We start from the raw sequence: 121896 nt of genomic DNA, 5'->3' as shown, positions 1-121896 counted from the left end.
TTTGAGAGAGAGAGAAAGAGCACAAGAGCGGGGGAGGATCCGAGGGAGAGGAAGAGAGAGAATCTTAAGCAGCATCATGCCCAGTGAGTATGGAACTTGACTCGAGGCTGGATCCCACGACCACGAGATCACGACCTGAGCCAGTATCAAGTCTGACGCTTACCTGACTGAGCCACCAAAGCGCCCCCACACTATCTTGAATTTTCTATTTCTTGAGTCATATCAAAGATCAGCACAAATCATAGTTTGTATTTATAAGATACCATATGCTTATTTATTTTCCATGTATTGAATATTTACTATATGAAGTATAATCCTAGAAATGAAAGACATTTTCTGCCTTCATTCACAGCTTAGGATGGGAGACATGCAAGTCAGTGCTTAAAATACGGTGAGTAAGTGCTGTGGTAGAGTATGTAAAGATGACCTTGGGATATCCAAGTCCCCCTCCCAGACAAGTGGGGACCTGCTCTATTGCATTTCAGTAAGGGTATTAGCATGGGAGTTGTGGAAGGGGTGCTTAATACAAGTTATCTCTTGTTTGTGGGGGTATATCTAGGGATACATGCTGACTCCTTACATGCAGACTTGTTTAAAGAAATTCCAGGTAAAGAGGTTTATTGGACTGTTCAGTTCTTAGGGATTCATGCATGACATTCACAAAACCATGCACACTGGGAAATGTGCAACATTTTTCATATGGACATGAATCTTCTAAAGGGAGAACTCATAGCTTTCTCCTTTCTCAAAAGGGTCTATGATTTCCACAGGGATTAGAACCATTTCTCTATTGTGTAAGCTGTTGGAGAAGATGAATTGGTAAAGAAATGATCCTGTGGGGGCATCTGGCTGGCTCAGTGGGTAGAGCATGCGACTATTGATCTCAGGGTCATGAGTTCCAGACTATGTTGGGTGGAGAGTTTACTTAAAAAGAAAAAAAAAAAAGTGATCCTGTGGTTAAGAGTTCCTGGAGGGATTTCCTTAGGACTTTCCCCATAAATACAGAAGTTATCTGTAATAGATGATACATTAAAAAGTATTTTAAAATCAAGCTATCCTTGCCTATACTGGAGTATCCCAGTAAAAAAAAAACCAAAAAAAAACTTGGATCGAATTATTCTGTAAACTGAAAAATTTAAGGAAAACATTTTTCTGTATTCATAAGTTCTATATATAACCTTCCTATTGAGATATCCATGGTGATGCCATTACAGCCACCATGACTACTGTCCCAAGGAATTCTAAGAGTTATCATTTCATTTGTATTTACCACATGCCAGAGGCTCTAGATATTTTTAAAAAATGTTTTATTTATTTATTTTTGAGGGGGGGGGGAGGGAGGGAAGGAGAGAGAAAACACAAGCAGTGGAGGGGGAGAGAGAGAGGGGGACAGAATCTGAAGCAGGCTCCAGGCTCTGAGATGTCAGCACAGAGTCTGTTGTGGGGCTCAAATCCACGAACCATGAGATCATGACGTGAGCTTGAAGTTGGACACTTAACCGACTGAGCCACCCAGGTGCCCCTCTAGATGTGTTTTCTGATTTTTACAACTACACATGGCAATCATTATCTGTATTTTGTGGGTGAGGAGATCAAGGCTCAAAGAGGTTAGAAAATGTAGTCTCGACGAGACAGCTTGTATTTAGTAGAGCCAAGATCTGAACACTGCATTGGCAGATTCAAAAGTCTATGTTCTTTTCATAGCATGATACTGACTTACTTTATGGTAATGTGGTTTACTCAAGGTGTTTCTGATTTTAAATAACTGAAGTAAATTTGAATTAGCTTTAACAAAAACGGGCAATTTGCTTTAAGGACCAGGAGTGTCTTGAGGAATTCAAAGATAGGAATGCAAGTGGCTTCTGGAAGGAACTGGAACTGAGAAGTGGAAAGCCATCATTCTTTCTCTGACTCTTACGTTACCTCCTCTACTGCATCTCCTTTATTGTGTTTTCTCTGGATTTTTCTGTAGCTCATATAGATGATAGAATATGGCTGTTGCACGGCTTCAACCAAGTGCACAGATTAGCTGTTCCTAAATCTGAATTCCGAATTCCTGGCAGAGAGAATCTGATTGGCTCTGCTGCAGACAGACATCTATTCTGGGTCCAATCAGCTTTAACCAAGGAGGCAGAATTACATCGTCCAGACATGGCTGCCATGGGATTTGAAGGCAACATCCTTTACTGGTAGGAATGTTTAACTCTTGTCTTTTCTCACTCATCTGGTTTGACTACAGCCCATTCTGGGTACTCTAATTATTACATGGAGAAGTCTAAGAGCCCCTCTACTCCAGGTTTGACCCAAGGTTATAGCTCTTTGAAGAGAAAAGAAGTCTATGACAGACTTGGGTAATGTGTTGTCATGTCAATTTTTCTCCCTTTTGAAGTACATCATGTCATTATTGTCCCTCCAGTCTTGTTCCTTATACCTTAATTGCCTTTCCACACACACATACATGCGCACACGCACACACACACACACACACACACACACACACCTCACTCACACAGGAGTACCATTGCAGTATCTGCTCAGAAGAAATCATCTGCCATCGGAGTTCACCTTTTGCCCTGGGCTACAGTAGCAGCAAACTACTGACTTTCTTTGCCAATATAAAGTGAATAAAACCCTCTCCCAACCTGTTGTCCTTATTATCTCTTTATGATAATGTTGAGAGCCCTTTCCCCTATAGTTGCTACCTATCTAGAAATGGGTCCAGTTACTTTCATTGGGCACAGTGGGAGGAAATTCACCTGGGGCTCTTAGGAACAAATGGTCCAGGTTGTTTCTCAATTGAAGGAGCTTCTAAGGAAGGAGGTCAAATAGAATCACCCAGTTATAGACACCTATACTTTCTATATTCTTTTGCAGCTGTGAGGAGAAACTCAAGGGGAAAAATTTATTGTTACATTTTCTGGTAAGTGACCCAAACTAATGAATGCTAAGTGTTCCAAAAGTTTGTTTGTGGGTCAGTTGTTTAGAACTTAGAACTCATTTTACTATGGAAACGATATTATACTTGGTAGTTTACATTTCTAGCCATACCGTAAATGATCATTTGGTCTACAACATAGCTGAAATGCTAATTATTATCTCATAATTTACTTGCTCTTAAAATTGGGGTCTGGACTCTTTTGTGTCTAAAGCCTTGACTTCATTAGCTTCCTGAATACTAGTTCTCCTGAACTTCTCTAAAATTCGATATTCTCTGGAACCTTCACTTCCTCTCACTCTAAACGAGGTAGAGAGAAACCATGGAGGCATGCAAGGGATGGCTTGAGGGTGGCTCCACGTATTGAAAAATGCAGGTGTACTAGATGTCACAAAAGGAAAGATAGGAGTAGAGAGTAGAGAGTTTAATGTCCTTAGTGACTCCTCTCAAAAGGATAAGGGAGTCAGGGGAGGAGGACCAGGGAGAGAAGAGTGACTGACTGCCACATTTGATAAATAGGTATTGTTGTGAGTGCCTGTGTGTAAAATATTTATTAACTTTTTCTTTCTTGCATGTACTTGAGTTTTTTCCCCCTTGAGTAGCCTGCAAAAAATTCATGATGAATTCTACAGCATTCCCCATTTGTTTAGCTGAATCCCTGAACTTAACCTCCCTGGGGTGAGGCATCGTGACTGCACGGAAGCCCTGACAGGTAACAGGAAGGCGGGCACCGGCCTCTGGTTGTTGTGTAATCACAACGTGCCTTCATGGGGATCCTGCATAAGTGTTTTTAGTAGATGATTTCATCTCCTTCTCTGACTTGGACCCAGACAACTTTACATTCTCAGCAAACAGATGGACAACAGGGTTGAAATAGGATCTTGTACTGAAATAGTCTTTGAGTCATACACTTTGACTGTTCACTTTTCCAGGAAACCTGCCTCCTCCTCCTTGCAGGAGGCCAATGCTGACAATTAATGTACTCAGAGTTGTTGGACTCTCTTCCCAATGTATGTTTGGTATCTTTCTTCTTGGTTAAGATGGGGCTTCCACTGAGATAGGATTATTGTCTGGTTTGCTCGGGCAAAACACCTGGCCTTTTGCCCTGAGTAGATATTTAAGAAGTAGAATTAAAATGTTTTATACCAACCTTCTATTTTTGTCTTCCTTACAAAAAAGTTCCTGGTATGAAAACAAGGGGGGTTGATTTCACCTGTAACTTTATTTGGGGAAGCAGGAGCACTGGCAGAGAGTCACTTGACCGGGTTATTAGGCGCTAGTCCATGTGGGGCCGGTACCTGCCTGTTTGACCCCAGGGAAGTCTGTTCAATTTTCAGTGCTCAATTTCCTCATCTATGAAAGGGGGATGATAAAGCCAACTGAAAGGGTACTGTGAGTATTCCGTGGGATGATGTTTGTGAGAGCGTCCGATGTGGTAACATTGCTGTAGTAACAGGTTCTGATCTGTTTTCAGGGGTCGGAACTATCCTTCCTCTATAACCAGTTTATAATGGGCATGCAGTAATTTGCTTAAAGACTTGTTTATTCTAAACCTGGAGCATTGTACTCAATGCCTTTCACTCAATCCCTGCAGAAAAGGTGTACGTTGTCCACGCCTTTGTCATTTCCGCCTTCATCTGAATTTCTGAATGCAGTATAGAACCAGGCACTGTATAAATCAGGGCATGTTGTAGATCACAACGTCTGCATCCTGCTCATTTGGATCATGTGTTATGTTTTTGGATGAGAGGCCTAAGTTGATGTGATATCAACAGAACATCTTGACCGGTCTGAACTGTTGAACGGAAACAATGAGCATGGAAAGGACAGGCGGCCACTCAAGTTTATCGTGTTCTTTTGAGCTCTGATTTCTGCTTCCCCATCTCTGATTTTTGTAGCCGCAGGTAGGTACCACAACATCCTGTACGAGGATGCGTAAAAATTAAAGGTTGGAAAGATCGGAAGTGTTTTGTTTGTTTTGTTTTTCAGAATTTATGTAACAACAACATAATATGGGTGACTCTAAAAAGTTTTGTCTTCTGTGGGTCAAAGAGGATATGATTCGGGATTGGTGATTTTCCACATAATCACCGAGGAGAACTTCAGCCTTTATGTTTGCAGATTAGGTCATAGGAAAGGAAGCCAAATTGACCGGAGGACCGCTGATCCCAGTAGAATGATCTAGGATCCTTGCACCAAAGTTTCTATCATTTGTCTTGATTTGTTCTCTCTCCCCTTTACACGGGGAGGTGAAGGAGTCTTCCTTCCTCACCCTGTTCCTCGGTCGGCCGCATTACTGTCTCACACAACTGCACTATTTATCTTTATTCATTCCTGCTTCTCAGGGCAGTCATAAGATCACCTTTTTGTCTTTGGAGAAAATCTGAAAGTTTTAACATATTACTAATGAGCCTCATTGTGTTTAAGAAAGCACTGGGTGTGATAACAATCAGGAATAAAGCTAGAGGTGACTTTCTCTGATGATTAACTGCTTTTATTATCCCTTGGAAAGTTTATAAATGAGTAGTTTTAAAGTTTTTTTTTTAATGTTTTTAATTTTTAATGGAATGCCTTGGCTGGAGAAATTTTTTCTGCCATCAGTAGAGCTTATCTGCCATCCATCTCTCTCTTTTCGCTCATGCAGTTCCTTTTGCCCAGCCCCCTCTCTGTTGGCTCCCCACATTTCTGCCCAGGCTCTCCGGGTTCTGCAGGGCGGGGTTCACAAAGCCGCCTTCCGGGATCCGGATGGCACAACACTGGGGCACTGCCCTGCCTGGTATACGTGTCTGACTTTTCCTACACTGCATGTTTTGTTTATTTTTGTGTTCCCAGTACCTAATAAAGATCTCCGTAGACAATAGGAGCTAAATAAAAGTTTGCCGAATGAGTTGCTTCATTCAGGTTAAGAGCATTGTGTGTACTAAGGATGGAAAACCAGGGGAGGCCAGCTGTCCTCATGGGGGAGGAGGCAAGTGGAAATGGAGAGGGTGTGTCCCCGAAAAGTTATACCTCGAGTCACGTTTTGGGGACGGAGGAGCTGTTCATCAGGTGGGAGAGGTGGGGGAAAATGGGCACATGGAGAGCCAAAGGAATTAGTGAATGGGAGATTTGGAGCACCTGAAAATAGTTTTGTGTGGCTGGGACACAGATGCAAAGTGAAAGGGGCAGAAGATGAATCTAAAAAGGTAGGCAGGTTATACGTTCCTTTGAATTTTGTGCCCAATAAAAAAAATCACTTGGGTCATTGGCCAGAATTACTTCTGTGATGCACTAATGCATGGTATAATACCAGCTGGGATTGGATCTCATAAGGTCATTGGATTAGATGAGTTACTACTTAATTAATTTTATGTAACGATGACTTCAAAGTAAATTGGGTAGATATACTGGTCGGTGTTCGAAGTGAAAGTCTGCTGAAATCACAAACAGATCTTAAAAGTTTTAGGGGATTCTACCTGACAAAATATTGGAGTCATAATATAACCCTAAATAGTTTATATCACAAGAAAACTTTATAGCTGAATCAGTATTTTAACAAGGCTTTTCTGATACATCAGCTACTAATCATTTAAAAATGTGATTAAACAGGGAGGGGCACCTGGTGGCTCAGTCGGTTAAGCATCTGACTCTTGATTTTGGCTCAGGTCATGATCTCATGGTTCATGAGCTGGAGCCCCATGTTGGGCTCCATGCTGCCAGTGCGGAGCCAGCTTAGGATTCTCTCTCTCCACACCTACCCCCCACCCCCAATAAATAAATAAACTTAAAAAAGTGTAGGGGCACCTGGGTGGCTCAGTCGGTAGACATCCAAATCTTAGTTTCAGCTCAGGTCACTATCTCACACTTGGTGAGTTCGAGCCCTGCGTTGGGCTCTGCACTGACAGTGTGAAGCCTGCTTTGGATTCTCTCTTTCTCTGCCTCTCTCTGCCCCTCCCCTGCTCGTGCTCTGTCTGTCTGTCTCTCTCTCTCTGTCTCTCAAATAAACTCGAAAAAATGTTTAAAAAATGTGATTATGGCAGTGCAAGCTGGTGCAGCCACTCTGGAAAACAGTATGGAGGTTCCACAAAAAACTAAAAATAGAACTACCCTACAACCCAGCAATTGCACTACTAGGCATTTATCCATGGGATACAGGTGTGCTGTTCTGAAGGGACACATGCACCCCCATGTTTATAGCAGCACTATCGACAATAGCCAAAGTATGCAAAGAGTCCAAATGTCCACTGATGGATGAATGGATAAAGAAGATGTGGTATATATATACAAGGGAGTATTACTCGGCAATCAAAAAGAATGAAATATTGCCATTTGCAACTACTTGGATGGAACTGGAGGGTATTATGCTAAGTGAAATTAGAGAAAGACAAAAATCATATGACTTCACTCATATGAGGACTTTAAGAGACAAAACAGATGAACATAAGGGAAGGGAAACAAAAATAATATAAAAACAGAGAGGGGGACAAAACAGAAGAGACTCATAAATATGGAGAACAAACTGAGGGTTACAGGAGGGGTTGTGGGAGGAGGGATGGGCTAAATGGGTAAGTGGCACTAAGGAATCTACTCCTGAAATCATCGTTGCACTATATGCTAACTAATTTGGATGTAAATTTAAAAAAATAAAAAATAAAATTAAAAGCAAAAAAAAATATGCTACCACCAAAAAAAACATGTGATTAAATTTAGACATTTTTCTATAACGACTACTGCGAAAATACAAAAGATAATAGGGGCACCTGGGTGGCTTAGTCGGTTAAGCATCCGACTTCGGCTCAGGTCATGATCTCATGGTTCATGAGTTTGAGCCCCGCATTGGGCTCTGTGCTGACAGCTCAGAGCCTGGATCCTGCTTCGAATTCTGTGTCTCCCTCTCTCTCTACCCCTCCCCACTCATGCTCGCTCTCTGTCTCTGTTTCTCTCTCAAAAGTAAACATTAAAAAAAATTTCAAAAAGATAATATACGCAAAATACTTAGTACAAAGTAGCTTGCCTGGCACACAGTAGGCGCTCAACAGTATAATGTTTCTTCCCCCAATGGTGCCAGTCCTCAGGAAGCTTCCACTTTATGAACTTTTGGGAGAAACTGTAAAACAAAAAAAAAAAAAAACCAAAAAAAACAAACCAACACCCTGTCTCCAAGTGTATATTTGTTGAAATATCCGCTAATTCTTTGGTGAGAGCTTGGAATTTCCTTGGTGATTTTAAACAAGATTTCCTCTATTTCGTGTGTTCATTGTATGAGTCTTAGATCACCAGGGCCGATCTGATGCAAGCACAGACATTTCAAAGCCTTGGTGGGACTACCTGTTTTAACAGTTGCTTACATTTAAAAATAGTTCTAGCCCCTTGGCACCTCAGGGTTTCTGTGAATCATGCCGAGCCACCCTTGACATGTACAAATATGTTTTCCTCCTGGATTTGTAGGCGGGCAGCGGGTTTGTCTGGTGTCTCCCAGTGCCTACTTATGCGGGGGAGGAGTTGAGATCCCAGGTTGGAAAACGAAAACTTGAACTAGATGTTTGCTGGGCACCATCCAGGAGCACTGCATGCCTTTGGTTTGTTTTGATTAAATTCCAAAGTGATACAATCATCTGGCTGTTAAAGATAACTAATTGCCTTGTTTTCTACTTAGAGGTGTGATGGTTCCAGATTGGCAAGTTAGGATGGTTTTGCAGTGGGACACTGGGACGTGACCATTGTCACTGGGGTTTAGTCTTTAGGTGAGCAGGGCAGGCTACCAGGGCACATCACCAAGATACATATAAGGGAGCATTTCTTTGGAGATGTGCGATTTTCCAAGCTCCAGTTACTAGAGTACTAAGTGTACTAAGTAATACACTTATTAACCCACTTGGATAAAAACAAATCAAAAGCATACCAAATACAAAAAGTAGAGACTTTTAAGATCACATTCCCTAATTATAATCCAATTAAATTGGAAATTAATAGGGGCGCCTGGGTGACTCAGTCGGTTAAGCGTCTGACTTCGGCTCAGGTCATGATCTCGCGGTTCATGAGTTCGAGCCCCGCATTGGGCTCTGTGCTGAGAGCTCAGATCCTGGGGCCTGCTTCGGATTCTGTGTCTCCCTCTCTCTCTCTGCCCCTCCTTCGCTCACGCTCTGTCTCTCTCAAAAATAAACCTTAATAAAATTAAATTGGACATTAATAATAAAGATATGATCCCCCCCCCCCAAAAAATGCCACTTGAAACGAAGAAATACTCTCCTAGATAAACCTTTGATCAAAGAATAAATCAAAGAGAAATTGTACAGGGGTGCCTTGGTGGCTCAGTCAGTTGAGCCTCCAACTTTTGATTTCTGCTCAGGTCATGATCGCATGGTTGTTGGAGAGAACCCTGCATCAGGCTCTATGCTGGGTATGGAATCTGCTTAAGATTCTCTCTCTCCCTCTTTCCTCTGCCCCTCCCTTGCTCATTCTCACTCTCTTTCTCTCTGTCTCTCAAAAATAAAACAAAACTAACAAATGGTGATTCTTTAGAAAGCAATAAAAATTATACTTGTATACTCAATTTTTAAGGTATATTACCCAAAATTTTACTCAAAGGAAAACCTGTAAAACAGTAAATATATATTATTATTCATGAGGAAAAGACTGACAGGGCACCTGGGTGGTTCGGTTGGTTAAGTGACCGACTTGCTTTCAGCTCAGGTCACGATCTCACAGTTCATGAGTTCAAGCCCTGTGTCAGGGTCTGATGGAACTGAGCCTGCTTGAAACTCTCTCTCTCCCTCTTTCTCCGCCCCTTCCCTGCTCTCACATGTGCTCTCTCACTCTCAAATAAACTTTAAAAAAAAAAACCAACCCTGACAAAACCCCTGGTTCCCTCAAAAAGAAAAAAAAAGAGGTACTGATAAAGTTAAAAGTGGCATTAATGGAATAGAAAAAAAGCAGAAAGGCTAAATAAGACAAAAAAATTGGAAAAAGTAAAAATATACAAGATTAGGAACAAGGAAACAGACCCAACCACAGTGGCAGGAGAGTTGGAAAGAATTATAAGAAATACACGTGGAAACTGTGCGGAACTCTGTAGAAACAAATTTGAAAATATAGAAGAAATGGACAATGTTGGAAGTAAAACGTAAGTGACCCAAATTGGATCGTGTAGAAAATTCAGCTAGATCACCAGAAGTCTCAGTTTGTGCCTGCTCGGCCTGTCCCACCTGCCATTGGTTCTGGACTTTATTATTTTCACAGTCACTAAAATAAGACGGGGTAGTGGTCCTCGACCTCATGAGAACGGGTTTTCGTATGATCTCTGTAGTGCGTGTGGTGAAGAGTGTTCTTAACGCATGCTTACGTACAACCCTATGTCCCCCCCGCCCCCACCAAGTTCTCTCCAAATGCAAGTTCACTTACATCTCTCTGTAAAGAGCAGCCTGCAGAGCCCCTGCTAACAAGATGAAACATGCTCCTACATTGGTGGCTAAGGACAACTAACTCATCCCAGTCCTGCTGCTGGCGGGAAAGGTCCTCCAGGCTGCTGGCCCTGCCGGCTATGTGGCCTACCGGTCGGCAACGCCGTGGCCTCCCCTCCCCTCTGCCCCCGTGGCCTACAAGAGCACAAAGCTGCCAGGTTGGGCCTGGGTGTGGTCGGCGTGAAGTGTGGGAAGTCTGAATGTTCTCCGGGTGGTGATTTCGTCATTTTTGTGCAGTGTAACTCGAAAACTCTCTGTTTTGTTGTTTACTAACTTGGAAATTTACTTTGGAAGAATCCCCCGTTGCAGAAAATGAGCTAAAGAAGTGCAAAGTTTAAAGAAAAGTTGAGTATTGGGTTTCTGTTTCTTAAGAAAGATAAGAATGAATGTGTAATTCACACACCTACTGAAGCAACATCCATATCTACTTTAAAAATTTGCAGTTATTATTTTTTAAATTATTTATTTTGAGAGTGAGCAAGTGAGCATGAGCATGGGAGGGGTGGGGGGGGAGAGAGAGAGAGAGAGAGAGAGAGAGAGAGAGAGAGAGAGAGAGAGAGAGAACCCACCACACCATCAGCATGGAGCCCTACTCGGGGCTCGAACCCACGAGCTGTGAGATCATGACCCGAGCTGAAACTGAGAGCCAGACGCTCAACCAAGTGAGACACCCAGGTGCCCCAAGTTTGCAATTATTTTAAGAATACTTTGCCCGAAGGTCAAGATTTAACACCTGCAGCCTCAGACCGTGTCCTTAAATTTTATTCCGTGAAGCATGGCTCTTCTAAATTCCAGTCATTTTCAACTTTGGTTGCTTACACATACATGAAAGGTGAAGTCACCACTGTTGATCTGTTGGCTCTGACAGCAGAAGAGAATTTAACACACCAACTGTGCCAGTTTCATGTAAATGTTACCACATGCTTCACAAAGAAAATCAGTTAATTTTTTTACCTGAATGGTTTCATTATTTTCATATAATTCAGAAAAGCTTTTAGGAAAATCACTCCACGGAAGTTTACAGGTTTAATATTACCGTGAATTCTATTATAAATTTGTTGAAAAAGTTTACCATCAAAAAATGAAATTTAGGGGCGCCTGGGTAGCTCTGTTGGTTAAGCGTCCGACTCCTGATCTTGGCTCAGGTCAGGATCTCACGGTTTGTGGGATCAAGTCCCACATCAGTCTCCACGCTGCTAACGGAGCCTGCTTGGGATTCTCTCTGTCCCTCTCTCTCTGTCCATCCCCTGCTTGTACTCTCTCTCTCTCTCAAAATAAAGAAATAAACCTTAAAAAATGAAATTTATCTTTTTAACAGCTTTACTGAGGTAAAATTTATAAACCAGAAGTTTTACCTATTTTAAGTGCACAGTTGGAAGATTTTCAGTAAATTTGTACAGTTGTGCATCCATCCCTGCCACTCAGTTTTAGAACGCTTCTGTCACTGTCATCCCTGCAAAAGCTCCTTGGTGCCTCTTTGGAGTCAATCTCCATACTCACGTTCGGCCCCTGGGAGTGCCGATAATGATTTATTTTTCAGCGAGAACACAAATAAGCATGTTAGTGGGGCACAATGTCAGAGTACACACAATGGAATTGCTAGAATGAGAAGTCTGAGGGACAGACATTTGCACATATAATTGCACAGAGAAGTCGTTATCTCTTTTGAACAAACTGCAAGGGAAATAGGAGAAATAGCCAAGTTTTACAAATATTTTTCTTCATACGCTAAGTTGTTGAACCAGAATATTTTTGTGATGAAGCCGAGTATGGGTTTTCTGTCCTTGCAGCCCAATATCGATCAGATTTTACAAATAGTTTGAAGAACTACTTTGTAAATCAGCCCTAATTGATTGCATTGACATTTGTTTTTTTGCAGAGGAGTCCTCTAAATTTGGGTTGTATTTTGTTTGAAATCGTTTGGGTTGTGTTTTGTTTGAAACCAGTTAGAATTTTTTTTTAAGTTTACTCATTTATTTTTGTGAGAGAGAGAGAGTGAATGAGAACAGGTGAGGGGCAGAGAAAGAGGGACATAGAGAATTCCAAGCAGGCTCCACGCTGTTAGCTCAGAGCTCCACGTGGGTCTTGAACTCAGGAACCGTGAGATCATGACCTGAGCCAAAACCAAGAGCTGGACACTTAACTGGGTGAGCCACTCAGGTGCTCCTAGAGATTTTTAATCAAAGTACCAGTTAATGAAACAAGCAAAATAAATATTCAGGTTTTGAAGTTTTGCAAATTGCAATTATGGGAAAAAAGGTCACAAACAGGAAGGTACTAGAATCTATCCTTACAAGGTAGGAACTGAGCCAAGTCAATGATAAGAAAGTCAAACACAGGATGCAGGATTTAATTTTGAAATTTTGTAGTGGCACTTGGGATATCTAGAATTGTGGATGGAAAGATCCTTTTGATGCAAATACTATTCTTATAGGATACACTTGTGTTGTCCTCAAGAATTCAAAATAGATTGAATTTTAGAAAGTTTGTGTTTTCAGGGTATCTAACTTTGATGGAACAGTAAAAAGAATCGTAAGTGGATACAATTCATCCTGATGAATTTTTTTTTTGTTTTTCTCAAAGAAAGGTATGACAAAAAATACAGTGTCTTTTAAAATACCGTGGCTTAAATATTTGTATGTCTCAATATAAAAATAAAAATTAAGAATATACTTCATGTAGTAGAGTTTTCTCTGAGCTTACCAGGTATTTGAGCACTGAAGACGAGTTATCTTCTCGATTAAAAATATTATGGTCTACAGAGAGGAATCAATTGAAGGGGTCAATAATTTCAAATATATTAACTATGAAATGTACCTTTAAAGAAGATTGTAGTAATTTTTTTTTAAATAAATGTTTATTCATTACTGAGAGAGTGTGAGTAGGGGAGGAGCAGAGACAGAGGAAGACAGAGAATCCTAAGCAGGCTTTGCACTGACAGGAGTGAGTCCGACGCAGGGCTTGAACTCATGAACCGTGAGGTCATGACCTGAGCTGAAGTCACTCAGCTGGCTGAGCCACCCAGGTGCCACAAGATTGCAGGAATTTTTATTAAGAAAATTAAAAAAGATTGTATATATGAAAATATAACATCTTTCATAAAAATAGCAATGATGCAGTGTTACTAACAAGCTGATTAAAGAACTTGAATATGCACCAAGACTAATTTTCTTTGCCATATATATTTTTTTTTAACGTTATTTATTTTTGAGACAGAGAGAGACAGAGCATGAACAGGGGAGGAGCAGAGAGAGAGGGAGACACAGAATCCGAAACAGGCTCCAGGCTCTGAGCTGTCAGCACAGAGCCCGACGCGGGGCTCGAACTCACGGACCGTGAGATCATGACCTGAGCCGAAGTCGGACGCCTAACCGACCAAGCCACCCAGGCGCCCCTCTTTGCCGTATTTTAAAAATTAAGATAAATTAATATAAAGAAGTTTAAAAATTGTTTTAAATGCTTGTATTCATAAGCATGCTGTTTTATTTGTTTAAGGTTTTATTTCTGAAAACAGTTTTTTGAATGGAACCATTCTGTCAGCCCGCCGATATAATGAAACCGACTGTTTTGTCCATCACTATATATTTTAAAAGTTATATGATGTCAACTATTTATTAGCATCTTCTTTCATTCTTACAGTGTCCTGGCTTGAATGAGAAATTCTGTCTTTAAGAGTCAGGTAATTGCACTGTTAACTTAAACTTTTCCAGATCATAGAAAAAGATGTTATCTCCCCAACTGACTTTGTGAAGCCAGCATACCTGTGATATCAGTATAAGACAATACGATGTGATTAAGAAGGTGTTATTCCAGGTTACAAATATGGTTCTATTTAAGAAAATCCAGCAGCACTGAATCCACTGTATCAAAAATCTAAAAGACAACTACTAGTACGAGCATATGAGCTGTTGATGAGAAATCTGCTAAGTAGAATTCAGTATATTCCTAATGTAACTCTTAAGGAGGTATAGAAGGGAACTGTTAGACATAATAAAGATTATTTGTGTAAAACTAACAACGAACTTGATATTGTGAGATGCTAAAACCAATTAAATAAGGATCTAGTTTTGAATGCCTATGACCAGCATTTTTATTTACATCATCTTTAATGTTGTAGGAAATGCGACAAGACAACAAATTATATTGCTGACATATGTACTGGAATGGAAGAGAGAAAAAAAACACATATTCTTGTTGCCGAGATGACTGTGTCTACACCCCCAAAAGTGAGACCAAATCAGAAACAGAACAGCCACTCTAGTAGGATTAATATGCTACTCAGAGAGATGGCTGGATGAGAGATAAATGTAGAAATTGAAAGCTTTTTTCTAAGTAATGAGTTATACGAAATGGAAAAATCATTCCCTTAAATAATAAAAACATAAAAATATACATAATATATAAATTTCCCACAGTTCAAAAATAGGATAGCTACAGGGGTCTTTTAAAAATTGCATAAAATGATCATAAAGTTTTATATTGATTATACCCTATTGAAAACTAGGAAGAGTATGAAATATAAGAATATTATTAAGTCATGGGGTGCCTGGGTGGCTCAGTCGGTTGGTTAAGCATCTGACTTTGGCTCAGGCCATGATCTTGTGATCCGTGAGTTCGAGCCCTACATCGAGCTCTGTGCTGACAGCTCAGAGCCTGGAGCCTGCTTCGGATTCTGTGTCTGCCGCTCTCTCTGCCCCTCCCCTGCTCATGCCATCTCTCTCTCTCTCAAAAGTAAATAAACATTTAAAAAAAAGGATATTATGAAGTCACTATAATCAAGACAATATTGGCCTAGCAAATGACAAATAGACCACTGGAACAGAATAGATTCAGAGATAGATCATTCAGAACAGATAATTCAAAATACAGAAAACATTATACTTAATATTTAATGCATGTTGCAGTCCAATTCCTTGGAGAAATACTGGATTACTTAATATGTTGTTCTGGTATAGGTAGTTCTCTATCTGGTTAAAGTATAACAGAACTGATAACATTTAAAGATAATTCCTTAATGGATTAAAGACAGATCTAAAAAATGAATCCATAAACATCTCACAGGGATATCTAGGAAAGCACACATGTATAACCTAAAACGTGGGAAACCTTAATTTATTACATTATACATTAATTTAATGTGTTTAATTTATTAATACATTAATTAAGTAATATTAGGTATAATATATAAAGAATTCTTCAACTCAGCACCAAAAAAACGGGCAGAGGACCTGAGTAGACATTTTTCCAAAGAAGACATCCAGATTCTCAACATCGCTCATCAGGGAAATGCAAATCAAAACCACGACAAGGTCATGAGATCTCAGATTCATCACACCGGTCAGAATGGCTGGTATCGAAAAGACAAGAAGTAACAAGCGTTGGCGAGGATGTCGTGAAAAGGGAACCCTTGTGCCCTGTTGATGGGAATGTAAATTGGTGCAGCCACTGTGGAAAATAGTATTGAGGTTCCTCAAAAAATTAAAAATAGAAATATCATGCAACCCAGTAATCCCACTTCTGGATGTTCACCTGAAGAAAATAAAAACATTAATTTGAAAAGATATGCACCCCTGTGTTTACTGCACCATTGTTTATAATAGCCAATATACAGAAGCAACCTAAGTGTCCATTGATAGATGAATGGATACAGCAGATGTGGTGTATACACACAATGGAATATCACTCAGCCATAAAAAAGAACAGAATCTTGCCATCTGCAATGACATGGATAGATCTAGAGAGCACAATGCTAAGTGACATGAGTCAGACAGAGAAAGACAAATACCATATGATTTCACTCAGGTGTGAAATCTAAAACACAAAACAAATGAACAGATGAAACACTCAGACTCTTAAATACACAGAACAACGGGGTGGTTGCCAGAGGGGAGGGCGGTAGGTGAGGATGGGCAAAGTAGGCGAAGGGGATTAAGAGCTACAAACTCCCAGTTGCAAAGTAAAGAAGTCACAGGGATGAACGTAGTCAATTCTACTGTAATAACATTATACTGTAATATGGTAACTGAGGGTAACTGCACTTACTGTGGTGAGCGTTTTGTGATGCATATACTTGTCAGATCGCTGTGCTGTGCACCTGAAACTGATATGTGCCAACCGTACTTCAATTAATTAAAAAAAACCCTGAGAACCCCAGAAGCTAGTTAAGAAAAAAGAGGTGCATATCCGAATATGTACAATCAAAAAGCATTTGTTTTCAATATATGAAGTTTATTGTCAAATTGGTTTCCATACAACACCCAGTGCTCATCCCAACAGGTGCCCTCCTCACTACCCATCCCCCACCCTCCCCTCCCTCCCACCCCCCATCAACCCTCAGTTTGTTCCCAGTTTTTAAGAGTCTCTTATGCTTTGGCTCTCTTCAAAAAGCATTTTTACAGAAGTAGCAACATAAAATAAGTCAACACATCAGCTTTGTTTTTGGAAAAAGTGTTTGTAAAATATATTTCAGGCAAAATCTGTAATTTACACCGAGCTCCTACAAACAGGAAAAATATTAACTATTCTAAAGGAAAATGGACAAAGAATATGAATAGACATTTCACAGAACTGAGATAAATGGTGTGTGTGTGTGAGAGAGAGAGAGAGAGAGAGGGAGAGAGCGCATACACAGTGTGATTAAACGAGCATCGAGAAAAATACTTATAAGACACCATAGTCTGTTAGCTTTAGTACATGGTGAGTGAGGGGCTGATGTGAGTGGAAAGTGAAGGAAAAGATGCTATGGCACACTTCTGACAGACTACTGAGGAAGATAGACAAAGAAATCATTGAGTGCTCCCTAGGGGTCCTAGAGAAATAAAGAGAAAATGTGTATGTATCTGAACAGAGAGGACTCTGGGCAGTAAATTATTTTCTTCACTGCTGGCCTTACAAGATCGTTAATTACTTGTAACTAGTAATTCCATGAGATCAGTATAGTTACGTACGTCAGGCATCACATGAGTCTAAAAATTATTGAGAGGCCCTTGGTAAGAAGCATTTTGCAAAGACCTGCCACATGACCGTGATGATTGCTTATTTAAACTGATCTTCGTGTATTTCATAATCAGTGATGCCCCTGCAAGTCCAAGGGGAATGGGAAGGATCCACTTAAGGAACATGGGTTTGTAAGAAGGATCTCTCAGATTCCATTCTGTTGGCCATGCAAACATTGTTGCACAGAGTCTATGGTTTTTGCTACAATTGTTAGTACCTAGCAGAGTCCTTGAGACACTCCTTCCGCTCCTCCCGCTCCTCCTGAGGATGGTACTATGGCCTGGGCTCTGGGAAGTTATACCCCCTGAAGATATGCTGAGAAAGATCTGGAGAACTTCAGGTGTAAGGTGGTAGATGTGGAAAGGAAATAGGCTTCCCAAGTGTAGGGGATGTTTTTCTCTTGCAGGATACAGAATAGGAGCCCTCTGCCTCAAGGTACCCACATGTCCCAATCCAGCATTCATCTAGCCATGACTTCTACAACCTTAATTTTGGTTTCTTTGATCTATTGCAGATGATAGTATGTGTTAGTTCAACCTGGCTTCTGGTTCCACTGGAGACTTTATGATTCACCATTTTGTCGGAAGAGGAAAGGGGGCAATGAACTAGTACAGTGGCTGGGATGATGACTTATGGGAACTTTGCTTGGAATTTTTTTTTTTCATTGACTGATATGTAGGAATTTGGAAGAGATGTTAGTATTAGAAGGATTAATGCAATCTTTGCAAATATGAGGATCCTCAAGGCTATTTCGTCAGACTTTCTAGTGGAGAATCTTTTTTTTAAAAAGTTTATTTATTTATTTTGAGAAAGAGAGATAGAGAATACCAAACAGGCTCTGGGCTGTCAGCATGGAGCCCGATGCAGAGCTTGATCCCAGGAACTGTGAGATATGACCTGAGCTGAAATCAAGAGTCAGACGCTTAACTGACTGAGCCACCCAGGCGCCCGTCTAGTACAGAATCTTAAGTCAGGGCTAATTCAGTAATTATTTCTGCAGTTAGGTGATGAACAAGAGAGCTGAATTCCATTTTCTCATTGGCCCATAACCCCAGCTTGCTAGTGGTTGTTGTAGGTGGGATGTTAAGAGTCTTGAACGACTGAATCCTTTGGAGTCTTGCTGTCTGGTTGAGCTCTCCATCTCGAGTCATGATGGGTTCTTGCGTGGCATAATGGCAATGGGATTGAGATTATTCTGGTCAGATTTTTCTCGTTGGGGCTCAGCTGCTTTTGACCTGCTGTGTGAGATGTTGAGATGCTCTTGTATGGATGAAGTAGAACCAAATGACATGTCTTTAGCTTTTTGAAAACTTCTGTTATTAAGTCTGAGGCAATTGGACATCATCCTGGGTGTATCTCTGGAATAGTCTCTATCATATTGTTTTGTAGTGTTAAGTCTTACTTTGTATTGTGTCTCACTCTTAGTTCTGTGCTCAATACTTTCAGTAAATGTTGATTGAATGTATAAATGAGCACCATTAGATGCGCCAGAAAAATGCAAATAAAATTATAGCTGTTCGGAAAGGAGAAATGGCCAAATTGTCAGCAGCAGGACACCATGACCTTTGCCTTAAATGTTTTCCTGTGGACAGAATTGCACTTTATTGCAGAAGCTGGTTTCTCAATACTTGTGTTCTTTCATCTGACTTTTTGAAAGTGAACAAATCTTTTCCTTTAATTTAGGGTTTTTAAAAAAAATTTTTTTAAATGTTTATTTACTTTTGAGACAGTGAGAGAGCATGAATGGGGGAGGGTCAGAGAGAGAGGGAGACACAGAATCCAAAGCAGGCTCCAGGCTGTCAGCACAGAGCCTGACATGGGGCTCGAACCCACGAGCCATGAGATCATGACCTGAGCTGAAGTCGGACACTTAACCGACGGAGCCACCCAGGCGCCCCTAATTTAGGTTTTAACACAGGATGTAATTAAGGTGTCACATCTAAGGTATGTGTTACTAATTTACCTACTACGGTGTATCAGAAGAGTAATTTCAGCTGCATAAGTGAATCTTGATTTTTTTTAAATTTTTAAATGTTTATTTATATTTGAGAGAGAAAGAGAGAGACAGAGTGTGAGCAGGAGAGGGGCAGAGAGAGAGAGAGACAGAGACAGAATATGAAGCAGGCTCTAGGCTCTGAGCTGTCAGCACAGAATCTGACGTGGGGCTTGAACTCACCAACTGAGAGATCATGACCTGAGCCAAAGTCTGACGCTCAACCGACTGAGCCACCCAGGTGCCCCGATTTTTCTTTATATTAATTAAAGAAATTTTTGAAAAGAAATTCCATTTGATTCTCTTCTTATGTAGGACCTCAGTGCATTTTATAATATATAATATGTATCTATTATATACTACATATAGTATGGTATATATTATTATGTAACATCTTACATGTACGTGTTGAGAAAGCTAGTAATTCTATTTCTAGATATATTTTTGGCCTCATATGTAGGGAGAATATGCTTTGAATTTATTTTTGCTTTTATATGACTTCAGGTATATTACAAGCTAATAGATTCCTGTCACAGTTTGGATTACTTACTGTTAATGTGAACATTTTGTTTGCTTTTTCTTTATGGAGGTATGTAATTCAGACTAGGAAATGATTCTCTATTATGAATATCAACAGGACTGCTGTCTCATGTGGACAGGTTGTAATATCGTGTCATTACTGATCAGAAAAAAATATTTTTATAGATTGTAGTGGCTGGGTTTTACTTCTCAAATGTGATATTTATTTTTGTGGTCTAAAAGAAGTAGTTCCTTCTCACCCTTATTTGAGGGCTTTTTTTTTTTTTTACCTACCCTTTAAATCCTGGTGTTCCTTTGGGTTCTCTTCTGATCCCTTTCTTTTTGCTTCCCATTTTCCTTCCTTAGATGAATAACATTGACCGAGCTCTTATGATGTATCAGGACAGGGCCATGCTGTACAGCTGAACAGGTTGTGTACTGCACAATTCCAGGAAGTGACATTCACTGCCCCCAAGACCTGGGTGGTGTCAGCAGGCATTGTGCTCGCTACTTTACAAACCCCTTGTTTACCCTCATAACAACCTAGGAGATGAATATCATCATTCCTCCTTTATAGATGAGAGAGAAAACTGAGTTTGGGGTATGTTAAAACTTGTTTAAGGTTACACAGTAATGAGTGGGCAATGGAGTTTGGATGGGTCCAAAGCCTTTGCTTCCCCACAGCATGCTACCTTTTGTGGGTGATCTCAGCTCTTGGTGAGCTCATCCATACCACCACCTAAATGATGATAATTCCAGATCTCTCTGTTGATGGCCTATGAGACAAATCTTCCAGCATGTACCAGAGGCCCCTCAGATTCTGAGTGATTCAAAGTGCATCATCATTTTCCACATAACTGCTTCTCCTCCATTCCTACTCTCAGTTGGTGGCACTTGTAACCTGGGCTCCTCTCGCCCCCTCACCCCCACATCCAATCAGGCCCCATCACTTCTCTTTCCCAAATCTCTCTCTGTTCGTCCCCTTCCTTTCTGTGCCAGTTGTTACTATGTGGGTTGAGGCCATCGTTCTTCCATTCTGACTGCATCTGCTCTGACTTATGACAAGCACCACCTAGCTCCTTGCCCTGTCTGTTGCGTCTGGCTCATTCTTCTCTCTCCACCTTCCCCACTCGGCTGCTTGAAGACACAGCTTTGAGTCCCTTTCTCAGGGAAGCCTTTCTTGATTGTTTTCACCAACCCTTTCCTTTAGCTGAATTGCCCTTCTCTGTGCTCCCATAGAGCATCATTTTATCATTTCACTCATCATGGTACACTGATCATTGCTTTTCTTGTCTGACTCCTCCCCTGGACTAAGAGCTCTTTGAGGACAGGAACCGATTTGCCTTTGTCTTTCTAGCATCTAGCAGCTTGTCTGGGAGGAGATCAAGAAATGCTCGAGAGAATCAATGAATGCACACTATAGACGCATTAGGCAGATCTGAAAGAGTTTTGATTAGTAGAGCTTTGTAATATTGCTTGAAATCAGGAACCGTGATGCCTCCAGCTTTGTTCTTTTTTTTTTTTTTTTCAAATTTGCTCAACTGATTTAAAAAAAAAATTTAATGTTTACTCATTTCTGAGAAAGAGAGAGAGAGCACAAGCAGGGAAGGAACAGAGACAGAGAGACGGACACGTAGAATCCCAAGCAGGCCCAACGCGGGGCTCAAACTCACAAACCATGAGATCGTGACCTGAGCTGAAGTCAGAAGCTTTAACTGACTGACCCACCTGGGGCGCCCCCCAGCTTTGTTCTGTCTTAAGACTGCTTTGGGGGTCTTTTGTGGTTCCACCCAAATTTAAGGATTGTAGGTTCTGTTTCTATGAAAATTGCCGTCAGAATTTTGATAGGATTGCACTGAATCTGTAGATTGCTTTGGATAGGATGCACATTCTAACAGTATTTATTCTTCCAGTCCGTGAGCACAGAACATCTTTCCATTCTTTGTGCCTTTAGTTTCTTTTGTCCATCTCTTACAGTTTCAGCGTACGGGGCTTTCGCCTCCTTGCTTACGTTTATTCCTAGGTATGTTATTCCAGATCTGAAGAAGTTGTTCACATAATACTGTAGTGTTCTACATGTTTACTTGAATTAAAATTTTCACGTGATTTTTATAAACCTGCATGGTGAAAATAATCGATGCAGATGTTATTTAACTACGTTTTTTCCCCTTTCTTCTTGCCATTTGGCACAACAGGCAGCATGATTATCGCTTAATGTATGTTTTCATGACAGCAGTCTCTTGCCTTATCCAGTTGACAAAAGATTCTAACTTAACTGCATGATAATTTAAAAAGTGGATTCTGTGTTGAACTTTGGTTTAAGGCGTCAAAGTTTTGTATGGACACCAGTGAATAAACTAACCTCTCAGAAGGAGCTTTGTTTCTCTTCCCCGACTCCAGTCCATCGGCAGTGGTCACTCCTCTAAGGAAACGGCTGGAGGTTGGTTATCTTAGAACCTGAGCTTCTCTGCTAAATCTGAGGTTAGACCACATGGGGATGGTTATTCACAGGCACCTTTTTCACCTAACAGGGATTCAGGTCTCATTCCAGCTCTGCCCGTATCCGGTTCTAGCCAACCACTTAAATCTCCCTGGACATCGGGTTCCTTGCCTTGAAAATTAGGCATTTGGATGAAAGTAGCCAGAACAACTTTTCAATCTCAAACGTTCCCTGATTCTATTACTCTGGGTCCCTCCTCACTTTGTGTTCTCTTACTGTCTTATTTCCCTTGCCTGCCTTCCCTTCTTCCCCTACTGAGGGACTGGTCCAGGCCTGTCCTGCCATCACACACCTAGATAGCTGTGTTCTTCAACACTTGGATTCGACCTGGAGGTTTTCTTGAACACAGAGGGCTGAGAAGCAGTGTACTTGTGTTGGCTGGCACGGAGCTCACTGCCACTACTTTATTGGCACGCTCAGATCCCTTCCACAAAGGGCGTGTGGGTCCCTTCCTTTTAGGAAGCACATTCCTGACTGCCTTTGTAAAAGCACAGTGAGGTTGAGTCTCGAGTACAAAAAGATTCCTGAATCAGAGCAGCGACATTTCTAAATTGCAGCCGTTAGACAGATTTGGGACTATGATTGTGACCTGGGCTGGGGGTGGGAGTGGGGGCGGCCTGGTTGGCAGGGACCGAACAGATAGATCATCATGTTTTCCACATCACACACAGTAAGTGTCCAAGGTTTTGCAGTGAGGAAGGCACACCATAGCATACCCTATGGTTTCTGGATATTTGTGTCACCTTTCCTTTAACGTCATACAACCTGTTAGGTTACAATGGGCTCCCACATAATTTTTCCGTAAAGCACTTCAAGCAAAATTATAGTCATCAAGGCGTGCCTCTAATTTTAGGAGGTAAACGAAGCCTGTGCTGATTCGATTTGCCTGCGTTCTGACTTCCTCACCAGACCCCAAAGGCCAGAATCAGGTACAAGGTGTTTTTTGAGAAGACGCGCGCGGGGAAGCGTGTCTATACAAAACCGTTTTCTGGGAAGGCAGGTCGGGGGTTCCCGGCAGCAGCAGAAGGCGACTTAAAGAGCCGGGATCGGGAGGGAGGGCGAAGGTGTCCCGGCAGGACAGGCGCAGAGAAGCAACAAGCTTGGGAGGCCGAGAGGGGAAATGCCCCGGTCCGGGCAGGATGAAGGACGCGGAGGGCTGCAGCCACACTCCCTGCCCCGGATTTCGGCGGCAGCCGCCCCAGAAGGGCGAGCGGCAGAGGTCCCGGGGCGGCGGAGCGGGCGCAGGAGGGGCCGGCGGTGGGGGGCGGGGGGCGGCGCGCTGGGGGCCGGGCCCGCACGGGGTTAAAAGAGCATCACCTGCAGCTCCAGGGCGACCCAGATGGGAAGTAGGAAGTGCCGCGCTTGAGCTTCCTGTATAAATACACGCGCGGCTCCCGGCGCCGCCGCTGGTGAGCTGCGCTCCACGCTCCGCGGGGCCCGGGGCGTCGCGGCCGCTCGCCGGGGGGCGGGGGGGGCAGCGGGCGCCTGTCGGACCGCCTCCCCGCCTCCCCCCTCCCGCCCGCGGCTGCACCCCCCCCCCCCCTCCGGCCGCGGTCCCGCTGCCGTCCCGCGGGGGTGCAGAGCTGGGGCCGCGGAGCCCGGAGGACCGCGGAGCCCGGAGGACCGCGGAGGGAATGAGCCGGCTCCGCCTCCCCGGGGCGCGCGGGCCAGGCTGCTGAGAAGCCCCGGCGGCGCCCGGAGGAACCGAGCCCTCCCGCCAGGTAGGTGTCGCCGAGCGCTTGAGCCGCCGCGGGCGGGCGAGGACGGAGAGAGCCGGACTCCATGGTCTGTAGCTTTCTTTTCTGCCTCCTCTGCTTAACAGCGCGCAGAGTGGGATTCATGCCGAACGCCCGAGACACCTGTTAACTTTGAAAAATAGACGCAAAGGTAGAAGAGAAACCGGTGTCGTTTCCAGTAAAACGGCCTCTGCGAAATGTACCGATTGGCAAACGCAAGATTAGGTCAGACCTCCCCGGTGTCTTTCTTAAGGGGAGACCAGAAGTTGGCATCATCTCAGATGTCGACCTTCCGTTGTTTGGAAACGCACACAGCACGGTGTTGACACGCATAGATGGGAATGAGATGGGATCTTGGCCATGCGTTATGGTGATTATTTTGTCAGGCAGTTGCTGATAAGACAGAGTGAAACTCGGATCCTGTATTGCCGTTCCCAAGTTTTAGGTTAAAATGAAAGGGATTCCTGTTTCAGCGGAGCAAAGGGATCTTGAGCTTTCTCCTCTCGGGGCACCTTTTGCTTTCCTTATGACTTTGGGGGATCCTGCTGTGAGTCTTCTCCTGATGCATGCACGTCTTACATTCAGATTTCTCAGAAATGCATTTCCCTGTCTGGGAAAATGTCCTCTGTCTTCATGCTTTCACTACCGTGGGTCACTTTCTTATTTCTTTCTGCTGCAGGTATCTGATTAGACGTCAGCTGGGAGTCCCCATAGGACTATCAGTGTTCTAAGGTGGCATTTCTGGATGTTTGTTTGAAGTCTGCAAGGTCTGAATTAAAGAACAATGTATCTCACATTTATGAAACAGCAGATGGGGCGGGAGGGGGGGGGGTCTAGGCCCAGAAGCAAAATAAATGAACTTTGAGATGACTCAGTTTTTAGGGTGTGGGTAAGAGGAAAAAGGAACCCAGCCAGCCTTCACAGAGTTGCTGGCTAATTAAAGTATCTGGCTGCTGCAGTGTGCACTGAGATGAGCCTCCTGGTCCCTTTCAGATCTCACTGCTCTGTTGGTCCCTCCATCTGCTGACCCTGCCCCCTCTTCCCAACCCTAGTCCTTTTCCTAAGTAGCAGCCCCGTAACTATTTCTGAAATGATCTTGAGGAGGGGGAGGGGGCAAGAAAGATAGATGTAGCAGAACCATGGGCCCCCTTGGGATAATTGTATTAAATCCAAGGCCACGTTTTCACAGCCCTCCTGTTTTACCCTTGCACACCTGTGACTGCTCTTTTTTTCCCTTGTGGTGGGCACACACTTGGAGAAATAGGAAAGAGAAAAACCCTTCTGTTTCTAAAATAGCCTCTGATGAATTGAAACTGTCGTGATGAGTAAACAAATACAAGGTACACATGTATATAGAGAATGTAAGTGTAAAACAGATGTCAAGTCGCGGAATCGGGCTGCTTGAACTTTTTATTTAAAACAAACAGGAGAAAACATAACCCCCCAAGTCCCCAAACCAATCACCCTAGGTAACTTGCTCCTACACTACTGTGCTGGAAGCGAGGTGTGAGTGTGGTCAAGCGCTGTCCATTTACCCAGAGTTTTACAAATATTTATAGTCGTCTGTGCCAAATATCTTTGCACTGAGCCCCACAGAACATTCTCAGCATTCAAAAGCTCCATTCTCATGAATGGCTTTAGTTCATTGGCAATTTAAAGGCATCCAGGCTTTCAAAGTAGGTCAGTTTAAGACACGTCTTTTTTTTTTTTTTTTTTTTTAATTAGTTTTTGGGTCTCCCAGATTGTGAACCAGGTTTTCTGAGCCAAACTTGACAGCAGAGAGAAAAATTATCCTTTATCTAGAAAGAAAGAGGCAAAAAGCTTGTTTTATCTATATAATAAGACCACTTAGCTTCCTGAAAACTACCTTTCTCTTCAAGAAGATGAGTACTTTTAATCTGAGAAGGTAAATTTAAATTTTCGACTTTGAGAAGCAGGTTTAATGTGTTAAGTATTTAGGAGCATTTATAAGGAACTCGGAATCATTGCTCCGTGGTGTTTCTGCTAATTCTGGCTTCTGTGTTTCCCGTGGCCTTGACTTATGACATTACTTTCTTGTTCAGTGAGGTTCTTCGTGTTTGAAATCACCAGTTTGAGGTAGAGGTCAGGAATCATGCTGAACCCAGATGTTGGTGAAGGAACAAAGTCCAGACAGTTTTGGGACTAAACCTACTTTGTGCAACTGATTATTTTGGATATGGGAAAGGAGCCAAAATGCCACACAAATCCTCCTTTCCACTTTGAGCTTTGGGGAGTAGGCATCTGCAGTCATTAGTCCTGAGTGCTGGGACTGTTTTCCAGGGATGCCTGCTTTAATTTCTGGAAGCTTCTATTAAGTCATGTTGTTTTCCCGAGTATGTTAGATGTTTGTCATCTTGACTTTTTTGTTTTTTTTTTTTTGGTAATGTTTCCCATATGTCATCTGAGTGTTAAGGAACCTGAAGAGGCATAACCTCACCAAAGTTAATTTAATTATTTAATTTTTAATTTGCTTTTTCACCTTTAGGTACAGGCAGGAGGTCTGTACTAATGTTCTATTTTTATTAACTCTGGCATTTGCTTTTGCTGGGTCGATGCATATTTCTAAACCCAGCACATCGCATTTCAATGGTTATTAAGACACGGGAGGCTATACATTAAAGAAAGTAAAAGCGGCCAACGTTTTTGCAACACGGAATGAGAAACGTCTCGTTTACGAGGAGACCTCTTTCCTTGAACTGAAAACACAACAACCTAAGTGCAAAATACTTCTCTTGTTCACAGCTGGGGATACTGCTGATCACATGGCTTTTGTAGCATCTGTTCAAGAACGTACTCTAAAAGCCGTGTCTCCTTGGTTCCCATCTCCTCTGCAGTCATGAGTTTGAGGGCCAGACTTTTATTCAACTGGTTCTTTGTCTTTGGGGGAAGAAAGAACACATCATCTCTCATTTGTCTCTTTGCTGGACTTGTGGTCAAAGCTTCATAGAAACCCACAAATTGTCCTCTGTTATCATTATAGAACATTATCTGTTGACAACCTCCTCAACGAGTTTACTCCTTGTAAGTGGAGACTGGGTTCGGTCACCTTTACATCACTAGCACCTAATGTGTGGAATTCAGAATTCCGTTCTTTGTGGGGTTGACTTTGTTTCCTACATTACTGGGTTTTTGAGAAAAGGATTTGGCAAAGGCGAATGAAAACATACCTGCTGCACCTTGCTTAGTGTGGGATTTCGGAAGGGAGTCCTCTCCCAAGCTGCTTTTAAATTTGTTTCTAATTAAAGTTTCTATAGGAAACTTCTGACATTCAGAAGAGAGGGTAATACAGATACATGTTTGTATCCATTTGGAGCAAACATTTTGATTTAGCTATGTGTGCCTTAGCAACTGTAGTTTCCTGGTAATGTCACGACCCAAGAAGTCAGCCCATCTCTTTCTTTCTGTATGGGGCTTTCTGAAATAACACGTCTCCTTGATCTGTTCATTACATCATTGTCTGACCTGCCTTTAAGTGGCGTTCTTCCTGCTTCTGAGCTTTGTTGTTATGCCAGGCAGAGGGAAGACGAATTATTCAGCAGGGCTGCATGAATAATTGTGGGAGGCAGGGAAGCACTGATTAAAAAAACGGGGTGGGCAGGGCACTCTGGCGGTGTTGAGTGGGGAGCTCCCACGAAGAGTGTAAAATTACAGTGCTGAAAATATCATGAAGCTGTTATTCTCCTATTCACGCCTGCCTTCTCTGATAAGTTTTCATTGTTAGAAAAGCCAGGGACGGATTTTCTCCTCTTGGGCCTTTCCCTGTAGCGGTAATGAGAATGTGGAAACAGGGCAAGAAAAAAAGGAATGTACTTTTTAGAAAAAGGATCAGCATTGTGCAGATGTTAGAATTTGCCGTCCCAGATGCCTGTGCCCTGAAGGATTTAGAGTTAGTCATCTGCTTTGTTAGCCGTTGTCCCCACAAATCTTTCCGTGTATTTCTCCTGAATATTTTGTAGGAAAAAACATAAAAATCAGATATTGTTCTCACCATAAAAAATTGCAAGTGTGTGAGGTGATGGGTGTGTTAACTAACCTTACTATGGTAATCATTTCGAAACTTGTGTAGACATATATGTGTATATACACACATCTGTGTCTCATCATTACACTGTATACCTTAAACTTATACAATGTTACATATCGATTATATCTCAACATAGCTGGAAGAAAATTAGATCTTAGTAATAGCTGTAACAGACTTTATACATAACAATTTCAAATAGCAAAGAGACTGTTTAGAAAACAATGCTAATAATTAATAATATTTGCTGATTTCGGCTCAGGTTATGGTCTCACTGTTCATGAGTTCGAGCCCTTTGTTAGGCTCTGTACTGACAGCACGGAGCCTGCTTGGGATTCTGTCTGTCTGTCTGTCTCGCTCGCTCGCTCGCTGTCCCTCCCCCCTACCCAAAATAAATAAACATTAAAAAAAAAAAAAAAAAAGATATTCCTCCTAATGGAGTGTCTGTCCTTTTCACCTGCATACGAGTTAATAGGGGTATATTTGCACATTAGTTCCATTTTTAGAAGATTACAGTCTCCGGGTTACACATTTATAATCTTGTTGACATCTTGGTAACTGTTGGGATGAATATGTTAAAGCTAAGGAATTACAGACTGAAGTACTTTTTCATTACCTGGGGGAAGAAGACGTAGTCCGCTTTCCTATTGCACGAGGCACGATGGTAAACAGTCTTTTACAGCAATGCTGCTACCTCACAAAGCCCGAGTAGGTGAATATTTGCTTCCATCACACCTAAGAACTAAGAATGGCTTGGATTTGTTTATACTCGAGAATAGTGTCTAATCTGTCTTGTTTTTTGCATATAATGATCAAGTGTCCCATATGTGATGCCAGGTATCTGTTGTTGGCCTTGGGTGTTACTCTTTCAGAAAATAATTAAGTAGGGGTGCCTGGGGGACTCAATCAGTTAAGCGTCCGACTTCAGCTCAGGTCACAATTCTGTGGTTCGTGGGTCTGAGCCCCACGTCGGGCTCTGTGCTGACAGCTCAGAGCCTGGAGCCTGCTTCGGATTCTGTGTCTCTTTTTCTGCCTCTCCCCTCCTTGTACTCTGTCTCTCAAAAACAAATAAACATTAAAAAATAAGTAGATAGAAGATATTCTCTCTGGGTAGAGAGATATCTGATATCTCTCTGATATCACTGGGTTTGTACTGGTCCATCTAGTCCCCGAATGGCCAGAGAGCGGGTCAGGGATGCAAACAGGAGAACCACAGCCCTGGCCACTAAGGAGGTCTGCCCTAAGTCCTTACCCCACTAAGCACTAATACCCATTGCCCTTGCTACTCTACCAGCCAGCTGGTCTACCTTCCATTCCAGACTATGCTTAGGGTAGAACTTCAGCAAATGGCTAGTGACTGATGATGGTCAGCACTTCACTAGACTCAGTCTGTGCCATTTGAGTCGTTAATAGCTTCTGTTAAGAACATGAACTAGGGCTACATAGTTGCATTGGGCAGAAGTGCCAGGGTCAACACAGTACTAATTTTTCAGATTATGTTGAGTGGAATCTGGTTGCCTGACATGTCCTTCTTGGTTGGTGTTGGGAGAGCTTCCTAACAAGGCAGAGATGGGATCTTTGGATTGCTGTTTCATTCTACTCGATTAGAATATTGGCTTCCTGAGAAAATCTCTCCATTATGAAGGCAACACTTCAGACGTACCTTCCCCACCACCTACCCTTCTTGAAAACCTTTCCCTTTGTAAGCTTTCTCTGAGTCATGCTTTTATATCTTTTATTCCAGCTACCTCACAGGAATGACTCAGTGCCTTACATGGGCATGGAAACATTTTGAGAGTGTTCCTGTGTCTCCTCTTCTGTTTTGTCCCTTGTTCTTGAGTAGATCTTAGACTTCCGTAGCACGGTTTGGAATTAAGACCTCAGCACAGATCGGCTGGCTTCTTACACGCATTCATATTCTCTTCTGTCAGTGATATCCAGGCGATTCATTCTGTTTATTTTCTCTCTCTCTGGGTCTCTTTAATTCTGCTTCATCCATTTATCTGAACTTTACAGTTTTTGCTGAATGGTGCAAAAATTCCTAAATAGCTAGGTAAGTATCCCGGGGAACCATTGTCCCTTCCGACTACATTATCCTTTTGTGCTGTGGAACGATCACCGAGACTCTGGGTAGTGAGGCAGAGGCGTAGACGACATTAGTTAAAAATACTTTGAATGTTGGCTCTTCCAGCCTCTGCATTTTTGGAGCAGATTGCTTTTCCAGGCCGCCAGCAGAATACGAAAAGTCCTTCTGCATCCTGTGCTTCTAGCATGCGCCCCGTTGTGTGGTTAGTTATATTTAAGCAAGTGGTACTTGTAGAATCTGGGTGAAGTCCGCCCTCGCCGCCCCACCCCCACCCATGCCATCAACTTTAGCGAGTTTAAACCTAAAAGCAGCTGTCCAGTTTCTTTTTTCTTCCCCAACATGCCCCTTGTCCTCTCTGCCAAAATTCGTTCCTCATTGGGTTCGGCTGGGTCACATCTGCAATAATGGTAAAAGCTGGGATCCTCGTTACCGTTTTAAAACAAGCAGGAGGGTGGACCATTCGGGTCACTTTCTTCTTTCAGGTGAAACGTGAGGTATGAGGCAGAACCAGTTGGGCAAGGCAGTGAGATGAATTACCGGCTCTCTGGGTGGATAGCTTTCCCCAAAACCTGGAAGGGAGCGGGTGTGAACCGTCAGTGCACCTGCAGAGACATGGTACGGTGAAAGGGTCGGGAGCTGTCAGCATGTGTGTGCGTGTGTGTGTGAGGGGGTCAGCTTCCTCTGGACACCCCTTCTGAACTTCATGCTGTTTGCTTATGGTCTGGGTGGGCGGCTGAATTTCTTCTCTTGGTGGTTCCATGCTGTGGAGACCGGGGGACCCGAATAAGATGTAAGTGAAGGGACACTAGGACACCTGGGAGCCATTCCCGACATCTCAAAGGAGAGAGAACTTCAGGACTGTCCTGATTGTTCCTTGAAGAGCTCTGTATGTAATGAATCAAGGGTGAAAGGATTTTCTGGATTCATATTCTTTTTATGAAGCGCTCAGCATGTGTCATTCATTTTAAAAAAATTTTTAATGTTTATTTATTTTTGAGAGAGAGACCGAGTACAAGTGGGAGAGGACAGAGAAGGAGACACAGAATCCAAAGCAGGCTCCAGGTTCTGAGCTGTCCGCACAGAGCCCGACACAGGCCTTGAACTCACAAACCAGGAGATGGTGACCTGAGCCAAAGTCTGGATGCTTAACCGACTGAGCCACCCAGGTGCCCTGAGTCATTCATTTTTAAAACCTTTATTAACTGATTTTGCCCAGAGTGAAAACTCGAAGAGCAGGTTTTCAGACTGTGCCTGGTGAAGCCTTGAGCATCTGTGATGGTGCCTGGCAGGTGCCCAGGGACAGGTCCAGGGGACCTGGCCTGGCTCTCCCCGTCCTCTTCCACCAGCACTGGCCCACCTTAGCTCCTTTACACGGTGGCAGTTTACTCCAGATTTTGTTTTTGTAAAATTCCATTGCCTTAAACATGTTTGAATGCCATCACTTCAGGGAGTCGGTGTTATTGCCCACAGAAAAATAAATCACTTCTTTTTGAAGAATCATTTTGAATTGTGCACATCTCAGAGATGAAATATGTGACCTCCTTCCTCTTTCTCAGTCACAAGTACGGCCTCGTTTGGAATGCTTGGAATTTTTGTTGTTGCTTTAACAGAACAGGTCTCTGCTTTGGAAAAGGCTTTTATCAAAATATTTTTACAGATAAAATATACTTTAAAAAGTTGTGTACATGTATATATAGTAAACCGCTTAATTGAGGTATGATTGATGGCCAAAAGCTGTATATATTTAATGTATACAACTTGATGAATTAGGAGATAAATATGTACCTCAGGAACAGCATAATGCCTGTACTTAACAATGCTACATTGTACGCTTAAAATTTTGCTAAGCAGGTAGACCTTTTTTTTTTTAAGTTTATTTATTTATTTTGAGAGAGACAGAGACAGTGCAGCAGGGGAAGGGTAGAGAGAGGGAGAGAGAAAGAGGGTCCCAAGCAGGCTCTGTGCTGTCAGCACTGAGTCTGATGCAGGGCTTGAACTCACAGTCTGCAAGGTGAAGACCTGAGCCAAAACCAAGAGTCGGGTGCTTAAGCGACTGAGCCACCCAGGCGCCCCACTAAGAGGGGAGATCTTCTGTTAAGTGCTCTTACCACACATACACACACACATACACACACACACACACACACACACACACACACACACACACACAAATAACGACAAATAAAGTGGACAGGAAGAAACTTGGAGGTAATAGATATTTTTATATTTTTATAACTTTGGTTTGTAACTCACAAAGTAAGGAGTGCAAACTTATGGATATGGCAGGTGGTAAGACCATGTTTCACTATTAACTTTTTTAAAATATTTATTTTTGAGAGAGAGTGCAAGTGGGGGAGGGGCGGGGGGGCAGAGGATCTGAAGCGGGCTCTGCGCTGACAGCAGAGAGTGTGACACAAGGCTCGAACTCATGAGCGCCAAGATCATGACCTGAGCCGAATTTGGACGCTCAACCAACTGAGCCACCCAGACGCCCTCAAAAGACCATTTCTAAGAGATAATCTAAGGAGTATGCAATTATGTCTTCATTTTGTGAGTGTCCTATGTCTCTTTCTAAAAAATGCTATAGGGGCACCTGGCTGGCTCAGGCAGTAGAGCATGAGACTCTTGGCCTTGGGGTTGTGAGTTCAAGCCCACATTGGCACATTGCGGGTAGAGATAAAATTTTTTTTTAATTTTAAAAATTAAAAAAAAATAATGTGGTTTGAGACTATAAGAAATAATTGACTTTGCTGAAGAATTCCTACATCTCCTGCTGTGTTGGAACAGCAGGACTAACCTGTTCCTAACAGCTTCCTCCAAATGGGCTCTTCCTGTATTTGGCATTTGTGGCATGGGGAGGTTCTGGTCTGTGTCAGTCCCCTCTTCCCTCCAGAAGCATTTACTGGCTACATTTCTTCTTCTTTGCTGTGGCCTTCTCCACCTCCTCTCACCCTCCTCTTCCTTCCTTTAAAAAAAAACTTTATTAAGTTTTAACATTTTATTTCCAGTGTAATTAACGTACAGTGTTATATTAGTTTCAGGGCTACACTGAAGTCATTCAACAGTTCTATACATTACTCAGTGCTCATCAGGCTAAGTGTACTGGCTGCGTTTCTTCTTGATGTTTGACTAGGGATTTCTCTTTTTGTGGGCAAAGATCATCAGAATGTGGTGAAGACAGCACTTGGATGAAATTGGTGATGTGTGTGTTACTAGGAGAAACAAACAGGTGATGGTTGTCTAAGCATCACCTGGAAAGAGGAGAGAGGTAAAATCACTAATTGACCCTAAAGAGAGATTTTTTTTCTTTAACTTCAAAATCCTGAATTTTATACGTAGGTTGATTTGCTCTTGGATGATAGCTCATTAATAGGTAAATAAGAACACCACATCTTAAGCCATATACGGCCTTTCCCAAGAAATACTATCACGGAAGCCAATCATTGGTTAGCTTCCTATTTAAATTTGTTTTTAATCAAGTCTACTACTGAGGGAGTAGGTAAAAAGCCTTGAATATTTCAGGTTACTAGAGTTTATAATAACTGTTGATTCTTTCTGGTATGACATTAAGAAAGTGCAGTTAGATCTCATAGATCTTTTTTCTGTCCATCCAATACAATTTGTTTTTTTCTCCCTTGTCATACTTTTGTACCTGTATGTTGAGACATAAGCCACTGTGGGGCTACATAACAAATGCCAAACATGTCCTTTCTTTTGCTCCAAAATGGGGATGAGAAGAGTCTGGTTCTTGTAGGGGAGAGCGTATTTACATTTATTTCTGTGGCAGAATTTATTAGGATTGGCCATACGCTCTTGAAATGGTAAGAACTTTAGGATTTTCCTTCTCTTTAATTAGAACATGAAATTTCTTGATGTGCTATAAACTATTGAAGATTACTTTCACAATTATTTACCTCTTCTAAAGATAATCTGAATAAAAACAAGTAGAAGGGTTTCAGTTATAATTTTTATTTTTCAGTGTAGGAAAATCCTATTGTCTTGCCATATTTAGAGACAGATTTTACTCTGCACAGTTTTCGGTGACCTTCGATAGCTGTAGTCATGGGCTGTTTGTCTCTTTATCTCTTTGTCTCGGTTTTCCTCTCTCCCTACCCCTTCTAACTTCTTTCTCTCCCCGTTCCATCCTTCCACATAATATCCAGTCTCTGGTGTAAGGGGCCAGGACTGGGCTTGGTCTCAGAAGATGGAGGTTCGAATTTTGCTCTGCTCTATACAAGCTCTGAGAACCCAGGCAGATTATTTAACTCCTCTTCAGAAGAAGTTATGATTGCTTAGCATGTCTATAAGATGAAGGAAATAATCATCATGGTTGCAAAAGAGTAAATGCAAGGACATATGTGACAGGACACAATTAGCACTGATCCCCCCTTGAAGAAAGTTGATTGGTATGAAACCTATAGAACGTAAAGTGTACCATTTCAGTTGTTGTAAGTGTGTAATTCGGTGGCACGAAGTACACTCACAGTGTTGTGTAACTATCACATTCTCCATTTCCAGAACTTTGCCATCATTCCCAACAGAAACTTTGTACCCATTAAATGGCAACTCTCTATTTCCCCCCTCTCCCAACCCCACCTTTCTACTCTCTGTCTCTCCGAATATGATGGCTCTAAATACCTCCTATTGATGGAATCATACGATGTTTGCCCTTTCGTGTCTGGCTTATTTCACTGAGCATAATGACTTTAAGGTTCATCCTCCTATTCCCTTTTAAAGGCGAATAATATTCCATTGAATGTTCATATCACATTTTGTTTATCCCTTCATCTCTTGATGGGCATTTAGAGCGTTTCCACTTTTTGACTAATTGTGAATAATGGTGCTATGAGCATTGGTGTGCCAAGTATCGGTTTCCATCCTGGTTTCAATTCTTTTGGGTGTATGCTGAGAAGCAGAATTGTTGGATCTCATAGTAATTCTTTGTGTAATTTTTTGAGTGGGGCATCCTATTTTCAAGTTGTTGTTTTTTTTTTAATCTGTTGGATTATAGTATGCGACTCCTAAATGGCGTGTTTATTCCTTGTGGTCTTTTCGTTCCCATAATTTACATTATATGAGTCAAGATGGTGAGGTCACCTTCAATTTCTCCAGGAGCACCTTGCCAAGGTGGCACGCTCTATAGGCCATGGGTCTCAGAAATGAACTTTGATGTATGCCTAGATATCCCGGAAGGTGAAGGTTTGCTCTGTTGGTGCCCAAATGTGTTGGTTAAACAACAGCTGTATTAATGAGTGCAATATTTTCTGCTTTGGACCTTCCTGTAGGGGTTGAGGAGACTGAAGAAGGCTGATGGGCTGATGGGCTCAGCTGGTAGGTTCCACTGTCTCACCATGACCACCGAAAATCCGACGCCGGGAGACCTGGCTCCGTCCCCCCTCGTCACTTGCAAACTCTGCCTGTGTGAACGGTCCCTGGACAAGATGACCACACTCCAGGAATGCCACTGCCTCTTCTGCACAGATGTAAGTTCTCCTTGAAGCTTTCATCACGAGCCTGAGAAAATACAACGGGGAGAACTGTCAAAGCACAGGATAGATTTCGGTGGCTTTCTGAGAAACCAGGGTTTGCTACAACAGCCTTCTGTTTTGGAGAGCAATTCCACGTTTGGGTCTGTTTCCAAATAGTGTCTGGAATGGTAAATCCCATATTTACTGTTTTTTAGGCAAAGCATAAAGTGTATGTGATCTTTAATTACTGGTTGAATAAGCAGGATCTGTTCTTAAAGTGCTAGGTAAGAAACAAAATAGAAATATTTTTCACACATCTTAGTTAACTCCCATCTGTAAGGAGCTCATCCGGTGTTGGATGATAGACCAGGTGGCCGTTAACTGAATTTTCTTTCATGCACTTTCTCGTCTCTTACAAAGCACATGATACATAACTCTTTTACTTTGTGCTTATCTCCCTTTTTTTTTTTTTTTCTGTCTTCACAATATGCTGAATAGTACTTATTCCTCATAATAAAGAGAGTATGTAGGTAGATCTCCAGGAGTGGGCCTTCCTCTTTTAGTGTGACACTTGTTGTCAATGGTCGTGACCTTGATGGCGCATTTCCCTGGAGGCTGGTTGATTAAGGTGTGAAGATAGGAAACAGACTGTTGAATTCAAGTTGGCTACTGCAAGTGTGAACCCAGTGGTCCTATTCAGATTTTCATTTATTCAAATATCTTTTGAGCTCCTACCATGTGCCAGGCACTCTGCTGGATGTTGTCCCATAGGGAAGATGGACTCATTGAAGGAACTGTCCAAGTTTGGCAAAGTCAGGGGTAGCTAGATGTAGTATACCAGCAGACTGTCTCACCTGCTTGGGGATGGGAGGGGGCATCCTGGTGGCAGTGATCTCTGAGCTGAGGCTTTAAACAAGAGTTGCAAATTGACGCTCATGGGTCACGTCTGGGCTCAACACATTTTTATTTGGATCCCCAATTGGGAAATTTCATGAAAAAATGAAAAAGTGGTAAGATCTAGCGACTCCATCCAGGCCTGTATTTGTAGGCCCTCTTTGTTTATATTACCTTCCTGTCTCCTGTATGTATTTGAATCAACTACTCTTAAAATTTTTTTTTAATGTTTATTTATTTTTGAGACAGAGAGAGACAGAGCATGAACAGGGGAGGGGCAGAGAGAGAAGGAGACACAGAATCTGAAGCAGGCTCCAGGCTCTGAGCTGTCAGCACAGAGCCTGACGCAGGGCTCAAACTCCTGCACCATGGGATCATGACCTGAGCCGAAGTCGGAAGCTCATCCGACTGAGCCACACAGGTGCCCCATGAATCAACTACTCTCTTAAACCAAGGATGAATTAAGAGTCACGCGGGATGCAGACTGGCATCTCAGCAAGGCAGAGGCCTGATGTCCAAGTTATAATATTTACCTTTTATCTGTGCTTTGGTAGGGCCTCGTCTGGGCAGACTGTTATTATTTATTAGACAAAAAGTGTAATAATCACCAGACAAATCTAGGTTTCATGCCCTGACTAGAGAAGGAAATTGAATAGTTCAGGTATAGTGACCAGTGCTTAAATCAAGGGAAGCAAGGACAGAGGAATCATTAAGGATGTAGAGTCATTTATAAAGAGGTGTATTTACTAAGCATACTTTTTAAAAAAATAGATTAACAATTTAAGGTGAAATAAATTTTGCTCTTTCTTGTTAATTTCATCAAAATGTCATGTTCTCAAGCTCATTTATATTGATTAAAAAACTTTTTTTGATTGAGGATTAGGGTAGGGAGAAGCCTTGGAATGATTTTTGGGTAAAAAGGAAAGTGACTAGGGATGGCCGGGTGGCTCAGTTGGTTGAGCGTCTGACTCTTGATTTTGGCTCAGGTCATTATCCCAGGGTGGTGGGATCCAGCCCCATGTCAGGCTCTGTGCTGAGCCTGGAGCCTGCTTAGGATTCTCCCTCTCCTCCCTCCCCCCCTCTCCCCTATAGAAAATGAAAAAAAAAATAAAATAAAAAAGGAAAGTGACTATAATCCTTTCCTTAAGTTTTGAACTCTGGGATCCAAAGATGACGAGTGTCCCAGGATCTGTGCCAGCCACTGGGATTTATCAGTTTGAGAAACAAAGCCAGCAGAGGTCCTCGCTTTTAGGGGCTTATATTCTATCAAAGGCAGTTGCATAATAAACAATAAACATAATAACTGGATGAGTTACAGAGGATTGGGCAACAGGGCTTAGAGAAAAGGCAGAGCAGGGCCAGGAGGGTGGAGTGCAGGTGGGGGCTGTTGCAGGTGTAGCAGGCTGTGAAGAGGACGCCTCGCTCAGTGACGTCTGTGCTTGGTCCTTCCTCATGTTATCAGTGTGTGTTGCTTAAGGAAGTGACCTTGTTGTTGAGGGGCGGCTTCGGTTTCCTTTGGTCTTGCTTTGCTGCTGAATGCTGTGCTTCTGAAAGGATTCTTTCTGACCTTCTCACATAATTTTTGGACCCTTGCTAATCTTTGAAACAAAGGAGTCAGAAGCAGCGTTTGGTTAAAGGCAGGAGGGAAATTTTTGTCTGGGGGTTACTGATGTTTGAAAAGCAGGATACGGAGTTCAGGTTTTGCCATGAGACCTAATAGTTCAGGATTCAAGTTTGTGCTTGTCAGCGCTGGGTAGAGGGTCCACAGGCAGAGGTGGTACCTCGTAATGACAAGGAGTGCACGCTGTCACAAGGATTGGTGCACGAGATCTCAGTTCCCAGTTAAAAACAACACAACGGCTTCTCGGTTCCCCTTTGGCAATTTGAGGGTAGGAGTTAGGACAATGAGAGTATTCTGTCATCTATGATCAGACTTCCTCATTGTTGGGGAGTACTCCAAACCAGAAAGTCAAATGGCTTGGTAGTTTTTATATCCCTCCGACGCTGGAACTTTTAAAAAACTATTAAAAAATGTGTCCAATCCTGCACATTTTAATTTGCACTCCAGTATAGATATTCAATGTTAGTAGTAAAGGTGTCAGATGTGTTTTGCGTTTTCAAGGCTGCAGAGAAATATGTGACACATTTGAATCAGCCATATACTACTAATTTCTGACTTTAAATATGATTGCATGACCTCTTCTAAGTATTGGCTGGGAAAGACTTCTCGCGCATACCGTGTCTTTGAGATGGTGTTGCTAAGATCCTTCTCCCTCCCTTCCTCATTATGAGAGGGGTCAAATGGAATGGTCCCCCTGCTGGATGCGGTACTATACTGGTATACTTTCGTAATTTAATAAAGCTTTTTATACATTCTGTCCTTAAGAATGTATAAGGACATTCTTGTTTTCCCTAAGAAGTATCCCTGACCACGTTGCTGTGAGCTTAAATTCTTTCTGTTCCCAAGATCCGTGTGCTCTGGGAGAGCAGTGTGGATAGATGTGGGGTGTCTGACCTGACCATTGGATGTGAGCCAGGTCATTCCCTATCTTTAGGGAGATTGGGCCTTCCGATAGGTGCCCCCAACCCACGTGCGTTCTGTGGACCTCTAGTGCTGTGAAACAGAGGTGGTCCTTGACTAAACTGTCCCATGGTCCGATTAGCTCAGAAACTGGTATGTTCTCCATTCCTTTCTCAGAAGGATCATAATGCATTCTAGAGGCTCTGTGAAATCTTGTGGTTAAAAGAAAAGCAAGGGGACCATGTTTAACTTCTCCTGAGGAAGCATTTCCATTTGACCACCCCACCTTTTTAGGGGACTACCCATTAACTTTCCCACAACTCCGGCTCTGGAGAACACTGCTTCAAATTATTCCCTGTAGGTAATTCTTGATTTAAATGACATCCAGAGAAAGGAATGTGATGGACTTTGCTTCAAATAATCCATGAGTATAGCTCGTTTCTTGTTGAAGGAAACTTAACGTGTTCCATTTCTGATGACAGTTTCTGTTAGACTCTTTGCTCAGCTGTAATATACAGAAGAAAGCGTGGCATAAAGCAAGGAGCAAGGAAGGCTAAGTATATAGGACAGAGATGGGCCTAGCTCTCATTAGCATGGCTGAACTCACAGACCATTACGTGCGTTGTGGAGTCAAGAAGTTGATACTGTGGGGTTATGGAGAGAGGTGTTGCAAAATCACTTGCTCTTGTACTTGGAGGTTAAATATCCCAGGGATGTTCGTCTACTGATGATATGCAAAAACTCTCTCTTTCTCTCTCCTGTGGATTTAAATAACTCAAACATGAAAATTCAAAATTTCCTTTTCTGGCATTTGCAGCATACTCCACCAGATAATGATACCACACTGTTATAATTCAAGTGGAAGAAAAAAAATTCACAAAAGTCCATTATCAAAGGAGGGAAAATTTGTGGGTTTGCTCCCCTGTGAGCAATTTTTGCCTCTCTGATTTATTCTGGAAGCTATTTCTGTCAGCCACGAATTAAAGCATAATGGAGACACAGTTGTTGCTTGTTTTTATAACCTAGATAATTTCACCTGAAAAGAGTCGGTATGTTGGGCATGGCCTATTTACCTTTCAGATTAAAGACAGGATGTGCTGAGCAAAAAGAAAATAACGTCCAGCCATATTCTTGACTTTTTTCCATTACATTTTGTTGGCTCTAAGTAGTTAGAACTCCTTTTACTATTCATTTCTCTGAGCCAAATGGATTTTCCAATGTTTAAAAAAGTGAGAGGAAATATAAAACTTTTTAGACCAAGCCCTTCTTTTCCTTGGGGCCTGTTGAGTGACCTTTAAGAAAAGCCCACATATGGCCTTGGAGACATTTACAGTTTGGAAAGATTTGCAGAGCGTGCGTGCGCTGGTGCATGTGTGTGTGTGTGTCGTGTACCCGTGCACACATGTGCACCCGCACGGGTTGGTAGCTTCCAAATGAAGCAGAGAACCTGCGGGTGTTTGTGCCTGGATTCTAACTGATAACTACATTAGGATTTCAGAAGGAATGACATTTTTCGACTACCACCTCCATTTTCCCTTTCCAGTGCAGCGTGGTGGTTAAGAGTGCAGATTTGGGGGTGTCTGGTGGCTCAGTCAGTTGAGCGTCCAACTTCGGCTCAGGTCGTGATCTCATGGTTTGTGGGTTTGAGCCCTGTGTTGGACTCTGTGCTGACAGCTCAGAGCCTGGAGCCTGCTTTGGATTCAGTGTCTCCAGTTCTCTCTGCCCCTTCCCCCCATCCCCCCTCTCTCGTTCAAGAATAAATAAACATTAAAAATTAAAAAAAAAAAATTTAAACATGAGTGCAGATTTGGAGGTAGGAAGACCAGGCTCAGGTTCAGGCTTTCCCATCAACATGTGTGACTTTAGGCAAAATCTTCGGCTTCTCTGAACCTTCCTTTCCTCTCCTGTGGGGTGGAGGGAGGTAGGGGATGATCATCTCAGAGAGCGGTAGGAGGCATTGAGTGAGAACTCCAGTCAAGTGCTGAGTCTCTTTTAAGTTGGGGCTGTTTTAGTCCTTTCTTTCCTAATAAGTTCTACTGTGTGCTGAGCTGTTCTGTTTTTCAATAATGTTTTAGAGAAAGGAAATCCTGTGAAAACTAGACCAGCTTCGTCTTTAGCCTTTTATAAGAAGATGGTTTTATAGGTGATTTCAACCTTACTACTATTCTGAGACACCCACAGACTGGCAATTAGGGTAGAGAGAGAGATTTCTCTGTTGGATTTGTCCAAAGATTGGCTAATGGCTTGGGGCTTCGATTGAAGAGCGAGAAGTAGGACTTCGAGGAAAACCAGCACAACTTTAAAAGTGAATAGATGAGAGTATCTCCCCAAAGAATATGAAAACACTAATTTGAAAGGATATGTGCACCCCATGTTTATTGCAGCATTATGTATAATAGCCAAGCTATGGAAGCAGTTCAAGTGTCCCTCAATAGATGAATGGATAAACGATGTGGTGTATATACACGAGGAATATTATTCAGCTATAAAATAGAATGAAATCTTGCCATTTGCAACAACATGGATGGATCTAGAGAGTATCATGATAAGCAAAATACGTTGGTCAGAGACAGACAAATACCACATGATTTTACATATATGTAGAATTTAAGAAACAACAAATGAACAAACGAAAAAAAGAAAAAAACAGACTCTTGACTACAGAGAACAAACTGGTGGTTACCAGAGGGAGGTGGGTGGGGGTGGGTGAAATACGTGATACGGGAATTAAGAGCACACGTATCGTGATGAGCCCTGAGTTGTGTATGGAAGTGTTGAATCACTGTATTGTGCACCTGAAGCTAATATGGTACTGTCTGTTAACTATACTGGAATTAAAATTAAAATAGTCAAAATAAATAAAACCTTCAAAAAACCCCGTAACAGTGAACAGATGTGCACATTTCTGATGGATGTAAGAGATCAGATGGCCCAGTATCTCAGGCTACCATTTATTTAAAAGCTGATTACCCCCAATAAGAATATAGTAATAGAATAACTTGTTGGCTTGATATGTATAGACTAGTATCATTTTAAGTATTTTCTATTGAGAATTCTCTGGAGCTGCAGGAAATAACAAGGCATCGTACGCCAGCAATGTCACAAACATTTTTTTTGTCCCCTCCTCTAGTCGTGGCCTGAGGCACTAAAATTCTCCAGTTCTCTGCCTTCCCGTCTTGTAGTACTATTAAATGCACAGAAGTAAATTCTGCCAACTTAAAGCCCTCTCTGATTCCGTTGGTTTCTGCTACTAAAACATTTCAGTTTACAAGGTTAGTCTTCGGCTTTCCCTTCACTTTACTTTGGGGTAAAGTGAAATGATCTGTGCCAGGTTTTCAGTGACTTCATCTGACATCGTTTATTTGTAAATGACTTCAGTATTCTCACTGCTGAAACTTAAAAGCGTTCCGAGGATAATGACTTTGACTTTGTATTAGTCAAGTCACTGATTTGAAATGCAAATTCGATACTCTATTTTCCTACTGTGGAGGGAGCTGCTGCAGGCCAGAAAGCATCGGAGAAACAGGAGCAAATTGTAAGAGCGTGAGAAACCGAGTCAGGATGACTCAAGAAGGAGTTGGCTTTCTGGACCCATGATCTCATCCACGCCTAGTGCTCACCACTCACTTACTCAAGGCAAGTGGTGAGATGTAGCAAGACTGAAGAGCAGCAAAAGGAAACCACACTCTTTGGGCTGAGCATCTCTGTCGTAGCTCCTTTCTGGATGCCAGGATGGTTTCACATCTGAGACTGGGTCTCAAATCTGGTTGCTTGGGCTCCATTGATTCAACGGACACAAAAATATTTATTGTGCCACGGATCGTTCTGACGGTCAAGATACGGTCGTGAGCAATTGGATCAAGGCCTAGTTGTTTAGATAGCTCAGATTTTAGTGCGGGGCACAGATACTGACAAGCAGGTACTTGTTGGTATGATGGTAGATGCTCTGAGTTAAAGCAGGGCAAGGGGATAGCGAGTGGTGCAGGAGAGGGGTTCCTACTATGCATTGGATGGTCGGGGAAATCTCACCAACAAGGTATTATCTAGGCAGAGACATGGAGGGCCTGGGGAACCGGCTGTATACATATTAGGCAGAAGAGAGTTTTGGGCAGAGGGGAGCAGTGTGGCAGTCTGAAACTGGGGTTGTGTTTGGTGTTCAGGTACAGCAAGGAGGTGTGTGTGTGTGTGTGTGTGTGTGTGTGTGTGTGTGTGTGTGTGTCCGTCTGTCTAGCAGGGGGGACTGTAGGAGATGAAGTCGGAGAGGTAGTGGGGTCTGTCTGGAGGACCCTGCAGACTATCGTAATTATGGCCTCAGTCTCATGTGAGAACAGGAGCCTTCGGAGGATTTTAACCCACAAAGTTAATGTGATTTAATCATGTTTTAAATGGATCACTGTGGGGCGCCTGGGTGGTTCAGTTGGTTAAGTGTCTGACTTTGGCTCAGGTCATAATCTCAGGGTTCATGAGTTTGAGCCCCACATTGGGCTTTGTGCTGACAGCTCAGAGCCTGGAGCCTGCTTCGGATTCTGTGTCTCCCCCTCTCTCTGCCCCTCCCATGCTCATGCTCTGTGTCTCTCTGGCTCTCAATAATAAATAAATGTTAAAAAAAAATTTTTTTTTAATGAATAAACATTAAAAAAATTTAAAAAAAATAGATTGCTATGTTAATAAGGGTTACCCAGAGAAACAAATCCAATAGGAGATAGATGTACATATCTTCAGTATGAGATTGTGTGTGTGTGTGTGTGTGTGTAGAGAGAGAGAGATTTATTATAAGAAATTTGTGCAATTATGGAGGTGAAGTCTCATGATTTGCTGCCTACAAGCTGGAGACTAGCTGCAGGAGACCTGATGGTATAGTTCAAGTCTGAGTCTGAAGGCGTGAGAATGAGGAGAACCCCTGGTGTAAGTTCCTTCCTGAGGGCAGAAGATCAGTGTCTTAGCTCATGTGGTCAGGCAGAGGGAATGAATTCTCCCTTCCTCTGCCTTGTGGTTCTGTTCAGGCCCTCAGCTTATTGGATGAGACCCACTCACATCAGGAGGCAGTCTGCTTTCCTCGGTCTACCGATTCAAAAACGAATCTCCTCTGGAAACACCCTGATAGATGCACCTAGAAGTAATGTTGCCCAAATATTTGGGCACCCCTTGGCCTGGTCAAGTTGACACATAAGATTAACCATCACAGTCACCCTGGCTACTGCATAGAGAATTAACTACAGGAGCAAGGATGAAAGCAGAGAAACTAATTACAAGACAAATATAATAATCCAGACCAGAGGTAATAGGGCCTTGGACCAGCAGGTGGTAGCCACTCATGTCTTTGGGTAGTCTAAGGCTCCATTTTCTTTTATATAACATAGGGATAATAATAAATCACCTAAAGTTATAGAGGAGATTGCAGTAGATAAAGCATTTAGACCAGTGCCCATAATGTAGCTAGCGTGTATGTAGCTCTCTACATAGTCTGATCATCAAAATTTTAGTCTGATCATCAAGATTTTGCTTGAAAACCTCCAGGATAACACTGACTATTCAATTATGGAATTTTAAACCCTAAGCTGTTTTTTCTTCTACATCCATTTGAAGCCTATTTCTTTAAAAAAAATTTTTTTTTAAATGTTTATTCATTCCTGAGAGAGACAGAGACAGAGTGTGAGCTGGGTGGGACAGAGAGAGAGGGAGACACAGAATCCAATGCAGGCTCCAGGCTCCAAGCTGCCGGCACAGAGCCCGACATGGGGCTCGAACCCATGAACCGTGAGATCGTGGCCTGAGCTGAAGTCGGACGCTTAACTGACTGAGCCACCCTGGCACCCCGAAGCCTATTTCTATATAAATTCTACCTATTAGTGCTGGTTCTGTTGAAATCTAATTTGCATTCTATTCACCAGCTCTGTAATGTTCGAAAGAGGCTTATCTTACTGTTTAGGATAAGATTACTCATTAAAAAGTCCCACAGTGCTCCATCCGTTGTGGGAATATTAATAAATAGTACTTCATTCCCCTCCCTCCACCCCTTTTTGTTGACACAGGCTTTGGAACAAGATTCATTTGCACAACATTCTTGCCTTTGATCATAGGTTGAACAAGTACTTCAGGCTTTTCTATATTCTCTTAGGAAAGCATATGGTATCAGGATAGGGGGGCGGTACTAGGATCTGGAACAAGATTTGATTTCTTTTTCACAAAGAAGGTTATAAAAAGATGGTATGTTGGCAGTCTGTGTTGGTATGTTATGGAGACTCTCTCTTTTTTTTTCCCAAAGCATACCTTGCCAAAGTTTAATTTTTCAAACCACATATTGGAATGCAATAGGCTGGCCAAACATGCAAATCACCACCAGAGAGAGCAGGCAAAGTGGGAGCACAATGATAGAAGTTACCCTTACATCCACTGAGTCACCCAAGTTTATCTGTTTGTTCTTTTGTTGTTACACCTTTATTCCGATTTCCCCCAAGTCTGTTCCCATCTTGATCTGATGCTATTCTTCCATTTGACACTGGCACGTACCAGCCACGGTGCTGTGGGCATAGACACATGGGTGCCGTGTGCATCCCCCATGATTAAGTCTGGCTCGCATGGGGGAGTACGGTGTGCTATGGGAGCATCAGGGAAGCCACTGAAACTAGACCTGGGGAGGTGAGGGAGGGTTTCCTGTATGGCCGAGACCAAGAGAGGACTAAGGGGTTGCTTGATGGCAGTATTGGTGGGGCTGGGATAGGAAGAGTACCATAGGGAGGAGACGCAGCCATGTATGAAGGCACAGAGCCAAGAAAGTGGGGCATACTGAGGCACTGAACTGACAGAAAGCCCTGGAAAGTACTGTGGGAGGCATGGGGGTGCTTGGGCATGAGGTTGGAGAGGCGAGCAGAGACTGGATGGGGTGGGTCTTGTATACCTTGTTACAGAGCATTATGGAGCCACAAAAGGCTTTGTCTGGGAGTGGGGTAGGGAAGGTGGCTCTGGAACAGAGTGGATAATGGTCTGAAAGGGAGCAAACGGGTAGGGTGAAGGAAAAAGGCTGGTGAGAGCTCAGAGAACACCCCCCTCATCCACACATGCTGCATTGACTATGGTAGACTGCCGTTTTGAGGTCTGGAGTATGAAAGTTATTTTCGTGTCCCAGTTTCTCCTTCCTATGCATTTGGATACTAATGTCAGATTTCTTAAAATGTTGCTGTCAAAATGCCACTCCTGTTATTCCTTCATGTGCTCCTGTTTGAATCATCTTCCTTGGGGCTGTCACAAGTTCTGTCGCACAACATCCATTCAGACCACCTTCTGCTGTGCCTCTCACATGAGGTATTGCATACCTTCATGTCTTTTCTTTCCAGAATCTTCATCCCTTTTTCCTTTAATTCCTAATGCAGTCTCGTTGCCTGGTCAGGGCAGTTACAAGTCAACAAACACTTATTATGATGAGAATACTAAATTGAGGGCATTTATTGGTGAAAAACTCAAACATGGTTCTTACCCGGGTGGCATTGGCTACCCTAGTGTAAAACGAGCATCTCTTTCCTGAGGGCATTCACTATTAAAATCGAATTGAATAGATTTCATACAAATCTCCACATTGCCTTACTTTCCAGCCATCTGACCGAGATCCATTTTATCCCTCCATCCAGATTCAAAGTCCACTGAGGACAGAAGCCCAAGAAGAAAGGCATCACCAATGATCAGTGTTGTCATAGTAAAGCAGCATGCACTCACCCACCTTATCTTTTCAAAGAAAATTTTTTTTCATGTTCATTTTTTGAGAAGAGAGAAGGAGTATGAGTGGGGGAGGGGAAGACACAGAATCCGAAGCAGGCTCCAGGCTCCGAGCTGTCAGCACAGAGCCCAATGTGGGGCTCGAACCCATGAGCCATGAGATCATGACCTGAGCTGAAGTCAGACACTCAACCGACTGAGCCACCCAGGTTCCCCTTACCCATCTCATTCAGTGCGAGGCATTTCATCCATAAAATGATGACCCAAATCAGTCATTAAAAAATATCCCTACTTTAAAGATCATGAAGTAGATATACAGTAATCCCTTGTTTACTAGTGTAACAAATTTTGGGGTTTGTGCATTCACATTTTAAAGTCGACTCAACCCTCCCTCCCAAGCAAATCATTTACCCGATTGCCAAGTCCCTAAAGTACTCAGGGCAGGGACATTGACCTTGCCGGAAACAGAGAGCTACTCCGTTAATGTGACGACTTCTGCAAAGTTTGCAGTAATTTCAGGGTGGGATGTATAGGGTTTTAGTTCCTCTGTTTATGTCTTTGTAGAAATAGGAAGTCAACAGGCAAATGAAGGCCCCAAGGGACGAGTCAGAAGGAGAGGGCACATGGCTGATTTCTCACTTCTCTTCCACTGTGCATCCAGAAGGGCTTTTGGTCCCAGACTTTGACTTCAACTAAAACGCCAAGGTTTTGGTGACCAATCCCTTGTACGCTGATGGGGTAGAGAATGTAATTAGAAATACAGTGAAACCTCAGTTTCTGTTTTTCTTCCTTCTCACCCCATTTTTCCATACCCTCTCTCTCTCTTTTTTTTTTTTTTAAGTTTATTTATTCTAAGAGAGCGCACGCATGCGAGCAGGGGAGGGACAGAGAGGGGGACAGAATCCCAAGCAGGCTCTATGCTGTCAGCACAGCACCCCACACGGGGCTGGATCTCACAGTCCATGAGATCATGACCTGATCCAAAATCAAGAGTTGGACGCTTAACCCACTGAGCCACCCAGGCGCCCCCTATTGTGGACATGCCTCTATGTAACGACATATAGACCCACCTTCATTTTTAAGTGTTATATAGTGTCCTGTGGGATGACTGTGTCAAAATTTATTTAATGAGGCCCTTCCTAATGGCCAGTGTTTGCTGTTATAAATAAAAATGTTTGTATAAATGTCAAGCTGTACCTATTAAGGAAAAATTCCTAGGAGTGGAATTACCTAATAAAAAGGCATGTGTATTCTAAACTAATATGTATTGCCACATTGCCTTCCCAAACTGTTGTGTCAACAGCCCCCACCAGATAGGTAGGAAAGCCCCCTTCTTTGACGCTCTGGGTATTTTCAAATTTTTTACCTTCCCTAATCTGAGATGTGCAAAGAACACATCTCACTGTTGAATCAGGGCTTCCTCTTTTAAGGAGGAAGCAAATTGTGGCAAAAGAATCCTATCTCGTGAATCCATCTTTAAAAAATACACGGTATATCTAGTGCCAGTACAGTTTCAGCTGATTTTAAACCATGGTACTCACAGTATTGTTAAGTTAGAAAAATAGGTCCTATCAAGAGGAGTATGTTCTATGTTGGAGACATGAATGAATGAGAAAGCATTATGCTTATAACGTTGGTCCTCACGTTGGTGGGAGATGCATTATACCACAGAAGCGTTTACCTGCACTGATAAGATGTTGCCATGTAGGAAAAAAGAACTTATAAAAATTTAGACAAGTTGAACCCAAAGAGGTTGTAAGCTAACTAGAAAAGTCAGTTAACGTTAAACCTCCATTTTCTGGGTATTTAAGTGTATCAGCAAGGATTGGTTATGCGACGTTTTTCAGATATGCCTGGCACCTCTTGGAATCAGGCTAGACCCAGTCGGTGCCTCATTTCCATGGAGATAAATGGCTCTGTGTTCGCCAAAAACCTCGATGGTTTTGAATCATTTCCCATCCCCAGTAGGGCGATCCTTTTGGTTTGACTCTTTTGGTAAGTGTTGGTGAGTTATTAGCCACTGGAATGTAGGGTTTTTATTCAGTCTCTTTGATCCTCAGTTTATTCATCTATTAAAAAAAAAATCAAGGAGGGGCACTTGGGTGGGTTAGTCGGTTAAGCATCCGACTTCAGCTCAGGTCACAATCTCACAGTTTGTGGGCTTGAGCCCCGCGTCGGGCTCTGTGCTGACAGCTCAGAGCCTGGAGCCTGCTTCTAATTCCGTGTCTCCCTCTCCCTCTGTCCCTCCCCTGCTTATGCTCTCTCTCTGTCTCTCAATCTCAATAGTTGATTAATAGTAAATCAACATTAATTTTAAAAAAAATCGAGGAAAGACAAGGCATTTAAGTACCTGCCATGTAATAGGTATGAGACTATTTTTTTTCCCTCATTTACTCTTACTCTCCAATTTACACATTAAGCATCACAGGATTGAGCCCCACATCAGGCCCCTCAATGACAGTGGAGCCTGCTTGGGATTCTCTCTCTCTCTCCCCCTCTCTCTCACTCTCTGCCCCTTTCCCCTGCTCACTGTCACACACTCTTTCTAAAATAAATAAAATGAAGAAAAAATAAAATATATAAATCCAACCCTCTCTATTTACTAGTCATTTGTGTGAATGGGGAAATACTAGTCCCAGAGTTGCTGTGAAGAGTAAATGAGATAATTTTAAGACACCTATCACAGCTACCACTGGAGTTTGACAGATACTGTCATCCCCATCAAATTCGTTTCTGTAGTCGTAGGCCATTGGTTCCCAAAGGGTAGTCCTCAAAGCAGCAGCTGTGAACTTGTTAGAATTGCAAATTCTTGGGGTGCCTGGGTGGCTCAGTCAGTTAAACATCTGACTTCGGCTCAGGTCATGATCTCACAGTTCTTGAGTTTGAGTCCTGCATCAGGCTCTGTGGTGATAGCTCAGAGCCTGGAGCCTGCTTCGGATTCTGTGTGTGTGTCTGTCTGTCTCTCTCTCTCTTTCTCTCTCTCTCCGTAGCTGACCCCCATCCTCAGCCTACTAAAACAGAAACTCTGGGGGTGGAGCCCAGTGGTCTGTGTTTCTGTCCATCCTCTAGGGGTTCTGATGCCCTGGCCTGGGGGTCTGTGCAGAGCTCTCTTATGGTGAAGCACAAATGAATTGCTGACCATCATGTACTGTCAAATACATTTGCTCTCTCTGTCTCATTTGTGACCACTGACACATTTCTGAAACAACTGGTTATATGGCTTTGACTTATGATGTTTGCCTAATCTTCTAATTTGCTAGAATATGGTGCTAACTCAGGATATTTGGAAAGTGGCTGTTGAAGGATCGTAACTGGGTTAGATTTTTAACAAGACAGTCAAGGGCAGTCTTGGCTGTGCAAGCCTGTGGATTTACTAAGTGAAAGAAAAGGAAGACTGGTTCCAATTACGGCAATTAATGTGAAGAAAAGTAAGCACCACGTACAAAATCCCCAGATTTCTAGAAACTTGCTTTTCAGGAATGTCAAACATTCACGTTTTTGCAGAATAAAGTCTTGGGGAAAAATTATGAGATGAGGAAATGGTTGCAACCTGGTACCACTTCAGTTATAAGTAGAAAGATATTCTGATTATGTGATGCAGTGGTTGAATTACATCATCTGAATTAATTTTGAATATTACAAGATTGCTCATATTCAACCTAGTCACCGTTAATCCAAGCTTTTCTACTTGTTCAGAGTTCACTTTTTAAATTTTATTTTAGAGAAGGGCGGCGGGGGGCGGGGGGGCGGAAGAGAGAGAGAGAGACAGACAGAGACAGAGACAGAATCTTCAGGATCCATGCTCAGCTCGGAGCCTGATGTGGGGCTCTATCCCACAATCTTGGGATCATGACCTGAGCTGAAATCAAGAGTCGTACATTCAACCGACTGAGCTACCCAGGCACCCCTGGAGTTCACATTTCTTAAATCTAATAAATTCTCTTTTGTAAATGTAGCCAAGGAAGTTGGCTTAAGGTTTATGTCTCTTCTAAACTGATAGTACATTGTTTCTCACTAGTACTCTATGCAGAGAAATGATATCCTCTTAAAAAAAAACTAAGCATCACTGTTATCAAACCTCTGGTCATTGATGTGAACTCTTTTGCATGCTGGCTTTGTAGGTTATACCCTGTAGAAAGAAAATGTAGCTCGTAATGAGTTAGCTTCCTTATCTCATTTATACAAATGTAAATATTTTTGAAAACTTTCAAAAATTTAGATAATATTTCTGCCATTGATTTTAATTAAGATTGCATTTCATTCTAATTTATTCAAACTCTGGTTTAAATAGTAATACAGATACTGGGGTTTTATATAAACTGTAACACAGATGATTCTAACTTTAAGGAACATTAAAATATGTTCACCAAAATTAAAATTTGGTGAACGGTGTAATTTGTTTTCTTTTTAACGTAAAAATTTGTACAACAGGGGCGCCTGGGTGGCCCAGTTGGTTAAGTGTCTGACTCCTGATTTTGGCACAGGTCACGATCTCACAGTTCATGAGATTGAGCCCCTTGTTGGACTCTGTGCTGACATTGGGGAACCTGCTTGGGATTCTCTGTCTCCCTCTCTGTCTGCTCCTTTGTCCTCTCTCTCTCAAGAATAAATAAACTTAAAAAAAATTGGTACAACAGTTTGTTATGGAACTTTTCAAACGTACAACAAAGGTGTACAGAATTTTAACAATATCCATATTCCCACCATATCTTAGATTCTAACATTAAATTTTTACTCTACTTGCTTTATCCTTCATCTGTCCACCCACCCATCGTATGGATAAGTGGATATGGATGCTCGTTGTTAATTCTCTAGTAAAATGTGAGGACCACATTCTTTACTAGGCTTACTTGGATTGGTTGAATAGTTATATTTTATGCAGATATTGGTTGATGCAGATTGGTTGAATGGTTATATTTTATGCAGATAACTTGCATAGCCCTATATCATGGCTCAAGGTTTTTTTGACCCTTTATTAATTTGGTGTTTGCTTCTTTCTGTATTGCTAAAGGCCTTATGTGTGTTCTGGGAGAGTCAGAAAGGCTGCCTGAGAGTTCAAGTAGGGACTCTTTAGGTACACAGGAGGAAGGGAGGAAGACAGCGATAAATGAGTTCAGTGGAATCTCCCGATGTTTCATCTGGGCTGTGTTTATTCTCACTGCCTTTCTTAGGCCTGTTGGCTGGGACCTCGGGGCCAGCTGAGGGCTGGCAGTTCTGAGGGCTAATGTTTCTTTGGAGGAAATGGAAGGATGTAAACTTGGCCAGGCTTCTTGCTTTCTTTCTCCTGGAACCATTGGTTGCTTTTCTGGGTATACGGGTATAAGGTTTGAGAGCACCTGGCACAGACAGATTTCTTTGGAACTAGTATGAAAACTGGGGCTCCCTCCGTTAAGAAAGGCAACCCTGGGCGGAGAGAAGGGAAAGCCTCTGAGAGGTCAGTCGGAGAGTTATTGGATTACTTGTGCTGAAAACAGATCTTTACGAGGCTAATGGCTGCTCCCTGCTCTGATCAAAAGGTGCTTACAGTCTAGCAGATTGGATTCACTTCATTGTGCAGCCTGGATCGGTCTGCAGCATTTCCAGTGCATTTCTCTTCAGGGCTATTTCCATCACTGAGTTTCTTAATTTAGGTGTTTCATGGTCACCTGATGTAAAGATAGAAGTGTTTGATCACTCTTGCTTGGTGGGAACTGGAGGTACTTTTTATTGGGGACCAGACTTAATCTCCCATATTGAATGACTGTTCTCAAACTTACAAGGTGGATCTCAGTACCCTTTTCCAAAAACAGGAACAGCACTATTTTGGGTTTAGTATTTAAAGGATCTCAATTAGAGCTTTAACTTTTGCACATGTAACTTCCTTCTTAGGCTTCCTTTACTGTTTCTTCTGGAACTAGCTGAATGCAGGTATTCCCTATGGACATGTTGGTTAGACAGGATTCTTTCGGTGGGTGATGGGTATTGAGGAGGGCACCTGTTGGGATGAGCACTGGGTGTTGTATGGAAACCAGTTTGACAATAAATTTCATATTTAAATAAATAAATAAAATAAAATAAAAATAAAATAAGGCAAAAAAAAAGATTCTTTCCTTCCTGTGGAGCTCATATTTCTGAATATTACAAAAGAACTTAAAGGCAGTGATAATGGACACATCTTCCTTGATTAGACTTGAGAGCATGGATTGAATTGAACTAGAGGTTTTCAGACTTGGTTGCATATTGGAATCACTGAGAGTTTGAAAACACTGATGCCAGTTTAGCAAGACTGCAAGATCAGTACACAAAAATTAGTTGTCTTTCTGTACACTAGCAAAGGATAATGTAATGGCACATTAAGACAATCATTGGCAATAAGTTCAAAAGGAATAAAATACTTAGGAATAAATTTAACAAAAGAAGTACAGAATTCATACTCCAAAGACTACAAAACATCACTGAAAGAAATTCAAGAAGACTAAACAGACAGACACTCAATATTCATGATTAAGAGACTTATTAATACAGGCATACTTGGGAGATATTGCACGTTTGGTTCCAGACCACCACAATACAGCAAATATTGCAATAAAGCAAGTCAAACAAATTCTTTCATTTCTCAGAGCATATAAAAGTTATGTTTACACTATACTGTAGTCTTTTAAGTGAACAGTAGCATTGTATCTAAAAAACTATGCACATTGCTTAATTTAAAAATACTTTATTGCTGGAGCATCTGATTCTGGATTTCAGCTCAGGTCATGATACCAGGGTCGTGGGATTGAGCCCTGTGGTCGGGCTCCACCCTGAAAGTGTGGAACCTGCTCAAGATTCTCTCTGTCTCTTTCTCTCTCTTTCCCTCTCCCTCTCTCTCCCCTCCCTACCCCTCCTCTCCCCTCCCCCCCCCCCTTTTCCCCTGCTTGCACTCACACACTCTCTCTGTCTCATAACAAAACAAGCAAAACAGCAACAACAGCAACAAAAATACTTTATGGCAAAAAATGCTAACCATCCTCTGAGCTTTCAGCAAGTCATAATCACCGATCACAGATCCCCATAACAAATATAATACTAATGACAAGGTTTGAAATAGGGCAAGAATTACCCAAATGTGACACAGAGACATCAGGTGGGCAAATGGTGTTGGAAAAATGGCACTGATTAGCTTGCTCAGTACAAGGTTGCCATGAGCCTTCAGTTTGTAAAAAATGTAATATCTGTGAAGCACAATACGTGAGGTATGCCTGTATTGTTAAAATGGCAGCAGAATGGATCTGCAGGTAGGATTCCTATCAAAATCCCAAAGATCTTCTTTGTGGAAACTGATAAGCTTATCCTAAATTTCACATGGGAAATTAAGAGTCCTAGAATAGCCAAAACAATCTTGTAAAAGAATAAAGTTGGAGAACCCTCTTCCCAGATGTCACACTTAACTGTAGCACTATGATAATCACAACCATGTAACACTGCCTTAAGGATAGACAGGTTGATCCATGGAATAGAATTGACAGTTCCAGAAATAAATTCTCATGTTCATTGTCAATTGATTTCCATCGAAGGTGCCAAGGCAATTCAAAGCAGGAAAGAATAGTTTTTCAATAAATGGTGCTGGGATAACTGGATGTCCATTGGCAAAAGAATCAAGTTGGACTGTTTCTTCACACCTTGGACAAACATTAACTCAGATAGATATGAACAAAAGAAAAAAAATTGGACTTCATCAAAGTTAAAAACCCTTATGATGGACATCCTCAAGAACATGAAAAGATAAGCCACAACTTGGGAGAAAATATTTGCAAACCATATCTGATACGGGACACCTGCAGAGTATACAAAGAATTCTTATAGCTCAATAATAAAAACAAATCGCCCAATTAAAAAAGGGCAAAGGATCTGAATAGACATTTATCCAAACAAGTCTGGATCAAAGAAGTCTCCCAACTTTGGGTGCCAGTCACAAGCCCTGGTTGTTAACTGCACTTTTGATTGACTGCACATGAATCAGAGGTTCCCATGACGACCTCCTTGGCTTCAATGGATTTGCCAGAGGAACTCGGAGAAGCATTTTACTTACTAGATTACTGGCTTATGATAAAAGGGCAGAACTCAGGGACACCCAGAAGGAAGGCACACACAGGGCAAGGTGTGGGGGAAGAGCATGAAGCTTCCATGGTCCCTGAAGTGCATCACTCTTACCAAATCTCTGTGTGTTCACCAACCAGTAAGCTCTCTGAAACCAGCCTTTTGGGTTTTCATGGAGGCTTCATTACATAGGTGTGACTGATTGAATCAATCACCAATGGCCAATGATGTAACCTCCGATCTCTCTCCCCTTCCTGGAGCTCGATGGGTAGGACTAAAAGCTCCGGGCCTCTACTCATGGGGTTGGTGCCATTAGCAACCAGCCTGCAGGTGACCCAGGGGCATCCCAGAATCACTTCATTAACAAAAAGACACCTTTATCTCTCTCGCTACTCTGGAGATTCCAAGGGTTTTAGCAGCTCTGTGCTGGAAATGGGAAGGATATATTTGCGTTTCTTATAGAAATCACAGTATCACAGCTGCCCTTCCCATCAGTGTGCACTAGTTTCCAGTTTTTCTTATCTATCAAAACATACCTGTCTTCTATCCTTTCAAAGCTCTGCCCTCTGCTAGGAAACTACTGCCTTATCTGACTAGCCTGTGTTAAAATCCTCCTGCACTAATTATTTGTGAATGGTGACCGGATCATTCTAGAGACAAGGTTTTCATGAAAGAAATGTAAAGGTTGAAATTTCTTGTAACGTTGACAAAGTGAACTGTCAATTCTGAGTGGAGAGAGTGAGATTTTCGTAGCTACGTAATTATATACACCTAATTTTTAAGTCCTAATCATAATGAGTGCTACAAAGGAGACATAGAGTGTCTTCAGTCTTGGAAGGTTTTAAACAGGTGACAGAATGGATCAGATTTAGATTTTTTTAAGTTTGTTTATTTTGAGAGAGAGAGAGACTCTGAAGCAGGCTCCACACCAAGTGTAGCCCCGACTTGGGACTCGATCTCATGAACTGTGAGATCGTGACCTGAGCCGAAATCAAGAGTCGGATGCTTAACCGACTGAGCCACCAGAGCACCCCTCAGATTTAGATTTTATAGAAGTTCCTTTTGCCATCAGTGTGGAGAATTAACGAGAGGCAAAAACAGATATGTGAAAACTAATAGACGAACGAAGGCCGAAGCCCAGGTAAGGGGTAATGGAAAGTGGCCTAGGGGCAGGGCAGAAGAGCTTGAGAGATTTGAACAGTCCTAATCAGTACTTCAGAAAAGGGATGGGTAGGACTTCGCAGTGTGTTAAGTCATGCACTCATGTGTTCTGTAAGTACCTTCTACGTGTGTTTTCTTTTTGGATCCATCAGAGAATAAGACAGTGTCCCTGTACTTGGAGCTGAATTTCTAGGAAGCCAACAAGATGATACACAGGTAATGGTAAGTGCTGTGAAGAAAAATCAAGCAGGGTGAGAAGGCCTGATGGGAAGGAAAGGTGGGCCTTTTTAGCCAGTGAGGCCTATCTGAGGAGGCACCACTGAGCAGAGTCCTGAAGGACGCAAGACTGAGCCATCTGGGGGGAAGGGCATCCCAGGGAGAAGACATCAAGAGCAGGTCGGACATGTAGTGAGCAGATTCCTATTCCCAGAGTAAAGGAATGTGGTAGAAATGAACTCAGAACAGTAGCTGGGAGTTAGAACAGGTAGGACCTTGTGAGCCATGGTAAGGAGTCGGAGAGGCCGTCTACATGAGATGCACACTCATTGGAGGGTTTGGGGCAGGAGAATAAAACATGATTTATGTTTTAGAAAGGCGTAGAAAGAGCACCTTGGCTTCTGTGTGGAGCAGAGGCCAGCAGGAAAGCTATCGCAGAGGTCTTGGAAAGGGGTGACTGTGCCTTGGAGTGGTGAGAGATGTTTAGCTGTAGGACACGTTTTGGTTGTAGCATTTGAGAAAGAGAGGAATCCGGGACGTCTTCGTTTTTGTTCTGGCTGAGTAACTGGGTACTTGGTTGCATTTACTGAGATGGGGAAGACCGGGGATGTGGGGCAGCAGGTCAGGTGGAGAAGGGGGATTCAGAAGCTCTGGTAGCTGTGAGGGTGTGGTTAGACAGCCTGACGAGGACATCTCCTAGGCATTTACTGGATGCAGGGGTAAGAGAAAGAGGTGCCATAGAGGATCCGTACGTTGCTGGGGTGCGGCTGGGTGGAATCACGTGCCATTCACAGAGCGAGAGAATGCAGGGCAAGGACAGGATTTGGGGGACAGAACAATCCTTATCATTACACATGACGCTTCAGGGCCTGAGAATGTTTCTGCGTTCTACCACATTAAGTGGAATGTCGACTATTTCAAAGAAAAAACTGTTTCCTTTTTTTGGGTCATCAGTATTTTCAAAAAGTACTGTTTAAAACATTTCCCTTAGAATTTATTAGCTGTTAGGAACATTGCATATTTAGGCGTCTGTTTAATGCTATTACTTAATGGAATGTAATTAAAAAAAAAAAGTAAATGAGAGTTGATTGCATACACAGCAAAGGAGCAGTGGGCAGGACAGCAAGGGAGAGATGGTCTTCCAGGAGGCAGAGGTGGTGGGGGCTGTGCTTAAGGAGAGAGGTGGGGGGTATGGGAACATCTGGCATTTTCCTTTTTTGGTACCAGTACCCGCTTGCAAGTAGCCCATTGGTCAGCTAGGGCTTCTGGCTGTTTTGAGGGGGTCACTTAAGGAGCCTGTGTGCGTTCAGCTCAGTGGTCACTGTGGGCACTTTTCTCTTACCCAGGTTTCCATTGCTCAAGCCTGTTGCCTAAGGCAGTCTCTGCGTTCCCCCCAGACAGATGGACAATGACAGATCTTTGGCATTTGGATGGAGGTCTCCTCTTCACTAGCTGCTTCATTCGGGAAGGGGGCGGGGATGTACACACTATCCCTCCCTAAATGTGTCCGTCCACCAAGGGTTCTGTGCAGTTAGGGATCAGAGCATGGTATTAGATTAACGTGCTGATAGGCGAGCTAGGTGAAACTTTGTGGTGCCCGGGTCCGTGGGATACAGCGGGAGGGGACCCTCGTGGTGTGGGCTGGGATCTTTGGTGAATCTTCACTTGTCTGTGGAACTGTGGGATTCACTCAGACGTGTAGGGGTGGATCTTGCCTGTAGATCAAGATGGTGGCCAGATCCACGAGGGGTAAAGGGAACCTTGGGGGCCCGAGTCAGCCATGAGACCACAGCGTGTGTGGATTTGCCCTGGCTGAGCTGCTCTTGCCAGCTGGGAATGGAGCCCTTGCGGGTGGGGCGGGGGGGAGAAAAGGGGTCTTTGACCCTCACAGGCGGGGACAGGCTGACCTGTTTGCTCTCAGACCTTCAGGCCACACCAGGGAGCTGCCTTGGCCAGAGACCTTCAGTTGTCTGAGGAGGACTAGGGGGAGGCCTAGGAAGGGCTGCAGAGAGAGAAAGGAGAGGGAGGGAAGGATCCCTCTGAAGGGCAAGAGGACCAAACCCTCACCCTTTTGGGCCTGGGCATCAGGGTGGTTCCCCCTGGGGCTTCAGATCCTCACCCAGGAGTAACCTTGGCGGGAGGTGGTCAGTTCTGCAAGGAGTGCTACAGTCCAGCCACCAGAGAAAGTCCCCAGAACCGGGGGAGAGCCCTGACCCCGTCCTGGCAGAGGTTCCCCGGGAGGACCCCCAGATGTGGGGTGACCATCCAATGGAGGCCCGAGTTGCAGGTGGTGAAAGAACTCAACTGAGGCAGGACTAGGAGATAGAAGTTTGTAGAATACACCGTGAGGGAGCGGCAGGCAGGATAGCAGAGGAGGGGCTGTCTGCCTAGAAATGTCGTTTTTGTTTTTTAATGTGACTCCATGGTGGTAGTTTTCTTTTTTCTCTTTCTTTCTGCCTTCATTTACAGTCTAGATGCTTCAGCCAGAGGTCTTGAGGAAGAGAGGGAGGGTTTGAGGTTCAATTTTTAGTGAAAGGTAACGAAAGGCATCCAACGAACTGAAGGCACTTGAAAATTCAATAAGAAACAATCACCGGGTCTTGTCCCTCTTTGCCTTTGACTAGAAATGCAGGCTCACAGTGATGGGGAGTCAGGTTCTGTCATCGCAACACTTGGCAGCTTATGGTACATACCTCCGTCTCAGACCAGTGTTTCTCAGAATTAAAAGGGCGTGTAGGGTATATACATATATATTATACCCTGTAGTCAGTGTATACAGCTGTAACTTCTCTCCTAAAATCATGGTTCACGTGATATTGTGGCCACAAGAGTCCTTGATGGCAGCTTGAGAAGTTACTGGGTTTACATGTCGTGGTTGCCGTACCCAAGAACATGACATTAACAAATAGAATATCTGTTGCAGGGGTGCCTGGGTGCCTCAGTTAAGCGTCTGACTCTTGATCTTGCCTCAGGTCATGTTCTCACAGTTCGTGGGTTCAAGCCCCGCATTAGACTGTGTGCTGACAGTGGGGAGCCTGCTTGGGATTCTCTCCCTCCCTCTCTCTGCCCCGCCCCTGCTCACTTGCTCTCTCTCTCAAAATAAATAAACTTAAAAAATTTAAAAAAAATCTGTTGTAAACTCTTGGGAAAGCTTATAGTTCAATTTTACAAGTTTGCAATATACATTGAAATGATTTTTTTTTTTTTTTTTTTGCCTGTACAGGCTCACATGGTCTATAGTTTGTATTTAACTCTAAGCTTTTTCAGTAGATGCAAATAGTTCTTTTTTAATTTTTTTTAATGTTTAGTTTTGAGAAAGAGCATGAATGGAGGAGGGGCAGAGAGAGGGGGGATACAAAATCCAAAGCAGGCTCCAGGCTCTGAGCTGTCAGCACAGAGCCCAAAACAGGGCTCGAACCCACGAACTGGGAGATTATGACCTGAGCTAAGGTCGGACGCTTAACCAACTGAGCCACCCAGGTGCCTCTGGATGCAAATAGTTCTGAGGAGAGGCTTGAATAGAGGTATATATGATGTTCTGTTACAAATAGCTGTTCTGTTTATGGAGCTTCTGTACCACAGTGACTTAACTGGTTTTCTGAAGGGAGTGGAGAAAGGGTAATCTCAGAAGGCCAAAGGATTAACATTTCCCCAGAAAGCTTCCTCTAGAAAGTCTAAGATCATGTGGAGGTAGAAATAAAACCAAATACCCTGCAATTTAAGAATTTTCAAAGGGTTCCCGTATACAGTATTACAGGTTTGTGTTTGTGTGTACGAGGGTTTTAAGCCCTGTGAGGTAACCATAACAGGTATTGTTGTTGGTTGTTTTTTCAATTAAGAGAAGCAAGTCTGGGGAGCAGTTTAAGTAACTTTCCTCTTGTCACCTGATGGAGTGGAACCATGGCTAGGGCCCAGATATTCTGATAGGCGTTCACGGCACAGTTCACTCTGTTTTCTCAGATACCTCCCCCCTGAGCCTAGAGACCGTACATTTTCAGAGTCTCTCTGCTCAAATGTCAAGGGGCAGCTGTGGGTATCAGGGTGGTCACACTGGAGTCTGTGTGGCACAGGGATGGCAGAGAGGTCCTTAGGAGCAGAGCCGGTGGACAGGCCTTCGCATCGTTGATTCACTCGTCCCTTGGTGTGGCCCTCCTTTCTGTGAGCCAGCTTTGCTGCTCCTCTCGAGTTTGGCCTGTGCCCTGAAATTCTTCCCCGCATTTCCTTGCTCTGGCTCTCCTGTGTTTCCCCTTCTTCTTGGTACAAGAGACCATGTTTAGCGCAGTAACTCCTAGAGCAAATGATCGTTCACCGTTGTCTCCAACAAGAAAGTAAGAGCTAAAATACAGTACCTATATGCAGTCCACTGCCGGAGGAACTCCTTAGACCCCTGTTCCCAGATGTCTTTATTCTCCAGTTCATACCAAATCATCTTTTCTTTTCCAATTCATACTGAGCATCTCTCCATGTCTTTAAACACCATTTGAAAACATTTTTCATGATTCCTCAGTATTCCATTGTAGAATTTAGCATAGTTTATAAAGTGGTGATCATTTATAATTGGGTTCAGAATGGGTTCAGTATTACAGCATCAGTATTCTGACCATAGAATTTATTTAATATTAAGCTTTTTAAAATTTTTTTACTTTGTTTTTTTTTTAATGTTTATTTATTTTTGAGAGAGACAGAGCACGAGTAGGGGAGGGGCAGAGAGAGAGGGAGACACAGAATCTGAAGCAGGCTCCAGGCTCTGAGCTGTCAGCACAGAGGCCAACACGGGGCTCGAACTCATGAACCACGAGATCATGACCTGAGCCAAAATCAGACGCTTAACTGACTGAGCTACCCAGGTGCCCCTATTAAGCTTTTTTTTTTTTTTTTAAATGTTTACTCATTTTGAGAGAGAGAGAGAGAGATAGTGCGCCTGTGAGCGGGGGAAGGGAAGACGGAGGCCCTGGGGCGGTGCGTGGAGAGAGAGAATCCCAAGCAGGCTTTGCACTGTCAGCATGGAGCCCAACATGGGGCTCGAACTCACGAACCCTGAGATCATGACCTCAGCTGAAATCAAGAGTCGGATGCCTAGAAGACTGAGCCACCCAGGTGCCCCAGCAGTTAAGCTTTTATAAAAGGTTGGTACAATAGCAATATTTGTAATGAGGCAGGTTGATACATAAGTGTATAAATTTGAAAAATCTGAACTCAGTTTTAAATGATCACCACTTTAGAAGAATCATTAATTCATCGACTAGCTTATGTATTTTTTCGGTGTTGTCCTCCAACATGTGTGCTTGACCTTTCGTCATGCACACAGAGCTCACCAATTATGAGCAAAATTGAGAAGATCAACTTCTGGATTTCCTAAGAGTTCCGTCTTCTGGAACGGTGGCCCTCAATCTCCTGTGGGTGTGTTGGGCTGGGTTGGGAGGGAGAAGGGGGGACTCGGAGGTTTCCCTAATGCTGCCAGCCCCTCTCCTGCCTTCTCAGTCTGACCCCGTCTTCATCCACTACCCACGATCCACGTACAATAGGCAGTGAGAAGACTAAATTTGTTCTTGGTATTATCCCTCTTCTTTCTGGATTTCTTTTTTCAATCCAGTTTCTTCTTTCCCCAGGTTCTACTCAAACCTCCTCACCAAAGCATCCACCAAAGCCCATAGTTTTGGGAAGGTCTCATTCTCCCAAATTGTCTTTGACATTATATTTCCCAGGTGTATTTGCTATTATGAGTGTTCCTACATAAGTCAGTGCCTTAATCTTACAATTGACCCTTGAACCACACAGGGGTTAGGGGCCCCGACACCCCTCCCATGAAGTTGAAGATCTACATATAACTTTTGACTCTCCCAAAACTTGCCTACCGTTGACTAGAAGCCTTCCTGATAAACAGTTGATTAGCACGTTTTGTATATGTATTATATACTGTATTCTTGCAATAAAGTAGGCTACAGAAAATATTAAGAAAATCATAAGACAAAATACATTTGCTGTACTGGACCGTATTTATTAAAAAAAAAACCCTACATATCAGTGGGCCCATGCAGTTCAAACCTGTGTTGTTCAAGGATCAGCTGTATTTTGATTCTGTCTGGCTCTCTCTGCATGAGAGTCACAGGGTTCTACTTTGGGGCAAAGGACTACTAGGTAAGAACGGAATTAGGAAGTCCTAGAAGTTAAAAAAGAGAAAAAGTAAAGAGAAGGCATTTGCCATTAGTGCAAAAGAGTGGTTCTTCTTTGCCAAACCTGTGGGGGATAAAATGTGTGAGCTTACAGGAGTTTGACTTGTGGCCTTGAATAGACTCGATATTGAGGTCATGCATAATTAACCGCCTGTCTTGCCTTCTTTCCAAAGTGATGGCTCTTACTGTTCACACTTGGGATAACTGATGTTTCCTGAGTCCAAGAGCCCCAGGACTGCCAGGGAAGGAAGGAAGAGGCAGCAGCGGTTACATAACCTTGGTGCTACTGTAATGCGATGGGTAATTGTCTTTTTTCTTCTTAACTTCTAGTGCTTGAAGCAGTACCTGCAGCTGGCAATCCGAGAGGGATGCGGGTCTCCCATCTCTTGCCCCGACACGGTGTGCCTCGGCCGCGGGATCCTGCAGGAAGCGGAGGTACGGATGAGTGCCGTGCCCTTCCCCCTTTCCTGTTGACATTATTCCGTAGGATCTTGACTCTTTATGTACTTCCCCACCAGGGAGTCTAGACACAAAATACAGAGGCTAACTTTTTAAAGGAGTACTTGATTTCTGCATACCTATGGATCCTTCATATAAGGTGTTAAAGCTGTATCTCAGATCTGTCTATAAATGCCGTCTGAGTGTTGGAGAAGCTCGAGAATGGGCGAAGGTGCTAGAAACCACATTTACCAAATGTGTGCTATGGAGGCTGAGTAACGAGGAGTCTTGTGATCTTTAAAGATAAACAGATGACAGATTTCAACCAGTTATAGACATTAGAAATAGTGCCATCCTACAAAGGTAGACTGAGTCGGACGATTTCCACAGGAGTTTCGTTTGATCTTTGTTGGGCATCAGAAATGTCTTTTTTGAGTGAGTTCTTCCCCCATTTTCTTAAGACTGTGATCTCTTTGCTTCGTTTCTTCAATCCCTGATCATTAGCTTGCGCTTGAATCTGCTTTTAATCTTCAAGTCCTGCCACTTTAAATCAGAGGATAACCAGCTCTTGCCCATTTTGGGGAAATTTGTAAGCCTGGGAAAGAGGGCCCAAGAAACAGAGGAAATCAGTTATTCGTTCGGCAAACACTGTGCATCAGGTGCTCTTCTGGAATCATTCGTAGCTGGTATACCATCCAATCCCTTCACCAAACTTAGGAAATGGGAGCCCAGAGGGTTTAAGTAATTTTCCCAAGAGTGCGTATCTAAAAAGTAGAAGAGCTAGAATTCTAATCCAGTTCTTTCTGGCCACCATAACTATTTGGCTTTAAGAGTGGAATGAGGTAGGGGCGCCTGGGTGGCTCAGTCGGTTAAGCATCCGACTTTGGCTCAGGTCATGATCTCATGGTTCATGGGTTCAAGCCCCACGTCGGGCTCTGTGCTGACAGCTCAGAGCCTGGAGCCTGCTTCGGATTCTGTGTGTGTGTGTGTGTGTGTGTGTCTCTCTCTCTCTCTCTGCCCCTCCCATGCTCATGCTCTGTCTCTCCCTGTCTCTCGAAAATAAATAAACATTGAAAAAAAAAAGTGGAATGAGGTAGGTAGATGATATGATAAAGGACTTGGGGACTCAGTGGTATGTATATGTATATGTGGAAATATATACGTATATGTGTGTGGATATGTATGCGTGTGTGGATATGCTTTGTTTACAAATACATATTCTGTTACATACATATCCTTTGATCTGTAAGCTAAACAGTCCAAAAGATGTTAATAGACCCTTTGTAATCATTCTGCATCTGGGTCTCCCATGTTTGGCTTATAGACTATCACTGAGGTGGTGCAAGTAAGCTTGACATGGTTTTTAGGGAAAAATGAAAAGAATACATAATGGTTTAGAAGTGATTCATTTTAGGAAAACCATGAAATAATTGAATTTTTTGATAAAAAAGTAATCTTGAATACATAATCCTGAGGTGAGAAATATTGGTTACTTTTGTTTGAGGAAAGGGTGGAAGGAAATTAAAGTGGAGAAAGATTGAGTTAGCTACCAAGGATACTATTGATTTGTACAACTTGGAAATGGGTTTTAAAATAAGCCTTGGGGGTTCAGGAGCATCGTTCTATGCACAGTCCTTCTAGAAAAGATGCTTCCTCTTTGATTTGCTTCTCTGATACTCTCATCAGTGAGCTGTGTTTCCTAAGCATGCAGTGACCTGTGTCAGGTCAGGATAGAGACTCGAGTAAGGCCGGCCCAGCATTGCCCTCCTGAAGCTTCTGATCTAGCAGAGTGGCAATTAACCTGGTGACAAGTAAGATAGTTCTAGTAAGTCAAATGCCTGACATGAAGCAGGCAGCAAGAGCTGTGTCTCATAGGAAATCCTAGTTAATTTATGTATGCAAAGTCTATTAAAAATAAGTGAAATGAAGAGTTTGATGAAGTTTCAAAGGCATTTGAAATGAGCCACATTCCTGTGTTCTGGACCTTGAGCTCTCCAATCCAGTAGCTGCTAGCTCCATGTGGCTGCTTACATTAAAATTAATTAAAATTAAATAAAATTAAAAATTCATTCCTTTGGTTGCACTAGTCATGTTTCAGGTGCTCGGTAGTAACCACATGTGGCTCATGGTAGCCTGATTAGACACCACAGAATACAGCATCTCCACCATTGTGGAAAGTTCGGTGGCATGGCGGGTTCTAGACTTTTAAAAAAATGGATGGTAACCACTAGCCACGGATACTTGGGTTATCAAATGTTAGAGCCCATGTGTTTAGGCAAGTGAGTGAAGACGGTCCGTGGTTTGTCTTGCAGTTCTCTAGAACAGAGTTCGACTTTTCTGATTTTCTTAGTATAGAATTTTCTTTTCACACTCCCCTGCAGTTCTCACCCCTGTCTTATTTCTTACCCTTTTCCTGTTGTACATCCTCATTCACACTTCCCTGGTACTCTGTGTACCCAGTTTGACTCTCAAAACGGTTTTAACTTTTAGGCTGTATGGAAACCAAACAAACCCATAGTGTCTCTTAGAAATTACCAAAGGCTATTTGACAAAAAACAGAACAAAAACATCCTCCGAACTAAAAACTATGGTTATTTCTTCAATTCCTTAAAGTCTGTTTCCCATTAGGTGAGCAAGAAGGCACCCAAGGCATTAAAGGACCGTTTCTGTACCCACTTGCTGAAGAGCCTGACTAAAGATAGGCACGGATGTGTAGTAATCAAAGTTCCTAACCAACTGGCCACTTGTGTTTTCCCGCAGAGTAAAATATTGTGGGGGTAGTAGTGACGGTCTCTCATTTTGAATTGAGACATGAATAGGGTATTATGTTAGAGATATTTGGTAGCTTTATCAGTTTATATGGGGCCACTTGTTTTTAAAAATTAATTTTTAATTCATTGATTAATTTGGAGAGTGTGAGCAGGGGAGAGACAGAGAGAGAGAGAGAGAGAATATCTTAAGCAGGCTCCATGCCCAATGCAGAGCCCAACGTGGGACTCCATCTCAACTGTGGGATCATGACCTGATCCGAAATCGAGAGCTGGATGTTTAACCCAGGCATCCCTGGGACCACTCCTTTCAAAGCAGATACCACATACACGTGAACTTGGGCTGGACCATCTTCCTTTCTGGCTTCCTTTATATCAAGCTTTCTCTTACATAGTTATTATAATAGATAGCTCTTAATCCAGATATGGTCAAGTATATCACAATGGCATCACCCAACTCATTGCTTGACTGGATTCTGTCTCTATAACTACTTACTGTGCCTTTAAAAAAATGTTTAATCATACAGGTAACGCGGAGACATACTTTGCATGTTAAAAATAATGATGGTTAAGACTCGAGTTCCCTTGGTGCTGCTGCTGTTTATGTTACCATGTGCGTGGTTCTTCATCATCCATTGTCTTCTAAGATGCATGGTAGCGTAACATTTCTTTACCTTCAGGGGACGCCAGCAATTTAGGCTCTTTTGTCCAAATGCTTTCCAGGGTAGATCTCACTCACGTGGTTGCCTGTGCTCCTGGCGTCCGCCTCCTGTTCGCTGTGGGTCCTGCCTGCCTTCCTACCGCTTCCTATGAGCTCAGCTGTGGCTCTGCCCTTGCACTTTTGTTTATCAGGAGTAGCTTCATTAGCGAGACACTTAATGCCCCATCCAAGTACCCTTGGCTTATGGAGGAAACAGTAGAAAAGGCATCTTTGCTTGCACGTCACGCAAGTTGGTGGGAGGCGGTGGCTACAGGTCACCCCGCTGGGGGCCCCGGATGAGTAAAACTTGGCCTTCCTTGCACCATCAGGTACTTCCGGCCGTAGACTTACGAGAGGTGGGGCGCAGATTGTTTGCTCATAGCTCTACTTCAGGCAAGTCCTCCCCTGGGAGTTAGTAGCCCTGTTCTAACGGCGATGACTAATGGAGCCCTTCCCTCACAGTGGAAGGGAAATAGCACCCGCCACTTGCTGGGGGAGCCCGAGCCGTGTGTCTGGGGCCTGTAAACTTGGAGTGGTGAGCACATACCTACCATTACATGGCCTGAGTGATGGAGCTTCCTCTCTCTGCCAGCTGGCAGTGGAGGGCCGAGAACAGCTTCTCAACAACCAGCCCTCCCCCTAGCTCCTGGGGCATTGAAATGACCCATCTGCATTTGGCTGCTAGAGCCCCCACATGCACCAGAGCAAGGATGCACCAAGAATGGGGGCTGCAGAATTTCTACAGGAGGAGCTTTAGGGTGGGGCACCGTGGAGGACCAGGAGAGAGGAACGGGGGGCAGTGGCGTGCTAAGGAATTTGAAGCTACGTTTGCAAAATAAATACGGTTTTTACTCCTGTTGCATGTTTATTGGGGTGGTTTCGGTAAAGGTTGCTGGAATTAGAGCGATCCATGTGTTCCCCACAAAGTCCCCGTCAGCACAGCCCCCACTTGCCATCTCTTCTCACACTCTTCCTTCGTATCATCAGTGCGAGGTGGGGCAGAGAGGGAGGAGGAGGACGCCCAGGCAGGCAGCCAGAGCCCTGTTGCTGCGGTTGAAAGATCTGCACGGGAAGGGACCAAAGTGTGTCTGTCATAACCTTTGGCTGCAATGCACGTTAGCCCGAGAAGAGTCGAAACTTGGGGTGGCGACAGATAAAGAAATCTGCTATGCCGGCGTTAATAGATATTCTTGAGATTCCCAGTTGAATTTTATTTCAGAATGTATTTAAGGCTTTGCTTTAAAACTGCGTATAAATGGGGGTGCCTGGGTGGCTTAGTCGGTTGAGCATCTGATTTCCGCGCAGGTCGTGATCTCGTGGTTTGTGGGTTCGAGCCCCACATCGGGCTCTGTGCTGACAGGGCGGAGCCTGCTTAGGATTCTCTGTCTGTCTCCCTCCCTCCCTCCCTCCCTCCCTCTCTCTCTCTCTCTCTCTCTCTTTCTCTCTGCCCCTCCCCGACTTGTACTTCTCTCTTTCTCAAAAATAAACATTAAAAAAAAAATTAAAAACCGATTATAAATGGAGAATAACGTTTCTGATTCTGAGCTTTTCCTTTAAAGGCGGCTATAAGAAGAATAAGCAGCAACGGGTTGAATGTGCCATGTGGATGTGCTCATGGGCGTATCCCTTTTACCCACAGAGCAGGCAGGCGGGGGAGAGAGGCAGGGGACGGTGTGGGAAGGTGCACAGAAGCCTCTGTAGACAGGTGAATAAAGAGTAGCAAAGGCAGCCCTCTTGAGGGAATTGTGAGGATAATTCTGGCCCTGGAGTTCTAGCTTCCGCCATCTTTTCCACGTCCCCAGAGGGCCCTGCCTTCTGGTTTCTCAGACAGTTATACCCTCTTGTTTTTTCCAGCAGGTTCCATATCTTGTATGTAGGGAAGGAGATGTGAGCTTGGTTAGTACACTCGATGGATGTGCCATTTTTCCTTTTTGGGTAGAAAGTGCAGTTCTTATTTTCTGGGTCGAGATAAGAAACATTGGTAATTTTTGTGTAAGTGTGGTAAGGCACTTATCCATAAAACTGGGACTGTTTTTTTTTTGCTGGTATTTTTGCAAGTCATAGCCCCTCAAAAATTGCCAAGGCCTTGACATGCTATAATGATCTCCTCGTGGTCAATTCCATCTTCAAATATACTGGTCCCTTGTATTCTTTGTTGGGTCTCTTTGATTTTTTTTTTTTTTTTTAACGTTTATTTATTTTTGAGACAGAGAGAGACAGAGCATGAATGGGGGAGGGTCAGAGAGAGGGAGACACAGAATCGGAAACAGGCTCCGGGCTCTGAGCTGTCAGCACAGGGGCCCGATGCGGGGCTCGAACTCACGGACCGCGAGATCGTGACCTGAGCCGAAGTCGGCGCTCAACTGACTGAGCCACCCAGGCGCCCCAGGTCTCTTTGATTTTTTAAAGCAACTGTAGCAGAAATATGATTTGAAAGGCCAAACCCAAGTAAAGACTAGGCTTTTCTTTTTTCTTTTTCTCTTCTCACCTGGCTTTCTAGACCTTGATGAGAGGTACTTACATGAAGCCCACCCCTAGCTTCGATGTTGGAACCATTTCATTTTCCTGACTAAAAGACAATATGTATTTTAATCATATATAGTATTTTATTTGCAAGATATTGAACAATTGTCAGTATTATGGGAATACACCGCTTTCGGCATAAATGTTTCTCTGGCAAACAGGCTCCACCCTCTGCCCCCCTTTTTCTTCTTTGGTTTTTGTAGGGCTAATGTCGGTGTAGGTGGTGATGTCTGCTCAAATATTATAATCATAGTTAATATAGTAAACGAGGGGGTGCCTCACCTTTAATTTCTTCTCAGTTGTGACTGTTAGGTCTATCCAGTTAACCTTCATGTGTAACATTTCTAGCACGCCCCCACCCCCCCCCCCCCCCCCGACGTGTATGTATATCCTGAGAGCCCTGGTTACGCTCGGCTACAGTTGGAGTGGAAAGGAAAAGTGAAGACTTTCAGCAAAGTAGGACCTGAATCCTCAGGTTAATTTTTTACCAGAAAAAAAAGATAGAGATTATGGGCAATTAGTAGCTTTTGTTCTTATTGTTCCGATGTTACTGCTTTTGTTCTGTTAAAATGAAACTGAACTTATTTTATCTTTGAATTAAATTTTCTTTCTTTTTGGAAAGAATTTCTAGAATGATGAGGATGAGAAAAAGTGTTTTTTCATAGGAGGAGAGAGAAGTTTTTCTTTTTTATTGAACAGGCAGATTAATATAAATTTCAAAGGAGAAATAGCAAAAAAAAAAATCACTTTAAATCAAGATAAGAATTTTTTAGTAGTTGATCTGAGGCAATCGTCCTGTTGGTAGTTGAGAAGATACTTAGAAATGTTTGTTTCTACGGCTTGAATGTGGGTCTGGTTATTAGTGGATGAGAACCCACTGAATAAAAAAAATATCAGTAGTCCATACTGACCTGAATAAATAAATGAATAATAAATGGGAGAGAAGGGACTGAGCTTTCTTTGTTTTTTTTTTAAATTAATTAATTTTTAAGTTTACATCCAAGTTAGTTAGCATTTAGTGCAACAATGGTTTCAGGAATAGATTCCCTAGTGCCCCTTACCCATTCAGCCCATCACCCCCGTCATAACCCCTCCAGCAACCCTCTTTGTTCTCTATATTTAAGAGTCTCTTATGTTTTGTCCCCCTCGCTGTTTTTACATTATTTTTCTTTCCCTTTCCTTGTGTTCATCTGCTTTGTATATTAGATTCCTCATATGAGGGAAGTCATATGATATGTCTGTCTCCAATTTCGCTCAGCATAATACCCTCCAGTTCCAACCACGTAGTTGCAGATGGCAAGATTTCATTCTTTTTGATTGCTGAGTAATACTCCAGTGTGTGTGTGTGTGTGTGTGTGTGTGTGTGTGTGTGCGCGCGCCCACGTGCGCACGCGTGTATATGTACACACACACACACACACACACACACACACCACATCTTCTTTATCCATTCATCTACTGATGGACATTTGGGCTCTTTCCATACTTTGGCTATTGTCGATAGTGCTGCTGTGAACATTGGGGTGCATGTGTCCCTCAGAAACAGCACACCCGTATCCCTTGGATAAATACCTACTGGTGGGTCGTTTTTTGAGGAACCTCCGTACTGTTTTCCAGAGTGGCTGCACCAGCTTGCATTCCCACCAACAATGCAAAAGAGATCCTCTTTCTCCGCATCCTTGCCAACATCTGTTGTTGCCTGAGTTGTTAATGTTCGCCATTCTGACAGGTGTGAGGTGGTATCTCATTGTGGTTTTGATTTGTATTTCCCTGATGATGCATGATGTTGAGAATTTTTTCGTGTATCTGTTGGCCATCTGGATGTCTTCTTTGGGGAAGTAAGGGACAGCTTTCTTTCAGTAGAAATTCTAATTTCTGAAATTTCTTTTAGTAGAATTCTAATTAACAAATACAGAATGAAGGGTAGAAATAGAAAATCATCATTAAGCAATTACCACAGTAATAACTATTGTAGGCGAGAATTATCAATAGATGCAACAATTAGTGGAGCAAAGGTATGATGAGAAAGAGGATGTTTGCAGAATCTCAAAATGTATCCCTGCAAGAACCTTTGCTGATGACAAAGGGTGAAGAAATTGGGTAGACACCACCTTGACCAAGCTAAAAAGTCAACACCGCCAGTAATGAGATGGGTGTCCTCATGTACCTCCTGATGGCTCAACATCACTTCTGTGATATTCTTGCCAAAAATGCACAGCCTCAACCTAATCATGAGAATGCATCAGACAAACCCAAATCAGAGAACACTGTACAACATAACTAGCCTGGACTCTTCCAACATGTCAAGGTCGTGAAAGACAAAGACAAACTGAGGACTTGCCACACATTGGAGAAGGCTAAGGAGAGGCACAGCAATTAAATGCAATCCAGGATCTTGGACTGAAAAAAAAAAAAAGACATAAGTGGGACAGTTTTTGACCTTTGAATAAGACTTGCAGGTTGTTTGTTTTGTGTCAATGTAAGTTTCATTATTTTAATTATTAGCCATGGGATGCCTGGGTGGCTTAGTCGGTTAAAGTGTTCAACTCTTGATCTCTGCTCAGGTCATGATCTCACAGTTCATGAGTTTGAGCCCTGTGTTGGGCTCTGCGCTGCCCGAGTGCAGAGCCTGCTTGGGAATCTCTCTCCCCCTCTGTCGGTGCCCCTGCCTCTCGAGCATGCTTTCTCTCTCTCCCTAAATAAATAAATAAATAAATAAATAAATAAATAAATAAATGCCATGGTTATATGAATAAATAAATAAATAAATGCCATGGTTATGTAAGGTGTTAACAGAAGGAAAAGTTGGGAGGATGGAACTTAGGAACTCTACCTAAGTTTTGCAATTCTTCGTGAGTCTAAAATTATTTCCAAAAAGAAAAGTTGAAAAGGAGCATTCTGATATGATTTTGAACAATCTGGAATTTCTTTTTTGGCAGGAAGAGGAGAGTGATATATCAAAAGACACCTCTTCATAATCTCTTCTGTTGGGGTTTCAGTTTTGCAATCAGTTTTAGAGTAATTGTGATTGTTTTGGGTTTTGTTTTGTTTTGTTTTTAAAGCAGTAGCCCTTTAACCTGTGACCTGATAGAGCCTTTAATAATTATCCTCACATATTTACTTCCAGGTAAAAAGCTTGAGCAATGGTGACTTTCTCCAAATGGCAATGGAACCAGGATTTTAATTCTTTGGGCCATCTTTTTTTTTTTTTTTTTTTTTTTTAACAAGGTCTGGCTTTCTCTGACCTAAAGCCATGGGTATAATAGAAACATTTCAGAAAACTAGTCTAATCTTAATATCCAACAAATTGTAAGATCAAGATGTGGATTTTTGTTCCCCAAGGAGCAGATTAAAAAAAACCTTATGTGTCGGTATTGCCTTCTGAGTAATTTAAGTTCCTTGAGGGGACCTTCTGGGTCTCCTTTCCTCATCTGTATCCCTGGCTTCCAGCCAGTGCTATACTCTTCCTGGATCATGGAGCAGAATATGGAGAAAGTGCACCTCTAAGTGGTGGGGGACTGGGAAGAGAACGGTGTGATGGAACTAACTTTTTTTTTTTAATCACAAATTTCAATAGAAAAAAATTAGATTTGCCTTACTAAGGCTTAATTCTGTAAAAATCTTTGATCTCTGAAAAATGATAAATAGATTTAAAGTAGAGTAAGTAACCAAAAAAAAAAAAAAACCCAAAAACAAATTAGAGACCTCTGACTTCCCCGTTGGCAGTAATGTGTCCCCTGATGACATTTATTTTTCTAATTTAAAATTAAACATCCATCTCTCCTGTTGTTGACTTTTTACTGCATTAATTTGTGTCACTTTTTCATTAGCATTTCATCTGTGTCTAAAATACTTCATCTCCTGTTTGCTTTGTCTTCCAGAAACTGTATTTGACCTTAGCTGTTACATAAATTGCATGTCATTGAAAAACAAACAAACAAACAATTTTTAAGAGTTGACTTTGAGGGGTTTGAAGAAGTTCTTCATCAGTCCAGAAACTATTTTAGATGGAGGCAAATTGAGTACAGGGCTGTCCCATAGAATGAGATCTTTTTTGGGGGTGGGGGTTGAAAATAGAGACACAGATCCTCACCGAGGTCTGTTGGGTCCAGATGACAGCATCTCCAAGTCACCTTGGCCCGAAGTTGAAGTAATATTAGATTATTTGTCCTCTGCCTACAATGAATCAACAACTAAGGAACTAAATTCAGATTCCTGAATGCCTCTCATGCCTTTGGCTGCTTATGTCTTCTGTCCCCAGTTCAGAGGGTTTTTTTTTGTTTTTTTGTTTTTTGTTTTTGAGACACCTTTGTCTTTTAGGAAAGATGCCCAAGTGGTATGTATTCTAACAGATGAAACAAAACTGGCTTCCAATGTAGTAAAAGTCTAACACCCATCATATAAAATTAACCATAATTTTTTTTACAGTGATTTCTCAGGAGCTTTATTTAAGGCGGCAGATGCAAATGCAACCTTCCCCCCTAGCTGGAGAAAAAAATTCTGTAATTAAATTAAATTAATGTTTTACCATACTTGGGATGGAGAAGACTGAACTTGCCTGTTTCGTGGTCCTTCATAGATTTTAGCTAACTTAGTTTAATTCATTTGCAAAGTAAACAAATTGATTTTTTGTGTGTGAGAAGGAGGATTAGATTCTGGATACCTTTTCAAAAATATTTGTTATGTACAATTTTAAACTGCCTCATTTTTTTTTCACTCTTGTTTTCTTTTTTTCTTTTTTTTTTTTAATTTTTTTTTTTTATGTTTATTTTTGAGACAGAGAGAGACAGAGCATGAATGGGGGAGGGGCAGACAGAGAGGGAGACACAGAATCGGAAGCAGGCTCCAGGCTCTGAGCCATCAGCCCAGAGCCCGACGCGGGGCTCGAACTCACGGTCTGTGAGATCGTGACCTGAGCTGAAGTCGGACGCTTAACCGACTGAGCCACCCAGGCGCCCCATTCACTCTTGTTTTCTTAACGCAGACTTCCTTTCATTAGTTGAACTAATGAATTTCCATCTAGATATATCTTATACCAAAGAATATGCAGTGTGTTAGAGTCAGAATTGCTAAGGCTAAGACTGTGTCCTGTATCAACTTGCCAAATGTTTAGAAGCTTAGTATCACATCTTTTGGTTTTCTCAGTTATGTATCTTTTTTTTTTTTTTAATATTTATTTATTTTTGAGACAGAGAGAGACAGAGCATGAACAGGGGAGGGTCAGAGAGAGGGAGACACAGAATCTGAAACAGGCTCCAGGCTCTGAGCTGTCAGCACAGAGCCCGACGCGGGGCTTGAACTCACAGCCCTCACGGACCGCGAGATCATGACCTGAGCTGAAGTCGGCCGCTTAACCGACTGAGCCACCCAGGCGCCCCTCAGTTATGTATCTTTTAAGCAACGTCAATAGAGTTGACGTCAATGGAACTATTATTTTTAGAATGCCAGTTTAAGAGCATTTGGCTTTTCCTGCATCTGACTTTGAAATGCAATTTAAGAAGATTAATCTGAAATGTCATTTGGCCAGGTATGAATCATTGTCATTTACCAGTAAACCTTTGAATTCATATTGCCATCTGAAATGGAAACGGAGGAGTCTAGCCACAAGAAATAGCTGTAGCATTTTAGCATCTTTAGCATTTTCTTTCCTTTTTTAAAACATGTTTATTTTTGGGAGAGAGAGAGCGAGCGAGCGAGCATGAGCGGGGGAGGGGCAGAGAGAGGGAGACAGAAGATCAGAAGCAGGCTCTGTGCTGACAGCAGCAAGCTTCATGTGGGGCTTGAACTCATGAACTGTGAGATCACGACCTGAGCTGAAATTGGATGCTCAACCAACTGAACCACCCAGGCTCCCCTTTAGCATTTTCTGCCACGCATGGATGGCAATCAATGAAACCAAGGGCCCCATGAAGTGATTTTTGCCTGAAGGAATGATTTTTATATTGCTTCAAAGGTTCTATTCCCCAGGAAACTAATGAGGTTTTTATAATTCCTGAGGCACTACCTACCTGATCCTAGTTTTTAGGAGTTCTAAAGCTAGGACTATAATCTTTTTTTTTTTTTTTTTTTTTAACGTTTATTTATTTTTGAGACAGAGAGAGACAGAGCATGAACGGGGGAGGGTCAGAGAGAGGGAGACACAGAATCTGAAACAGGCTCCAGGCTCTGAGCTGTCAGCACAGAGCCCGACGCGGGGCTCGAACTCATGGACTGCGAGATCATGACCTGAGCCGAAGCTGGCCGCTTAACCGACTGAGCCACCCAGGCGCCCCTAGGACTATAATCTTTTAAACATTTCTTAAATGAATGTGGAGAGGAAAGGAGCATCTTTTGTATACGTACACAAATAATTGAGGTGGTCCAAAAGCTTGGTTGTCTGGTCTTAGTAGCTGTTGACGGAAGAACGGAAGCTGACTGGTGGGTCCGGTCATGGGTGCTTTGAGTAGCGACTCCCATCCGTGGCAGAGGGCTGGGGCGGATGTCGGAATTGCTCTTTGTGTTACCATGTGAACTGTGGGGAGAAAAAGCAGTCGGAGATCCACTGGTATAAAGTCAGCCAGATGAGGAGAGGTCCTAGAAGGCTGGAATTCTGGGCTCCACTGATGACAGAGACCTCATCTCTTTAATATCTCTGGTTTCAGATTGCCTGCTTGGTACCTGTGGACCAGTTTCAGCTTTATCAACGGTTAAAATTTGAACGAGGTATGTATGCATGCTCCTGTCTGTCCCGATGGTGGGTTGTGGCTTTACAATATGTCATCTGCGCACTAACCTGAAACCATCGTGTAAGGTCGGGGCGGCTGTGGGCTGTCAACAGAGCCACAAGGACACGCCAAAAGGGGAAAAACTGTAATTGCAACACAAAATTTCAGCTTTCTCAGCCAGAGGCAGAAAAAATGCGGACGAGCAGGAACTAGAAGCTTCCTTATTTTGGTTGCTTTATATTTTTAATTTGGCTCACGTGAAGAGAGGTTCTACAAAAGCTGGGGTAGTTTCACAAAAGAACATGTTCCTTAAAATGGGTTTTACCACCCATTTACCCCTCCTGAAGATCACTTCAAAACATGAATCAACCCAAACATTTTTACTGCTGCTTGTGATACTCACCATTCATTCCTTTGATACTAGTAATCATAGTGATGGCTGAGTGTGTCCTTCCCATGCGATCTACAATGCATCAGGCTCATTTTCTTTCTCACTTTGGCCTTGGGGTAATTGATAGGGCTTTTTTCTTTGTACTGTCTTTTTACCTGTAGGATTCATTCATTCATTCTCCTTTTGGCTTCTTGCAGATCTTTTTTAAGGAGCCCTTTCCCTGCTGTCACACCCTGTACATTTTTAAAAAAAATTTTTTATCGTTTATTTTTGAGAGATGGAGCATGAGCGGGGAGGGGCAGAGAGAGAGGGAGACACAGAATCTGAAGCAGGTTTCAGGCTCTGAGCTGTCAGCACAGAGCTCTACGTGGGGCTCGAGCTCACGAACCGCGAGATCATGACATGAGCCGAAGTCAGTCACTCAACTGACTGAGCCACCCAGGTGCCCCGACACCCTGTACATTCTTGAACTAAATGGTCTGTTTTTCCATATCTGAGAAATAGGAGAAAATTGCTTTTGGGTCTCATTGAGTACCCCAAATAAACTCTCATACAGCATGAACATACAGTTTTCTATTGATAACTTTTAAATCTGTGTCAGTAAAGTTTAGAGGTGAGGGTAGGGGGAAAGAGGTACGTTTATGTCTCTGGTGCCAGTAAGTTTGATAAACACAATTACCTTTACCTCATATAGTTTTTGCAGTCACCCTGACAGATGATTCTTACATGAGAAAAGAAGACCATGCAGAATATGAGGGGACAAGAGTAGATCAGCAGGGGAGTCATGGGATGGCTCTCACTACCTAGGACCAAGGTTTGGCCAGTTTCATAGGCTAATTTTTTTTTTTTTTTTAGCAAGCCAAAAGCAGATTCATCTCTCCTGGGCAGATCATTTAACTACATTTTTAAGGCTGAAGTATTAAAATGGAAATTACTAAAACAATTTTTGGACTAGATTACTTGAATTACATTTTTGCCTCATAGGAAGATGCAGATAACGGGTGAGAAAATAGTTAGGATGTTGTTGAATGTGGAATCTGAACCAGCAAAGTCAGGTGAATTTTAGGTTTGATTCATGAAGACACAGCCCCGTGAATCAGTCCTGTGTGGATTCTCAGCCAGATGGAGAATTAATGATGGGGTACTTTACATCTCAGATCTAGCCGTGCTGGCTGATTAATACAGCCTGGGGTGCTTATTGGGTGTGATGGCCAGAGATGATAATGTCAAACACCTGGCCTGCCATCCTCCCACTTTATCCCAGTATCCTCTGTTATAAATTACTGTGGGAACACAGACATTCCAACTATTCACCCCACACATGGATGTGGCTGTAGCCAGTGCAATGATTTAAGGGCTCTTACCTGGAGAAAGTCAAAGAAGTTAGACTGCATTTTCAGTCTTCTTAACTGGTGAGCTCTGTCAGTCTCACTAGTCCTGCTCAGTAACCGGGGCTCTGCCCATTGTTGGTATGCCCTTGGCCTATACGCACCTCTGCTTTCTCCTGCCCTGGACCTCCTCCTCACCTGCCTGCAGCCCCATCTGTCAGGGGCAGGCCTCATTCCTCATTGTTTACATTTTACAGACTACTTACTAGCTGAAGTGTCGTTTTGTAATTCATGAGACAAATTCTAAGAGTACTAGGAATTAAAACTTTGTGTGAGTTGGTTCTCACTGATGAATATAAGCTTTTAGTGTATTTAAAACAGTGGCTAAGAGCCTCGGCTGGGAACGCAGGCCTTACGGCTTACCAGCTGCGTGACTTTGGACAAGATACTTAATTTGTGTACCTGGATTTCCTCGGCTGCAACATGCAGATGATGTTGGTTCCCCTCCCATGTGGTTGGGATGAGGACTAAATTGAATTAAAACATGTAAAGCACTTCCTTGAGTACTTCGTCTCCGTGTTCAAAATGTCAACAGCTGTTGATAATAAAAATACTAATAATTTCAGAGGGGCACCTTTTACATTGACGCATATGCAGTGTTCTCATCTTATTCCCCAAATGGGATAATCTTCACATTCTCTAGGAAATATCCCCATATTGAAATAGAGAATAGGGGCGCCTGGGTGGCTCAGTCAGTTAAGCGTCCGACTTGGGCTCAGGTCATGATCTCGCGGTCCGTGAGTTCGAGCCCCATGTCGGGCTCTGTGCTGACAGCTCAGAGCCTGAAGCCTGTTTCGGATTCTGTGTCTCCCTCTCTCTCTGACCCTCCCCTGTTCATGCTCTGTCTCTCTCTGTCTCAAAAATAAATAAACGTTAAAAAAAAATTAAAAAAAAAATGAAATAGAGAATACGATTATCTTGTTGTTAGTGGGATTAGAACATGTGAAGTTAATTGGCCACATCGTGTGTGTGTACATACATTCTTGAGTTCGGACAAATGGATGACACACATGTGCCATTACAGTATCATACACAGCGTTTCACTGCCCTAAAATTCCTCTAGGCTCCACTTACTCATCTTTTCCCACTACCCACTGGCTGCCACTGATCTTTTTAATGTGCCCATAGTTTTGCCTTTTCTGGAATGTCCTACAGTTAGAATCATGCAATATGTAGCTTTCTCAGATTGGCATCTTTCACTGAGAAATACGCTCTTCAGTGCTACATCCATGCTTGTGGTAGGAAAAGCCTTGCTGCGGGAGAGGTCCACATGGAAAATCACCGGCCAGGACTCTCGTTCTCCCCCAGAAAGCTTGGATAGATGTCCTCACACTTTACTTTGTGATTGGGACTTTTTGATGTTCTTGTAGTGTTCAGCCCTACTTCTGATTGGCTTATTTATTCATCAGGTGTGTTAATATATTCGGTCCAGTTACAGTCAAGTTGGGGAGGCCTTAGAGCCAGTTTATAGGTAGTCTTGCATACCTTTGCTTTGATGCATTATAAATTGATCAAGCAGTTTTACTCATACATGGAATTTATTTTTTCTCACAAGTTCCAGGTGGATGTCCCATTACCCATCCCACGAATTGATAATGGATTTTATTATTCCTACTTTGTGGATGAAGAGAGTGAAAACTGGAGAGGTTGAGACTTGCCCAGCCTCACATAGACTGTGTCTAAGCCTCCTCATCTATAGATTGTGTGTTGTGTTAATTGCATAATTTTTTACTAGGGTAATATGTATCTGCAAAACATAAAACTTACCATTTCATCCATTTTAGGTGTACAATTCAGTGGCATTAGGAACACACACAGTGTTGTGTAACCATCACTACCGTGTATTTATCACCCCAAGCAGAAACTGTAGTCATTAAATAATAACTTCGCATTTCCCTTTTTTTCCCCGGTCCTTGGTAACTTGTAATCTGCTTGCTGTTCTGTAAACTTGCCTAGTGTAGATATTTCATTTAAGTGGAATCATACACTATATTCCTTTTGGGTCTGGCTTACTTCCCTTAGTATAATGTTTTGAAGGTTCAAAACATGGTGCTGTGTATCAGCACTTTTTATGGCTGAATAATATGCCACTGTATGGATATCACACATTTTGTTTATCCATTCATCTGTTATAGGACACTTGGATCGTTTTTACCTTTTGCCTGCTGTGAATAATGCTACAGGGAACACTGGGGACCAAGTATCTTTTTGAGTCCTAGCTTTCAGTTCTTATGGGTGTATACTTAGAAGTGGAATTGCTTGGTCATGTGCTGAATTCTGTATTTGGTGTTTGAGGAACTGCCCAAGCTCTGTCATTTAAATATAAATTTAATTGTATATTTTTACTATCATAAAGTATGGAACCACAATTACATTTGGAAGTATGTTAAATCTGGGAGTTTGGTTCAACTCCCTTGTTTTATAAGAAAGGAAACCAAAGTCCAGAGACATTTTGATCTGAGGTGATTTGGGAAGGCAGTTTATACTTAATTAATTAATTATTTAATCATTTATTTATTTATTTATTTATTTTAAAGTTTATTTATTTTGAGAGACAGAATGAGTGGAGGAGGCACAGAGAATCCCAAGCAGGCTCCGCACTGTTAGCACAGAGCCTGACGTGGAGCTCGAACTCATGAGCCATGAGATCGTGACTTGAGCCAAAGTTGGACAGACGCTTAACTGACTGAGCCACCCAGGTGCCCCTATAATTCTTTAGTATCAATTCATGCACTTTTTCTTTATCCATCCATGATACAGAGTTATTAGAGAAAGGCATTCCAAGTAAGAGTAAGTTTAAATCAATACAGTGTTATGGAAGGGAATTTACTTGATTGGGATAATCTTTATCTAAATTGTATATCTTGTTTTTACTCAATAGACTTCATATCTACCTCAGACTCAAGACTTACCAGCTAGGTCACTTTGGGGTCTATGCCACAAAAATATTTTATGTGGAACTGTTTACAAGGGGGTCTTGGGATGCTTTAAATACTGATGCGAATGATCTAAAGGGCTAACTTGTGGAAAGTAAAACTCACTGACTGGGCTCTCAGAGGTGTAGAGACTGCCATTGCTCTGGAAAAAGACTCAGATTAGTGGTGGCCTTGTATCTTAGTTATACACGTTTCCATTAGTTTTGCCCCATGCTTATTGCCTACCAAGTACTCAGTTTTTAGTCTGTCATCCCGTGTTTTAATTGTCTTCTGCTTTATGTTACATATATGATTAACTTGCCTTTTATAGCTTTGTTTTCATCTGAGTCTTTGTGGGGAAAAAAATATTTTGAATAGGAACAAGCCTAAATCATCACTGTATACATAAAGCAGAGAAACAGCATTTGGCATAGATGGCTTATTCTATGAATCCACTTTCCTTCCATCTGTGACTTTCTGTTGGCTACTACTGTGTTTGTGGCTTTCCCTTTCCGTGTCAGTCTTCCAATATTAACAAAGAAAAGAGAATACTAAGTTTGGCATGTGTTAGTGATCACTGTTGTACTTTCTACTGGTCCTCAAAGCACGTGCCTGATGATTAATGCTAGAATTTTGTCTTTCGAGTCTGCTTGTCTGGAGTCTACGTTTTCAGAATATTTTTTTAAATTGGATTAAGATTTTCCATCTCTAGTCCTTAAGCACTCTTCCTATTTTTTGTGACCCCTTTTTATTTATTGTAATTGCACGTTGCTTCAATTCCCTCGTGGTTGATTGCTCTGTTCTTGGCTATTTGTATTTTCAGAGTGGCTGGAAACTCTTAGAAATGGTGCCAGTGGCACACTGTTCTCTGTTGGAAAAAGTAAAATAGGAATTTATTTTCCTGTTATCTGTTAATCCTACTGCCTTCACTCACGTATTTAATATCTACGTTTTTGTGGACTGAGAATCTCTTGTGTGGCAGGGTCACTTCCCGATGCTGCTGTAAGCCGCGGCCCCGTCTTTCTCCAAAGCCCATCTGTTCTCAGCATTTTTCACAAGCCTCCTTTCCACACTGCAACAAAAGTCTCAACATTGAAGATGGGGCTCTTTGAGTTTCATCTCGCTTCTTTATTTGTCTTTGGTGTAATGCTCCCCGCCCCTCCTTTGTGTTTAATCATTTAAGGTTTTATGTCACCGGGGCTCTGTGTGTAGTTATTTGGTTTCTCTTGGCATTTTTTTAAAATTATTTTTTAATGTTTTTTTTTTTAATTTTTGAGAGAGAGACAGAGCACAAATGGGGGAGGGGCAGAGAGAGAGGGAGACGCAGAATCCGAAGCAGGCTCCAGGCTCTGAGCTGTCAGTGCAGAGCCCGACGCGGGGCTCGAACCCACAAACCACGAGATTGTGACCTGAGCCCAAGTCGGATGCCCGACGACTGAGCCACCCAGGCGCCCTGGTGTTTTTTGTTTGTTTTGTTTTTGTTAGGGCTGTGCAATACTTCCATGACCTTCCAAAACCTTCAGTTTTATTTTTCAACAGCTCCCGTCTCTTATTAGTCATCTTACTTTTCATAGTTTCTGACCCTAAGCCCATTCTTATCATGCATGTGTGTGCGTGTGCACACCTGTTCTCCCTTTGAGCCTGCTTTTTGGTGTTTTGTGGTAAATGTATGACTAAGTCTAGGGTTTCCTTACAAAGCTACCCTGTGCCTCCAGATGCTAACATTTTCTCCCCAGCGTTCTGCTTCCTCTCCTTTACCATCAACTCTTTCTTGCGGGTCAGTTCTAAATCTCAAACAGCGCCCTCTAGGTGGTTCAGCTTTCCTCTGAAAAACTAAAGTGTCCGTAAGAAGAGACCCTTATCACCAGATAGGGTGATTTTTTGAAAGGGGCCCCAAGTGACAGGCACAGTATGACGTCTTGCCTCTCCCTGTGTGCACTTCCACCCGTACCTGTAACAGCTGGGGTGTTGTGAAGAATGAGTCAGTGTTGTGTGTCTGTCACTGTGTGTGCTCAGTAAATTGTTGTTGTGGTTTTTGTTATTCGTCACTATTGCCACCCCATCTTACCTTTGTCCCAGGTTTCTAAACCAAACGAAAAGAGCATCTTCTAGAATCCAGATCTTACCTTGGACTTGAGGGTATAGCACAATAATACGACTATTGTCCTCTTTTCATCTTAACCCGTATCTTTTTCAGCATGTTTCCATCCACATTGTCCTAGATTCTAAAGCATCGTACGGCACCATCATACAATGTGCTGTTCCTTGAATCATGAACCCACCTTCTCCAGCACCTCCAAGGAGATCATGACTTGCTGACCCAGAGCGTGCCAAGTGGCTGCTCTAAAGAGAAAACGTTCCCATGCTCATAGTGGAAATGGAAATCTATTTAACAGCATGGTTACGCGTTTACATGGAGAATGGTATTCTAGGAGGAAAAAAGGCCGGATCCCAGCATATACTCATGAACTGCGGGTTATGCACGCTCCTAGCTTGTGTGGGTCATAATGTAAGAGCGTCAGACTGGATAACCTCAGAAGTTGTTTCCGGGTCTGAAATTCTGTTGGTTCTCCTCAGCAATCTTGACAGAGGGCTGCTAAAGGCCACGTCTCTTTCACTTTATTTACTATGGCAGATGTTAATTCTGATCAGTTTAATTGCATTTTAACTGTCTACAGAAGACCTTTGTTCTTTGAGATATCAGAAAGCAAATTAACTTTGGCATAATTAAAAATGCAGAGGGTCATGAAAGTTAAACCAGTTTGGTTTATTTCAGCTGATAAATTAGCTTGGCTGTATGATGTTTCCTACCATAATATGAAATCGTGGGATCTCTTTTCTGGCACAGTTTCACACTGGCAGAGGATGGCAGAAAACCCACTTATGTTAGTTAAGAGAATTTACAACAGAATAAAAACCAAGCTCTACCTATGTGATACTGATGGCTTCCAGTGGATCTCGAGATCAGGGTTTGAAACTGAAAACAGTCGCTGGGGTCAGACATGCTCCTTAGGGCTCAAGGCAGTTTTATTCTCTTAAAATGTTTCTATTTCTCAAGAATTGTCAGAATACAGAAGTAGAGATCGCTTTACATAGCATTTCCTGCCTTGCCTAATTTCTATGAACAAGCAGTCTTAAGACCAGTCATGCAACTTTACTTCAGTGATCAGTGTTAATTTTCTTAAGTAAATCCTGGCTCCAGTTGGTGAATTTGTCTGTCTCTGATGTAAGTATGTTACGTTTAATGACTGCTAAATCACGTTCATGGTAAAGTGTTGGGAATACCCCTAGCCCGTGTACAGGCCCCTGGGCTCTCTTTTTCTAGATTCCTGAACTTTTCCCCCATCTCAGAGCTACATGAAGCTTTCGTCACCGCGGATGCAGAAAAAATTAGCTGAATACGCATTAGTGCATTTTCCTCCAGCTTTGGAATGGCAATTTGAAGGGGGAAGAAACGAAATCTTATGTTTTTTTGGATGTGCGCATTTTGTTTATCTCCACGATAACTGTATCTCCTAGGCCAAGAGCCAGGAGTTAGGATCGAATTCACTCTAATAGTAATCAAAAGTGTTTTTAAAAATTTCGCATTAACCCCGTACAGCTCCCCTCCCTTCAGGCTCCTCTCAGGTCAACGGGGTGGAGTCAGGCGTGAGGGGGAGAAGCTCTTGTTCACGGACATGATTTGGCTTCCAACTGGTGTCCATCAGTCGGTTCCTCTTTGGCGTGGGGTTAGGATTGCTAATATGTGACACCCCTTTAGTGGTTTTTCCTCTAGGAAAAAACCCATTTGTGGTACACTCTGTTACCTGACGGATAGGAAGCAAAATTGTGCTCTTAATAGCATATTGGAATTGTAATCATTCTTTTTTAAAAATGTTTATTTATTCCGAGAGAGAGTGTGCACACATGCATGTGAGCAGGGAAGGTGCAGAGAAAGAGGGAAAGAGAATCCCAAGCAGGCTCCGCACTTTCAGTGCCGAGGGGGGCTCGATCCCACGGACTGCATGACCGTGACCTGAGCTGAAATCAAGAGTTGGACATTTAACCATCGGAGCCACTCAGGTGCCCCTGAAATTCTAATTCTTAAAAAATAAAAATGCCTCTCTTAGCCTCTGTGGATGTTTACCTGTAGCTGCTCTTCTAGGAGCTGGGCCGAAGCACAGTCGTTAGGGGAGATGCCGTGCTGTGCTCAGATACCTTTTCAGTGTAATCTGGCCAGACTTGCGGGTGGGAATCCCTGTTCTGCTGGGGGATGCTCTTCTCCCTGAGAGTCCAAGAAACCCTGTGCAATAGTCTCTCTGAGTGGTTGTTCCTGTTCTCTGGAAATATCTGAATGCAGGGCTGAGTAAGACAGAACCTTGCTGTGTAGACCGTCAATTATCCTTTATTACCACGGGGAATTGATCTACAGATAGCATTTCTTACACTTCTGTTACGTTGCTTCATTCATTTATTCAACAAATACGAAGTTTCAGAAAGCTTTCTAGATCAGTGGTTGTCAGCTTGGGATGACTGCATCCAACTGCCTCCTCACTAGGAAATCTTGACGGTTTCACCTTCAAAATATGCTCCGAATTATCAGTAGTTCCACTTCTCACCTAGAATCCAGTGCGTCACCTCGGATTAGATCGCTGCTCTCTGTCGTCACCCTGTGCCGCCACCAGCTCTACTCCCTACGGTCGCCAGAGTAGTCTTCTGAGAGTGGTCATCGTGTCACGGCTCTCCCCTCATCACAGTGGCACTGCCCTCTCTTCCTCGGCACTGCCCGTGGGGGTGGCGGCCATCTCCTGTTCGGCATCGTGGCCGCCCTCAGACCTCTGGTGAAGCCCAAGATTGTGAAAAAGAGGACCAAGAAGTTCATCAGGCACCAGTCAGACCAATATATCGAAATTAAGCGCCACTGGCGGAAACCCAGAGGCACTGACAATATGGCGCGCAGAAGATTCAAGGGCCGGATCTTGATGCCCGGCGTTGCTTACGGGAGCAGCAAGAAAACAAAGCACGTGCTGCCTGGTGGCTTCCAGAAGTTCCTCGTCCACAGTGTCAAGGAGCGTGAAGAGCTGCGGATGTGCAACAAATCTTACTGTGCAGAGATTGCTTACAATGTCTCTCTAAGAACCATAGAGCCATTGTGGAAAGCACAGCCCAGCTGGCCATCAGACTCAGCGCTCCCAATGCCAGGCCGCCTAGTGGCGAACGTGAATAGACAGCTTATGTGCACATCGTATTTGTGTTATACTACCGAAAAAAAAAAGCCCCTCCAGCGGCTTCTCAGCATGCTTAGGCCTTATCGTCATCCTCTAGAATCAGGTCCTTGATGACTATCCCCACATTATGTCCTGTGACCCTCCCCTCTGCTCACTTAGCTCCTTGTGAAATTGCCCTGCCCTATTACACGTGTTAAGTCTCTTCTTCTGCATCATTTGGATGTAAGTTGGAAATCTTTCAGATCAAAACCATGCGTAGATTAGCTGTTTGTTCATGGTTCTAACCTATTGACTTCAATGTGTTTTTAAAAAACATGCAGCTATAAATAACTCTCAAAAGCAGAAGTAATGTTTGCTCAGAGTCATCTGGTTCTCACACAAATGTAACAATCCCAGAGGCTTATCTCTAGCAATTCTAACCAAATTAATACCCAGTTGAGAGAGCAGAAAGTGTGCATTTGAGCTGAGAGGTCTCTGCCATAAAACAAAAATGAAGAAGGCAGAGAAAAACCAAATCATTCAGGTATTCTCTATATATTCAGGCCCAGAAGTATAAATATACCTTTTCTTCTCATTCAAACGTCCTTCGTGAATTTCTACAGAAGGCTTGCGTGTACTGTTTGCAAGCGATAAATCTCTTTAGTCCCGTCTCCGTCACCAGTGTGAGAAACTGAGTCTCTACTCCTTTGAATGTTAACTCCTTGTTAACTTATTCAGCTCCTTTCGTTAACACAGAAATATAAAGCTGAGGGGACTGTCAAATTTGGATAGATTTGTCTTTTTGCCTCAGAATAGTTATTTGCTCTTAATGCTTTACCAAGAAGACAATGGCATAACTTCTTTGACGAGTGTCCTTTAATTAACCAGAACAGTGTATGTGTTTTTTTTTATTATTATTTGAGAGACAGAAAGAGAAAGAATGAGGGTGGGGAGAGGAGCAGAGAGAGAGAGAGAGGGAGGGAGGGAGGGAATATATCTCAACCAGGCTCCACGCTCAGCATGGGGCCCGACATAAGGCTTGATCCCACAACTCTGGGGTCATTATCTGAGCCAAAATCGAAAGTCAGACACTCAACCGACTGAGCCACCCAGGCGCCCCACCAGAATAATATTTAAAAGGTGTAGAACAAGCTCAAGTACCTGTGTAAAAAATAGCTGTGCCCCAAAGCAAACGTTACATAAACACATGGTACTATATTGCTACTGTGGGTACCTCCTGTATTGATGGACTTTTCTCCAGGCTTTAATCATGTCAGATTCTACCTAGCAGCGCTTTCCATTTTATTTAGATTCTTTAAAAGAATGGCTGATGGGAGAAGGGGGGGCTCTGTTCAAGAGAAGGAATTGGTTTAAATTAGTAGATATCTGTTCTATGTTTGTTTTTTTTTTTCCCCGTGACCCTTTGTATTTATAAAGGAAAAAATCTCCATCTGCTGGGTGGTCAGGAATGTACTGAGTGCATCCCATATGACTGGCATAGCGAGGGGTGCTTAGAAGTATGGTGGGCAGATCCAAAACTACGTACTCATAACATACATACACATGCCGTGGTTCTGAGCAGAAGAAACAGCCTGTCTTCTAGGAGAGCTCTCACTGGAGTTGATGATCCCAGACATATGTACAAGAAGCAATTAACCAACAATAAACTAGAACATATAATCAAATAGCAAACACTCTTTAGAAGATGTATTCCCGTGGGAGACATGAGAGGATTACTTCAGATGTAAGTACCTGTCTGTATGCGGGATGTTCAGGAGGTAGAAAAGGCTGGTCAGCAAATATGGCTACAACTGTCACTATTGTAGTTTTCACTTCTCTTCTCATGCTAAGTTCTGTTCTTCGGTTGCCCGCTGTGTGCCCCACACTTGACTATGCTGAGGTAGGGTCTCTACGTCTATGTTTTTACTCTCAAGGTGGACAGTGTTCAGGGATGTGTTGGCAAACGGTTTTTTGGTGGGGGCGGGGGAGGCTCTGATTTACAGCGTTTGCCGCTTTCTGTGGTGTAAATACTTTACCGTGGTTGATTTCTCAAGTAGCCGATTCACGTGGTGTCACTGAATGCAGCGTTGGGACGAGATGGAGTAGGTTGTGAGCTGGTGGGACCCTGCTTCAGGAGGCGACTGCCAGTGTCCTTGCTCAGTGTTTCCTTAAGTGCAGAATCTTTATTCCACTATCTGGAAGGAGACTGTCCTTTTCCTTTTATGCCTTCCTGACTCTGGCTGCCTGTAGAGTTGCTATTACGGGGATTGGGTTTTTTTTGTTTTTCATCTTTGTTTCTGTGGTGCTTTAGCTCTAACTTAATTTCTTTGTGTTTTATCTCAGCATGTGCCATCTGCTTTGTACTGTGGTTAGGAGGGACCAGTTTTACCTCCTGATTTTAGAGCTGATTAAAAGGAGAAACTTCATTATGGATACTTGGGATAAGAGAAGCATAAAATATTTCTGTATTAAAAAACGTTTCTGTATATCAGACATTCCTTACCTCCACCCCTAAGAGTTGCTCACATTTATTTGTTAATAATTTCATTTATGTTATCTTGTGGGGTGCTCTGTCAGTTATTACATTGCTTGTGTTTTTTTACATTTTATTAATTTTGAACATCTCTGGTTCTTTTCGCGCTGAGATCTCTGAGAAGTAAACCTCTATTTTCTTTTTTTTTTTTTTTAATGTTTATTTCTTTATTTTGACAGAGAGAGAAAAAGTGAGGAGGGGAGGAGCAGAGGGAGAGGGAGAGAGAGAATCCCAAGCAGGCTCCACACTGTCAGTGCAGAGCCCGATGTGGGGCTCAAACTCACAAACCATGAGATCATGACCTGAGTCAAGATCAAGAGTCGAATGCTTAACCGACTGAACCACCCAGGCGCCCTGCAAACCTCTATTTTCACCTCTTTTAGAGCCCATGATCTCTAAAAAGTACCTGACATTGATCAATTGTTGAATGACCAATGCCTAGTTTTCAGGCATATCATCACAAGACATGAGGCCAAAAGAAGTTTGAAATAGTACAAATTAGAATGAGATTGAGACTTAATCATGGCAAGGGTTGTGTAAGTAAGTCAAATAACGGAGAAATCTAGGGCCAAGTCTTAGACACCATTCATAGATGGGACCAACGGAACCAGTTTTGATGCTAAAGGAGAAGGAAGGTTTGGGGAAGAAAATAGGCCAGTGCTTTATGGAAGAGGGAGCTGCAAGAGTATCTGATACAAGTTGCATTAAGAAACACTTGCTGGGGGCGCCTGGGTGGCTCAGTCGGTTAAGCGGCTGACTTTGGCTCAGGTCATGATCTCTTGGTCCGTGAGTTCGAGCCCCACGTCGGGCTCTGTGCTGACAGCTCAGAGCCTGGAGCCTGTTTCAGATTCTGTGTCTCCCTCTCTCTGACCCTCCCCTGTTCATGCTCTGTCTCTCCCTGTCTCAAAAATAAATAAAACATTAAAAAAAAAAAACACTTGCTGGATATGAGTAGGGGCATGGCAGTTTTAACTTTCAGAGAGCAGTTTATTAATGAGTTGGGAATAAAAACTTGACTTTAGAGATTTAAGGAGGGTAGGAGGGGATAGGAATGAGAATCAGTGACTCTGGATCACTCATCCAAGGACTGGGATGAGAGAAGAAGTGAAATGGGTGTTAGGTACAGAGAGACAGTAAGTAGGGGTCCAGTAAGGGTAATTATTATTCCTTTTGAAGTTAGAAAATTTTTTCATTGTCACCCTTAATAAGTGACATTTCATAAAGGCGGTTTAATGTTGAAAGTGCTGTATGTAAAGTTCCATGTTTTGCCAAGTTTGATGCCTTTCCAAATGCAGAGAGCCATAATCCAGGTGGGTGGAGATCTAGGGTCTACAAGATGCTGATTCTGTGACATCAAAATTAAGGGGGGGGGTAGACTATAATTTGGTAAAGAGAGAGGATTTTTAGGGGGAAGGAAAAACATAGTATGAGAATTGTATGTATGGAGAATGTGAAACAAAGGGGAAATCTAAATATGTTTCAGTGTTGCAAAAAGTAGATGATTTTCCAGGGGACAGCTTAGATGCAGAATTATTTTATTAGTCTGTTGCTCATATACCAGATTGATAGTAGCCTTTTCCAACGAGCTTCTAGGGGTGCCTGGGTAGCTCAGTTGGTTAAGCCTCCAACTCTTGGTTTTTGCACAGGTCACGATCTCATGGTTCTTGGTTCAAGCCCTGTGTCAGGCTCTGCACTGACAACGCAGAGCCTGGTTGAGATTCTCTGTCTCCCTCACTTTCTGTCCCTCCTCCCAACCCCCCATTGTGTGCACGCACTCTCTTTCTCAAAAGGAATGTAAAAAAAAAAACAAAAAAAAACTAGCTTTTAAAAATTATAAAAGTAGTATTTTTTCCTGTTTTTTAAATTCAAGTTTAGTATTAAAGTAAATCTTTGCTTCCTTCCCCAACCCCCCCCCTCGCCTTTTACTCAAGGATAACCATTTTCGTGTTTCTTACATATTCTTCTGAAAATGTTTTTTTTAATTTTTTAATGTTTATTTATTTATTTTGAGAGACAGAGACAGAGACTGAGAGAGAGACAGCAAATGGAGGAGGGGAGAGAGGGAGAGGGAGAGAAAGAATCCCAAGCAGACACCATGCTGTCGCACAGAGCCCAACGCTGGGCTTGATCCCACAAACTGCAAGATCATGACCTGAGCTGATATCAAGAGTCAGATGTTTAACTGAATGAGCCACCCAGGTGCCCTTGTTGTTTTGTTTTGTAATGTTATTCATTTATTTTTTCAGAGAGAGAGAGCAAGTATGAGTGGGGGAGGGGCAGAGAGAGGGGGAGAGAGAATCCGAAGCAGGCTGCAGGCTCTGAGCGGACAGCAGAGAGCCCGATCCGAGGCTTGAAGTCATGAACCGTCAGATCATCACCTGAGCCCAAATCAAGGGTCTTGCGCTCAACCTGACTAAGCCACCCAGGCACCTTCTTCTGAAAATGTTAAAACATATTTTTATAAACATGGTTCATTTATACTCATCCTGAATCTGCATTTTTTAATTGGTAATATATCCTTGGGATCTTTCCATATTGTCACGTTTGAGTCGCCTTATTTTAAAGTTCGTAGTGTTCCAACTATATGGATGTACATTACTTGTCTGCTGAACTACACAAAAACCTTATGGATCTGGCATAGTGTATTAATTTTTTTTAATTTTTTTTTTTTAACATTTATTTATTATTGAGAGACAGAGCATGAGCATGGGAGGGGCAGAGAGAGGAGGAGACACAGAATACAAAGCAGGCTCCAGGCTCTGAGCCATCAGCACAGAGCCTGACGATGCGGGGCTCGGCAGGATCATGACCTGAGCCGAAGTCAGATGCTTAACCGACTGAGCCACCCAGGCACCCCATTTTTTAAAAAACTTTCATAATAACAAAAAATTTTTATTATGGTACATACGTTTTCCACAGGATGAGGTGTGTCGTGTGTATTTTTTTCTGTACGCGCATTTCCACGTTCCTCACCTACAGAGATGATAAAATCCTGGGGTTGGAAAGGACTTTAACGGTCATCTCGGACATGCCGGGTTCATCCCCTTTGTACAATACCTGCTGCCCCAGGAGGAACGGTCCTTGTTGGAAGAGGGCATTGCTCACTATTGCTAGAGGTGGCCTTACCACTTGAGATGCTTTCATTCGCAAGGAGCAGAACGCCGGACTTCGAGGAGCCTAAACAGCGAGGGCAGTGAATTACCTCACACACAGGGAATCCAGAGGTCGATGGTTGCAGGTTTGGCTGATGAAGCCGCTCGGTTTCTCCACCTCATGTAGTTTTTCCTCACAGTTTTCCCAGATCATATTCCCGGACCTCCAACTTCAGGCGGTTGTGTTCAAAGGTGGCTGGACGGAAGGGCAATTCTTGCCCGCACATCGGGAAGGAGACCTTGTCCCGGAAGCCCCTTGTCGGACCTCCCCTCCCCTCCCACTGGCTAGACCATGTCACGTGATCAAGCTACGGTTGCGCAGTAGGCTGGGAAAGCGAGTGTCCGCCATGTTCTACGTCTGAAGAGATAAGACGAGTGTTCTCAGCAGGTTGAAAGGGGTTGGGGCAGATATTGAGGGACTCTAGAAGTGGCTAGAGTGGCCAATATCACTTTTGGATAGAGTAAGAATCTGTTTCTTGGTAACCCTACTTTGGGTGTTAGTTAAGTTCTGTAAGCTATCCTTAAAGAACAACGAAATAAGTAGAAAGCTGTAATGTGTCCCTTTGGTCTCTTCCTCCACGCTCCTTCGCTTGGTCATTTCTGTGCTGTCAAAGTGGACAAAAATACACGAGATCACGGTTTTCTGTGGCTCAGACTCTTCCCTTGCTTTTTGCATTGGGCTCTGCCGGTGCATTGCTTCCTCAGATTTTTTTCCTTATGGGAATCTCTCGAAATCTAACTGCTGTCATATTTATTGATACTGCTTTTATTGTGGCATCCCAGCTCCCTGAAATAATAAGTTGGTCGGAACAAACAGGTCATAATGTCTACCAAATAATTTGGATTAGAGTTATGTGGACAGTTTGTATGTTTGTATCTCTTTAGGTTGATCTGCAGGGATGCTATAAATTTAACTATGTTATGTATCTTTCCTTTCCTTTTCCTTCTTTATCTTCAGACTTTTCAAAGACCCCTGATTTAGAATGGGTGGTAAGTAGGTATGTGATGTGGGAGTCCTTAGCTCTAATTTACATACCAACCTTCATTTCTTTAGTGTTTTAGTGTTTAGTGTTTGTGAAGCAGTTATAAGAGTTTGAAAGAAAATATAAATGGTGTGGAAATAAAAGGTCAAGACCTTGGAGCATGTGTGTGTCACTGTCCCCTTGACTTTCTAACCAGGCTGTCCCAAAGTTTTAGGGACTTCTCAAGGATCCATCTCTCTTGGGGTCTGAGGACCTGTGAATCATAATAGGCTTCCCTTTTCTGATTATATTTGGCCTATAATTCTCCAACCCCAGCTCCCCCCAATTTTTAGATAAGACACTATGTGTAAGGATGCTCTTTTTGAATAATGAGCATAGATCTGATTGTTGCATTTTCTGGATGAGAGATTAATGCAGACAATGTTTACTTGAACATTTTGGACTTATTTCCCCTGATACTGAATTTGTAAAATTATCACCTTTAAAACTAAGCTCAGACTTAATGCCTTCATTTCCTTTTTGCACCACTCTCTGGGTCTGTTGGTCTCCAGTGTGGAAATTACAAAGAATCACAAGCCTTGGGAGATTTAAAACTGGAATCTCATTGGTTTAAAATTTGCAGAATACATTGGTTCAGAGAAAAAAAAAAACGGGCCACTCAACTACTCAAATAACATCATTTTTTGCATGATATGTTCCCTTAAAGGTCACATTATGTGACAAGAACATGGGGTCTGTTAGGAAATAGAAAATAGAAGACTGAACAAAATTTGTAAACATTTGAATAGAATGACAGTGGCCTTACCCCCAACTCCATATGCTTTCCTACATGCCACGTGGATCTAGCTCATGGGTAGTATATAACCGACTATCATTTTATGGTCTGTGAAAGTCCATACCTTTTGTTTTTGGAGCATGTGAGTCTTTTACAAATGTCTCTAGCATATGGCAGGGCAATGGAATATACAAACTGACAGGTAATCTGACTTTTTTGCTAAGCCACACCAGACAGATGCTGTTTGGTCCCTAAACTATTCGATTTCTTCCTTGTTCTTTCATTTCCCTCTAAGAAACAGAAGAAACTTAACTACTTATTTCTCAGTGCCTGAAAGGACAAAATCCTTTGTGTATTTTTTTTTTTTTCTTTTGCCTTGGTGGGCCCTTCAGGTCCAATTTTCCTCTAAGATGATACCCAAAATAACGATAGCAGGGACTTGAGATGTTTGCTTACTTTGAGTACTGAACGAACGGTGAGAAGTATTCCAAAAACAATCGCAGATTTTGGTTGGTGAGAACACTCCTTATCTATTCAGAAGGGCATTCCATTAGTACCTACTTTGAGAAATGCGGCAGGGCTGAGTGACCTTGTACGTTTGGATCCATTCTGAAGACCAGTGGTAGAAATCACTGCCCTTGATTTTAGCAAGCTTCCATAGATGTTAGCCTATAACAGAGAAACGTGAAGGGGAGGAAAACCGCAAGCCTGCGCACAAGACAGGTAGACCATCACATTTTCTTTTTTTACACTCTAGAAGTTCACCTGGACCCCCACCGAACATGGTGTCCTGTCGCAGACTGTCAGACAGTGTGCCCTGTTGCATCAAGTGACCCGGGACAGCCCGTACTGGTGGAGTGTCCTTCTTGTCACCTGAAATTCTGCTCCTGTTGCAAGGATGCTTGGCACGCAGAAGTCTCCTGTAGAGATAGTCAGCCTGTTGTCCTGCCGACAGAGCACGGGTAAGAAGGGAAATGGCCTTGGGGATTATTCACTAGTTTTCTCAGAAACCCCAAATATGTCTCTTGGCAAAGGAGTTATCTGGTGATGGAATGTAGAGATCAGTCACTTCCCTGTGGAGCTTCCCTGAGAAGCGTCTCAGAATTGGTAAGTTGTTAACAAACAATAACGAAAGAAGAATTTCTAAAGGGAATTTAGGTATTTACCCCTGGAGGATCTTCCAGCCACTGCTGAAATTAGAGCTTGTATAAATTTTGATTTCTCTTTAGGCAGGGAGGCACAGGGACCACTGGTTTTCAGTAGGAAGTCACGGCTTGTCCACAGCCATTTGCCAAGGAGTGCTGGCCACCTGCTAGGGACAGACCTCATTCTTCTTGCTTGCAAAGTGGTGCTGGGATTATTTTCTTACCTGATTATGCTGCCAGCTTGTGAGGTGTGCCAGTCACGTCAAAGAGAGCACAGCAGTAGAAACAGCAGCCCTGCAGGGCAGTGCAGTACTCAATTCCTAGGTCCAAGAGGAAGAGAACTCATCTCTCGATACTTTATGCTCTGAAAAGATGGCACCAAGGTTCAGATTTTGTTACAACGAGCAGCAATTAAATCTGTACCTTTCAGTACTTTTTACGGCAGCAGAAGGGCCCAGAGTGAGAGACCTTTGTGCTTGATCCCTTGCTCTGCTCAAGGCTATGGCTGTTCTGCATCAGTGAGAACAGACGTACCAGTGTTAAGAGTCCAGTTGGCTTACTCACCCCGCACCCTCCGAGTGTGTAGAACCATTCTTCAGGAATAGCAACACTACCTGGCTATGATGCTGGGCTGGAATCTTAGACCAAACAAATCAAGAGGAAAAATAGATCTTCATGCACTTGGCAGGCGTGGACCTTCCTAGCCAGTACCTTCTGCATTTTCACTGCCATGGCAGTAAGGTCTGTGGGTGTCACAGGATAGTGCAAAGATCCCAGAGGAGAGAGGGGTTGAGATCTGACATTGTCACTTGGTGCCTGTGTGACCTCATGTCAGTCACTCAGCCTCTATGAGTCTGTTTCTCTATTTGCAAAAAAAGGGGGAGGGTAGGAATTAAAATAGTAACTGTCCCAGTGCTCTATAAGGTTATGGTGAGTACCAGCTCCGATCCTGGATCTAACAACACTTTGTGAACTTGATGTCTCCATGTGCTGGGTGCTGGTTTTAATGAACGGTGGCTGAAGTGCAGCGCCGGGCTGTGGCTTCCCTAACCCTCCCACCTCAATTAGCTCCACTTATTATCTGTGCCCCTTAAGGCTGTGAGCCTGTGTTGACCTATTCATCCATCTGGAGCAGGTCTTTTGAATGATATTGGGCATTTATTTTATTTCATTATTTTTTAAAGATTTTGTTTTTTTAAAATAATCTCTTCACCCGGTGTGGGGCTCGAATTTACAACCCCAAGGTTAAGAGTTGCATGTTGTACCGACTAAGCCAGCCAGGCACCCCAGGTGTTTCTTTAAAGTCTTGATCACTGACTCCCTCAACCTCTGCCATTTGTTTGTCAGAACAGATCACTAGATAAGAGATTTATCTGTGCCGTCTCGGATCCTGAGCTCGTGTTTCTCTTGTATAGTGGACTGCTTGCATTTCCTATTTAGACAGTGTGTGCTCGGGGAATGAAATACTCCAAATAATGAGTTAAGCCAGGTGTGGAAAATACAATTATATAATTCACTTCAAGCCAAAGATAAATAAAGGTTCTCTTCTGTTTGGAGTTATCTGAATGACTAATCTGTGTCTCTCCAATTTTTACCCCCACCCTCTTCCATGGAAGTGAATTCACGGATAAGGAAGGGTTCACTACCTACCCATCAGGAGCCCCAGGAATTCAGTTGGTGACCATAAAGTGGCATCTAGAAAGGTGTTAGTTAACTATTTAATTCTTTACACTCAGCTCACTCTTCCCCAGCTCTGGTAGTCTACCCCCTTGTGGTTCTAGCTTTTAAGAAACTCAGGCAGCGTTCTTGATCCACACCCTATAATTTCTCATCCATTTTGTTTCTAGGGCCCTCTTTGGGACAGACACAGAAGCCCCCATTAAGCAGTGCCCTGTTTGTCGGGTTTATATCGAACGCAACGAAGGCTGTGCTCAGATGATGTGCAAGAATTGCAAGCACACGTTTTGCTGGTACTGTCTCCAGAACCTGGATGTAAGTTCCACTCGGATGTCTTCTCACGTGGTCTTTCTGTATCGGTGTGACCACCGGGACCCTACGGCCTTTCCTTTGGAAACAATGAGCCTCTGTTTGTCCTGTAAAAGACGTTTACTGTTCTTAGTGATACTCTCCACTTCAGATGTCTATAAAATCTCTGATTACCTTCACTGTGTCACCTCAACCTTAAAGGCAAGCAAGCTTTTTTTTGTTTTAGGGACATTTCCTGTTCTGGGAGCACTGTCTCCTCTTGTTCCATAAAGAATCATCCGTGTGTTCATTTTACATTGCTGTTGTAACAAATCACCACGAACACAGTGGCTTAACCCAACACAGATTTATTATCTTTACTTCTAGAAATCTGACATGGGTCTCACTGGATTAAAATCACAGGGTCTTTCGGGCTGCATTCCTTTCTGGATTCTAGGGAAGAATCCACTTCTTTGCTTTTTCCAGTGTCTAGAGCCTGCCCGCATTCGTTGGCCTGTGGCCCCTTTCCCCGTCTTCAAAGCCAGCCACATCCCATCTCTCCGACCCTTCTTCCAATTCACGGCTCCCTCTGACCACAGCTGGGGAAGCTTCTCTGCCCTTCCAGGCCCTGTGATTAGGTTGGCCACATCTGGATGATGCAGACTACACTCCCCCATGAAGGTCTTAATGTAATCACATTCGTACAGTCCCTTTTGCCACGTAAGGGCAACATAGTCTCAAATTCTGCGGATTAGGCCACGGGCGTCTGTAGGGGAGCCGCCATTCTGCCTACTGTACTTTGGTTGTCGTCTTCTTTCTGAATTTAAAGAAAAAAGCCACTCAAATCCATGAGATGTCTTCAATAACCACTTCATTCACTGCCATGACAGCAGTTTTGCTATTGTTTTATTAGGGTTGCCTTCCCAGACACAGGGGTCTGCCCCCCTCACTCTGTTCCCTCACCATTCATGAGGCACGTCTTGCCCAATTCGAGTACAGCTCATTCAGTCCCGGGCCAAGGCTAACGGTAACCCCAGAGGTAAAAGGTGATGTGAAGGCTGGATGAGCCGATCTTGCTTCAGTTCAAGCGTTTACTCTAGCACATGTGAGCTACCCCAAATAGGAAGAGATATTCACTATTTTGGCAATCCAGACGAAGAAAATGCGTCCATATCCGTGTGAGCCTCCGTCATGTTGGTGGGGGGCAGGGACCTTCTTTTCTCAACTTCTCATTTCGTTGGCTTGGTTTGCTTCAATTCGATCAGCAGTTAGTGTGGGGTTTTAGTGTCACACACACCCAGCGAGTCCGTGTGCAGTGAATACGGGATGCGTTCCGCCCCCCACATGCCTGGTTTTTAACTGAAAACTAGATAGGTTGTTTCAGACGACATCTGTGAGTAAGAATTTTAATCAGCCCGATCTCAGTGTTTCAAGCAGAGGTATAAATTGGGGAAAAGAAAATTGACATTTTAGACTTCAGAAGCTCAGTAGCTCAGGTTGAAAGAAATGTTTCCACTTAAAAAAAATTCTATCATAACCCCCCGAATTACAATTAAGGGTGATATTTGAGAGCTGTCGTGATTCCAAACGTGAGATGTTCTGAGTGAGGTTCTCACTGACTGCACAGCCCTCATGTTTTACAAAGGGAAGAAATCTTCTCTGTTTTCCTTCAGGTTTAACCAGAATATTAACTGGGTTCATAGCCACAAGGAGGCTGAGCCCATGAGGTTCTTTTTAAGCGGCAAGAATGTAAGGGAATAAATATGTGTGCCAGATCTGTCCATCCTTTGGCTGGAATATGTCTGGGGTATGGCGTTGCAGAGAACACACTGTTCTGTTACTTGGACTGTTCTGACGCTCGAGATGAAATGGTACAGATGTTAAAAGGCTGATGCACAGGCTTCAAATACTGAAGCATCTTTTTCTGGTCATTGTTTCTTGAGATCCCATTTTCTCGGTTTTAGCCAGGGGCATTGGCCTCTTGGTGATGACGTATTCCCCTCGACAAGTGTTCTGTGTCAGATGGTGGTGTTGATCTTTGTTTGTGGGAAAGTTTCAGAGCAGCGGGTCTGGGAGCAGGTTGGTTGTCCGAGAGCCAAGTGTGAGACAGACAGCCACCCGGCGTGGTTTTGAGCTTTACTGGGGTGTTGAGTTTGCTCCTGCCTTCGTCCCCATCCCTGCTGTCTTCAGAGGGCGAGGTGTTCTTCATCTTATGCTGTGGGTACCTCAGAGACCTGTCCCCTTCTGTTACCTCTTCTCTCTCTTGTGACTTCAACTTCCACTAACATCACATGTGCAGCTGTGTCCCATTTGAAAACGAATCACACTTTTCTCAAACCTATGTGTCTCCCATACTCCCATTCTCCCCCAGCCTCCTCTTTGAGCCAGGCCTCAAAACAACATAGTCACCTCTTGTCGTTGACACTGACTTGCCTCCGGGCATTGAAGTACACTCAGCGTGCCACATTGTCACTCCCCAGCTGTATTTTTCTAAGGCCTTGAGTGAAATGCAAGGGATATTTCAGTCCTCATCCTACCTAAACTGTCTGTTTCAGTGATGACACCTCTTCTGGCTTCCCTTCTGCATTTCTGGCCACTTCTCCGTTTCCTTCCCGGGCTCCCCTTGACCCATTCTTTGTGACCCAAATGTTTGTGACCAACATCCTCTTTGCTCTCCAGTCTACACTCTCTCCCGGGTGATCTCATCTACTTCTGTGTTGTTTCCTGCCCCTCCCCCCGACATCTGCCAGTACCCAAGGCAAAGTACCCCAAAGTTCAGATCTGTGGAATCAGCTGCCTTTTGGACAGTACCACTTGGATGGCTCAAGTGTCTCTCAAGTTCAGCCTGTCCAAACCGTAGCCGTCATCGTCCCAACAAAGTTCATCTCTCCGTTGTCATTTCTCTTGGCCAGGCTCCTGCTTCTCCGCAGTGCCTTTCCCCTCACCTGTGATTTCTTCTCCTTCTTCCCCCGCCTGGTTAGTTACCTTCTCAGTATCTCATGCCTGCATTTCCCACCTCAGCTGCTGGCATTTTTCCTCGCCTGCTCTACTGTGGCCGCCTTCCAGGCGAGGAAGACTGCTCTTCGTTCCACATCGCACCTGCTCTAGAGCCGCCTTTCAAAGAGGATCGGTCAGGACACGGAGCCTTTCAAGACTCAGTCGAGAGTCTCGTTGATTATAATCTCTTTTCACTCAGTGCTTTGTAAAAGTACCGAGATACATCGTAAAGATCGCGGCCTCGGGATTCCGGGAGGCTGTTCATCAGTATCGCCCAAAAGAGCGTTTGCTTCCACCAAGCAAAATATGGTTCGCGTCTGTTAGATCCAGTGTGGTTAGTATTTGTCTCTCAATTCAAAACAGCGTGTTTGTTGAGACCTCTCTCCTTGTTTTTCAGAATGACATTTTCCTCAGGCATTATGACAAAGGGCCGTGTAGGAATAAGCTTGGCCACTCGAGAGCCTCAGTGATGTGGAACCGAACACAGGTACCTTGACCCTTAAGAAGCACGAGATACACTGGACTTGGGAGGGCTTAGAAAGCCCACCTGTTCTTCCTCCCCACCCTGTTGTCTGCTTACGCATCCATCCCTGGAGGTTCTGGGGAGCCCCTGAGCAGGGCCAGGGAAAGGGAATGCAGCAAGTGCCTGAAGTTCATGAACATGACCCCCTTGCGGATAAGTGGAAGGGCAGGGCCCAGAGCAGTCGGGTAATTAACAGCCACCTGCAGAACGAAGGCAGGTCTTCTTTCCTCCCGAAAAAATGGTAGAACGACTTTCCTAAAACCCTCTAAGTCCTACTTTCTATAAAAGGCGGTGCTCTAAAATCCCATGAGCCGCTGCTGGGGCTTAAATCCCTCTGTACCTGCCATTGTGTTTCCGTGGCAGGTTCAAAGGAAGTCCTGGTTTATTTTTAATAGCGTTTCATATTCATTAAAGGCTGCGTTCCTTTTAAGGGTGCCAGTGTTAATAGCCTAGCAATCATTGTTAATATCCCTATGAGACTATTAGGAAACTCAGGGAGAGAGCCAGAGCGCCAAGAGCAACAGTTTGGGGTCACACAGAGCTTTTGCTCGAGTTAATGTCTGTTTTGTTCCCTCCCCTCCGATCTAGTTCTTGCCGTCTCCCTGGTTAGTATCCAGTTCAGATCATGCAGGCACTGGGCTACAAGGTCCTATGATTGGTAACTGTTTTGCGTGCCTGAGGTGGTGTCTTAGTTCAGGCTCTAGAATAAATTATCATAAACTGGGTGGCTGAAAAAAAATAGAAACGTATTTCTCCCTGTTCTGGAGACTCAAGGTGCCTTTATGGTTGGGTTCTGGTGAGGACCCTCTCTCTTCCTGGTCTGTAGATGGCCTTCCTCTCACTGTGTCCTCACATGGCAGAGAGTGGCGAGAATGGAAGCAAGCTCTCTAATATCTTTTTTTTAGGGCACTAATCTCACCGTGAGGGCTCCACCCTCGTGTCCTAATTACCTCCCAACCGCCCTCCTTTCCGGATTCCATTGTATTGGAGATTAGGGTTTCAACATATGAATTCTGGGGCTGAGGGGGAAACACACATTCGGTCTTTAGCAGATGGTACAGTAAACATACAGGAAGGTTTAACTGCTGAAGTAGCCTTTTCTTCCACATTTCCAGGTGGTGGGGATTCTGGTGGGATTGGGCATCATCGCCTTGGTGACTTCACCCCTGCTGCTCCTGGCCTCCCCCTGCATCATCTGTTGTGTCTGCAAGTCCTGTCGGGGCAAGAAGAAAAAGCACAACCCATCCACAACCTAGAGGTCTCTGCTCACGTCCACGTGCCACAGATGTCTGGGGTTCTAACGAGAAGCACAGTGAGAAAGCCCCACTTAGCGCACCTGCCTCCTCCTTGCCAACCTTCGAAAGTGCCTGTGTCTAGACTTTGAACTTGCCTTTGGCACCAAGGCCCAGCCCTGGTGCACGTGTTCCCGTGTGAAGAGAACCGGGCTGTGCGGTGTAGGCTGTGTCTGTGGAGCACGTCGGGAAGCTTTGGGGTTGCTGAGAAGGAATGGGTTGCTAACCCATCATCATTTTACCCACCTCCCCCCCCCCCCCCGGAGGATCCCACCGGACTGTTCAACTGCTGGCCAGATTCAAGGAGCCCGAGTGAACCTGTAGTGTAATAAATGTGTTGTCGCGGTTGGCCACACACATCACAACTGAGCACCAGCGTCCATTCTGTGTCAATTTGACCACCAAGAGATACGCGGGAGAGACCCCCCTGGGGGAGGGAAAGAATAACACTGGTTAAGAGGAGATTGTGGTAAGAGCTGCAAAGCAGGCTGCTTAGCTCAGGAGTGGGTACTTGGCTTCGGCCTCGGCCAGCCACCGGGCGTGCTGTTGCCGGCATTCCCACGGTGACTTGGCAGAAACACAATGGGTTTCTCCTTGTGTGATCTCAGCTTCCAGCACAAAACTGCTGTGCAGAGGGAGGTGTCTTTTCCCAGTGCGAGGACTACAGCCTGTAAAACAATGTGGTCTGACGGAGCGGCTCTCCCTGGGCAAGTGCAGCTTGGTGAAGGTGATAGACTCTCCTCCAGCCAGTAGCTGTGGTCTGCAGGATTGTGTGATGTGAAATACGGGTCAAGGGGCAGAGGTTCAAATCCTTCACCATAGATAACAGAGACCTTTCCTGAGCCCTGCGTTCTTGCACCCAGCACATTTAGGACTGGACCTGAAAGTCCATAGCAAGAGTGACTATCAAAGTCCCATGTGTACATCTAGAAATCCATATAATTTGCCACCTACCAAGACCCTCCATCCACTGGGCACGTGCGAGTATTTCCCATGGTACACACAAAACAAATGTTTCCTCAAAGCCATTTTGTCTTTCCTTCTGGGACTAATACACTTTATTAGAAATCAACCTAATGATTTTTTTTTTTTTGCATATTACATATGTAAATTTTGGTTGCAAGTATCTAACTTAACAAAAGGTATAGACTCGTAAACCCAACTCTTTTAAAACAACCCTAGCACGGTGTCATGTCATGTCAGTGTGTAAAAACACTGATAATCAAGCTAGTTACCTATTTTCAAACGCAGTGCAAGCAGCTCTCAACAAAGTTTAATATTGCTCTTGGAAGCCTCTGTTAGGGCGAGCCAGATACTTCCTGTGTGTACAAGGCACTGATCAAACAACAAAAAAATGTAAGAAAGAAACTGTAACTGCTTTACGTATCATAAATAGTTTAGGTTGGTATAGCCCCGTTGCGACTTAGTTTTCCCGTCATCCGTTAGTGAGATTTTTGAATACACGGGTTTTGAAAAGACAGTAACTTTTTCTCCAATGACAGGATGTCATAATTGCCATTAGCAACGTAGTCTGGTGCTTCATGGGAACATGTAAAGTGCTCCTAGAGAGCTGTCCTTGGAACGAGGGACAGTGCGTTGGGACTGTCTGGACCTATGATGTTTTCCCGAGGTAACTGGGTAACTAGGTTGTTAAATTGCTGCTATCCTGGACCTATTCTTAAGGAACGATGCTTTGCCTGTGTAATGGAATGTGTCCTAAGTGGGGATGTGTATATTTAAGGAACTTTGGTTCCCACATACATGTTGATACCTGATCTACGTATAGGCCATCCCTACGTCGTGTACACTTTTATTTACCATTTGTACAGAACATAGATGTGGACTCTCGGAAAACTTTCGAATGGCAACCAACCCAAAGCATTTTTAATCATTTTTATTTGGAAACTTCTCAATGTTAAGCGTCTTTCTTTTCCTTTGAAACTCTGAACATGTCAGAACAAGAATACTCTCTTTGATCAATGTATTCCCTATTAGTATAAATAGAAGTGTACATATATTTGAGTGATTTGCTTTGTCTTAACACTGCCTCATTGTAGCACAGGGCATTTATAACTGCTCAGGGGATCACGGGAACTCAGCTGAAAATGAATTTTTGTATCAAGAGTGTCAGGAGTGGCAGTTTACCCTGGCATGAGCGAACTCTCGAAGCTTCTATTCCACAAAGAATCTCTAAAACAGGGGCTGATTTCAAGTAACCTAAAATCCTGTGTTATCAGAGGCGGAACTCCTGAATTTGGAGTTAAAGGTAGGAGAGAACATCCACACTGTCTCCTTGGCAAAATTGAAGGAACTTGTTTTCTCACAGAGATACTGTAACAGAAGCAGCTCCTTTTTTTTTTTTTTTTTTTTTAAATACAAGATAGGGTGTGGGGGGGTTGCTTTTTTGAAACAGATTTCAAACAACTGGATTTAAGTTTTTAAATGTTGAAAAGTGCCTGGAAAGTAGTGACTTCTTCCTTAAATAGCTACACGAATAGGCCTGTGTAAGACTGTCAGAATCAACAGGAATAGGTTGGTAGGTTAAACCCAGATACATCGCCGGTGCCTCAAAGGGTGAGTAGCAAGCCAGTCTAGAAACCTTGTTTACAAAGGAGGGAACTGACAACTTAGATAAAGAGACTGATGTTTTTGTTTGGCATACTGGCCAGTGAGACAGTTTAACCTGTCTCCTTCCTCTGTCCATCAGCTCTGTCTTCCAGGGATTCTCTTTCCGGACTAGGAAGAGATATGGGTCTATGTGACACTGTTTGGATGTTGTGGCAAAAACTCTTGTGTTTGGAGTAGTGTAGTTTTTTTGAAACAGGATCAAAACTCCTTCACCCAGTTGTAATCTGGATGTAATAACCCCCCACCCGGAAACACTAGCAGGTGTAAGGGGACGACAACTAGCTGTTGCCCCTTCTGGGAAGTTTTTTCTTCTTATCCGGTAGGGAGGTGAGGGGGAAGGCCACAGGGAAGCAAATTTTAGAATCATAGGCATTCTGTTTGTTCACACAATGGGTGTTAGCTCTGGACTTGAAATCTCTATTTAGATAAAGAGGCCTTTGAAAAACAAATAATTCACAGTGTGAATTTTCTTGTAGCCTGCATCATGAAAATTTTACCTATCCAGATTTGCAAAACGTACATGTTTATTTGAATGTAAATCACTGTTTCTTGAAACGCCAAATTGTCTCTTAAAACTTACTCAAAATCTAAATGCGTCTTATTTTACCCTTCTCTGCACAGTGCTTGACTTTTGTGTTCATGAATGGATGCCTTTATGTATATAGACCCATGTATATATGTGCAGCTCTGAAGATAATTTCCTAATGCCTTAGATGAATGACATTTTATAAAGCTGTCAAGTTGATATCTATAGACTATTACATCTCATGTTGATTCACGATCCAGAAAGTTTTGTTATGTATTTAAGAAATTGCTGTTGTATTATATTTTTCCGGTTATTTGAGAGGAAAATAGCTGTTTCAGTCTCTGTTGCCCCAATAAATGTGGAGCAAGAAAGCAAGTGGTTAACCTTTGTTGTGCTGCACGTTTCTAGACACGTTTGATTTTATCCTCCAGGAGCCACCAAGCACTATTAAATCCTAGGTTCTGAATTTACAAAAAGCACCCAAATCTGTTATACCATTCATGGAAATAATTCTTGCTACCCTGTTTCTTAAAAGAAATGAGAAGTATAATGCCTTCACTCGTTGCAGACATTTTTGTCGTATGTGCAATATCCCACATGGTCACTGCATGGGCATTGGTAATTATCCAGAGAAACAACCAATAATTTAGGGCTTTGATCATTCTAATGAATGCTGCCAGGGATCAAAGTTCTATAAAATGAGGGTTGGACTGCCTGCTCTCTGTGGTCCGCTCTCACCTTTCACAAGTCTGTTGGAGGAATGTATTTCCTCGTGATGAATTTTAAAGGATTTACATTAGTGTTAAGGTCATTTCCATTTGATTAGTATTCAAGGCAGGACTCACCAAAGGTTGAGTGCTGAAAGTTGGTTAACAACTAGAACTTGTGTTTATGCAAAACTGAAAGCTCACATTCCTGTCTCCTGGGGTTGATGCCTTTCTATTGAACATTGGTTCAATGGTTGTGATTGGATACCTGAGTATAAAGACTTAGGACTGACTTACAATTCAAATTTCACTTTGTAATCATTCACTTTTGAGGAAATCAGTAAGATCATATTAAAAGATTTTTGGGTTATGGTTTCTTCGTTTCCTTAATCATTTCCTAAAATGTCAACATTACTTCATTTTTAAAGTGTCATTGTTTGCTAAACTTGAATTTGTATCCCCAAAGAATTATTGAATGAACCACTTTATACAGTGGTGATTTTAATCAGTGCCCAACCAGCAAACTCATTGCCATGTAAATTATAAGCCTAGTGAATCTGAAGGAGAATTACAATTAGGTTTTTCTGTAATTCAATTATTTTCATTTGTAAGATAATAAATTTATTTTTTTAGACCCCAAAGATGGTATCCAACTCTATGAGCAAGAAATGAATTTCTTCAAATAATTCAATAGCAATTATAATACGATATAGATAGATAGATACATTTTTTACATGTTCCTTAAAGGACTTTTGAAAACAATCCTATGAGATAAATGGAGTAGATATTAGATCCATTTCATCAAGGAAGCAGTGGTTTTATGTTCATGTCTGGTCAAGGGCCACACTACTGATGAGCGGCAGCCAGAAAATGAACATAAGACTCCCTTGAGATACTTCTGTGCTTTCATTAGTTGGAAATTCTGAGCCTGCCTTCACTCCTGGATCTGTGAGTACCAAGAGAATGAACTCCACCCTCAATTACCTGCCTCTGGAGGTATATGTAAGAGAATTATTTATTAGTTCAAGTAATCACTTAGAGCCTGTGTTTTGGTGTGTCTGACAGCCTGCCTGGGGCAGGTGGCCACCCCTGAGACCAACCCCAGTCACTCCCTGGGGTTTGCGTATCTTGCTAACGTTGGGACTAGAATCACAGGTGGGTCTGTGTACTTACCTCAGATGCCAAAATGTTTGGCTCTTCTCCACAATAGAAAGTATGGTCTCACGGTTTCCTTTAATATTTACAATCAACACCCAACATGGTTGTTATTTCAAATCCAAATTTTTTCCTTTTAACATTACCAGCTTAGGGGCATCTGGGTGGCTCAATTGGTTAAGCATCTGACTCTTGATTTCAACTCAGGTTATGATCTCATGGTTCTTGAGATCAAGCCCCGCATCTGGCTCTTGCTGGCAGCATGGAGCCTCCTTGGGATTCTCTCTCTCCCTCTCTCTCTCTGCCCCTCCGCTGCTCTCTCTCTCTCTTTTTCAAAATAAATTAACTTTGACAGCTTGTGCTATAATGTGTATTTGTGACTTATCATTAAATCTGTCAATTGGCAGTTTTAAAAATGAGAAATGGGGCTCTAAATGATGAACTTATTGACTGAATTTCTGATGTGTCTAAAGTTGTGCTTTGAATTCCATTTTCTGTCTTTATGTTTTTGAATTTTATCAGTACAATTTTATCAGCTTTCCTTTTTTTTTTCTTTTTTCTTTCTTTCTTTCTTTCTTTTTTTTTTGTATATTGGAAGTAGAATTCAGGCTTCAGGTGAGAAAGGAATTAAGTCTAACGTTCGCCATTTGTAGTTCCCTAATGATCTGGTGTGATTGGAGGGGCAGATTTTCTTTTTGGAGACTACTGATTATTGATCAGTCTGGACTTATTTTTTTGAGGCCAGCCCGTTTGTTTAACTAAAAGCAAACAAGTCCAGAAATCCACACACTGCCCTGCATGTTGTATGTCCCGAATTCCAGCCTGGCCCTGGGACTTTGGTACCACAAGGGCACGTGAATGGAGAGTTAGGAGAGGGTTGGCAAATCTGATGTCACCCTGGGCACAGAACAAGCAGGTGGTGTCCTCTCTTCTCCCTGCCCTCTACCGGTCCAGACGGTGTGGGCTTAGGGGACAGACACCCAGCTTGCAAGAAGATGACTGCTGTTCTAGGCGTCCCTTTGCTCTGGATCGGTGGTGTGGTCCGGGGCCAACCATTTATCTACAACGTCATGTCATGTCATGGCTCAGGCATAGAGGGTCGGATGAGATCATGAATGTCAGAGGGACATTGTTTTTTAGGAGGTGAGTGGAGGGGAGCCATTGCACTGTGTGTGTTATGGCTGTGAGTGTGGGTGACGAGTTTGCGACCAGACACTGTTCCCAAAGGAGAAGACGGGGGCTAATTCATTTCAAGCTTGTGAGTACGTGTTGAGGCAGGAATGGCCTCCTCAGAAAAAAGGTGGTCTTTCTAGATTAAAAAAATTCCTTTATGTTGGGGCGCCTGGGTGGCTCAGTCGGTTGAGTGTCCAACTCTTCGGCTCAGGTCATGATCTCATGGTTCATGAGATCGAGCCCCACATTGGGCTCTGTGCTGACAGCACAGAGCCTGCTTGGGATTTTCTCTCTCCTCTCTCTCTGCCCCTCCCCCGCACTCTCTCAAAATAAATAAACAAAAAATGTTAAAAAAAATTCCTTTATGTTGCTTTTTCACAAATATTTCACAAACATTTATCTATTTGTATGCTCAATTAAAATGGAGGCTATGTGAAGAGAGGCAGAATTCATATCAACACAATAATTTTTGGCCGAGGGGGGGTTACTGTAAAAACTCACATTTACACAATGCCATACGGTATGTAAAGTATTTTATTTATTTTTTTAAGTTTGTTTATTTTTGAGACAGAGTGGGCAGAGGAGGGGCAGAGAGAGATGAAGAGAGAGAATCCCAAGCAGGCTCTGCACTGTCAGCACAGAGCCTGATGCAGGGCTCGAACTCACAAGTCAGGAGATCATGACCTGAGCTGAAACCAAGAGTCAGACGCTTAACCGACTGACCCCCAGGTGCCCCTGCAAAGCACTTTCAAACACATTTTCTTCTGCTCTTTATACTACTCTGGCAAGTACATATTACTTTGGCCCTCCCCTAGTTGACAGATTGGAGGTGAGATTCAGAGGCTAGATGATATAGCACAAGGTCATAGGTACAATGGGTTAGTGGCAAAGTTAGAAACATCTTTCATGAGCCAGCCCAGAACCTCTTAGCCTTATTTTAATTTTTTTAAGTGTCTTGAAAGAACACAATAATTAACCTCAGCTTCTGTACACCGGAACTTTGTCATCATGTGGCCGGGCTCTCTGCTCAGCAACTGGCTGGACTAAAGATCAAGGTATTGGCTGTGTATGTCGTCATTTGGGGCCCGGAGTTCTTTCCCAAGCTCACTGATGGTTGGCAGAACTCAGTTCTTTCTCATGTCTTCCTCGTGGTCCCTTGTACCTTCAAGCCATGTTGAGTGGTCAGAAGTTCAGAAATAGCAGAAGAAAACCAGTGAGCCGCCAAAATAGTAACTACTAAAAGTTTATTGAGTGCACACCAAAAAGTTTGCAAACCGGGGCACTTGCTGAAACCAAAGCACGGAATGAGGCTATACTGTTGTAAAGCAGCTTTTGGGTGAGAGAGCAGTTACGAATCTTCACAGAGATTGGTTCTCATCTTAGAATTTCTTTAAATCAAAATGAATTGGTCAGTGGTTGCCTCATACCAACCTCGGGAGGTAGTTCAAGTTTGCATGTAATTTTCAGAGGTATAGGCAAGAAATGACTCAGGTCAAGTTAGTCTTGCAAAATAAGCTAAATTAAGCTTTGTCTGAATGACTAAACTGGTTTTAAACTGCAATTCAGGGAACTTTCAAGACTGGTCTCTCTTTTTTTATTTTAACAATTCCCCCTATTGGTCATTCTCTCAGCGCAGTGTTAGTCCCTGTTAGCGCTGTTGATGTGGTCAGGCTAAAGAATCACATATTCGATGTTTTCATCCAGTTGAGTTGTCAGGCCAAGGGACCACATAGTCAACATCATCATTTTTGTCCTTATTGTTGATTTCATCCAGTTGTCTGATCCGGACAGATCCAGTTGGCACGTGAGTGGCTGTTGACGGATGTTTAAAGCTCTAGAGGGGCACCTAGGTGGCTCAGTTGGTAAAGCATCGACTTCGGCTCAGGTCATGATCTCACGGTTTGTGAGTTCAAGCCCCACATCGGGCTCTGTGCTGTCGGCTGGGAGCCTGGAGCCTGCTTCGGATTCTGTGTCTCCCTCTCTCTCTGCCCTTCCCCTGCTCACACTCTGTCTGTCTCTCTCAAAAATAAATTAAAAAAATTAATTAAAAAAAAATTTAAAGCTCTAGAGAATACATACCACACTGGAAAGGTTGATATGATGTCTACAAAAAGAATAATAGTCAAGGATTGAAAAATTCTCCAGAGCAGAGATTCCCAGGAGCCAAGATTTAGCCAATTAAATAACTCAAATGGTTTATAATTTTTCAACTTACTTACATAGGCACAACACGATGTATTAGCAATCAAATAGCCTCATGATTACTTAGGACAGGATAAACATGAGGATGTTTTATTTCAGGAGGTGGTATTGTTGGTAGCCCCCCTCCCCCCAGGCTCCTAGATGTGAGCAATCAGGTAATTTAAGGAGAGACATTTCTATGGGAATAAAAGGTAAACAAAGGTTAATGGTTAAAGCAAATTATAAAACTGATTTCTGAGTTTGGAGAGCGACCCATTGAGAAGATTTCTGGATATTGGATTCTAAGTATCTTCAGATGGAGTGAGGGCGGGCAGTGGTGGTCTGTCAGATTTTCAGGTTTGCAAGGTGAATGTTTCTGATCATTTTTCTGAGTGGCCACATTGCAACAGGCATGAAGTCCGCCCATAAGCTGTTGTGGTGATTTTCTCTGAAGTTTATATCAAATAGTCCAGCTTTAGCTTCTCTGGTTTCAGGGAAAGAGCAATTTTAATTCCATAGTATTTCCAAGTCAAAAGAGTGGGAGAAAATTGGATATGTTAACTTTTGGAGAGTTCTAGCTAAATGTTGAGGGCAAGTGGGGGAATTCAGAATTCAGCCCTGTTTACAGGTAAGAAAACCTCAAAGACAATGAGCAACTTCGAATCTGATATCCATAAAGGTGTATTACTGAAACATAATTTTCCTCTTTGTACTCATCCTTCTTTTCATCAAAGATAACCACAGTAAGTCTTCTTTGTCTGCAAATTAAGTCTAGTTTCAGTAAACTTGTCCTGATTATTATTATTTTTAAAATTTTTTTTAAAGGTTTATTCATTTTTCAGAGACAGAGACAAAGCGTGAGATGGGGAGAGGCAGAGAGAGAGGGAGACACAGAATCCAAAGCAGGTTCCAGGCTCTGAGCTGTCTGCACAGAGCCTGATGCGGGGCTTGAACCCACGAATCGTGAGATCATGACCTGAGCGGAAGTCGGATGCCCAACTGACTGAGCCATCCAGGTGCCTATTGTTTTTATTTTTATTTATATAATACATTGTGTCATGAAAATAAGAATATATAATAAGAGTTTCTGAACTCTTCATGGATCAAGTAGGGAGAAAGAGATAAACATTTCAACCTTTGTTGCAAAGATACGCTTTACCAAATTGCTGTAAGTTCTAGAGAGCTTAAAAGAGAGGAGAAAAACAGGTCCTTTAAATCTGTAAAACAGGGGCACCTGGGTGGCTCAGACAGTTGAGTGTCTGACTCTGATTTCTGCTCAGGTTTTGATCCCAGGGTCGTCGGATTGAGTCCTGTAACAGGCACTGTGCTGAGCACGTAGTCTGCTTAAGATTCTCTCCCTCTCTCTCTCTTTCTGCCCTTCCCCTGCTGATGTGCACACTCACGAGTTCTCATTCTCTAAAATAGGAAAGTAAAATAAATCTGGAAAACAAGCCATTAAAGAACTGGCGATGTTTTAAGTAAAATCCTAAAAAGTTATAACCATCTTCATCAGTTTATTCTGTCTCCTGTAATCGTTCTTGTGTTGCTTCATTTTGGGTTAGCAGCTTTATGAATCGGTTTTCCATCAGAGTTTTAGAAATTCTTACCCAGTTTGGTGTTCTGATCTTCAAGTTATCAAAATCCTGCCCTTTAGAGCACTTTTCAGGGTCTTTTCCATGAATCTCTTTGAAGACTCATACTTTTGTTTTTAGCTCATTGTATATGCTCTCAGAGAAGAATCAAGAGTAAAACAATAACTGTAAGTAAATGACAGAAGGAGTTAAAAATGACCACGGTTAAAGATCTGATGAGAGTTCAGTATAATGCAGTTGTTTGGTTGTTTCTGTGACATACATCTTAACATTATGACTGATAACATTATACCAGGACATATCAGATTTTTAGGAATTTCATACAAAAACCCCCTACAGAAAGTTTAGCATCACTTCTTATTTATTTCCTATCAAATTTAACATGTTCAAAAAATTACATAGCTGCAATAAAATTTTTTTAGCTCTTTTAATAGAGAAGACTCCGTTTTCCTAAGTAATCAAAGAGCTGACAAAGACAGAACACAGAATCTTGGCTTTCTAGCAGATGACATTAAAGGTAAAGAAAAACTTTGTGAGGCGTCTGGGTGGCTCGGTCTAATGTTAAGCATCCTATTTGGCTCAGGTCATGATCTCACTGTTCATGGGTTCGAGCCTTGCGCCAGGCTCTGTGCTGACAGCTCAGAGCCTGGATCCTGCTTCAGATTTTGTGTGTGCCTCTCTCTCTGATCCTCCCCTGCTCATGCTCTGTCTCTCAATAATAAATAAATGTTAAAAAATTTTTTTATTAAAAAAAACTTTATTATTTCTTATTAAGAGAAGACCAATAATCTAAGAAAATTTTGTCCTTTTAACAGAGAGAAAACCAAATTCTAATTTTACAGCAGGGTACCTTCAACATTAAAACTCTCCTTTTTTTTTTTTTTAACTTAAATAAAGCCATTCAAATCTTAGTCAGACTTGACCGCACATAAAATTCCTTTCTCAAATTCCTTTTCCACAAACTTTCTACAACTTTCTATCCATTCTATCCATTTATCCATTCTATCCATTTCTATCCATTCAGCTCTTGTCCTCTTTTTCTTTTCTTATTGTAGAACAATCATTTCACTTTAGAACAAAATTGCTTTCTTTTTTCCTTTGCCAAAAAAAAGGCAAGAACAAAAAACAAACCTCACGTCCTTCAGACCTATCCTTATAAAAAAAAAAAGTCTGCTTTCTCACCTGCTTTTCATACATAATTGTTTTCTTTCATTTTTATTGTTTCTAGTGATCTTATTTTTACATATTGATTATAAATTTTAACTCTTAGTAATGTTCACTTTCCAGAGAAACCTTAGAAGCAAGCAACTGTGCACTCTCATATATTAGCATCCTGTGGTAGATTAGCAATTTATAAATACATTTCATAATTTCTAGAAGTGTGTTCTTTCTCATAATAACATTTTCAGTGTGGCATAAAACATGTTTATTAATAAACTCAAATATCTTTCGTCTCTCTGTAAAAAAAAATTAAACCAAAAGTAAATATACTAATGTTTATCATTTACTGTTAATCTTATTTTTATTTATTTATTTATTTATTTATTTATTTATTTATTTATTTATAGTTGAGAGAGAGAGTGAGCATGGGAGTGGGGGAAAGAGGCAGAGAGAGAGAAAGAATCTTAAGCAGGCTCCATACTCAGTACAGAGCCCAATGTGGGGCTCGATCCCACGACACTGGGATCATGACCTGAGCTGAAATCAAGAGTCAGTTGCCAACCGACTGAGCCACCCAGCCTCCCCATTGTTCATCTTATTTTTAAATGACTTAGATATTCAAAAGATATATATTATTTAGTTCAACTTAGTTTTTCTTCTTGCATTTTTTAAGTTACTTGCTTTTAATAATTATGTTTGCATTAGACATTAAACAGCTAACCATTATCTTAAGATATTTTTCTTACTGACAAATTTTGAAGACATGCCTGCTTTATGAAACCAATAAAGTTAAACTACCTTTTATTTACCAAAGATTATTCCAGATCATATGAACTTGAAAAACATTTGGGCTAGTTTCTGTATTTCTGAGAATATACTAGATTTATATAAACACTTAATTTTCTTTAAGCCAATTAGGTAGAGCTCTTTACAAATAAATTTTGGCAATGTCATCTAGAGGTTAAAAAAATATCATATCTATAACACACACATATAGACATACCTAAACATACAGACAAATGCAAACAGAGATCTTATAGCTTTTGTTTTAAAAGTTTTAGCCATGTCCCAGGTATAAAACTCCAAAGAATAGTTGTATTTAAATTGTTTTCCAGCAGGTAGACTAAGTTATGGTTACCTGCTCAGATGGTCAAAAAAAAAATTTTTTTTTTTTACTACTTTTATTTGCATGCTGTAAGGTTTTATTTGGCTTTATTTTATTTTCACACTGTAAGGTTTTAGAGCTGTTTTTAGAAAGACTGCATTTCATTGTCTCTGAGAGGTTTGGAATTCTATCTTTTAAGGATGACCTTTAGAGTCGCCTGGGTGGCTTAGTCAGTTAAGTGTCAGACTTCAGCTCAGGTCATGATTTCACAGCTTGTGAGTTTGAGCCCCGTGTTGGGCTCTGTGCTGACAGCTCAGAGCCTGGAGCCTGCTTCGGATTCTGGGTCTCCCTCTCTCTCTGCCCCTCCCCTGCTCACACTCTGTCTCTAAAATGCATAAACGTTTCAAAAAAAAAAAGAATGATCTTTATGGGGACTTACTTAAAGACTCCCCAGAATAGCTACTATGTACCCAAAAGTTCACCCATTTTTCCAAAAAGGCACAAGATCCTGGTCCATCGACAGGTGGAATCCGTCTCTGTCTTTAGATACCCTACGATGTTTTAAGTACGAGGAGCCCTGTTTTCCAACAGCTATTACAAAACACAGGGAATCACGTGTTTCCCCCATTTCTGGACAGAAAAGGGTGACTTCCCAAGAAACTTCAACAAACGAAATCAGAAAGCAAGCATGCACAGTAAAGTCGGAGCCTCAGAATGCAAAGATAGTGGAGCTCAGATCCAAGAGAGACTTACCTTCAAATTCCAGGGTTGATGAGAAAGCAGAGGGCTGATGGTGGGCTCTCTGGGTCCCCCCACCTGTTTGCTCACTGGCCGGAGGTCTTTTGTGGATCCCACTTCTGATGCCACCAAGTGGCAAAAGCTTAGAAATAACAGAAGTAAAAACAGTGAATTGCCAAAGTAGTCATGAGTAAAAGTTTATTACGCACACGCCGAAAAGACAATTTGCACACCAGGAGCACTTAGACTAAAACATGGAATGACGCTAAGTGGTATATTGTTATAAGGCAGTTTATAGAGCAAGAAAGCAGTGCTTGGTTATAATATTAGAATTTTCTTAAATGATAGGGAATTGGTCAGTGGTTACCTCATATCAACCTCAGGAAACGGTTTAAGTTTTGCTTGTGACTTTCAGAGGCATAAGCAAGAAATGACCCTGGTCAAATTAGCCTTGCAAAATAAGCTAAATTAAGCTTTGTTTGTATGACTAAACTGGTTTTGTCTGCTCGGGGGAGTTTTCAAGACTGGTTTCCATTTGCATTTTGTTTTAACCCACTGTTTCTCATCCTCCAGATCTCTTTGGCTTTCTCTTCTGCTGCGTCTCTCTGACTTCCATCATTTCAAATTTGAAAGTGGTGAACATGTTTTTATGTTGGTCATTCTCAGTAGGAAATTTAGCCTTTTGCTGTTCGGTTTCCCTGCTCTGTGGAGCCACACAGTCTGCAGATATGATGGTGTCCACTGAAGAATCCACAAACTCAGGGAAGAGTTCAGAGCAATAGGGAGCTTCCTGTGAGGGGACCGTGGATCCAAAGTTTCAGTTGAAAACCTGATGCAGCCAAGGTGTGAACGGCATCGCTGCTTGTGGCTGGGAGGGCCATTTGGCCTTTATGTGACACAGATTTTCCCAAATAGACTTAGAGGAAACCCCGATCTCATCTTTTTCAACAAAAAAACTTCAGAATCCAGGATTGGATTGAATCTTGTGTTGGTTTCAGAAGGGACAATGCCTAGTAAGAGCTGGTTTAAACTACATGATGGTGTTTTCACTCAAGTCAGACCATGAAAGCAAGGGATTGGAGTGAATCCATTGCTGCCTGTAATTGAGGGGTCTGTGCCAGAAGTCAAGGCCATCACCTCCCCCCCACCCCTTTCCTGACCCGTGCAGGAATGCAGACCCCAAGCAAGTGCTTTAGATGTTTTCAGCTAGAGTGGCCATTCTTCTGAGTGGAGATGGATGAGTAGAAGATGTGAGAGCTTTGGACAATATACAAGTTATCTTGGCCCCAGTTTCCTCATCTAGGAAATTGGAAGTGATTGTTCTCTAGGTCCAATTCAAATCTAACTTTTTGTGTAAGGTGGAGGAGATCACCTGCACCTGCTGTGAGCCTCGTATGCTTGAGAGTAGTTAGCACAAGGGAATTTAGTTATTTTTTTTAAAGTTTATTTAGCGAGAGAGAGAGCGAGAGAGCAAGCGAGCATGGGAGGGGCAGAGAGAGAGAGGGAGAGAGGGAATCCCCAGCAGGTTCAGTGCCGTCAGCACAGAGCCGACTTGGGGCTTGATCTCACGAACTGTGAGATCATGACCTAAGTCAAAAGCTCCACCGACTGAGCCACCCAGGCGCCCCAACAAGGGAACTTAGAGACAAGGAACTGGTAATTGCCAGAAGAAGCTTCCAGGCACCAAATGGTGGATAGTTCCAGAAGCATGGGAAAAATATTACCAGTTTATTTAAAATAAGCAGATTTATGGGGCGCCTGGGTGGCGCAGTCGGTTGGGCGTCCGACTTCAGCCAGGTCACGATCTCGCACTCTGTGAGTTCGAGCCCCGCGTCAGGCTCTGGGCTGATGGCTCAGAGCCTGGAGCCTGTTTCCGATTCTGTGTCTCCCTCTCTCTCTGCCCCTCCCCCGTTCATGCTCTGTCTCTCTCTGTCCCAAAAATAAATAAATGTTGAAAAAAAAAAATTTAAAATAAGCAGATTTAAAGAACAATGGTTGAACTTCATGGTTTGTTTACAGCTCTCCATGGCTGAAAAGGCTTACAACAAAAGTTGCTGGCAGAATTTCCAGGGACGTGTTTCCTCTTGTATTTATATTAGAAACATCAGAACCTCATCCTTATTTGAAGCATACAACAGATTATCTATTCTGAGTGTGTCAGTCTGAGGAGATTTTGAACATCCAGTTGCTTGCTGTTGATTAATTTTTCTCTGTTTCTGGTGCACATTGTATGTTCTGTGAATTGAATTAAATGTAAGGTATACATGTACATGTGTTAATGCATAGGATAGTATGTGATACTGTGTGTGTGTGTGAATGAGTAGTAAATACATGGATGGATAGGCACATCTACATCTACTTAGGTACAATGATATTTTTGTTCAGGCTAAAATAATACATTTTATTTTCAAAAGTAGAACACAAAACTGCTTCCGGATTTCAGACAGTAAATTAAGAAGTAAAAGCTACACAAATACTTTTAAACGCTTTAAAAAACATTTTGATTTTTGAACTAAAATGTATTTATTTTTTCCATGGGTTGCTTGAAACCCGCAATAAGCTGTTCTTAACAGACGATCGTTCTCTTTGGGACAAAATGTTTCCACTTAGGGCTTTTAACATTTGACAGTAACGTTGTTAAGAGTGGTCGCACTAAACTTCTTTGTAGCTTTGATATCCGATGTCACAAATATATCATAACTGCAATCGAACCAATGTGAGTTCCCACTTTGCTGAGTCACAGACACAGCAGGTGGAGTTGTCCCACAAAGGAGACTTTATTTGCAGCAAATAGGATCACCGGGAATACCTTCCAAAGCTGGGACTCCCCGAGCAAGGCTGTATGGGTTCCTCTTGTAGAGGGTTAGGGTGAATATTCAGACGGGAAGCCTTGTACTCAGATGCAGAAGCAGGTGGAAGGCCGCGCATGCGCCTTAAGGAAACGTGCTTACCCATACGTGGCCCGTTATGTGAATGAGGCTTGCGCTCCTCCTTGGGCGGAGATTTTCGTATTACGACGAGGTAGAGGTGGCCACTGGTCTTCTGAAGGTCATTCCTTGGTTGGTCCATCTGCGCAGGCGCGAGTCAGGGGTTCTGCGCCAACTGGGGTGGGAGGCCCGGGTCAGCTGGAGGTCCCCTCAGGGCGGAGGCCATCGCCGGAGGCGCGGTTTTACTTTGCATTTGCCCGCGTTCAGAGGTAAGCTGGAAAGAAGAGGGTAAGGAAATCAGTGGGACAGAGGTGGGTGGGAATTAAAAGTCAGGTCTTGGCGTCTAGCTGGTGACAAATTCCTCCTGTAGTGTTATTCTGCTTCTCGTTCTTGAGGGGCTCGGGGGAAGGTCTGTTTTCTGTAGCTACTTCGTGCCGGACGTGGACAGGGTCATAGGAATTGGCAAAGGAGCAGGATTACCCCTCGGCCAGCTTTAGATACGTCTCAGGGTCACCAGGTTTCACCCCAAGATGCTCATATGCTTGTGTTACCACCATTAGTGATTTGACAGCCTCTATGCGCCAGAGCCAAACGCTACAGAACAGTTAAGTATTCGAGGTCCAATCAGTAGTAAGGGCCATCTTTACTTTGTTTCCCTTTGCTGTGGTCCTACTGAGATTTACCAGGGAATTTAGTTCGCCAGCATGCTCTAGCGTGTTCATAGCTTTTTGCATCTCTAGGATAATAGTGACCAGGACTAACATCAAGGAGGTGTTCATTGGAAAATCAGACCAAGGTAGAGGGGACTAGAGTATTGTCTGTTTTGCCACGTACTGACAGTAAGCGGTGGCGTGTGTTACCGAAGGGTCAAGAGACAATGATTTAATCTATTTAACGGGGCTGGCAGCAAACAATAAGTCCGAAGAAACCAGAATAGGAGAACGAGAATTATACGGGTAGCGACTCTTAGTTTAAATCTGACGATCCTTATTTAATGAGGCTTTACTTACCTTGTGAGTTGGCTCCGGAATAGAAGTTTTCACGCCGGGGAGTGGTTCACGGGAGTATTTGCTGCCATGTGGTGCTGGCGTTTCCTCCCGGGCCTCTGGTGCAGATACGTGACTTTTTACTCTAGTCTGGTGGATCCAAGGTGTAGCTCTCTCTCATTTTAAGGAAGAGTGTGTGGCTAATAGCACTAGGCAGGGCCTGTCCATATAGGATATAGTTGATCCTGGGGTGACCCCTTTATCTATGTTTTGATATATATCGCGGGTCCATACAGGTGAAGCTTAATTTCGGGAGGCAAAAAAAATTTCCGTATTTGTTGAATGCCCCCACCAGCTGTTGGAGATTAATTGTATGCTTAATGGCCACAGAAATCTCTGGAGGTTAGAAGGAGTCAGAGCCTTTTGGAAAGGGCCTCACGTAAGTCATTTCAAATGCGCTGGGCTTTTAGTTGCCCTTTGGGGCAGCTCTCATTCTAGTGAGACCTATTGGTAGTAACTTTAACCAATTTTCCTGTGTTTCCCCGCACAGTTTTTCCAGGGGTGTTTTTCAGGGTTCTGTTAGCACCTTCTGTCTTCCCAGGACACTGAGGCCTCCAGGCAGAGTGTAATGTCAACTTGATGTTTAAGGCCTTGGTTACTTTGTTAGCTCTTTCTGTCCTACAGGGAAAGGCCTTTCTCCATCCCGTAAATATATCTACAAACACCAAAAGGTATTTGAACCCTCCAGGGGCCTTTGGCATTACTGTGCAGCCTGTTCACCAATCCTCCCCTGGCATTTGACCCCCAGATTTGAGTTGCTGTAAATCGAGTGGTGCTGGCAGTTTGCTTTGTACTTTGGTCTACAGTAGGCAGATTGGTTTGTTATTTTCTCAATAATTCCCTTTGTTGCTGGGTGCTCATGATCTTTATTGACAGTGGGTATGAAACTTCCTTACCCTAATGGGTTGAGTTGTGTGTACTCTTAAGGATCTCAGTGATCTGCTTATGTACCCAGATTCTTCTATTGTTGCTTATCATTAATCCGCTGACTGTTGGAGGCCATTAATAGCCCCATTTTACAGCCTTTTTTGTTTTTAATCTCATCCTGGAAGTAGGATGGAGTGAACGTCCACAGCAGTAGAGAGGGAATTAGTGGCAATTGCAGAGTCCCCCCAGACCTGGCAGACCCTTCCCCTCCATGTGGCTCCATGGGCTTGAATTACGGAGAAGGCACACTTAGCATCAGTCTAAACAGTGAACACCCTGTCCTTACTCAATTATAATGCTCTGGTTAGTGCAATTATTTCTGCCTTTTGGGCTCAGGTGCCTGGAGTTGTCTTTTTGTCTCAGTGAGAACATTTAGGGATATTAGTGCCTATCCTATCCTGACCTTAGTCCATTTTCCACGGACCTGCTGCCATCTATACACCAGATTTCCTCTGCTTTGAGTGAAGCTTCACTCTGGAGATCTCGAGTAAATTTGATCCAGTACTTCATGAGTGGGGGGTAGGGTGGCAGCTCTCTCTGGGTGGGTATCCGTCAGCATGGCCTGCTGTTGTAACATTCTATTTTAATGCCAACAAACTTGAAACACGGCATGGGGTCCAAATAGTCATAGGTTGGCTGATGGTTTTTCTGTTTCTTCTATCAAGAAGCATGTGGCTGCCACAGCTCTTAGACAAGGGGGCCGATCCCTGGCCGCTGTGTCCAGTTGTTTAGAAAAATAAGCTACTATCCTTTTTCAGGTCCCCGGCCTTTGGGTTAACACTCCGACAGCTAAGTCTTGTCTTTCATGCACATACAAATCAAACAGCTTGTCAAAACCAGGTGATGCTAAGACTGGAGGCTTCCTAAGTAGGGCTCTGTGTTTTCCAGCTTCAGTTTGCAGGGCTTCGGGAAAAAGGGCAGTTTTAGCTGTCAGTGATTCCAACTCAGATGGAATCAGAATGCAGAGTCAGAGCCAGATATTCAAGGAAACTAGGAGAATTCAGGAGCCAACCCAGTTTTATTGGCAAACAACAAATAGTAAGATAATCAGAACTAGAATCTAATGTCCAAAAAGACGTGTTATTGAAACATAAATTCTCTAAAATCGCCCTCATTTCCAACAAAGATAGCCAAATGAAGACTAATTTGTTTGTAAAACAAGTCCAGTTTTAGCAAACTTAGCCTAATTATTTATATAAGCTTGGGAAGAATAGTGATTGACCATATAAGTGTTCGAAATCTGCTTTGCTGGATGGTGCCTGGCTGGCTCGGTTAGTAGAGCATGCAGCTTTTGATCTTGGGGTCATGAATTCGAGCCCCATGTTGGATGTACAGATTACTAGAAATCCAACAAACAAAACAAACAACCAAAAGCTGAAACCACACAAAACCATGTCTATTTTACTTTACCAAAGATTATCCCAGATCAGATGAACTTGAAAAATGCTTGGGTTCGTTTTTACCTTTCTGAATTTTAGAATGCCCAATTGTTACAAGTGCTTATCTTGTAACCAATGACGTAGAGCTCTTACCTGTTCCTGGTGCATGCTATCCAAAGAGCTGTTGCCTCCTTCTTCTGGGGTTGTAAGGGAAGGAGAAAGGGCACAAGGCCAGGCAGCCAGCGTGGACATTTCAACAGGGGACAAGCACAAACAGGACAACAACAAACAGACCAGACAACTAGGTGGGACAGAGATTTCTTTCAATCTCCCAGACCCTAGACTAGTCTCTGTTAGATTATTCCCATTTCCCCAGGATGGAACATCCAGGCTTCTGAACGGCTGGGTCTTGTGTGACCCTGGGTCACCCCAGGGCTGTCTAGACTCTATACTAATTGAGTGTTCATCTGGCAGAGTGTTTACCAGAGAGGCCCTGTGTACCCGGAGTATTCTGTTATGCCAGCTTGCTCAGACTTTGTGAGACTTCTCTAGTTTTATCTCCAAAAGCTGTGCCCTAGATCTGGTGTAAGTTATCCCAAAAGAAATATTTCTGAGTAAAAGCAATCAGAGTGGCCACTGGATTTCAGGTGAGGACAGAACTCCAGGCCAGTGGTCACAAGCACTGAGAATGGAGAGTCCTCTCCAAGGAAGCTGCCCTTGGACCCTGGAGCTTGAACTGGTTATGCCCTGTGAGCTGTCACTGCCCATTGCTCCCTCCATTGGAAGCCAGGGAGCCAGAGGTCAGAACCTCGGAAGGACCAACAGTCCCATCTGGGTCACCAATTTGTAACTGAACCACTGTGACTTCCCTCTTTGCTGAGTCACAGACACAGCAGGTGGAGTTGTCCCACAGAGGAGACTTTATTTGCAGCAAATAGGATCACCGGGAATACCTTCCAAAGCTGGGACTCCCCGAGCAAAGCTGTATGGGTTCCTCTTGTAGAGGGTTAGGGTGAATATTTAGACGGGAAGCCTTGTACTCAGATGCAGAAGCAGGTGGAAGGTCGTGCATGCGCCTTAAGGAAACGTGCTTGCCCATACGTGGCCCGTTATGTGAATGAGGCTTGCGCTCCTCCTTGGGTGAAGATTTTAGTATTATGACAAGGTAAAGGTGGTCACTGGTCTTCTAAAGGTCATTCCTTGGTTGGTCCATCTGCACAGGTGCGAGTCAGGGGTTCTGCACCAACTGGTGTGGGAGGTCCCATTAGGGCAGAAGCAGGGAGGGATGGTTTTACTTTGCATTTGCCTGTGTTCAGAGGTAAGCTGGAAAGAAGAGCTTAAGGAAATCTGGGGGACAAAGGTGGGTGAGTGCAAGCAGTTGGGCAGTGAAGGTCAGGTCTTGGGGTCTTAGGGTCTAGCTGATGCCATAACCAAGGAAGTAAAACAAAGACTTGAAAAAAATCTTCATATTTAATTTCATACATAATTTTTTTTAACTTTAATTATTTTGAGAGAGAGAGAGAGGAGAAAGGGACAGAGAGACAGGGAGAGAGAATTCCAAGCAGGCTTCATGCTGTCAGTGCAGAGCCCAATGAGGGGCTCAAACTCATGAATGCAAACGTGAGATCATGGCCTGAGTTGAAATCAAGAGTCTGACACTTAGCCAACTGAGCCACCCAGGCACCCCTCTATTACCTACCCCTTTTAATGAAAACAAAAATCTGTATTGATTGCATCCTAAAATGGAAACAATTTAGAAAAAAAAGGGAAATGATTGTATTCTTTCCCGATTACGCATTCATAATCTGCAGGGTATTTCTCAGATG

At 42.8% G+C, this 121896-nt stretch overlaps 1 protein-coding gene, 2 long non-coding RNA genes and 1 pseudogene across 3 annotated transcripts; 3 read left to right on the top strand and 1 right to left on the bottom strand.

The window, feature by feature from the left end:
• Window positions 1–2025: 2025 nt before the first annotated feature.
• LOC122238552 lies at window positions 2026–14672 on the top strand. The gene is made up of 4 exons (XR_006217476.1): window positions 2026–2189; window positions 2875–2920; window positions 14014–14053; window positions 14492–14672. It is a non-coding gene; the product is annotated as an uncharacterized LOC122238552 (long non-coding RNA).
• Window positions 14673–23954: 9282 nt separating this feature from the next.
• Window positions 23955–104362, top strand: RNF144B (ring finger protein 144B). The gene is made up of 8 exons (XM_007089770.3): window positions 23955–24103; window positions 35532–35729; window positions 62778–62882; window positions 75518–75578; window positions 93661–93865; window positions 95896–96040; window positions 99408–99497; window positions 100649–104362. Exons 2-8 carry the CDS (start codon window positions 35565–35567, stop codon window positions 100787–100789), a joined length of 912 nt encoding a protein of 303 aa, XP_007089832.1. The 5' UTR covers window positions 23955–24103; window positions 35532–35564; the 3' UTR covers window positions 100790–104362.
• On the bottom strand, window positions 67224–75511 carry LOC122238551. The gene is made up of 2 exons (XR_006217475.1): window positions 75219–75511; window positions 67224–67415 (listed from the first exon to the last, which is right to left on the bottom strand). It is a non-coding gene; the product is annotated as an uncharacterized LOC122238551 (long non-coding RNA).
• LOC107180309 lies at window positions 82688–85900 on the top strand (annotated as a pseudogene).
• Window positions 104363–121896: the final 17534 nt, after the last annotated feature.

This window comes from Panthera tigris, chromosome B2, assembly GCF_018350195.1.
Source record: "Panthera tigris isolate Pti1 chromosome B2, P.tigris_Pti1_mat1.1, whole genome shotgun sequence".
Classification (NCBI taxonomy): Eukaryota; Metazoa; Chordata; class Mammalia; order Carnivora; family Felidae; genus Panthera; species Panthera tigris.
The sequence above is the reverse complement of the archived record's forward strand: the minus strand, read 5'-3'. Positions and strand labels throughout refer to the sequence as shown.

Bases quoted from the DNA above. Each gene is read 5' to 3' on its own strand.
- RNF144B (XM_007089770.3), top strand. From the start codon at position 35,565: ATGGGCTCAGCTGGTAGGTTCCACTGTCTCACCATGACCACCGAAAAT. The intron at 35,730-62,777 runs GTAAGTTCTCCT...CTTAACTTCTAG, and splicing joins ACTGCCTCTTCTGCACAGAT to TGCTTGAAGCAGTACCTGCA. The intron at 99,498-100,648 runs GTACCTTGACCC...CCACATTTCCAG, and splicing joins TGATGTGGAACCGAACACAG to GTGGTGGGGATTCTGGTGGG.